Source organism: Nuphar pumila, chromosome 7, assembly GCF_984573655.1.
Source record: "Nuphar pumila chromosome 7, dmNupPumi1.hap1.1, whole genome shotgun sequence".
Taxonomy (NCBI): Eukaryota; Viridiplantae; Streptophyta; class Magnoliopsida; order Nymphaeales; family Nymphaeaceae; genus Nuphar; species Nuphar pumila.
The window spans coordinates 57,602,785-57,736,647 of record NC_143255.1 but is presented as its reverse complement, the minus strand read 5'-3'; the positions used below and the strand labels follow the sequence as shown (position 1 = coordinate 57,736,647).

The window sequence follows — 133,863 nt, the reverse complement described above, 5'->3', positions numbered from 1 at the left end:
ATCAGGTTGTCATCTCATTTGGTTTTGAGATGAATGTGGTTGATGAATGCATATATCATAAGTTGATGACATATTGTTTGTCAGCAATGATATAGGCATACTGCACAAAACCAAGAGATTTCTGACAAAAAAATTTGAAATGAAAGATCTTGGTGATACCTCTTTTATATTAGAGATCCAAATATATTAAGACCGTTCTCGGGGTATTCTTGAATTATCGTAAAAGAGCTATATCGAAAGAATTCTGGATAGATTTTGCATGAAGGGTTGCAAACCAGGTGATACTTCTATTACTAAGAAAGACAAGTTTAGTCTAGCTCAGTGCCTCAAACACCAGTCTGAAATTAAGGATATGGAACTAATTCCCTATGCATCTGCTATGGGGCATCTTATATATGCTCAAGTGTGTACGCGTCCAGATATAACGTACATTGTTGGGATGTTAGGCAGATATCTTAGTAACCTAAGTATGAATAATTGAAAAGTAGTCAAACGGGTTATGTAGTATTTACAGAGAACAAAAGGTTACATGCTCACATACAAAAAGTTAGATCAATTAGAGATCATTGGGTATTCTGATTCTAACTTTGCTGGATGCCAACATAGTCGCAGATCCACATCAGGTTATGTTTTTCTATTGATCAGATGAACTATTTCCTGGAGGAGTGCCAAGCCGACACTCATTTCTTATTCCACTATGGCAGCAAAATCCGTAGCTTGTTATGAGGCATCCAATCATGTAATATGGTTACGTAATTTTGTCATAGGACTATAGATTTTGGATAATGTTGAAAGACTGCTAAAAACTTTGCCTGTTATACACTGTCGGTCTCAAGCCCGAATAAAGGAGGAGGGTTGCGGTAGGCCAGTGACAGCCAATATAAAAACTTAGTCATACCCTATGAATATGAACCAATATGAGAATTTTGTTGGGGCGTTCTCTACTGAGCGACGCGTTGTACTCTATAGGTTGGAAGGCAGTGATAAATAGGCAAGGGTTGCTAGGCCGTCGCTCAGAAGCGATGCGTCACACCGGTGCCCGAGTGTGGTGTCAAATATGCAAGAGTTCCCTCACTTTGTTGGATGGATGGGGGTAAAGAAGTTAGTCAAAGACCATAAAATTAGGTTAGCCACTTGGAACATAGGGTCTTTAACTGGTAAGTTGGTATAGTTAGTAGATGTTATGTGTAGGAAAAAGATTGATATTTTATGTCTACAAGAGACCAAATGGGTAGGTGAGAAGGAAAAAGTGATAGAACCTTGGGGATATAAGATTTGGTATACAAAAATAAATAGAAATAGGAATGGAGTATGGATTGTTATGAGTCGTGAGTTTATAGATAATGTAGTAGAGGTCTGTAGGAAGGGTGATATGATTTTACTTATTAAATTAGTATTAGGTACATATATTATTAATATTATTAGTGTTTATGCACCTCAAGTAGGTTTAAATGATTCCATTAAGCGCCAATTTTAGGAAGATTTAGATGAAGTAGTACAAGGGATATCTTATGGAGAAAAGCTTTTCATTGGCAGTGACCTTAATGGACATGTAGGCATTAGTAGGGATGAATTTGAGAGTATCCATGGAGGCTATGGTATAGGAGAAAGAAACGAAAGTGGAGAACGAATTTTAGATTTTGATTTGTCCTATGATATGATCTTAGCAAAGACTTGGTTTAGGAAGAGGGAGTCTCACCTAGTAACATTTAAAAGTGGGGTTAATACGAGTCAGATAGATTTTTTTCCTACTTAGAAAGAGAGATAGGGGTTGTTGCATAGATTGTAAGGTTATACCGGGAGAAAGTGTAGCTACACAACATAGAGTCTTAATTTTAGATCTTAGAATTAGACAATGCCGCAAAAGGGATGGACATAGGATAGATCCTAGAATTAAGTGGTGGGCACTGAAATGAGCTAACCAAAGAATGTTTATAGAGCAGTTAGTTAAGGAAGCTGATTGGTGTCTCGAGGAGGATTCAAAATCAATGTGGAATAAGATAGTGGGTGGCATGAGAAAGGTGGCTAAGGAGGTATTGGGTAAGTCTAAAGGCGGTGCACCGCTAGGTAAGGATACATCATGGTAGAACGAGGATGTCACATTAGCTATTAAGGTTAAAAGAGAGTGTTATAGAAATCTATGTAAGAGTCGTGATAATGGGAATTTGGAGAAGTATATGATAGCAAAGAAGGAAGCTAAAAAAGTAGTCTGAAACACGAGGGATAAGGTATATATGGAGGTTTATGACAAGTTGGATACCAAAGAGGGCGAGAATGATATTTATAGGCTTGCAAAGATGAGAGATAGGAAATCAAGGGATCTGGGTATGGTTAGATGTATCAAAGATGAAACATAAAGGGTTTTAGTCAAAGATGAGGAAATTAAGAAGAGATGGAAAAATTATTTTGATAAGTTGTTTAATGAAAGTCATGCTCAGGATCTTAGAGACTTGTCCATTCATTTTCATGAGATGAATCGTGACTTCATGCACAAGTTTCAAAAGAAAGAAATTGCAGAGGCTTTGAAGAAAATGAAATCAAGAAGGGGAATTGGCCCAGATGGTATACCTATCGAGGCTTGGAAATGCTTAGGAGAGAAAGGTTTAGAATGGTTGACAAATCTTTTTAACAAAATTTGGCAGACAAATAAGATGCCTAATGAGTGGAGGAAGAGTACTTTGGTGCCTCTATATAAAAATAAGGGTGATATACAAGATTACACAAACTATCGTGGTATAAAACTCATAAGTCATACTATGAAACTTTGGGAGAGGGTGATTGAGTCTAGGTTGAGGAAGGTTATCATGATATTAGAGAATCAATTTGGTTTTATGCCTGAAAGATCAACTATGGAAGCTATACATCTTCTTAGACAACTTATTGAGAGAAATAGAGAGAGGAACAAAGATTTGCATATGTTTTTTATTGATTTGAAGAAGGCATACGATAGAGTACCTAGGGACATTCTCTGGTGGACAATGATGAAGAAAGATGTTTCTCTTAAGTACATTAGTATAATTAAGGATATGTATGAAGGAGTAGTAACCAATGTCCGCACTTGTGGAGGGGTGACAACTAATTTTCCAATAACGGTTGGGTTACATCAAGGATCTGCTTTAAGCCCTTTCCTATTTGCTATAGTGATGGATAAGCTTACGAGATCAATTCAAAAAAATGTGTTGTGGTGTATGTTGTTTGCTGATGATATTGTTTTGATTGATGAGTCTAGAGCTGGGGCTAATGCTAAGTTAGAATTATGGAGATAGATATTGGAAGCAAGAGGTTTTAAGTTGAGTAAGAGTAAGACAAAATATATGGAATGTCGGTTTAGTAAGCAACAAAGTAGTGATGGGAGTGTAGTGAAGCTTGGTGAGCAATAAATACCGGTGGATGATTGTTTCAAATATTTGGGATCTATCATTCAAAAGTATAGAGAAATTGATGGAGATATAAATCATAGGATAAAGGTTGGGTAGATGAAATGGAAAAGTGCAACTGGAGTGTTGTGCGATCGTAGAATGCCATTGCGGTTGAAGGAAAAGTTTTATAGGACGACTATTAGGCCCACTTTACTATATGGTACGGAATGTTGGGCTGCCAAGAGACATCATATTCAAAAAATGAGTGTAGATGAGATGCGTATGCTTAGATGGATGTGTGAAAATACAATAAAAGCTAAGATTCAGAACGAGGAGATATATAAGAAGGTAGGCGTTGCACCCATTGAAAATAAGATGAGAGAGAATTGTTTACGATGGTTTGGACATATTCGGCGAAGGCCTAATGATGCTTCAGTTAGAAGGATGGAGAAATGGGAAAATATATTAGTTAAAGAGGTCAGGGTAGGCTTAGGAAGACTTGGATGGAGATGATAGGAAAGGATATGAATGCTTTGAACCTCACCGAGGACATGGCATTGGATAAAAATGATTAGAGGAGAAGGATTCATGTGGAAGACCCAGAATGATTTTCTTTGTTGGTTCATATCGCCGACCCCAATTGTTTTGGGATGAAGGCGTAGTTGTTATTGTTGTTGTTGAAAGACTGCTAAAGTTATTTTGTGATAATAATTCAGCAGTGCTATATTCTAATAAAAACAGGAGCTTGTCGAAATTAAAGCATATTGACATTAAGTTCCTTGTTATAGAAAGAGTGCAGAATGGTCAGATATTGATAGAACATATTGACATAAACTTTATGATTGCGGATCTGCTTACTAAAGGTTTGACACCCAAGGTCTTTCACGAGCATAATGCTCGAATGGGTGTTTTATCATTTTATGATATACTGGTTTAATGAGAGTTTGTATTTGAACGTTCTATGATATAATAAAGTTCTTTTTAGCACTTCAGTATAAAGGTAAAGTTTTGGTTTCATTCTGTAGTCATACATTTTGATCTCACTAAAGTTTAAGGAATGACCAATTGGAAATAGGCATGTTTGGATCACATTACATGTAATTTTCATGCATCATATCAATACTTGATCCATGTCATTTGGTTATGTCAATATACGTGATAATTGTTGGGTTCAATTACGTTATTTGTGATGAAGACCGTTTTGGTTTTATGTTGGCATGATAGACCGGATTGATAGAGATATCAATTGATAAGACAATATTTTTTTAGCTCATAAGGTTATAATGTGTGATTATAAGGTGACATATGTAGCTTAAGTGGGAGATTTATTAAGAAAATCGTGTGGGCCTACATATGATAAATCACATGTTATAAGTTGTCTTAGGTTTAAGCCCTCTTTATGTGATCTAATTCGGTTGGGTCATAGATATCTCATATGATATGATCTTCTTATGTGAAGAGTCTTCTTATGCCCTTTTGTATCATTTTCTGATTCTATGATGGGCTGAATTGAAAAGATACTCTTAGTTGGTTATAGTTAGGTTATGGTCCCCAAACCTTATATAGTGGTTCTCTCTTTAGGCTTCCCATCAACAATAAGAGAAATCAGTCCCTCTCTTATTAGGTTTAGAGAAAGGCAAGTGCCACATATATAGGTTCAAGATGATCATACCCGTCAAAGATCTATCAGAGCACCAATGAATTCAGGTACGCTTTCGCATTAAGATTTGGTCTCTGTTTTTATTTCAACGATTTAGTGCAAACAAGATCATCGATCCTTTTAGTTTTTTGATGGATTCAATATCAAACATGTGATGGCTTCGAAAGACTAATATATTATTCCAAAGTTGGAGCACTTTAGATAAACTAACCATCTCATTGTGTCTCATCCCTACTCCCTTTTCCCATGAATGATCGGTGCGACAGTTAGGCATCCTTAAGTGTAATCAGATTTGAACACTAGATACCAACGGGGCTCCGCTTATTTGGTAGGAGCAGCTAGTGCATGTCTGGTATGGTTGTATAACTAGTAGGGTCTTCTGCCTAACCCTAGCTTGCCTTAAAAAAAAGTTTTTTTTGAAAGCTCAAGTTGACTAGTTTACTTAAAAAACACACTGTTTAAAGCATAAAGCAACAGCCTAAACTCTAAACCTATTGCTTGCAAGGTAGCTTGAACACTTGGATTATTTATTTAAAGATTTTTTTTAAATACCCCCCAAACCTTCCAGCTTAATTTATGTGCACACCAAACGCTTAAGAGTTTGCAAATGCCCACCAAAGCTTTTACCTGTTAATCAAATGACCCTCAATTTAACTACTTTTAATTCATTCAGTTATAAATTTTTTTAAAATGATCATGCTACCCATATGTCTTGCCACATGAAAATGCCTAGTTTTTAGGAAACTTATTTTTTTTCACTTATCAAATGTGAGTCATGACTTCTCTCCCCCCATAAAAAGCCGACGCTCCCTCTCTCTCTCTCTCTCAATCTTTGGTTTCTTTGCTCTTCTTTTTCTTATCTATGTTCTCATGATGTAGGTTTTTTTTTTAAATCTTATTCCTGCTCTGCCTCTAGGGCTTCTTTATTCATCATCTCTTCTTATCCCTGCTCTCCTGCTGCTGGTGTCATATTTTCATAATGTTGAATTCCTTTCACATGGCTTTGATTCTCACATTTGATCTAGTGTGAAGCAAACAAAGGCTTGGTTGCTCTTCTGTGTTGTATTCTTTGACGAATTTTCTTGCATCAGAAATAGCATTAGTTTTCAATTAATCCTTTTAGTTTGTCAATTTTTTTTTGCTGAGACGTAAGAAGTGGGTATTTGCTTTTTTTCTGTGAAATGTAGCTGATATGCAATAATGATTGAAGTTTTGGGTATTAAAAAAAAATAAGTGTTCATGGTAGCCAGTCTCCCGGTTGTAGATACAAAACTTCAAATAGTGCCTTACAGTAAGCAAACTTATTTAATTTGCTTGTTAACTGTTGAACTAGAAATATTCATGTCTTGGAACTTCAGATTTTCCTTTCACTGGTCGAATATATGCCCTCATTTGCTGAAAATGTTCTTGGATTACCTGGTTTCTGCGCTCGTCTTTGCAACTTTTGTTTAAAATTCTTCAATTAATTTTGATTAAATCAATCTGAGCCAACTTGTGGCACTAAACTTTGCAAGCTATCTCTAATTTATATCTTGAATCGTGTCCGCCAATTGTGAATACTCTAGTTACCAACTTACCTGTTGAAACTAAATTTTGTTTTGACTTGTGAAATTACTGACCTGATTTTTTTGTTGATTGGCTTATTGCATTTTAAGTTTTATATAAACTTTTTTTTTCTGGGGAGGTTAAGGGTTCAAGTATCATTGTAGTAAATAATTTTATTTTCTCAGTTAGGGTAAAATTGTAACTTCAAAACATGAGTTAGGTTAACCCAATAACATTATTTTATAAAATGAGGTTATTTGATTAAAACAATAAGAAAACTTTGATGGGCATTTGCAAACTCTGAAAGGATGTGTGCATAAATTAGGCCGAGGGCCTCTAAGGATCATCAGGATGGTTTTTTAGAGAGAGAGAGAGAGAGAGAGCTGCTGCCACGTGGTGTTTTGGGACTCTAGGAAACACTTGGCAAAACTAAGGGTGTTTGGATCCGGAGTATGTGGTCTTGACTCTGCATTCCCTTGTTGGGGAGGAACTCTTATTGGAACATTCAGACCTTCAATAGGTCTGTCAACGGGTTTGGGTACCCGATCATTAGGATGTACCTGAACCCACCAAAACAACAAATTATCAGGTTCAGATTTTTCTGGGTTGCGAAAATAAATTCTCAAATGTGAATCCATACAATTTCAGAAGTTTACTTTTACTAAAAACACATATAAATCACTCAGATCAGATCGGATATCCAATAAAAGAGCTGGATGGAGTTGGTATCCATAAAACATCATAACCCAAACATGATCCTCATATTGTTCAGGTTGGTCCGATCGAGTTGACCAGAATATTATTTGAATCAACATTTTTATGCTTAGGCTCGAAATTTTGAGTTTAGGTCGAGGACCCAATACAAACCCGACTCATTGACAGCCCTAGCTTCAAGTGAGTTCATAAAATTGCAACCATAATCTTGAGGTTGAATTAAACCACTGAAAACAAACATGGTGAGTCATAGTTGACTTGGATCAAAATTAAGTTTTGTGTTGACCGTAACCAAGTCAATATGTGGTGGCTTGGGTCCAGGGGCGTAGCTAGGATTCATGTGAGGGGGGGGGGGGGGGGGGGGCAAACAGGGGTGTAGCAAAAAAAAAAATTATTTGTGTGATAGTCGGGGGTTCGGAGGCAGCGCCCCCGAAAAAAAAATTGAGATAAAATAAAAAATGGCTACAATTATTAATAAAAATCTATTTCATATGGACAAATCAAACTATTTGCTGCAGACAGGGCTGGGCTAGGACTGGGCTTTAAAAAAAATTAACTGTTTCGGGAGGCAGGACTGGGCGCCCCCCCTTAGCTACGCCTTTGCTTGGGTCTACCCGGAGTCCAAGTACAGTGATCGTAACCAAGTCACTGTACCTTTTCATAGAATTAACATTTCATTACCATACAATCTGGATCTTAAGAACAAATAGCAGTCTAAATTCGATTGTAGTCACATGATAAACCAGATCAGTATATAACAAAAAAAAAAAAAGGAAGACTTTGGAGGGTAGTTCCAACCTGTAACGTTGATCCACAATTGTATGATGATGGTAAAGGTTTAAAATGAATTCTGCATGCTTTTAATTTCGGACGATTTCAACATTTTTATTTTTCTTCAACTCTTGCCTGGCATGTAAGAAAAATCACTAGAGATTAAAACAAAATACGCAAAAAATAAATAAATGTTTTCTGAAGAAGTTGATGATAGGGTGGGTCTTATTTTTTTTCTTGGGAAATTTTCAAAAAAGGCACATAAAGTTTGAGCATTAATAAAAAAAACACCTAAGTTTTGGAAAATAAAAAAATTCTCCTAAAAAATATCAGGATTAATTAAAAAAGGCCTAAGAGTTTATTACCTTAAATGTGATGTGAAATTATCGTCATCATATTTTTAAAAAAATTTGCACCTAAAAAACAAAGTCTTTAAAGGTTTAACCAGTAAATTAACTCTAACTCATTTTGGGCTAGTGATGACTTAGGTTAAACAAATGAGAGTTTGTTTTTGACTAATGGTGCAAAAATTTAGGTGTCTTTTTTAAAACAATCTAAAACTTACACCACAACAAAGAAGTGGATTAGCGACGACCACATTCTGTCACTATTATGTCACTAATCCGTCGTTAACAGGCTTAGCGACGACGAGACGATGATATGCTTATGTCGCAAATTTTTCGACGCTAACTGGCGACGGAATAAATTCGTCGCCCGATCCGTCGCTAATTGCGATGGAATAACGAGCGACGTATTTCGTCGCCAATCTGCCGGTACTAAACGACGACCTCGGTTGGCGACGGATTTACATTCATCGCTAAGTCGTCGCTAGATTTATATGCATAGCGACGAAAACATCCGTCGCTAATCCGTCGCAAACACGAAAAAAAATAAAAAAAATTATTTGAAAATTAAATACCGAGAAGTGTACAATTTATATTTTCTGTATAATTTATATTTCCTGTAAATAAAAAACAAACTACACATAAAATTTCATATAAAAGGAATCTACAACAATTAATCGTTCCACCTTAAAATTAACAAGTTTAATTATTTACAATTCAACAATTACAATTTGGAAATAAAAAAAATAGAACTTCTTCAACACAGTTCTCTAATCATCGCCAAGATTTTGTGTGTCTTCTTGTTCATTGCCTTTATCTGTCCCTTCAGCTCCGCTACATTGATTATCGCTAGCAGCCTACAGAAGAAAAGAACAGTCAGTATTGATAAACAAAATATAATGAAATAAATTACACACTATATGTGATTCTATCATGTGCTCATATGTGTTCTAAGGCAATAAAAAAACTTTATATGTGATTCTATCATGCTCATATGTGCTCTAAGGCAGGCAAAAAACTCTATATGTGATTCTATCATGAATTATATGTGTTTTAAGGCATTAACAAAAATTATATGCGATTATATCATGCTCAGATGAGTTCTAAGGCAGCTAGAAAAACTCTATATGTGATTCTACCATGCTCATATATGCTCTAAGGCAAACAAAAAGCTATATATCTGATTTGATCATGCTCATATGTGTGTTAAGGCAGTAAAAAAATTGAATATGTGATTATAGCATGCTCATATGTGCTCTAAGGCAGGCAAAAAGCTATATATCTAATTTGATCATACTCATATGTGTGCTAAGGCAGTCAAAAAATTGAATATGTGATTATAGCATGCTCATATGTGTTATAAGGCAGACAGAAAAACTCTATATGTGATTCTATCATGCTCATATGTGCTCTAAGGCAGGCAAAGCAAAAAACTTTATATGTGATTCTATCATGAATGATATATGTTCTAAGGCAGTAAAAAAACTCTATATGTGATTTTGGCATGCTCATATGTGTTTTAAGGTAGTCAAAAAACTGAATATGTGATTATAACATGTTCATATGTGTTCTAAGGCAGTCAAAAAACTGAATATGTGATTATAGCATGCTCATATGTGTTCTAAGGCAGTCAAAAAAACTTTATATGTGATTCTATCATGCTTATATGTGCTCTAAGGCAGGCAAAAAATGTTATATGTGATTATAGCATGCTCATATGTGCTCTAAGGCAGACAAAAAACTCTATATGTGATTCTATCATGCTCATATGTGCTCTAAGGCAGGCAAAAAGTTATATATGTGATTCGATTATGCTCATATGTATTCTAAGGCAGACAAAAAACTGAATATGTGATTATACCTGAGAGGGACTTGCAATCGAAGATCTCCTGTTCAGCATAAAACTGTTGAACTCATCTCGGAGAAAGGGGGCGACAATGTCATGGAAGTAGTCATTCAGTGTGTCCTTAATGATCTGACGTACATCATCACCGGAAAGAATAGGCTACTGCTTGGAGTTTATGTTGGTGGAAGAAGTCTGTGAGCCGTAACTGAAAGAAGCAATAACTGGTGAAGTGTTCATATTACTCTCAAACCTGAACATGCGACCTTTTTTGGGTTCACCTGCTGCAGTCACCAATGCTGCAGGATCAAATGATGGATGCTGAGTAGCGTCATCGCCATATCGCTCTACCATTTGTTGCTCATATGCCTCCTACAAAATAATGTTTAAAGTATGTATTAATAATTAATGCTAACATTATGATAACTTGCATATTGCAATGATTATTAATAGAATAAATATATATCGTTGTCGTTCTCGCCTTCTCTTATACGAAGACTCCCGTGGTCTTCCGTTTATGTGTTTCAACAAACACATCCTTATATGGTACAATGCCTCATTTTTCTGCTTCCTGCGAAGTTAAAGGACAAAAGATTTAGTTCACAAGTTTACAACAATACTTATAAAATTAATATTATATATTGATGAGTTACAATTTTCTTCAGGTGGCTCCCAAATGTCTTAGATCCACCTGTTTGTAGATGGGCTTCAGACATTTTCGCTCGATTTTGTGTAGCCTTCGCAGAGCGATTTTGAAATGCATCTCTCGCCCACTTATCGCACATTTCATCCCAATAATCTCTCCTGATAGTAATAGGGTCATGGCTTTTCCATTGTAGTGGATCATCTATTACGCCAGATGTTTTTTTTGCTGCAGTCTTCATATTGTGCAGCATGTCTGCAAATCGATTGGCAGTCACCTTCTGTCACACCTTCCTTGCATCATTTTCTTCCATTATAGTTGCGAAGCGATCCGAAGTCTACAAATATTTTCAGAAAGTTAGTAGACATGACTTAAAAAAAATAAATATGAAACACATTAACTATGAAAAACAACTGTATATCGTAAATGAGGACCACAATCTGTCTAACACCTCCTTTGAGTATTCTTTCCATTGAGCAACCGGTCTTGGTAGATGTTGAAGAAGTGAATTCCTAATCTCCTGTACTACTTCTTGTGGCTCAAACCTCGTGCTGCACATGAATTGGTACACAGTAAATATCGATATAAAATATTTATAAGATATGCAATAATTGAAAACGAAATACTTACGGTCGATTATCGATATACACTATTCGAATGAGTCTTCTTGTGCCAGACTGAGAAGACCCTACTTCCTGTGTTGGCTCCTGACTTGTGTGATCAACTGGTGTAGGTGGGTCGTGTATAGGCGAAACATCATCTGTAAAAATATACGTTAGAAATTCTCAGAATGCGCATTTGAACTAATCAAGCATCCAATTAGTTAAATGATATACCTATCACAGGAGCCCGTGAAGATGAAGGCTGGGCCTGGCTACTACTGGATGAGTGACCATTGTAACCTCCACGAACCATATTCTAACAAATAACATATGTCATACAATACATTCAAATAATTCACATCAAGTATTACAATACATTCAAGTCATTGGCATCAGGTATTAAAATAATTCAAATCATTCACATCAAGTATTGCAATACATTTAAATGATTCGCAACAAGTATTACAATACATTCAAATCATTCATATCAGGTACTACAATGCATTCAAGTCATTCACATCAAGCATTGCAATGCATTCAAATCATTCACATCAAGTATTATAATGCATTCAAATAATTCAAATCATTCACATCAAGAACTACAGACAAGATAGTGTGACTCTCACAACCGTTCCAAAGTGGCTCATCAGCATCTTTAAGTAAATCATAAAATCTACTAGCTGCATCGTTTGGTGATTCTTCATCTATGACAGTTCTTACATCACTAGAACTCATAACAGAACCCAGTTCTGTTTCTGCGGCATCAAATATCAAATCCGTATATGGATTATCGTGCACCACATTCATCCGTGCATCAAAATCGTTTCTAAATTCTTATCCATGAAACATCCAGTTTTGATAATCACTCACAAAACTCTTCCTATATAGGTGATGTCTACCGCTATGAGGTTCTACAAATCGATTATTCTTACAAATCTTGCAGGGACACCTAATCTGACCTGTGGGATCCACTATACTGACACTTGCCGTTGCAAATTCAATAAAACTTTCAACACCATCCATATATTCATGCGATAACTCATTGTCCACTATCCTACGGTACATCCATTCACGGTTTGCAGTCATTTTCTGATGATGTTAAGAATAATAACCTAACGAATTAAAAGAGAACAATCAGAATGCTACGATGAAGAAAATATCAAATTTATCATGCAATATATGATGTCATACAATAACAAGAATTTTGATGCATGCATTGATAACTTAATATTTTCATGTGCAAACTATTAATGACACGATACAATCATTTGAAGCATGCTTTCATTATAAAATTTCACATGAAAGTCATAATCAAATTGAAAGTAACTACATGCAAGCATGGGTACAATTACATCAAACATTGCAATACATCGTAATCATTCATATCAAACAAATGGCAAACATGTACCTACAGCAAACACACTTCAATATTTCACTAACTACTAACATGCCTAGCATGGACTCCGTACTCCAAAAATAAGAACACTTCCATATTCATACATTAAAATCATGCTCAACATGATCTCCGAACTCCAACAAAGCAACCCTAAATATCAACAACTAAGTGAGTGTGTGAACAATAAAGTATTACATCTAATAAATTAAATAACATGTAATAAGCTTGCATCACTTACTCACCACGGATATTTACCTGATTTGCATTGTTTTTGTCACTTACTTACCACAGGTGCCTGAGCACAAGCTGGTTCCGTTGAAAAATCTGCACAAAAAAAATGTTGTTTTAAAATGAAGTCACCACAAAAAAAAAAAGAGGTTGTTCCGACAGGGGGTCGACCCCCTTACGAAACATAGGGGGTTAACTGACCCCCTGCCTCTTCCGGCAGGGGGTCGACCCCCAGCCTCTTCCGCCAGTGAGTCGACCCCCTGCCGAAACAGCAGGGGGTTGCCCCCCTGCCTAAGCAGGCAGAGGGTCGACCCCCTGCCGGAACAGGTAGGGGGTTAACCCCCTGCCGGGGTCGACTCCCTGCCGAAAAAAGTAGGGGGTCGACCTCCTGCCGAAAAACGCGGGGGGGGGGGGGGGGGGGGGGGGGGGGGGGGGGGGGAGTTTGTTTACCTGTCTCCGGGCGGCGGCGAACAGCGGGGACTGCCGACGGTAGGACCGGCGAATGGCGGGAGTTAGACCGGCGAATGGCGGGAGTTAGACCGGCGAACGACGGGAGTGGGCGAATGGTGGGAGCGGGCGAACGGCTGAAACTGGCGAACGACGGGAGCGGGAGCAGCGAAAGAAGAAAAGGAAAGGTTGTCTGGGATTAGAGTTATTTAAAAATTAGCGACGGCTTAGCGACAGATTAATTCCGTCGCTAAGCCGATGTAAATTAAATTTACGAAACTAGCGACGAAAAATATTCCGTCGCCCAGTCCGTCGCTACATAGCGACGAAAAATCTTTCGTCGCAAAGGCCGTCGTCAAATGTTGTGTCCGTCACGACGAAACACTATGTCGCAAAATCCGTCGCTACGTAGCGACGGATTTTGCGACGGGAGCTATTCCATCGTTATTTTCGTAAACTTCATTCATTATAGCGACAGATTTTTTTTGCTCATTAATTCGTCACTAACTAGTGACAGAAGTATTCCGTCGTTAAAGTCCGTAGCTAACAACGTATTTTCTTGTAGTGTTAAGTATTTTTTTTTATTAATGCACAAACTTTAGATGCCCTTTTTCAAAATTCTTCTTTTTTCATTCATGCCTAGAGCTGCAACTTCACTAATTCTATCCTTCATGTCACATCTAACAGTTTTTGTGGTCTTCCTCGTTTTCTACTTCATTTTATTTGTATCCTGTCCACCTTTTTCATATGAGCCATGAAAGGCACATTGAAAGATACTTTATATACAATTTTATCTCTTCTCTAAATTCCGAACATCCATCTTAGCATTTCCGACAGTCACAATTTTCATTAAACAGTAAACGACAATTTTTCAAAAGTCGAATGAGTTGTAAAATATCACAATTTAAAACTACAATACTTTAAAATGCCAAGGAAAATCTCACGCGAGGATCGCAATAAATTGTCTTGCAAAAACATGAAAAAAACTTTGATAATAAATCTAAAATAAAAATCAATAATTAATTTTAAATACGGTATATAACAAACAATTTCCATATATGCCAAACTTATCCCAAACAAATGTGGCCGATATTATAATTATGATTTTGATTTTACAAGCTTGCCCAAGCTAACCTTTGTCAATCTTCGGGCTTGACTCAATAAATATGATGAGCTTCATAGAACAACCATAACGAGCAGAGCACGAGCCTACTTTACAAGCCCGAACAAACTCATCACCAAGTCGGTTAATTTGCCATGTAATGTAAGTGGGCATGCACCGCACGGTTTACAGAGTGAAAGGACTATCAGTTTAACATTAAAACGTCCTCGCGCGCTCTCTCGTTGAACGCCTTTTTTGTTTGAAGCAACGGCGCTGGTTCACTGCGGGACGGCGCCACCTTCTTCTTCTGCCAACACTTCTCTTCCGTTTGAAGACTCTCTGAATCATGGTTTCGCTCTTCCCTTCTTCTTCGAGGTAATTTTCAATAATTCTTTATTTTTATTATTATTATTATTATTATTTTGCATTTTTGGGGGTTTTCTTCGAGGAGATTTCATCATTTTCATTTTTCATTTTTTTGGTGGTTCGTGACGTCTTGTGATTTCAAAATGATAGAAATGATGTGGGATTGATTGGAATTCTTGGGTTAGGGTTTGTGAGTTTGATCCTGGTGGAATTTGATGGGAAAACTTGCGATTTTGGTGGTGTTCTTTTGAGGCTTTTATCGTTTTAGGGTTTGTTCCTGCGAGTTCGTTTGTTTTGAGCTAGGGTTTCTATAAGGGTGGGGTTGTATTGTTATTTGATATAGTGTTCTGATCTTTTTTTATTGTGTGGATGGAAGGAGTGGTGTTTTGATCGATTGGTTTCCTTGGTGAATTCTTTTTTCCGCAGCACAGCATTTGATCGTTTGTGAGATGGGGGTGTTGGATGTTATGTGCGAAATTGTGGGATTGATCTGGTTCTGGACTTCGTTAAAATTGGTCTCTGTAAATTTGGGGATTTTCTTGGGGGATTACGGACGGTAGTTGGTCATGCCGACTTTTACGACAATTGCTTTGGATCGTTTTTTGGAACCCAACATAAAAAATTCCGTATCCAACCCTCCTCAAGTTAAGACGGAGAAGAAGATTCCTCCATCTGGGAAGAAAGCTACGCAGATTTATGCCTCACCTGCTTTATACATGACCCCTGAGAGAACTCCAATTCCGGATTCCCCTTCATCGTTTCCTCCCTTCCCGTATGTTATAAATCATAAGAGACGTGGGGCTAGCCTTTCGAGGGGTTCGTCTCAGGTTGACGTATCTGAAACCTGTTCCAAGGAGAAAAGTAAGGTAGAAGAGGGACAGGATGATGGCGTTATGGTTTGCCAGACAAATGAACACCAGAAGGAAAATTCAATTGAAGAAACTTCTAAAGTGGTGCCTGTTGCTTGCCTTGATGGAGAAACGAGCACAAGGAACTTTGTGGATGAGTGCTGGAAGGGTAAAGGCAGCTGCAATGGGCTGATTGGTGATGAGGCCTCTGCAAGAGATCTACCTGTGGATGCAGAGAGGTATGGTGAGAGTGATGATTTTTTCGATCCCCAGGATTCAATGAGTGTTTCAAGCAACACTGAAGCAGAGGATCAGAGTGGATTGGAACGTTCATATAGGAATCCATCACAAGGAGGAGAGTACTATGATGCCTATGAAGGTATTCTATTTGTATCATGCAATTTCTTGCTATTATTTCATTTTCTGATTGGTTTTGGTTGGACAGATGATTTTTTTTTGTCATCTTGGTGGTTTGTGGATAGCTTACAAAAGATGCTTCGGCTTTATTACTTTGAAGAATGTTGATTTTTACACGCACAAAAAGAATTCTGAAAGAATTCCTTGGGTGAATTTCTATGGTTGTTCTGATCCTTCTTTTGGACACCTGACTTGCTATTTGTGTGCATCCATTGACCTTATTGAACAAGAAGGGCATGCAGTCTGGGATAATGGTTGGAATTAGCACAAAAATTTATTTTATGAAGCTCTGGAAGCTTTTGTTTTCAAGTTTGTTATGTGTCAGGAGGTGCAAAAGTTTCCTCTGAAAAATGTAGGCTGAGAACTGAAAGAATATTTGCTTCGACTATGAAATGTCTCTTTGACTTTTATGCATATTGAGAAAAAGGCATTGAGAATTGAAAGAAATATTGAGTTGCATGAAGACCAGTTACAAATTAAAAAGCAAAATGCTTACATCAAGGTTAGATAGCTTTCACTATGAAATATGTCTTTGCATGATGTCTTTGATTTTTAGGAATAAAATTGTTATGAAATTGATTCTCTTCTCTAGGGTAGAAATATAAACTAACCAAATTGTATATCATGTTGATTAATCTTAGATCAGATAATTGAACTGCAGGCTCAAGCATTGCTTGGGCTACACTCATGCACGCACAGACAAATGCACAACAAGAACAGCCAAATGTAAATATTAGAAAGTTCTTCACAAATTTATACCTCTAACAAACGGTAACATTATATGATGCTATAGTGAAAATTTAAGGTGCACATTCAGATGACTTTGAAGAGCCTTGTTCTTTTTATGATTCATCTTGAGTTATTAAAAAAAAACTGTTGAAGTACTAGAACAAAATGTATCTTGATTGTTTTTAAGGAATTTTATGTTTAATCACCTAACCTATGACAAAATTGCATTTAACCACCTGTGTTTCAAAACTTTTTGAATAGACGCCTGTGTTTTCAACATATTGCTTATATGACCGCTGTATCACTTTTCTTGTTAAAGTTACTGATTTAACATTAACTATACTACAACTACAAAAAGTCACATTCAATTCATTTTAAAGAGTCAGCTGAACTTGCTAAAGTTACTTATTTAGCCTTAACTATAATACAACTGCAAAAAATGGCATTCAGATATTTGAAAAAAAACGGTTAAAATGTCATTTTAAGAGTCAAATGATAAAAAATTAACCTAAAGCAGTCATATGAGCAATATGCTGAAAACTCGGGCATCTATTCAAAAAGTTTTGAAACACAGGTGGTTAAACATAATTTTGTCATAGATTAGACAGTTAAACATAAAATTCCCTTGTTTTTTATTTTCACTTAAAAACTGAATTAGAAAAAGATTATTTTTGTATGCATGTTAGTATTTATTGCAGATTTTATTTTAATAATCTCAAGATGAGTCGTAAGGTGGACGGTTTGACAGGGCTCCTTTCTCACCCTCCCTCCCCTTCCCTCCCCCCACAACACACACACGTCTGTGTATGTATCTATATATACTTGACTTAGCATGGTTTCATTTTCCTTGTGGATGCCACCTGACTAGTTTCTGACCAATCCAATTGTGTCATTCAAAGAGATGAATTTCGTTTGTCACATTCAGCCTATAATTGACTCATCTACTATGTGTGTTTGCACAAAGGACACCATTCTGCTGGTTTTTGTCCTTAGTACGGTAGAGGGAGTGGCATTCTTTGGGATGGTACCAACCCTATCAGTTTTCATCATCGCTATCACTGAAAAATATAGGCAGTCCTATGAACACATGTATCATATTTATATGCATTAGTATGTAGCGGTTATTTTGAAATCTCTAAGGTGTATAGCTTTCAGTTGTATAAATTTACTTGTTATGGTAATAGCACTTTTTCTTGCTGTGAATTGGGTTAGAAGCTATGTCACATAGGTGCGGGCACGGGTGCGGGCACGGGTGCGGCACTTTAAAAAAACTTGGGTGCGGGGAGTGTGTGTGTGTGTGTGTGTATATATATATATATATATATATATATATATATATATATATATAATTTTTAACAGTTTTAAGCTATATGTCATAGGGACTCGGCAAACTGGGTGTTGCACCCGCGTCGACGCGACGCAGGTGCATGTGTGGGTGCGGCACCCGATGCGGTCAACCCATCCCTGGGTGCGTTGACCGCACCCAGGGTCATTTGTGTTCAATTTTTTTATTAAAAAAAAATCTTCTTGGGGGGGGGAGCCCCCGGACCCCCCTTTTTGTAAGGGCAAAAACTCTGAATCAGGCTCCACAACTCAGCTCGGCCCCTCTCCTGCACAAACAGGGCGCAGGGAGGGGGCTCGACCCCTTCCCTGCACAAATTATATATATTTGTCGCACCCCTGCACCCAAGTTTTTTGAAAGTGCCGCATCCGCACCCATGTGACATAGGTTTTAAGTTAACACTACGTGTATGTGTGTGCTTTTATGTATTTATATATATATATATATATATATATATATATATAATATAGATAAAAATGGACTTGATTAGGGTTAACTGAATCTACTTTTGGATAGAAATGGACCTCAGTATGGTTGACTTCACCTAAAAAAATTTGCATTTTTTGAAATAAATAAAATGCAAATTTTGTAAATAAGACACCTCAGCAGAATTTGAAAATTTTTGAAATGAGGTTGGCTTGATTTTCTCTGCAGGAGTTTCTCATGTGGCGCCACCTATGTGTGTGCCCACTTTGGGATTTGCTTTTTCTGAAGGAAGTAGAGATGGACATGTGGCATTAACTCAGGGTGACTCTACACTGCCATGTGTTGGAAGGAAGGTGCAGAGGAAGCATATGGCGCCACCTCATGGGTTTTTGAATTTTGGTTTTTGCTTTTTCCTAAAATCAAGCTACGGAGCTATTTTTGGGGAGAGCCTTTTTCAGAGATGGCGCCACCTCAAGGGGGGTGATTCTACTTTTTCTGGAGAGGGGAGAGCTGGACATGTGGCGCCACCTCATGGTGGCTCCACACTGACACGTGTCAGTTGCAGAAGGAGGCATCTCAGATGGTGCCACCTCAGGGCTCATTTGAAATTTGAGCTTGATTGGTTCTGGATGAAGGAGGGATGGCCATGTGGCACCACCTCAGGGTGGCCCCCACATTGCCATGTGGCAAGTGAGAGAGAAACAAAGGGGTGGACATGTGACACGTGGCATGAGATAAAGAAGAGGACTGAAGACACGTGGCGTCTCCTTAAAGAGGCCCCACATTGACACATGTCAAAAAGTAAAAAGAGAAAGATGTAGGGAGGACAAGTGGCAACTAATGGAGGTGTAGGGAGGAAGACATGTGGCGTCACCTCAGGGTGACCCCACACTGACACATGGCAAAGAAATGGAAGGTGAGAGAAAGTGACATGTGGTGCCACCTCTGGGTGAACTCCACACTGACACATGGTAGAGGATTGAAGGAGAGAGAAAGTGACATGTGGGGCCACTTCTGAGTGACCCCACATTGCCAAATGGCAGAGAATAAAAGGAGAGAGATGAAGCACCAAATGACGCCACCTCAGGGACAAGGCTCCTATATTTTTGGGTTTTGAGGAATGAGGTTGTACATGTAAATCATAGGGTTGTAAGTGATTGACCTTTAGCATCTTGCTTATATGTCGGTCATAGGATGGATACAAATACATTGCGGATCAGTCAAAACCCATACTTGATATCTATGAGAATGTGTTCGGTAGAAGTGGCACGATATTTCTTTGGACAACTGTAATGGCCCTGCTCCATTGTAGGAGAGGATGGAGAAGGAATCAATTACTTCCTCTTACCGAGGGATTCAAGCTTTCTTTTGTTGGTTTTCAGTCTGCTTAGCCGCCACTTCAACTCCCATACCTTGATGAGATCAGGATTAAAGGACTTTATAAGGGCATCACTCATACACTTGTTCTATGGAAGATAAGGTCTACTAGACAGTTCGAAAAGACTAAAGAAAGGGGCAACACCAATGAAATTTGTTGGAAGTTCAGTTTTCCAGTTTGTGGCATTGAATGTGGTTTCTGCATGGTTCGAAAAGACTAAAGAAAGGAGCACATCCTATTTGCATGTTTCTGCTGAAACAAAGTTAACCTGACATGGTTATTGGAACTTTTGGATCACCTCACAAGTAGACCAGTAGGCTTGAAATGATGGAAATGAAACAGATACTTTTTCAAATTTTATCAACCAACCAAACGATGCATTTTGGCTAACATCATTTGGTATTTATCAATATCTAGTTATCCATCCTAACAATATGGAGCTGAATCTTATGTTCTTTTGCTACCACCTTGAATTCAATTCTATAAGTGTATGCCTCAATGATCTTTTTTGAATTTGTACTTGTACAGAACTCTCCAGTGATGGTGCTTCGACGCCACTACCAGACATTTCCTACCATGCTCTTGAAAAGGAATTGCATGCGATAAGACTGAATTTGTTGATGGAGTTAGAGAAGCGGAAGCAGGCAGAAGAGACTCTTGATAACATGAAAAACCAGTGGCAGGGGGTAAGACAGGAGTTGTCAACCGTAGGTATCTTGCTTCCTGCCTCTCCAGCCATTGCTGTCAAGGACGATGGATCTCCTGAGTTTGATCTTGCTGAAGAACTGCAACAACGGGTCTCTGTCATAAGATTAGTGGCTGATGCTGTTGGTAGGGGTTCTGCTCGAGCTGAGATTGAGCCGGAACTGGAATCTAGAATTGAATCAAAATTTTTTAAGGTTGCTCGACTAAAAGATAGGATACAGTATTATGAAACTATGATCCATGAGATGTCACAGAGGAACCAAGAGTCTGTTGGTAAGCTTTTTGTTTGTTTGTAGAACAAAATGTTACATTTCCTGCACTCTTAATCTACTATAAGTTGTGTTTAGCTTTGGTTTTTCAGTTGTGTATGTTGTCAATTTATGCTTAGTTATTTACCTGGTCATGATCAACAGATATGGCACGTAGACAGCGGCTCAGAAGGAAGAAAAGACAAAAATGGATTTGGTGTTCTGTTGGACTTTTGGTCACGCTGGGTTCTGCTGCTGCTCTTGCATGGACTATTCTTCCAAATGCTAGTAACTATTGGAGATCTGATGCAGGTGATATTTCCGAAGATGCAACAGAAACTTGCTGACTGCATGAAAGCTAAAAGCATTGTAAATCTAGTAATTTGACAACATCACACGTTCCCAGCTGAACAGGTCCATGAGCAGTTCTTTCCATGGGAGCCATTCCAGGTTGTGGCAACTAACATGTTACGGGGATGTGGGCTCATCCTTTTTCTTGTTTTCCTTTTCCAAGGCTTAGATCTGGTTTATTCTGTATCAGACGTTTGAGAAGCCTTGAATATTGTACATGTTCTTTACCGCTTTAGTTTTGCTTTTTATTTCTTAAAGAATCTAGCATGCCACCAATTTGTTGGATTCTAATTTCATTAAGCTTTCTGTATAACAAATTGTGAGATACTGCTTTTTCTTACGTTTACCGCTACAATGTTGAATCAAAATTCATCTCAGATGGATGGATTGCTAACAGCGAGGATTAAAAAAAAAAACTAAAAATGCTAGTGTGTCATATCTGTGACCATATAATGCTGTTTTTCATAATATTCTTCAAAGAAGCTATGAGACTAGAATGAGAGAGATGGGGAAAAAAAGAAAAGAGAAATAACATAAATGAGTTTTTTTTTTTTTTAATGCAGAAAGACATTGAAATTCATGGAGCTGTGTCGCTGGATGTAGACAAATTAGCCAGGTTTGTGATGGGATATTTGGAAACTTTGGTTCATGGAGCTGTCTTTCACTAGGATGTTATTTTTATGTTAAAGTGCGTCTAAAAACTAGTGTTGTTTTGGATATTTTGGAAACTTAATAGATGCCCATTTTTTCCTCTTCTTTGATTTCTCGTAACTTTAAAAGAAACAATCAAATAACAGGAGAGTGAAGAGGCCACGAAACAGCCGAGGGGGAAAGTAGGAATTCGGTTTTATCTAATTTCATCTGAAACCGAACACAATTAGGTCATACCTAATTAAATCGAGCTCGGTAATGCCTAGACCGAACCTGAGTCGGACCCGTTTACATACCTAGGTAAAGGCTTTTTCATACTGGTGCTCAAATCCGAGCTCGTGACCCAGATTAACTTGATCCGCTCTGGCTTGACTTAGAGGTGGCAAATGTTTAGAAGCAGGCTGGTGGCCAGTTCTGATTCTGCACCCTATCGAAATAGTCAGGTATCGGTATAGGACGGTAAATAACCCGAACTCAATAAATCTTGGCTTGTTTCAGCTCGACAAAGGCTTAAGCTTAAGCCGAGCCGACACATTATGAGCTTTTGCTGTCTCATTTTGAAAGAAATACAAAGAACAATTGAGCTCTCAAGTTTGGTCAAATAATGTTCTTTTGTGCCAAGTAATGACAAAGTGTGCAACCTTTAGCTTTAAGTCATGCTTATCAGCTAATTTAGTCGCACATTCTCATGCACCACATATATTTTGTAAAATATATATTTTGTCTTTATGAGTCCGCATGCTTATGCTCTTTTTGGCCCATATGATCTGTTAATATAATTAGTAATCAAGAAAACGGTAGAAAAAAATGCAAGTAGGAAAGGAATCAAACGAGAGAAATTTTTTGACACGAAAGCTTTTTTAAAAACTTATAATTTTTGTAAAGGTGTAAAATATTTCCATATCAAAAGTTTTTTTTTTGGATTAGGGCAACCACTCACCTTCAAAGCATCTCTCTCTCTCTCTCTCTCTCTCTCTCTCTCGTAGGGGGGTCTGTTTGATCCCTTTTTCTATCTTCCTCCAATAAAGAGAGAGGGAGAGCTTTGAACCCAATTTTTTTTATTACACACAAACAAGAAAAAAATCATTTAGAAATATTCTTATAGGCAAGTTTTCTTTTCTTATGATTTTTTTTTCTAAAGAATTTTTTTTCTTCCAAACATGGCCTTAAAAGTTCTTAACTCTTTCAACTCTTGATATCAAATGGAATATGAGATTCAGTTATCAACAACAAATAAACCCGACTTAGTGTCCATGGAAATCAATAGAGATCTAAGCATGCTTGTAAGATCTATAATTTTTTAGTATACTTCTGAATAAAAATATGAGTTATTTTTATGTAATTTCATCATAATAACCTGAAGTACAAAACAAAAGGATTCTGCAAAGCCAATTATACTTAAGACACGTATATCCTCAGGGATATACTCTTAAAACATTTAGGGAGCCATATCGCACTCATTTGACAAAATGAGAGAATTTTGCAGAGAAAATTTGCTTCGTCTCATTGAAACAAAAAGAATGACGTACTCAATTTTTTTCACAAAAAATATCAGTGAAACCTTGAAAATATACAGGTCTCTCAAAATAATCGAGAGCCCCACAAAAATGTCTCATGGGTCCCATATAAATATCTCATAAACATCTAGGTGGGCTCCACAGGAAACATGTTTGTCCTTATCTAAAAATGATAGGAAAAATCGAGAAAAGAAGGACATACTTATCCCATGAGGTGGGGCCCACACCCAAATCCTTTATAAATAGGATCCCCTCCCCTTTTAAAGAAATCACCCCCTCTCTCTCTAGCTTTATCTCTCCTTTCTTCTATCTCCTCTTTCTCTAGTTTTGCTCTCTCTCTCTCTCTAGATTTTTACTCTTTTTCTAGCAAAGCGCCCTCCCTCTAGAAAAGAGTTCACTCTCTAGAAGAGCACACTACAAGAAAAACATAGATTAACAACAGACGATATCCATCGCTAAACAATTTAGCGGCAGAATGGCGACAGGTATCGTCCGTTGCATAATCTTGGTCTCTAATTAGTGACAAAACTTATCTGTCGCTACTTTCATCGCTAATTTGCGACATATCATGTTCATCATGAGTCCGTCGTGAATAAGCACCGATTTGGGTTTACGATGGATTATATTCTGTCACTAATTCTGTCATTATTTTAACGACGAAATGAGCGACAGAATATAATCCATCACAAACCACAAAAAATCATTTAGCGACGGATATTATCCGTCGCTAATCCATCGCAAAATTTAAAAAAAAAGAGCCCTAAGGCGTGTGCCTCATACGCCTTGAGGAGCACGCCTCGAGGCAAGGCATGCCTCAAGCTGAGGCGTACACGCCTCGAGGCGAGGCATGCCTCAAGCTGAGGCATGCACGCCTTGAATTTTTTAATCAAACGAGGGTCAAAGTCCTCATTTGACCAAAAATTAAGGTTTTTATGCAGTTTTAACTAAGCTGCTAGTAAAAAATCGCGTATGATCCATAATAAATCAGGTCTCAAACATAAGCCCAAGAAAAAAAAGCCCCCCACCAGGGGCGGCCCCCCTGGACCCCCGCTCGCTGACCGCGCAATGGGACCCACACCGGAGGGAACCCCTGGATCCCCCTTCTGTAAGGAAAAAAACTCTGAATTTGGCTCCACAACTTTAACCGAGTCTTATTATTGTTACATATATATATTAAAAATTCAATTGGTTAACTGATGTGACATGTTAGTTTTGTGGTGTCTGAGTAGGGTGTTTCTCCATGAGCATAGGGTCTAATATACTAAGTTTAGTCTATTTCTCACTATTTTTTTCACCTGCAGATGTTCAATGGAAAATTCTATTTGAATTCTGAATGGAGAAAACTAACTACTATTTGATATCGGGAATTTAAATAGATTGAAAATATATAAATAATAAGAAAAAAGGAAAAAAAATAATAGTTTTGCATGATTTTTCTTGCAAAAATATGAAGAAACAAGTTTTAGAAAATTTTAAAATATAAAAGAAACAAAAAATATAGAAAATATATGCTTAAAATATTTTAAAAATGATTTTTTTTCATACTATGCTTTTTTTTTGGATATTTTTCAGTACATAATCCACCCAATAACCTGCATAATCGCTTGAGGAACAAAATTATATATGATGCAGAAACTTCACAATGAATTTATACCAAGCACTATCTTCCCCTTCTAAACACTCAAACAATACCATTTGAGAGTTTGAAAGTAACATTTCAAATCAACAAAATAGACCAAGATTACATGAGAGCTGATCTCAATAGAATATGTTCTCCTTCCAAACACTCAAACAATATCGTGATTACTTAGACCAAGATCACATGAGAGCTGCAAATAGGGGTGGCAATTTCTGACACGACCCGCCAACCCGCCTCTTAGACGGGTTCGGGTTGGGCTTAAGCCAACCCGTTTAATAAACGGGTCGACCCGCGTAACCCATTTATTAAACAGGTCGGGTTCGGGTTGGGGGTATGCCAACCCGCCAACCCGACCTGCCAACCTGACCCGCGAACCTGAAAACCCGTTTACCCGACCCAACCCATTTATTAAATGGGTTGGCGGGTCGTGTCGGGTTACCCGTTTATTAAACGGGCCGGGTTCGTGTTTGCCACTGCCGACCCGTTTAATAAACGGGTCGGGTTCGGGTTGAGGTATGCTGACCCGCCAACCCGACCCGATTGCCACCCCTAGCTGCAAAACAAGTGATGCAGAAAAATAATATTTTATATTGACATATGTACACAAAGTTATGCCATTACAAGAAATGAATATCTCCGCCTACCACTGATTTCAAAATATCCATATTCATATATTGTCAGAAATTTCTATTCTTTTGAACATATTTTATAAGGGCTACATCTTTCAATATTTTTCAGTGACAATAAGAGGTATATGATATTTGTGCATGGAACTTTGGAATATATAGAATTCGTATTGAAGAAGAGACCAACATAATGAAACAGAAAGGTGACAGACCACACTACAAAGAAAGAAAATCCTGGCTGATTACCTGAACTTCCCTTAACTTGAATAAAGCTTCATTCTGCCAACTCCATTCTTCTGCTGAAAAGGTGAATTACCTCGAGCACCATATGCAGTAGCTGGAAAGCTGCACACATTCCACCATATCGTAGAGTAAACCGAAATTCTATGCAGATAAACTCCTTAGTTGACTCCAAAGAGCAATTAATTAGATGATTAACACAGAAGAGTTGTACCAGATCAAATCATGTATAAAAAGAGTATTTTCAAGTAGATAATTAAAGCAACATGAACATAGGAAATGAGAATTGGCACCCATGTTTTAATTATTTAATTTATGCTAGGGTATTCAACATTACCAACTCATTAGAGAATTACAGCTATCATTAGTCAGATATCCATGATTTACCACAGAAGCATACTATATTAATATATATTAATAAAAAACTGCATGACATAAACTATAACCAATTAGTAGATGTTTTGTGCACTTCAAATGGCAACTTAGATTGTTCATCAAGGGTAAAACACATATAAAATGAAGGAATCTAGCAACCCCAAAATGTGTATAACCATTGAGGAGTTTCAGCATCATGAAAAAAATAGATCTTTGTTGAACTTTAACCAACAACTGTCATTGCAATTTTAATTACATTAGAACGATTATGAAATGCAACTGGAAAGGAAAATTAAGATAAAACTATATACAGAACTCACAGTTGCAGTCTCTTTTGGCAACAAAGCCTAAGGATGTATGTATGAATAGTTTTTTTTTTTCTTTTGGCAGTGAGATCCTGTCAAAGAGAACTCTTTGCACCAGAGGCTTTCACTTATCCTAAGATGCGATGTAGTGGGCAGATCCTTCATCAATGACCATTACCTTCACTTGGTTAGCATCGATAAACAAAACCACTAACCAGATATGCTAGCATGATGTTGTTCGCTGCTTAGTTTGAAAATATAAAAATCAGCTGATTATATGTTTTTGCTGACAAGCTTGGAGATTGCACCTTTCTAACTCCCCCTTGGTGCAGCAGAATGGCAATATATGGAATTGCCTTTGGAGATAAAAGAGGCTTTTTCGGCCTACCGGTAAAGTGACTTCGAAAGAAACAGAAAAATATTCAAGAATAGCAACAGTGGGTTGTATATATAACTCATTTGATAACACGACCATTGAAATCACAAAGACATTGAAGAACAAGCTCATAATTAGTTCTAAAATAAAAAAAGGCACACTAATTGCATCAAAATCAAGGGCATCAAGAAAAACAACTCATAGATCGAAGAATTCGCAACCTACCACCGTCGTAATCCCCAAAAAGTATGCAGAAAGATCAGGGCTTGAACATGTAAGGCTGCAGAAGAGTCATCGACCCTCTTCTCGGTTCATCAAAATCGAGTAGCCTCTGCACTCTTTTCTTCGCACAATACTGACGGTCGAAATGCTTCACCTAATTTTCAACTGAAGGTTCACGCTCTCACACACAAGCAAGAAGAAACAAACAGAAACACTAAAGAAAACTACGAGAGGGACAATAAAAAAAAACTAAACAAAAAACTCCTCAGAACATCGATTCGACCAAGTGTAACAATGATGACCATCCAAACAAGCAGCAGAAGCAAAAACCACCGGAGGGAAGGTGTTGGTGCGCTTACCCATGTCGCTCAACACCAGCTTACGAATTTGGCGTGAGCGCCTTTGCAATCAACCGGGTAGAGAAGGCCGACAGAAGCGATTTTGGTGGGTTTCTTGTCAGCTTCCTTCTCCAGACAAGCGTAGAAGGCATCACGGGCCTGTTGCAGCAAAAAAAAAAGGTGAAAGGAGCTCCCGCTAGCATGCACAAGAATGCCAGAGAGGAAGGGAGCAGTCATCGAAGAGAGGGAGAGGACAGGGAAGGAGGCGATGGGTCGTCGAGCTCAGAGGCCATCGACAACTTCAGTCGTCGGCTTCCGCAAGGAAGGGGGCTAGAGACGAGAGGCGGAGCAGAGGAGGGGGCGGTCGGCGGCCGGAGAGAGGGAGGGAGGGGGCGGTTGACGACTGGAGAGAGGGAGGGAGGGGGCGGCCAATGGCGAGCGGAAGGGAGGGGGCGATAGCTGGAGAGAGGGAGAGGGCAGTCGATAGAGAGCGGGAGGGGGGCGGTCGTCAAAGTGCGAGAGGGAGGGGGTGGTAGCCGGAGAGAGGGAGAGGGCAGTCGACAAAGAGAGACACGGGTGAGAGAGAGAGAGACAGGAAAAAAATGAATTTGTGCCTTAGATGGGCATTTTACATTGACATTTAGCGATGGATGGGCGAACAAAAACATTTTGTCGCTACCTAGCGAGTGTTTTACATCGACAATTAGCGACAAAATTTTCTGTTGTACACATCGTCGCTAACTAGTGACAAAAAAATATTCCGTCGCCGCATCTGTCGCTAAAAGTGATGGGTTTTATGACATAATTTTTCCGTCGTTAATTTCGTAAATATTTCAAATGTTAGCGACAAATGGTTTTCTCTCGCTAATCAGTCACCACTTTACGACATAAAAAATTCGTCGCTAATTAGCATTTTTCTTGTAGTGGAAATCTCAATCTAGATTTTTTTGCATTTCTTTGTGCCGATGAATTCTATACGAGAAGCTCTTGGTTGTGACCGTACCGGACGTACCGACCGACCATGACCTAGGAGCGCCTCATGCTTGCGCTAAGCCACTTCTACCAGATTTTTGGTAGGTTTGCACACTGTTCCCTATTTTAAGTTATATTTGTTGAAATAACTGTTGCGTATAATAGAATTTTCCTTACCGTATACTTTTTTAAATGATATCGGATCCTAGTCCTTGGTTCACACCCTCTAGGCCACCACAAGCTTGTTTTAGTGTTCACGCGTATATCATTGCAATTACTTCTCGATATTTATGGAAAATTACGTGTAATAGGGTTCTAGTCCTTGGTTCATACCCTCTAGGTTACTGCAAACTTGTTTCAGTGTTCACGTACGTATCCTTGCGACTACTTTTCTATTTACTATATATATATATATGTATATATATATACATTCTTTTATGCAAGTTACTTAGCTTGATGCATTGTTTCATTCATCAGGCTTTTCTTTACACAATTTACTTTATCGTTGCATTGCTATGTGCACAGGCTCCTGCTTTATGCTATTTACTTTATCGTTCCGCTATTACGTGCACATGCTCCTACTTTATGCTATTTAATTTGTCATTGTGTTGTTATGTGCACAGGCTCCTATTTTTAATAAATATAATTGCATTGTAATAAGCCTATAAATGGTAACTGATCCCTATTGCTTAAAGCAATTCAAAAGTCTTGTCATGTTCATAATATTGTTTGGCGAAGAAACCCTTTATTGAAAAGGTTTCAGATTTGTGCAACCGTGGAAGTTGCAACATATGCATAATGGTGCACATTTATGAAAAAATGAATGTAGCATTTTTTCGTTAAATAGGGAAGATGCTATCAAAATTTCTGACAAGATGCGCTCTGAGCTAAAAAGAGCGTAGCATTTTTCTTGTTAAACATGTGAGATGCTACCAAAATTTCTGGCAAATGATTACCAGAATTCTAGATGGCATGTCTATGCCCTTGAACAAACATGACATTTTTTCCATTAAAAAGAGAAGATGCTGCCAAAAATTCTAGCAAAATACTTACCTAAGCTAGTATGAATGACACGATGATGCCCTCATTGTTGAAACTTTAACATAATGACTAGTTTCATTTTTGCTTTCAAAGGCATCATACTCATAAAGGTTGTTGCCTAAGAGTAGCTATTGCTTCTTGTTAGGTCAGTGCTTGTTGCAGCTAAATACGGCCAAGCAATTGATCAAAAGTAATCATTGATTATGTATATCTCTGTAAACTACTATTACAAGAATAGTACTCGTAAGTGCCGTGGTGCCGACCTCTTTAAGAGAAACCTTCACAAAAAAACAAGGTCACTTAATGGACCCACCTCTCTAAGAGGTAAACCCTGGGTAAGGGGGACAATGCCAAGGCCCTTACAAAGCATACCAGTTAAAGGTAGGGTCCGCACACCGGGTGGGAGTTGAACGTGGGAAGAAGGGGTCAACACCTTCTTCTCGAGCCCTCTGCCACTGAAGCGACTCGTGTATAGTTAACTTCATAACCTCGAAAAGCTTGTCCCACCTTTTCCTACTCTGCCCTGTGGTGGCTTTTTTGTGGCAATCAATTGCAAGGCTGTTTGGGGTTTGGTGGAGCCCATTTGGCCTTCTTATCAACGAAATTCATTCTTGTTTCGATCTTTGGTTCATGGATAAGGTCGTTCAATGGAGTTGGGAGATTTCCTTTAAAGTCGTCAGTTGGGTTACGTGGAAGTTGTGTATGTAATACTCAAGAGCTTTCAATGATAAATTCAAGATTTTGATGTAAGTGTACGTAAGTTTGGATCTAAGAGCGACCCAAACTCATTGAGTTTGGGTTCGATGCAGGTTAGAAAGAACTAAACCCGATATCCAGTCTCAATCGAAGATGAAATAGTGTAGACTCCAAAAAATTGATCAAAGTGAGATTCAGACTAACACAGAATCTCAAAACGGGTCAGGTACAAATTGAGTTTGGATCAAGATCTAAATAATCCAAAGCCCATAAGGGTAAGTACAAAAGAACTTTTGAGAGTGAGGGGCGAAAGGAAAAAAAGTTCATAAAAGTTATGAAATTACGAAGTAGAGGAGAGGCAAATCGGGGTTTTCTCCATGAGGGGACCTCTTACCCCATGGGATGTTGCCATGTGGCAGCTCCTCCACTCTCTCTTCTCCCTCCCCTTACATGTATCCCTCTCTCTGTCTCACTCTCTCCTCTCTCTCTCTCTCTCCCATTTTTTTCTTGTTGATGCCACCTCCCACTACATGCCGATCACCACCCTGTCACCACCCTTGCCAAATGATCGTCGGTCCCTGCCACCAAATTCTTTCTCTTGCCACCCACTCTCTTTGTTTCCCATGTTCGCCTAATGTCGTCGACACCACCATCGCCAACCCTCTTGTCGTGCACATGCACCACCGCCGACCACCGTACGTAGCTAGACCACTACCAGGGAGCTCCCAACAGCTGCCAACCACCTCCAACAGGACCCTTTCCTTTGGTTTTCCAATTGCACGAAACACGACATGCCCTACCACCCTCCGATTGTTGTTTGCCGATCACTAGCGTAGGTTGCTGCTGGCGCACCATCGTACCCCCACCCCCTTTCGGTTGTTAGATGAGAGGAAGAAGAAGGGAAGAAGAAGAGAAGGAAAAAGAAAAAAAAAAGAAAAAGAAAAAGAAAAAGAAAAAGAAAAAGAAAAAAGGGGTTGTTCAGGTGCATTACCACCGTCGTCGGGTCGAGTGGGCTCCATTATCGTTGCCACTGTCACAACTATCTTGAGATCCATGCACTATCTTGAGATCTGTGCATTGCCTTAGAAATCGTGCACTCCCTTAGGATCCATGAATGCTGCCTCGGGAATCACACTGTTTTCGTCCTATGCATTGTCTCGCGGTTCACATCGCCATCATCGTGTCATTAGTCGTGCTAAAATAAAAACACATTCTTTAGAGGTATAATTACCAAATCCTTATTGAAGGCTCGGGGTACAATACCTCTACGCTTACCAAATTCTTAATTATGCATGGAGTGCATAAGTAGTTACTTGTAGATGCTTTAGAACTCGAAAATAGTCTTTTTGAGTTAATAAATTAGTTGAAATATAATATTTAATTAATTAGAGTTGGTTTTGGCAGACGAGATATATAATTGTAGAACTAAGTTTATTCAGAATATTTTAAAGTATACTATTTTGCAGGTTAAACTCTTAATATTTAAAAGATAGAACCAATATATTTTGTTAATTGGCTGCATGTAACAATGGACATTAAGTGTATGTTGTGTGAGCATATGCCAACGAGGCATATACATTGAATGTTTATAATGTGTGTTGATACGTATGCAATTATGACATACATATATGAATGTTTATTTGTATGCATGTACCCAGGGTGTATATCTCTGTTGCACTCAATTTATGAGGTTGGGCTCTTACGACTCATTTTTTTTGCAAATTATGTCCTATTAAGCCATTACACTATCGTGCTTGCGCTCAGGTTGCCCCCCTAGTGCTTAGTTTGGTTGGTGTGTCATCATGAATAAGACTTGTATCATCAAAAAAATTGAGTGAATGAGGATATTCATGAAGTACATGCATTTTGGGTGGTTTGTTATTACTGAATATCGTCGTGATACGATAAGTATGTATGCAGTTGAGGCATATATACAAATCTTATTGTATTATGATTTACACGTGTGCAGTTGAAGCATACATATAAATGTTGTTATATTGCGATTCATACTGTGCAGTTGAGGCATACATACACATGTTATTGTATTGTGATTTGTGCATATGCAATTGAGACATACGTATAAATGCTTACGTAAATTGATGTATATGTATGCAATAAATATATATACGAATAAATATGATATACGTTTATTATTATATGTGAATTGTAGGATAATGTATAAAATGAGACATAATATATTGATGCATGCATTATAAATTAATTGTATAAGGTTGTTTGCACACGTTAGAAGATATTTGCTTAGGGTTTATCGAATATTTGTAGGTGAATGACATATATGTAATAGTTTGATGTTTATACGTAATGAGCATCAATTCTTATGATGGCTTCAAATACGAAACCTTATGATGCATGATTAAGATTTGCGAATGTGGCAAATGGTGGGTTACAAAGGCGATGCATGTTTGAAAGACATGTTTCACATTTAATATTGACTCCAATTTTTATTTTTTATATCGAAACTATGTAATATACATTAAATCTTGCAAGTATGGTAAGTTCAATTTACGCACAGGATGCGTGATCAAATAGTATGAATTTATAGGTGTTGACCCAAGTTATTTCTTGATATTTTAAAATTTTGCTACTTGTGTTTTAATCTGCAATTTTGGCATGTCTGATGTATGCTATATATAATTGAATAACATGAAATTTATGGGTATTGATTCGTGTGCAACTGCTGTCAGAATATTTCTTAGCATGTTCATTTACTTTGTGAAATGACATTCATTGATATAAAATTCTTGAAATTAAGAAAGTTGCACTATACGTGTCACTCTGAAAGATGGTGTGACATTGACTCATACTATTGAGGTCGAGCAAGTAGCATAAATGTGAACCCGTGTTTGCACTAACCTTGTAAAAATTACGGTCCCATCGGACATGGACTATTGCAATCTTGTAGGGTCAAATGTGAACCCTTCTCCTATAATGATAGTTAAAGAAGACTTTGTGCTCCGATATATGTAGCAAAGTTTGAGCTATAGTTGTATATCAATAGTAGTGCGTATATGATATTTCAATCTGAAAGATGACGTGACAACATGTTTCATACTCTGATGCTAATCTCTTATTTTTTCTGAAGATAAAAATGTGAAAAATATAAATTGTATGAATGAACACCCAAGAAGGTTAATTAAAAGAAAGGAAAACTACTCATGCAATGGGCAAGTCATGGCATGAATGCATAGTGTATGCATTTAAAATTGTTTGAGTATGCTCATATATTTAATTTGATATTTGCATAATTGTATGCATAAAATACATGTGAGCAAGAATGCATGCTTAAATGAGATAAATGCTTAAATGTTTGCATGGATTAGTGTGCGAGTATAAATTTATGTTTAAATAACTTGTGTGTATAACTATATGCTCAAATACAACGTCATATAATTATATGTTTGAATTGTATATGTACTTATGCATAATATATACATAAGTTATATTTACATATCAATGTTTGCGTAATATTTTATGCTTAAGTATGCATAAATGAATGAGTATACTGTGTGTTTGATATTCACACGTGAGTGCGTATGAATGATTTGCTTGTTGAGACCTAGTAAGGATCTATGGGATTGTATAGAGACATAATGTGTTTTACTCTTCTATTTTTTTCTCCTTTCAGCTCTACGAGAATAGGGAGACAAATGTTGAGGGATATGGGGACTACTGTGTTAGACTTGATTGCGCTATTTTTTTTTTGTTTTGTGTATAAATTTTTTATTTATGATATAAATGAAATCATTTTGTGACATTTGAATTATAATGGTTTGATTCTAACTCTCTGACGTACTCGAGTTTGAGGATGGTTTTGAATTTGTTCAAAAAAGTTTTTCACTGTATTCCAAAAAAATATTTCTCTCGAGTCATATGAGAATAGTAGGAGGTCGATCTTCTCCCTCCCCAAAGAGGGTATGCACAACATGAGAGAGCAAGTTTTAAGAATTCTCTCAAACTCACATAGTGAGACTGCACTTAGATGAAAAAGTCTATCGGTATGGCTTTCACCTTACACATATTGACGTCTCATCAACATTACTAGCGTCTTCCAAGGCAAGTGGCATTTTGGAATCATTCAGGCCCATAGAAGAGGGAGGGCGGTTGCTTCTCTAATGAAGGATCAGTGCAAGATAAAGAGTGGAAAGGCTGGTTCAAGATATTATCCTTTGTGAAGGTGGGCCCCTCTAAAATCATCGCATCAAATAGATCGTTTTTGGATTTTCCCAAGATTTGAAACAAATTTTGTACAGTTTTGAGAGGTGCATTGTTCAAAAACCAAGTTGTAATTCGAACTCTATCTCTTAAAATACTTACCCATTTAACCAGCCAAAACACCATCCCCCCTATTGGATGGATCCCTTCGAGGGTTGATACTCATGCATGCATTTTTTATTTTTCAATGAAATCTGGTAGAGGTCTGGCTAACCCCAACTTGCCTTTAGAAAAAAAAAAATCAAAGGGCCTTTATGACTTATATGAGCTATATCACAAAGATTCCCAAACATGATTTCATGAGGACACAGGATGCAGGTTCTTCTGGCAAGTAGACAATTTTTTTTTTTTTTTTTCAGAACGGTACGCCAGGACAAATTTTTTTTAATGTTTTAATCAATGAAAATCGTGATCAGGGTGTCCTGCTCGTGTCACTTAGGGATATACGGCAAAAATAGCGTATCCTTGTAACATACTTATTATGAGCATAAATAAGGATGGAAAGGTGGTTCGAATCCGGATCGAATTTGGAACAGCAAAAAATTACAAAACCTTTATCCTGGATCCGACCCATTTGCATCCCAGGGCATAAAAAGTGGGCCCCATTACAATCTGGTTCGGATTCAAATCCATCTGAAATTCGGTGGGTCCATTTTTGGTTCATAGCCTCCTTCCTATATAAAAAGTGTTTTATCTTATTGCTTCAATTTTGTTTCATTTTCTTTGGTTCTGAGTGGGGAGGAAGGGAGAGCAGGATCACTGCCTCTGAGTTCTGAGCTCCCCTAAAAACCCTTGAAAATCAGGATTTTCCGAAGCCGCTTGGTTTGATTAAAGGAAGGACCATCGCTAAGGGGTTTCATCGTCGCGGTGAGTGATATACTAATCGTCTTCACGGTCTGGCCTATTTGTTCGATTTTTCATATTTTCATTTTTTTGGGATTTTTCTCTCGTCTCTGAAACTCCTTCGATAAATTTTTTTCTCGCTTTCTTCTCGTTTGTGTCCTTTCGGTGTTTTTTGCGATTTAGATGGAATTTTGCGTTTTTTTATCCTTCGGACGATATAATTGTCAAATTTCCCGATTTTATGGCGGTTTATTTTCATTAGTTGTTCAAATTTCTTGTTCGATTCTTGTTGTGCGGGTTCTGAAAGTTGTAGGTGGTCGTTCGTTTCGATCTATTAATGATTAATTGTATTGGATTTTCGATATGCTGTTTCATGCCTTCCTGATCACTTGATCACATCTATCGAAAGAAGAGTTCGTTGTTATGAATTCTTTCCGTTTTTCTGCTTACACAGTATCATTCTCTCTCTCTCTCATTGTTTCTTTGCTCTTGCGTGGGTTAAGTTGATAGGTAGGCATACATGCATGCAAATTGCAGATAAATATATTTGTATTAAAGTGTTTAGAGACTGTCTTAAATATAAGAATTTGGTACCAAGAAAGTACGAGCGCTAATCTTTGAGATTATGGTTCTGTTTTGCTATATGAACATCCATCCATGATATTTTGAATTCGTAGAGATGCTTTGCCTTTTCCCACCTGTCTTTATTGGTTAGGATAGTTGTATGCCAGATTGAGGCCTTGGTTGCCTTGTTGGTATACCTTACTAGGAAGGTATCTTTGCAAACAACGTACATCACAGCTATTCTATTTGCGTAGGGATGACCTATCGTGCACTGATTAGTTATGCACCTGTTATGGTTGCTATAATGTCCTCTGGTTTGAGACTTCAATAAGCTATTGACCCATTAACAAGACCATACAAAACAACTCATGCTTTCTGGTGATCTTTTCATCCAGCAGACCCAAAATTTTAATACTTATTCAGGTGAAATTCTTGTTAAGACGCCCTTGTATCTATCTGACTTTCATGTAATTTAAGGGGATAGTGCTCATTGGTATTTACTTTAACTAATGATTGGTTGAGCGTACATTTTTCCCTCCTTATTTTAAGCTTTGTGCCTCAAAATCGTGTTTGTTAGGTTTTCATTTATCATTCTTGTATGGGTTTTTAGGTTTTAAATGTGCCAATGTTCCATGATATTTTGTGAATTGGTTGTATTCTTGTAAATAATCATTTTGAGTATCTCAAGGCCAGAGTTTTGAGAAGAATATTGCTTAAAAACCTATATTAGGTTCTCTTGGATATTTTTCTGCTTGTATGCATATTCAAACCATGAGTCCATTAAACATTGACTAGGTAAAATAATTTATTTAGTCTTATTTCAATGACATTGGTAGTCCATACATGCTTGAAGATAGGAAACCCATGTATCAAATATTTTAGCTTCCAGAGCTGTGTAGGGATGGTAAATCTTGTGTTATGACTTATGAGTATGTAACATTCTGGTGTATTTTCATCGGTTGCTTATGAATGTGTCTTATTTTGGTATATGTGGGCTAAATATGTACCACTCTGGCGTATTCTCATTGGTTGCTTATGAATGTGTCTTATTTTGGTATATGTTGGCCATTATAGGTTTGGTACTGAGTAAGAAAAGTTGGTGAGTATGGGAAGTGAGTCTACTGCTCCACCCAATCTGACAAATGGTGAGGCTCACTGACTCAATATAATTTGTGGTTTGATGCTTGTTTTACTGTGAATTTTATACTTCTTTACTTCCTTGCAACCTTGTGCTTTTGCATGCTTGTGTTAAAAAAGAAAAGAATTAGTCACTTTGAATAATTTTATGGGCATTTTCAGTGCAAAAAAAGGAAAAAAGAAGTGCTAATGCTTATATGGAATTTTTTGGTTATGAAAGTACCAAGCTTTCATCTGGATCTTTGTTTTATTGGTTAATTATTGTAGGATTTATAATTTGGATGCATGCCATGAACTTTTTACAGCCATTTATCAAGTAGAGCCTTATCCATTAAATTAAAGACCTTATTCATATACTGACTTCCTGTTTTCACTTTTCCTACTGTAACCTGCTAAAACTGTTGGTGTATCATGTATTTCCATAATCAGGCATGATCATGCACTGGCTGGTGTTTATGGTTTTGCTTGATGAAAAAGGCATACTGCCATAGGATGTTACTTGGAGAAAGGGTCAACTGCAGTGATTGATCTTTGAAATTCTTTTGTTAGGAAGTGCACTTTGCTTCTTGAAAACTGATGCCAAAGGCCAAGTCTTATTTATTATCTATTCCTTGTTGTCTCTTTAAGAAATGTTGTCTATATAGGAAACATCATTAAAATGACTTTTTCCTTTCATTTTTGGTAATACTGGATTATTATCATGACTTGGTTTTATGATAATTGAGTTATCCAGTTTGCTACTAGAGTTCGATTTGATCCCTCAAAATTGACTTCCAACAATGAAGAGGTTTCTTCAACTTGTACATTATTCATTGGTTCTATTGGAGTGTTTGGAGGGGAAAACAGCTACAATTTTGATTATTACAATGTGTCACTGTTATGTATATACAACAACAACAACAACTACGCCTTCATCCCAAAACAATTGGGGTCGGCGATATGAACCAAAAAAGAAAAGCATTCTGGGTCTTCCACGTGAATCCTTGTCCTCCAATCATTTCTATCCAATGCCATGTCCTCGGTGAGGTTCAAAGCATTCATATCAAGCATCCAATGTTATGTATATAATACACTAAAATATAGGTTCCTATGTGACACATATCAAGACTGGGAATCTCTTGTTGAGGGAATACCTTGCAAAATGTTTTAGCAACTTGCTTTCCTCAGGATACTTTTGAACATACCTTGGGGAAAATGATCGTGTGATCTTTCTCTCATTAAGACCTATGGATCTTGCATGAAAGCTCTAGATTCCCATCACTAATGGCTTTTACCTGGGATAAAATGAACTAGAGTTTGGTCTAACTCAGTGTTGTGAAAAGCGTTGAGGCGTAGCGAGGCGCTCCACCAAAATCTGAGGCGAGGCGTAAGCCTCGAGGCGCAAAGCGTACGCCTCAAAAAAAAAATTTTTTATTTAAAAAAACTGTAAAAATTATCTAAAATTATAAATAAATAAGAAATGCTTTAGTGAACCTTGGGAAGAAGAATCTCACATACCTTAGGAACTCTTGCAGCGTGTTACACACGTGCCCCCAGACGACCTTCAGCATCCAGCAGAAGTTGAAGGCCGTCCCTAACACTACCCACATGATGCAGTCCTTCATGAACAAGCCCGACCACCTGAATTGGGGGCTGAGGACGTTCAGGTCGATACCGTTCTGCAGGTTAACGTCGACGTTGATGCCACGCTCCGTCAGATACTGCCGCAAGTCAGCGTTGATCTCGTTTGGGGAGTTGGCGACCTTGACGTGGAACTCCCAGACTAACTTCTGGCCGGTGTGGGGGTGGGTGGGGAGGTTGCCGTTCTCGTCGGAGAAGGTGAGACCCAGTCGCAAGAGGCAGAGTCTGGCCGGTGTGGGGGTGGGTGGGGAGGTTGCCATTCTCGTCGGAGAAGGTGAGGCCCAGTCGCAAGAGGTAGAGTCTGGCCGGTGTGGGGGTGGGTGGGGAGGTTGTCGTTCTCGTCGGAGAAGGTGAGGCCCAGTCGCAAGAGGCAGAGTGGCCGGCGGGTCGCCGACGCCTTCTCAGTAGAGGAAAGAAGTAGGTGGAAGAGGCGATGACCGGCGGCGGGTGGTGGCCGGCGGTGGCGGAAGACGAGAGGGGACAGAGTGGAGAGAGAAGGTTCAAGAGAGGGGACAGAGTGGAGAGAAGGTTCGAGAGAGGCGCCTGTGTCTTTTTTAAAAACACAGGTTCTCTTGAACCTTCGAGCATACGGGTCTGGGCCCATCCGATTTTCAATTGCGCGCCTCACGGTGAGGCGCGTCTTGCCTCAAGGCGCATGAGGCGTACGCCTTGAGGGTTTTACGCTTTTTAAGTGCGCCTCAAGGTGAAAAGGCCCTCGCCTCGAGGCGAGGCGCGCTTTTTGCTCCTTGAGGCACGTTTTTAATAACACTGGTCTAACTTGATGAGCTGAGGCCTGAAGTATTAATTGTTTTCATTGTTTAGAAATTCATCACATGAAAATTTTGTTTGCTTTGTGCACTTTTTATCAATGCAAGTTGTCTGCTTTAGCTCAGTGAAACATAATCAGATCTGAAGTTTGAGTTATTTGATTTATGATTCCTGAACCAGGGTCTGAATCAGTGAAGCAAATGAAGGAAGATGATCAAGATGCCAAAGCGGAGTCTTTGAATGAAACTATTGGAAAATCAGTTTTTGTGAATATAGAACCTATGAGAGAGGATCAAGTCCAGAATGCTGTGAAATTTCTTTCACATCCAAAGGTTAGAAGTTCTCCTGTCATCTACAGGCGTTCTTTCCTTGAAAAGAAAGGCTTGACAAAGGAGGAAATTGATGAAGCCTTCCGGCGTGTACCTGTAAGCAAGATATTCATATATTTAATCTAGGAAAGTTACTTGGTCTTTCCTTGATTTTTACTTGTTAAATTTATTGTTTATTTTCTCATAATTTAGGTTCATATGTTACTAGACACATATCAAGGATCAATATTCTTATGGCAGTGGTTTTGTTAACGTTTATAATTTCATAGTGAATTTGAATTACAGGATCCACCTTCAAATGTTGCAAGTTCACATGCGCCTTCTTCAACTCAAGGTGAGTGTTTTTAACACCTTTTTTTAAATGTTTGTTGAGTTATAGTTTATTAATTTCATTTGAAGCTGATTTTTAGACCTTTAGCCCTTGATTTCTCCCTGAAACAACCTAACATCATATGATTATTAGCTTTGCTGAAGCCAACAATTTCTAGTAAAATCTGTCAACATCTCTCTTATGAATAACAGATGGCCAGTTGCAGTCTTCAGTATCACAGTCTCAGGCTGCCCCTCAAACTTCAAAACCTTCAGCAGTATCCCCTAACAATATGTCCACAGCGGCCAATTCACACGTCTCTCGCTTTCATTGGTCCCATGCTCTTCTTGCTGTGGGACTGCTTGCTGCTTCAGGAGCTGGAACTGGTGTCCTTTTTAAGGTAGGTGGTTTGATCTTTTTCTTTTCTTTTCTTTTTATTTTTTTGATAAGGAAAGACATGTAATTACAAGACTTTACCTTTTAATAGTTTTGTTTAACAAAATCTCCCATTAGCGTTAACAGGATGTGATTTTTCAGTTCCTTGTTTGTATGTTTTTGTTTAGGTTTCATTTTCTTATTGGTCTTTATGCTAAAGTCTATTTATGGCTGCCTATGGTCATGTTCCTGTGTAGACTGCAGTCATCCCTAGGTTGAAAGCTTGGATACGTAAGGTTGTATCGGAAGATGAGGCTTCTGAAAAGCCAGCACATTCAATGCCAAATGCAATTGAAGAAGCTGTAGCTGCTGCCAAAACAGCAGCAGCAGCAGCAGCTGATGTAGCAAAAGCAAGTCAAGAAATATTGACTTCGAGAAATGAAGGTTAGACCTCAAATGAAGGATGAGACATTTCTTACTTTTTCCCTAGAGTTTCATGCAGGTCTTTTTGGCAATTAATTACATTTTCTCTCAAATTATATGTTCTTGTTAGAGAGGAGATACTTTGAATCACTTACGAGGGTTCTCGATACCCAAGTAGGGGAAATGAAGTCTATCCATAATGCAATCCATAAAATGGAAGGAAGAATAGATATCTCTCTCTCGGCCAACAAGCAGACGGATGAAAAATTGCAAACAGAATCATCTGGTGGTAAGCCTCCTTTGGATGATATTACTTGCGTTTTCTATTCCCAATTAAACTTTATCTACAGTGATGTGCGTGGTGCATGTTTGCATGCATGTGTGCATGTGGGTGTATGTCTGTGTGTGCATGTCTGCATATGCGTGTGTGTGTGTGTGTGGTTGCACTAGATTTTCAATCAAGTAGTTTTGTTAACATAAACATATCCACCCATGTGCATGAACATGAATTATGGTCTAACATGATGAGACCACTCATTTGACTTATATTGAGAGTTAAGACTGATGTGGTCTCCACCATGAATCCTATCTCTGTGTGTTTTCTGACTTTTGATACATATGAGTTGAAGTGATTAATGTTATTTCTTCCTTTTGCTCTTTGAGCCGTTAGATTTAGAGGAGGGAGGAGTGAATAATTGGACCAGATTATAACCGGCTCTGGCATCTTGTCTCATGGTGGAATAAGGTCATTATTGGGTCGTATTAGGATCAAATTCCTGCATTGCCTGAATCCATATTATTCAGGAACCTATATCTCACAGATGCTCCATTTTGACTTCTGTTCCATATCTCTTTATATATATATATAATGTCATATTGGAATCTTTTTAAAAATGACTGTATCCTTGTATCCTCAGCCATACCTATGTGACATAGTCAGGAACTCTACTAAGATCTAAAACTCAATGAAGAGCACGTTGGATTTGGTTTAGCTTTTTCCCTACCCAATCAGGTTGTCAATAGGATGGGATTAGACTCATGTATCAGAAATTCAGATGCCTGACCCAGCTTGACCTGGCACTCCCATGAATACATAATGTTGTCATTGGGATTTGATAACATGTGGTCTGTGTCAAAAAGTAGGGAACACCAAATGTACATTATTGTGGTATGCTACATATGGTCAGGTCCAGGTTGTCAATAACATGGTTATACTTGGATTTCGTTGAGTATATTGTTGTCCCTTGCATGGTTTTGAATGAGAAAAAAAGTAAGGAAAATCAGACCGAGCCCCTCCTCAGGCATTCAGAATTCTTGATTATGGAGGAACTATGTCACATAGGTGCGGGTGCTGCAATGCGACACTTTAAAAAAACTTGGGTGCGGGGGTGCAGGAGGGTATATATATAAAGATAAAAAGAGAGTTTGGGTCTAGATCAAATATGGATCTAGATTCAGACCCAAACCCCTCTCTCTCTCCCTCTCTTCGTAACCCCATCCCACCACCTCTCTCTCCCTCTCTTCGTAACCCCACCCCCACGTCTCTCTCTCTCTCTCTCTCTTCATAACCCTCAGCTACCGCCCCTCTCTCCCTCTCTTCGTAACCCTCACCCTACCACCGTCTCTCTCTCTCTGCCCTCCTTCCTGCCTTTCATCAAACATAAAAAAGGAAAGAAAAAAATGGGTTGGATTTTTTTTTTTAAATTTTGAACAAAAATGACCTTGGATGCAGGTTGACCTCACCTGGTGTGGCACCCGCACCTGCACCCTTGTTGCGTCGCATCGATGCAGGTGCGCGGCCTATTAGCCGAGTCCCTGTGACATAGTGGAGGAACAATAGACAACCAATGAGAACTACATTCTCACTGATTACAGATGTCAGAGGTTTGAGTTCTTATCTCTAGCTCATGATCATATTGGAAGATATCGAGTTTTAGCAAAAAGCTGCTCTCTGGGGTTGTATTGATTGGTTGAGAAGCCTGAAAGAGAAGGTTGTTAAGTGTTGGATGGGATCCTGATTGAGCCTGATCCAGACTGAATCTAATCCGTTGTCAGAACTAGTTCAATCTAGGTTGTGCAAGTCTGATGTCTGGTTTTAGGCTCTATTTTGGGATGAGGGAGTGGAGAAGATTTGGGCCATCGAGGGATCAGGTGATAAACTGTCTATAGTGCTTGTCGATAGGAAGTATGGAGGCTGGATATGGGAATTTAGGAGAGGTTCAGCAAGGGTATCATTTCTTCACCATCATCATTATCTTCTTCTTCTTCCTATTAGGTGTGACTTTGCATGGTTTTAAGGTGCTTTACTTTTTGAACATGTTAAACCTAATTAAGGGGAGATCTGCAGTATTCATGGCAAATATTCTATGGTACAATCATTTTGTTGTTGCAATTTACTCATGCATTTCCTCTAGTGTTTTAAGGTCTTTCTCTTCCTATGTGATTGCAATTTGCAACTCTCTGGATTTGTGAAGTCCAATATCTTCATTATATCTACTATTAAGGAAGTGGCTAACATGATTATTGTGTAATTGTTCACATTGTGAGTAAAATGACCATATTATATGTGACTATGAAGGTAACTAGAGAAGTGAAACTTTTGCCACAACTTGAACTGGACAAAAACTTGTATTTGACAACGATGTCCAGGTATAGCCTGGTCTTTGAGACATTGGAATATAACATAATTATTCAATGACAGACCAAAGACAATTACTGACCTGCACCATCGTTTAGTTGCTTAGGTTGAAAGCTGAAACTTAAATATCCTGAAATCTTGGTGTGTGATGATAAAGATTGTGTTCTTTTTTGTTTGTACCCTTTTTCCTTGTTTGACAATCTATAACAATTCTTTTCTCGACAAGAATCTATAACAATTCTTTATCCGGTTGTAGTTGATTCTTTTGTTATTAGAAAGTTGCCCGTTTCTTATGAAACTGACGAGCCAAGGGCAGTCCAGATACACCGTGTCCTTTTGCTTAATTCTGTACCTGGAGTTAGAAGCATGTGGGTGAAACATTCACTGTGCTGATTGCATCAACTGTAGAATGCTTTCTGTTTCTAAGAAGGTTAACAAATTCATGCTGATATGATTTTACATCATTCAAAGGTGTGAGATGTTTCTCTTAGGAGGAAAAATATAATAATCTGCTAATCATTAACAAAGCTTCAGGTTTCTCTCATATCTGCATCATTGCATTTTACCTGTACAAAGCGGACGTTTTTCTTTTCTTCATTCTGACATGCAGCTTTTATGGCAGTGAGACCTAATTCAGCATCTGCATCTATGGAACCTGTGGCTGCTCCACATCCAAAGTCTTACATGGATGTAAGCAACTTCGTCTAAAATTTGATTTTGCTTTCTACATTACAAAGTTGATGGCCTTCTATTTGTCATGCTTGCTGCAGTCTTTTTTACATATATTGTCCTATGGCTTTTACAGTTTATGACTACTTGGCATTGTTAAATTATTTAATTGTGGAATGGATCAGATGCTGAATGCATCGTTATGCACTATTGCAACTCTTGATGTATTTATGCATTATATTTTAATTCTATTGGCTCAGCCTTGGATGATCACTAAAAGGCAATTGTTTTGGACCAATCTTTGGTTTGCTCCACACCTTTCTAAAATCTGTTTCTTTTGACATGCCGTGCCACTTTTGTAGGATTCACATAGACATGGTATCCTACATCATTCCCCACCTATGATCAACCATCTTTGAGTGAGGAACCATTGCAGAAAGAAGAAACTGCCCTCGCATAGTCCACAATGGACCTCTATACTCCAATCTCTTTATCAGCAACTACAACTTGCATAGCTCCAGTTGTAGCGTTGTAGCAAAAGTGCACATCCTCTTCACTGAGAGTTGTTTATGTGAGCACTTTAGAAAGCTCAACAGCTCGCTTTGCATAGGCTGCACTCATTCTTCTTCCTACAAGAGAAATAAGTTGAGGAATTAATGGGTATTCAGTGTGGCTTAGGGACTGATGGAACTTTAAAATTTCCTGCAAACTCTAGTAATTTCTGGAATTCTGGTCCTGCTTGTCTTTTGAGTTTAAAAGAGGATGGGATTCTACGATGGGAGAACTCGGATTAGGAATCAATGGTATGGAGTGACGGAGGGAATAAAGAAGCCTCAAGATTTTCCTAAAGGCTCAGTAATTACTTCCATTCTTGTTACTATTTTATGTTAGAGAGGGTTGGGATTCTATGGCTATTGGATTGTTGAACCCATGTAATGCCTAAGTAGCTCATTCTGGGGTTTGACAAGGAAATGTTCCAGAGTGCCTAAACAAATTTCCCATGGTGGTGACAGTTACTATCTCAAGTCACCATGTCATTTTTTTAAATTTCTTAGGGGTATAGATTTTTGGTGAATTTGTGAATGCCATAATGTTCTAGGTCACACTTTCAGGCATCTGATTTCTTTCTGTTTTCCTTCCTGCTTTTTATCTTGTTTAGCAGGGGTAAAACCAACTTAAATTGCTTTATTCATAGTTAATTTGTTAGGGTGCTACTTAACCATCTGCTCAGGCAAGGCGTCAATATGTTCTGCTCATACCCATAGGTTCAGCCTGTTGAACAATGATCTAGAAATAATGAAATATGCTTAACCATCGGGTTCTAGGCTATAGTATCAAATGACAAGACTGAAGGAAAAAATTCCAATTGCATCAAGTATACCACAAAGATTGAAAATATACGGTTGGTGTGGTTAGTGGTGGTAGCAGATGTACTTCCAACAGATCTTTGCATGTGTCTGTCTTGCATAGAGATGCTGTTATAATTGAACTTTTTTCTTTTGATAGGCAAGCTGGGGGATAACCCCCATGCTGTCACATGGATATGGATGAAGGAACAGGACACAATGCAGATATGCTTGGTAAGATACAATAATTTTCAAAAATTAGGACATGGGGACACGGCCATACACATATAGACTTATGTATTTTTGTGTGCATGGATAAAATAACAAGTCTAAATGTTGACATGGATTAGGCATGCTAAGTGAAGTGTCCGTGTGACGTGTAGCCCCCATGGGATTTGACCAAGACCCCTCCTCCATCTATCTCATTCGGTTCATTATAATTGGACTTTTGATGATCCCAATCTCTTTAGTTTAACGTTCTGTAACAAATGGGCTAGTTAAATGCTCCATTTCTCCTTAATATAAGCATCATCAAAATTTCAACGTCCCTTTGAAGACGAAATTATGCAATTTACTGCATTTAGCTGACATGACTTGATCTGCAATTTATATTGGTTTCTTTCATGAAGGTTGGGCTTTGGTGCCTAATGGTTATTTGAAAGAAAATGTATAATAATCTTAAAATTTTAAACCATTTCCCTAATTAGTACATATTATGTTGTATTGGACTCCAAAGGTGTGAAGATTCTGAAGCTAAGGCCAATTGTTGTAAGTTTGACCAACTGGAACAAAAGAGCTCGGCTGTGAACTCCTTTTTGGACCTGGCTTTTGTCCTTTTGAAGTGGTCATGCATGTTTTGAGATGTTGCCTTTGGTTGCATGAGATCTCTTTAAGCATCACAATGCGATGTTAAGGCCATTTTACTTACATTTGATTAATTTCAACCACCATATAATGAAAAACGATGCTGTGGTTTCCTACCAACCTTGATTGCTTGTTTGGATTTCTATTGTGATATGTTTCTGTTCAGCTATTTCATTTCTATTGTTATATCTTAGCAACTGACATGTTTATGGTGTTCTTTTGTGGGGTTCATGATTGTGTAATAGACCTAGCTGGACTCTCTCTCTCTCTCTCTCTCTCTCTCTCAGTAAGCTAGCAAATCTCTCTTGCTGTTTTGATTGCGTCGATGTGTGCTCAGGGAAACTTATCTAATATATGTTTGTCCTGGGAAAACAAGTATAGTCTTTTGGTACTCTTTTGAGTTCTTTGACTGCAATTATTATTCATCTGATGCCAATCAAAGAAATTATTAAACTGATGGTGCATTTTTCTTTTCAAAAAGGAAAAGAATTAGACAGCTGTAACAAAAGATTTGACTTTCTTCTGGGCATGGCTCAATCATTGATGGCCTATTCTTCCTTTTCACGTATACACCTTTTTGAGAAAATTTGTATAATGAACGAGTTCTTAACCATTGAACCAACAATTATCTTCTGGCACTTAATTGTTTGAAATCATTGTAATTTAATTTTAACGAGAAACTCTTAAATGTTCCAATTTGTGAAACAGATAATGGCAATGATACAGAGAGGTGAGAAGCCTCCTAATATTCAGGTAATTGCTATATTTATTACACAATTTTCCACTATCCACGAATTTCCATTAGATTAGGAAGATCTTATATTAACCATCATCCTTAACTTGTCTCCTGTCGGTTGATGCCAAGGAAATTAATGATAAGCCTCCCAACCCGAATCAGCCACTATCAAATCCCCGTCTCTTGCCAAGACCCAAGGTATGTTGCTTTGTGAGGCCTATATATTTTCTGCCTCAGTAACCCATTTGTCTAGAAATTTGGAGCGTCTAAAATGAAAGGCATGATGCTGTGAACCTTTGTTCTACCTTTTTCTCGTTCCCTCTACAACCTCTATTTTGAAATGGTTCAAGAAAGCCTCGTTCCTCTCTCGGTCTAGGAGTGGTCTTTATTGATAATTTCATGTGCAAACTGTTGCATGGTGTTGATTTAAAGTCACCCTTTTTGTCATTGGGCAGCCATGGGAGGTTAATCAGAGTCGAACCAGTTATGAAGTTAAGCCGGTTTCAGGATTTGAGCCTCATGCCAATGGGACTTCTCAGCTGAATGGCAGGTTCACTAGTTCGACCATTGACAATTCAGAGCCTTGGTGGCAGCGCAAGACCGTTAAAATAACCGAGATTGAGCCCGAAAGAGAGTGGAAACCCATCTCGGATGAAATGCTACTAGATGATAGGCCAGCTAATCGAGGTTGGGTCCCGCCGCCGCCGCCACCTATTTCTATGCCTGAAGCTGCTGCAGCTATCCGACAGCCAAAATCGTTGATTCCAAAGGAGCAGATCACTGGAGAGCAGCTGATGCCACATTCTGAAATCAGGGGAGAGTCAGAGATCTCCAGAGCTCATTCTCCAAGTGTTGCTGAGCTCAAGGAGGTTGTTGGAGTTACAGAGTTGAAGAAAGCGGATGTCGAGACATCTCACATGATTTCAGGTGGCAATTCATACATCACAGAGATTGAAGAAAGCGTGGCTGACGTGAATGGAGAGTCCCTGGAGATCAAATAGCAAAATGCAATTCCATTCTGATTGTCTTTGTCAATGTCTTACTGGTTGCTGTGAGTGCGTCACAACTTTCTGCAACATTCTATATTCCACGAATCTCTATGTAAGACTCTTTGCTGTTATGGAAAGTTACAAATAATGTCCAAGCATGCCTTTGAATTTCAATGTTAATTAGTGTGAATGTCATTAAGTTGAGGAGATGTCAGGAGTTCAAAATCCATGGCAAAGGCGACGGCTGCAAGGTCAAAGCTGGCTGTACTCTTTTTGGGCAGGGGGGACCTCAAGGGTTTTACCGACTACCAACCTTGTATTTCTAACACTCTCCGTTGCGGGATCTACCCTACGTTACGGGGTTTCATTGTTACAGGTTGTTTTGATCAAATCAGAGCCTAAGGGCTTGGCTAGGTGGGTCAGCTTGAGGCCTTCAAGTTGGACATCACAAGTACAATACTTGGGGTGTGTGTCCTTTAATGGTGGTTTCTCCTTGTTATAAAAACGGGAACCAGTAGATGTGATCTGTTACATGCTTCATTTAGTGATGATCTTTCTAGTCGCTAGAATCCAACCTATGTGAAAGTGTATGGTGATTTAAAAATCAAGGGCTGTAAAAACAACAGATTGGATAAGAAAAACTTCCAAGAAAGGGATCTCACGTAGTATGAAGATAGGGATGAATGGATGCTTCTCAAACAAGAAAAGGATGAGCGGATTCCATCCCTTTCCATGTGTATTTTTTATGAAAAGATCTTCTGAATCTATTTTGAGAAAGAAATTAACTGCTATGCTTCGTTATATGATGTGAAGGAAAATAATTAAATCATATTAACTGCTAACATAAATTATAGACAAATAATGAACAAGAAAGGTTAGCCTGTCGGCTGACTGATCCCATGGGCAGATTAGCCGTGCATCTCAAGATGGATGGTATATATATATATATATATATATATATATATATATATATATATATAGAGAGAGAGAGAGAGAGAGAACCATCTTACTCAAACATCTTGTACTGACCTGTTTATCATATTGCGAGTGTCGGCAGCACTACTTGAAGTAAGAGGGTTAAAAAGGGAGAAGCTAGATAAAACCGGGCTGTCACATCTACTGGTAAAACAAAGAGTACTTGTCTACATATTTTCATCCGGCGTACACAGAATCAGTTTCTGACGAAACTGAGATCTTCTGTGCTTTTTTCACTAGGTCACTCGCACGGGCTTCACACAAAAAACTATGGTTTTACGATGAGATAAAAGTTCAAAAATAGGCGAAGAGGCAGAAAGACTCGGCTTCATTGCATCTTGTATGGACATATTGTCTAGTTTCAAATTTAATTTGATCAAGATTTTTCTTTTCAGGATCATATGTGAAAATCGGGAAGCCAGATATATCCCGCATGCATATTACATAGCTAACTGAATTTGGAATGGCTTTACCAAATCCAGGAAAACGGCCAGTGAAATTGGGAGTCAAATCTATTGAATCCTTATTATAGTGCATCTACAATCAGCGTTCACTACTTAATGGAAGCATGAACCCTCTTGTGTCCTTTGTTGGTGGTGGGGGTAGCTTTGCTAATGCTATCTCTCTCAACTATGAGTAAAATCTATTAGAAAAATGACACTTCCATAAAGCAATTCTGAAGCATGTCCCCCTCTACGTCGTAGGCATTTACTTCACGGTTGGGCCGACACCTGCCATTAGTTTCATGAGCTTTGTTATAAACATGCACATTTCTATATCTTAGGTTAATTGGGTGTTTGTCAGCCCCCCCTGATCACTATGTCTATTTGACAAAGCTTCCTTTCATTTTAAAGAAAAAAGAATCGTGTTTGAGTTTTCAACAAGCAGCAGCGATGCATTTCAAATTAGACAGGGATAAACGAGCACCAGGAAAGAGCAAGAAATGAGAGAAAAAAAAACTGTAAAAGCGAGAGCAACGTCTTTGTTTCTTCCCACTGGGCAGTGGGCTGTTATAATTTAAGATATAGACTGCTCCCGTTAATCAAAAGCTTATAAATAGTTAGATGACAGTGAAGGCCGTATTTCTTTATTTGGCTCCCGCATTTCATGCCGTGCAATCATGCTTGCCATTTGAGTTCGTGACCTCACATAATCATATTCCTAATGAAAGTGTGAATGAACATGGCAACTTAATGGGGGCAGGTAAGTCGCAGTCAACAACAGAGAAAAAGTATTGGCCATTTTTTATTTGACAAGAGAGAGAGAGAGAGAGAGAGAGAGAGAGGCTATAATTCATCTTCATCCCTGAATAATTGTCGATTCTGCGTGTTAACAAAGCTACATATGTGGATGAACAATACTTTAAGACTAGCTCTTGGTTATGGGTCACTAATTTGTTTTCGATTAGGCATTATAAAAAAAAAAAAACTATATTTGACCCCTGAATAGCTGAGATCCCTTATATTAACAAAGGCACATGATGATGGGTCATGGGTACTAATGTGTTTTTGATTAGTCATTATAAAAAATTCTATTTGACCCCTGAACAGTGGCCGATTCCTCGTTTTAGCACAGCATCTATATTGATGAACGTTGCACAAGATTCCCTTCTTTTTTCTTTTCCTTTAAGGCTACTTTGAGGACTAGGAAAGGTTTGGTTGGTGGGAAAGATGTTCCAAATCGTAAGCGCAATCTGAGCTCTGATAAGCTTGTTGCATGAGTCGAGCACCAAAAGTCGCCAACGGGTCCTCCGGTTGTCTGGTAGGAGCAGTTAGTGCATGCCACCTTGTGTTGGGACATTGCAAGTTCAAATCTCAATGGTATGGTTGTATAACTGGTGGGCTGGTCTGCCTAACCCGAGCTTGCTCCGTTTTCAAAAAAAAAAAAAAAAAAAGGTCTGCCAGGAGTCTGATATTTTTCTTTTCTTCTTTTTTATTTTAAAGGAGAAACCACCCTTGTTTCAATGTCCATGCTGTAAAACTCCTCAAGGTACCCTCTTCTTACCCACCACTAAAGTCTCCAATTGCTTCGTCCTTATTACAAGGCATACTATTGAAGTCGCAACGCTTTTCTGCTCGAATGCCTTAAGTCGACCAACCTAACCTGGTGTGTGGAGCCCTCCTGAGCTGCCAAGAGTCCGGGTTGACTTGGGCCACACTTGTATAAAAACTAGCCCGAGTCTATTTTGTATCTTCAAAGTCTTGCTTTGACAGCACATTTAGAGACTGACTTGAGCCTGTTGGAACCTTTTTCAAAGTCTTGCATTGAAAAATGTAAGTTTAAACTTGGCTGGGATGACTTATAAGTCACAATCCGTTGGACACAGTGATCTGGCTATGTGCCATGTGCACGATCTATGATGGCTGGACCTATTCACATACAATGATCTATCTGAAGAGACTTTTTTTTTTTTTGGCTAAGCCAAGGGAAAACCATCATCACCAACTGCACACTGGACGTCTCCTCTATCCACTGGGGAGTACACCCAGCTTCGACCTTGCGGCAAAGGATGCCGCCTGTGGGGTTCAAACTCATGACATCCTGTCAACTTGGTGCTTTTATGAGATAAAGCGAAGCCATTGTGGGCAATCTGGAGGGACTCTTGGATTCACAATTCCTAATGTCGGAAAATGATGAAGATATACTACTTTATAGCTCACAATATCAAAACGTATATTTTGGTTTCAAATTAAATTAAAGGGGTAAGACAAGTGGTCGAGCAAGAAATGTAAACTAGGGTGGGCATAAACAGGGGCGTAGCTAGGATTCATGTGAGGGGGGTGGGGCAAACAGGGGTGTAGCAAAAAAAAATTTATAAATTTTTTTTTATAGATAAAATAAAAAATGGCTACAATTATTAATAAAAATCTATTTCATATGGACAAATCAAACTATTTGCTGCAGTCAGGGCTGGGCTAGGACTGGGCTTTTAAATTTTTTTTTTTTAACTGTTTGGGGAGGCAGGACTGAGCTACAACTACGCCTTTGGGCACAAATGCACAGTAAAAAGAAAAAATAATTTCTATGACAATAAACTATACTACCAAGTGCAAAAAAACTTGAGAAACTATAGTGTCATTTTCATAATTAAGAACCTTGATTAAAACTAAACAATATATTTTTAGTAACTAAAAAATTATTTAAGAACAACATAGTATCATAATAACATTTCTAAAATTTAACTTTGTTTGATATAAAGACCAAAGAAAATACCTTATATGAATAATGCAGTGTGAGTAAGCTTATATTTCGATCTTGAAATGCATTCAGCATGACATGACAAAGGAAGACAAACATCTTATAAATAAATAACTAATTAATTATTTTTAAAAAAATCTATAAAAGACATTAATATTTTATAAAAAAGTATAAGCCATTCAAAACGAAGAAGACTATCAAACATATTTAATAAATTTTATGTCTTTCACCAACATATTCAAAAAATCTATAAAAGACATAATTGTTGTTGTTGTTGTACCAACTTATTTTTATCATTAATTATACAATTACTTTTTAATAAAAGATATTAATGTGCATTTGTATATTAACATAGTTAAATGAAACCTATTTAATTATTTCTCTAATCAAATCAGTAATAAATCAATTTAATTATTTCTCTAATCAAATCACTAATCAATCAATTTAATTATTTCTCTAATCAAATCACTAATCAACCTATTTAATTGAAACAAAAAGACAAATACATGCTAACTAAAACAAAAAAAACCTAAAATTCTTATATATGCGAATTAAAATAAAAACCTAAAATTCTAAGTTCTAACAAAAGTCAAATATTCATTATTCATATTTTAACATAAATAAAAAAAAAATACATAACACCCTAAAAGCATAATCCAAAATTTATGTCATTTAAACAAATACAAAATCAAAACCTTAATTCATATATCATTAATTATGCATTTATGTTAATCAAGTATGTAGAATCTTAATTAAAAAACATAAAAATACTTAAATTAAATATTCATCTTATTTAAAAATAAAATAAAATCTAAATGCTATTAAAAAAATACAAAAACTCTAAAACCTAATTACATATCCATGCTATTTGAAAATCTAAAATAAAAACATCAATCCTAGCAAACATCATTCATAATTTTAATACAAAAGCTAATTGAAACAAAAAATAACAACCTACAAAATTCTAACTAAAATCAACCATGTGAATCATGTATAATGTTATTACCACTACAAGAAAAACTCTAATTAGCGACAAATTTTTTCCGTCGCCCATTTGCGATGGATCAGCGAGAGAAAAATATCCGTCGCTAACATTTGAATTATTTGTGGAATTAGCGACGGAAAACATGCCATCACAAATCCATCCCGAGTTAGCGCCGGATTAGCGACGACCAAATTCTATCTCAAACCCCGTCGCAAATGCGCGATGGCTTAGCAACAAAAATTTTCTATCGCTACTCCATCGCAAAGTTGCAATGAAGTATGGGACAAAATTTGGCACTTGCTAATCCGTCGCTAAATTTCTTGTAAATCCCTAATGTGAGCCCCTTTTCCCTTTCTTTTTCTGTTGTCGCCTGCCCGCCCCGCGACCTCCCGTCGCCCGCTCCGCGACCTCCCGTCGCCCGCTCCGCGACCTCCCGTCGCCCGCCCACCACCCATCGACCTCCTGTCCGACAACCGCAGGTGACCCCCACCCCTCTATCTTCTTCTTCTTTTTCTTCTTTTTCCTTCCGTCGACCCCTGCCGCATCTCCCGCCCCTCTCTCTCTCTGTGGTTGCCAGACGGCCCGCCCCCTCTCTCTCTCTCTTTCGGGTTGCCGGAGGGTCGACAACCCCTGCCGTGCCCTCCCATCTCTCTCTGTGGTTGTCGGGAGGCCAGCAGGAGGCCGGTGGCCCCCTACCGCATCTCCCGCCCCCTCTCTCTCTGTGGTTGTCGGAAGGCCGCCCCCCTCTCTCTATGTGGTTGCTGGAGGGCTCTATCTCAGAAGAGACTGAGCCCTTTAGCTAAGCGAACCAGGATAGGCTCGGTTCAAACCAAGCTCAACTTGGTAGGGTGACTCAGGGGATAGGCACGACCCACGGCAAGTGGGTCTGCCATAAATCAGGGACGAAGAAAAATGAGGGGGACGAGAGGTGAGGGGATCCTGTGAGAAGGGACAATGGCGTCTGACCACTATGTTCACACAAAGTGAAGGAAGGAGGGGAAGAGTCAGACGACACTTCCTCTTGGCTGAAAAAACAGGAGGCAGAAGGGGTTGGGTTGCGGCTTCAGCTGCCGCACCAGGTCGGCAAGGGAAAAAAAGCAGAGTGGGGTGGGGGTGGGGGGTGTGCTCGACACCCTCCCTCCTAGCAAATCCAGGCCGATGGCCCCCTGTCCCTCTCTCTCTGTAGTTGCCGGGAGGCCGACAGTAGAATGGCGGACAGGGGTCGTACCCGTGTCATTTTCTGTTCTTTAGTATGGCTACAACCTTCTAAGTCTTCACACTTTTACAGTTTTACACAATATCCTCCTTTTGACTCTGTGGCCTGAGCCTCGTATCATTTACACTCGTAGACACTTGCGCACGTCACAACCTCACAAGGTAGGGGAAAACTGCACGAAGACTTGAAAAACTGCAAATCGGGTAAATACCCGTGGTGAGTAAGTGATGCAAGTGCATCACATGTTATTTAATTTATTGGATGCAACACTTTTCTGTTGACACATTCACTTAGTTGTGGATATCTAGGACTGCTTTGATGGAGTTTGAAGATCATGTTGAGCATGATTTTAATGTATGAGAATAGAAGTGTTATTATTTTTAGAGTTCGGATTCCATGCTAGTCATGGTAGTAGTTAGCGAGATATTGGAGTGTATTTGCTGTAGTTTCATGTTTGACATTATTTTGATATGAATGATTTGAATGTATTGCAATGTTTGATGTGATTATATCCATACTTGCATGGAGTTACTTTCAATTTGTTTATGACTTCCATGTAAAATTGTATCATGAAAATATGCTTCAACTGAATATATCGTGTTATGAATAGTTTGTACATGAAAATATTAAATTATCAATGAATGCATCATAGTTCTTGTGATTGTATGACATTATATATATATATATATATATATATATATATATATATATATATATATATATATATATATATATATATATATATATATGTGTGTGTGTGTGTGTGTGTGTGTGTGTGTTGTGTGTGATATATGTCAAATCATTACATCTACCACGAATGCATGATAAATTTGATATTTTCTTCATCATAGCATTTTGATGATTCTCTTTTAACTGATTAGGATAATATTTATAACATCATACGATAAAATGACTGCAAACCGTGAATGAATATATCGTACGATAGTTGACAATGCGATATCGCTTGAATATATAGATGGTGTTGAAAGTTTTATTGAGTTTACAACGGCAAGTATCAATACAGTGTTTGAATGATTTGAATATATTGCAATATTTGACGTGAATGATTTGAATTATTTGAATGTATTGCAATGATTTGAACGATTTGAAGGTATTGCAATGTATGAATGTATTTCATGACATTTTTTATTTGTTAGAATATATCTTCGATACGTATAAAGTTATGATTTAAATGTATTGTAACATGTTTGAATGATTTGAATGTATTGCAATATTTGATGTGAATGATTTGAATGATTTGAATGTATTGAAATGTATTGCAATGATTTGAATGATTTGAATATATTGCAATGTTTGAATGTATTGCATGACATTTTTTATTTGTTAGAATATAGTTCATGGAGGTTACACTGGTCGATTACCCAGTGGTAGCCAGTTTCAGTTTTTATCTTTACGGGCTGCTTTGATAGGTATATCATTTAACTAATTGTATACTTGATTAGTTTAAATGCGCGTTCTGTGAATTTTTAACTCATTTTTCTATAGATGATGTTTCGCCTGCACATGACCCACTTACACCAGCTGTTCATACAAGTCACGAGACAACGCTGGATGCAGGGTCTTCTTAGTCTGACATAAGAAGACTCATTCAAATAGTGTATATTGATAATCAACCATAAGTATTTCATTTTCACTTATCCTATACTTATCTTATAAATATTGTATATTGATAGTTAATGTGTATCAATTCATGTATAGCAAGAGATTCGAGCCACAAAAAGTAATACGAGAGATTAGGAATTTACTAGTTCAACATCTATCAGGACCAATCGCTCAATGAAAAGAGTACCCGAAGGAGGTGTTTGATAGATTGTGGTCCTCATTCATGGTATACAATCGTTTCTCATAGTTAATGTGTTTCATATTTAATTTTTTGTTATAGTCATGTCTACTAACTTTCTAAAAATATTTGTAGGCTTCAAATCGCTTCGCTTCGCGACTACGATGGAGGAGCAGGATGCGAGGAAAGTGTGACAGAAGGTGACTGCCAATCAATTTGTAGACATGTTGCATAATATAAAGACTGCAACAAGAAAAACATCTGGCGGGATAGATGATCCACTGCAGTGGAAGAGTCATGGACCTTCTACTACCAGGTCAGATGTTTGGGATGCAATGCGCGACAAGTGGGCGGGTCATGAATTTTGAAACCGCTCAGCAAAGGCTGCACAAAACCGAGCGAAAATGCCCGATGCCCATCTACACACATGTAGATCTAGGACTTTTGAGAGCCACCTGAAGAAAATGGTAACTCATTAATCTATATATTGTCAATTTTATAAGTATTATTGCAAACCTATTAAATAATTCTTTTATCATTTAACTTCGCAGGAAGCAAAAAAAGGAGGCATTGTGTCATTCAAGGATGTGTTTGTTGAAACACATAAACGTAAGACCACGAGAGAGTTTGTATCAGAGAAGGCGAGAACGACAATGGTATGTATTTATTGTATTAATAAATATTATAATATACAAGTTATCATAAATATTGTAATTCTTAATTCTTAATTCTTAATTCTTAATTCATATTATAATCATTACTTTGTAGGAGTTATATGAGCAACAAATGGTATAGCGATATGGCGATGACTCCACTCAGTATCCACCTTTTGATCTTGCAGCATGGGTGACTGCAACAAGTGAACCCAAAAATGGTTGTGTGTTTGGGTTTGAAAGTAATATGAACACCTCACCAGTCGTTGCTTCCTCCAGTCACGGCGCACAGAGTTCTCCCGTCATCATCAGCTCCAAGCATCCGACTGACCCACCTAATTCTTGGGATGGTGTACGCTAGCTCGTTAAGGACACAATGCGTGACTATTTACATGAAGCAATTTTCGATGTTGTTTGTAATGAGTTGTGCAGTTTTTTTCGGGACAGGGAAACTTCGTCTGCAGGTGCCTCTCAGGTATGAAAGTTTCATGTGATGTACTGCATGTCGTTAGATTTCATATTACTTTGATTTCCTTAACTTAGGTGCATTGCATATAATTTATTTTATTATATTTTATTTATCAATACTAACAGTTTTTTTCTCTTATAGGTTGCTGGAGATAATTAGCGTAGAGGAGCTGAAGGGGCAGATCGAGACAATGAAGAAGATGACGCACAAAATCTTGGTGATGATTAGATTCATGTGTTAAGTTTGTTGTACCTTCTTGTTGTTTCAAAAATGTAAATGTTCACTTGTAAATAATTAGAACTTGACGAAAATTATAGTGGATCGATAAATTGTTTTAGTTGCTTTCTATATTTATTTTTTATGTGTACTTTATTTTCTATACACAGGAAATATAAATTGTATCACAAGAACTTTTTCTCGATATTTATGTTTTAAACAATTTTTTTAAATTTTTTTCTTGTTTGCGACGAATATTTTCCGTCACTATTTACTACTAGCTTCCAATTTAGCGATGGATTAGGGACGAATATTAATCCGTCGCAAATGTGAATCGGCCAATGTTTTTGTGACGGATTTTAATTCGTCGCTATTATAGTGACGGACTTAGTGACAGATTTTAATTTGTCGCAAAGCCAAAATCTTCGTATATTAACGACGACCTTGCGATGAATCATGGCATTTGCTAATTCATCGCAAATTAGCGATGAAATTTGCGACAGATAGTTTTCGTCGCTAATTAGCGACTATAGTTTTGCGATGGAAGCTATCCGACGTTAATCCATCGCTAAACTGTTTAGCGATGAATTGACAACGAATTAGCGACAGATTGAGGTCGTCGCTAATCCACATATTTCTTGTAGTGTATAAAATACAAAAATAACTAATCAATATCCATCTCATTAAAAACCTAAATGTTAATTGAAAAAAATACAAAAATTCCTAAACCCTATTTATTGAAATGCAACTATTTAAATAAATACATAAATAAATAAATAACCTAAGTCCTAATTCTAACAAGCAACAACCATAATTTCATATGTTAATTGAAAAACCATAATAAAAATTATTAATTAAATATTAATAAAAAGTATTAATTAAAGTAAGTAGGAAAGAGAGAGAAAGAGAGGACCTTGTCTTATGCACAAGGCGACCTTGGTGCCTCAGGATGGTATGGGCCTGTGGCTGTAGGGTCGGGTCATCACGGGAGGGGCCACACCAAAAGTAGAGAAAGAGGGTTTGGGGGAGGAAATTAAGAGAGAGAGAAAGAGAAAGAGAAAGAGAAAGAGAAAGAGAAAGAGAGGGAGAGGGTATGACCCTTCCCTATGGGCTTATGGTTGTATAGACTCATGGGCATGGGCAGAGGGCGAGATATAGGGCACTGTGGTGGTGGTGGTGGGGTGCCCATGTGGTTGCGGGGTCACAGGGGGAGTCAGAGGGCGAGAGAGGAAGCGGGGCAGCCAGTAGGGGCCCCTATGAGTGTGAGCAGTGGGCTATGGGTTCACAAGGAGGGCCTAAGGGAGAGAGGGGTTGTGGGCCGCAAGGCCCACAATTGTACTAGAGAGAGAGAGAGAGAGAGAGAGAGAGAGAGAGAGAGAAGTTAGGTTTAGGGTATCGGGGGAGGGTCGGGCATGAGTACCTACCCTGGCTCGCATGAGGGTGGGCACACGCTACTCACCCAGATAGGTCAAAGTGAGCACTGCCCACCCTAATCTGAACTCGTTTGTTGAAAAATTCACGTGTCCACCCTCCCCACAACGTGGCTATGCCACTAGGTAAGACCATATCCAAATTCACACATTATTGCTATTTTGAAACAATTTCATGTATGGATTCATACTAAGAGCATATGATAGCAAAGGCCAACAAGTGTGACTAAAACCATGGGTTTTTTTGCATTGGCATGCCCTAATGTCGAAGTATGGGTTCTATTCCAAAGCCAAGGGATCTATGAGCCGTTCAAATAAGATATAACCGCCTCTTAACTAGATGTAAAATCAAAATCCAAATCAAACCTAGTTTTCCAATTTAACAAATAGATGTTAAAACTGGACACGTTTGGAAGCAAGAAAAACTCTTATAAGAAAAGAAAACTTTTACCTATGAGAAGTTTTGATAGGATAATTTTTCAAAATAATAAAATTTCACTCATTTGGGTAGCATGAGAAAATAAAGAAAAAATGTTAGAAAAATGAAATGAAGAAGAAGAAGAAGAAGAAGAAGAAGAAAAATTGATGGTGGCGGTGGTTCTTCACCGTCTTCTCTCTTCTAGGCGTCGGCACATCGACATCCCATCCACGACATCACTTGCATGACCCATGGTTATGACAGTGACATCGACTAGCTCTTTCGAAAGATCACCATCTCCTACGCCTGTTGAGGCAACACCATCTTTGGCGCTGACCTCCTTGGACACGATTGCTCTGATGGCCTTCGCTGCTACCTCGATGAACCCCACAAGATTGCCTCCTCCTCCCTCATCTTCTTTCAATTCATTTGTGACTCCTCCACCTACCTTGGCCTCCCACATTTCTACTTTGGCGACTCCACAAATGCTGCCATTAGCATGCTCATGTACCAAAGGACCCTGATGACTGATCCAACCTCATCTTCTATAGCCCTCTCTTTATCATGCTCGAAGACATGGAGCCCTTCAAGCTCCACGACCTTCTCTTCACCTCCAACACCCGACGATGGTGGTGAGATGATGGTAGTGGTTAAGATAAATGGTGGTGGTAAATATGGATGATGAAGGGAGGTGAGATAGAGAAAGAGATCCCACAAAATGTTCTTGAAAACATTCCTCCACCACCTGGAGAAATGTTTTCTATCAAAAAGTATAATTGTTAGAAAAACTCATGCAGAGCATCCAGAGACAAAAGCGGATTTGGATCCAAATCCAAATATCCAGACCCGTTTCGGACATCGCTACCCAAGGTGATCCACACGCTTACAGGACATCCCTTGTCCTTGTGGATCTCTCAGTTAACCGATGTTCATCATGCTCCTTTTATTGTCTCGATTTCATTGAGGAATCATATTTTAGACTTTGTTTTAGCAATATATATATATATATATATATATATATATATATATATATATATATATATATATATATATATATAGGAGCCGGATTCTACGGATTCGGATAGTTCTGGTACCCTGTATAATCTTTTTGTGGTACTAGAGGGTGTATGGGGTTCAAGCGTAGTTTTTATTTTTTTCGCAGATTCTCTTCTCTCTTGGTGTTGGTGCAAGATGCAATTCGCAACCTATTTGGATTCGGATCTTGATCCGTCTTCATGAGGGGGGTCCTAGGTGGCGCCACTTTAGTGTGGTCCATCTTGGACCTCATTTGAATTCATGTTGACCAGTCCAAAGTCAATTGGACTGTTGGTGGAGTTATTAGTTTTTGACAAAAACAAGGCTTGCACACTCGTTTTTTTGTGCAAGGCTTGGGAAGGCCCAAGGTCTCTTTATTGCGGCTCTTCCCAAGCAACCTAAGATCTTAACTAGGGAGGTAGACCAAGGGGTGAGGGGTCTTCTTCATTTTCGAAATTGGTAGTGTGGCTGGTTCTAGAGTGAGAAAAATCAAGTTTTTTGTGTGGTTGGTGCTTGAGAAAAGCTTTTGAGTGTGGATGTTTGGTGGAAGGTTGCTTGTAGAAGAAGGTGAAACCGTGTATCACCTTGTGAGAGGTTACACTCGTTGTGGCTGTACCAAACTTGTTCGTGGTGGTTGGTAATCCATCCCTACTGTTCGTGGTTCATCTTGTGGCGTCAGTTGCTTCGCAATGATGGCCATTATCGATTTCAACCCGGATATCAACATTAGTTCTTCGTTCTTGTCCTTTACTACTTTGATTCACATTTACTTACGATTGTTCATGTTTTATCGTTGCTAAGTTGTATTGAATCATTAGAGAGTTGCAAATACATACTTAGAGAAGTTTTATGTTAAAATTTATCTTCTTTGGTCTTAAGTTCTTTCGGATTATTGTTGTGTGTGAATAAACTCGGTCCCTACCAAAAAGACCAAAACACTATTACGCGATAACATAAAAGTCTCTGATTAAACATCTGTATCGGACTCAATACTGAACGGATTTTCGTGTTCTTTAGCTTCCTGGAAAGCTAAAACAATTTCCTACAACTTTGTAGTTGAAAGGTTTTTGAGATTCATTCAGTTGACCTCTGAATCTGTCTGTCAAAGTCTCGGACTGATAGTCATCCACTGTCACCAGTTTGGTTTAGAACCAACTTAATAGTGTTCAGTATTTTCTGATTATCTGGAGATTCCCTAAATGAATTTTTGATTTTTTTTTATTATGTAAAAAGTTATAATCTAGACCTACAACTTTCATGTTTTTAATTCTGATTGAATCGTTGCTTAATTGCTTCAAAAATATTGATCTTTGCTGCTACTGTCGAATCTTTGAATTTTATTTTCTGAAACAATAACTCATACCATTCCAAAATTCAAAAATTCGTATAAGATTATAGAAAATTCCAAAAATTATGATCTTTGGTGTTCTGGAAAGGTTTGGGTCTAGCCTTCATTTTGTCTGTTGTGAACGTTTGAAGGGTCAAAATTCCCTTCAAATAGTCTACCCCCTGAATTTCGATAATCTGTGTTGGACTTGTTTAGCAGTCCCAGTGTCGAGTCCGTGGAGCGGTTGTTCCTACTCCGAATCTAGTATTTTTGAATTTGTTGGAAAGCTGTGCAAATAGCACACAACTTTCATTTGGATCTTCTTTGTCGAAACAAAGAGCATAGATCCCGAAAATCAGTTTTCCAGAGTTCTGTTCGGACTCTACATCATTTCAGCTTCCGCGTGCGTTTGGATCTTGGATCGTGGATCGATGTGTACCGAGTTCACCGTAGCATTGCATCATTTTGGTATCAGAGCAAAGGTTGTTGGATTTTTCAATCCGACATGATTCTCTATGTTGTGGGGAGTTCAAAAAAAATTTTAGGTACCATTCACCATGGCTGGTCGAATGGGCGGTCGAGGTCAAAATAATTTTAATAGGGGAAACGATGATCGTGACCACCAATATGAGATGTGTGATTTGCAAAGACAACTCACTGAGTCTAATCGTCGAGTTGAAGAGTTAACTCGTCAGATGGCCGAAAATGTTAGATTTAACGATCGACGTGATGAGAGGAGTTCACACAGTTCTCGAGGAAACCGTGAAACTCAATCGTATGACTCTGATGATGACTTCGAGTCACATCGACGAAGTCCAGAGAGAAGAGATAACCTACTGCTGTGGAGATCCCATTGGGATTCAGGCTTATGTTTTGATATCCCAGAATTCAAAGGAACTGGAACTCTCGAAGAATTTTTGGATTGGATTAGCGAAGTTCGCGAAATCCTTGAATTTAAGGAGGTACCCGAAGATCGTCGTGTAGGATTGATATCCCTCAAATTAAAGGGTCGAGCTGCAGCCTGGTGGTGACAACTCATGCAAACGCGCAAACATCAGGGTCGTGCCCCGATTGAGCGTTGGGAGCACATGGAGCAGAAACTTCGTGCTCAATTCTTACCATTGAACTATCACCGAGAACTTTATCAGAAATATCAAAGTCTGAAACAAGGAACCCGTTCAGTGGACCAATACACCGAAGATTTTCATGATCTCATTGCTCGGAATGACATTCGTGAAAGCGAAGAACAATTAGTATCGAAATATATTGGAGGTCTGAACTTTCAATTACAAGATATGCTTAACTTCGTTGAGTATTGGACTGTGTCCGATGCTCATCAGAAAGAGTGTCAATGGGAAATGTCTACTCAACGAAAGACCTTGGCGAAATCTAATCAAACTACTAGACCCCTATTGCAGGCCCCAGTAGTATCAAGCGAAAAAGTTGACCCACCCTACCGACACCCCAATGCAAATAACCCATCTAGAGTCACGAGTCAGAATGCTCAGGTAGGAACCCAAGTTTGAACTTCTAGTTCCAATAATCCCATCAAATGCTATACTTGTGGGAAACCCGGTCATAAGTCCACATAGTGTCGTGGCAAGACCCTCTTCATCGAAAGATCGCCAATTGAGGATGATTCGAGATTCGATCCAGAGTCCAATCCTGTTATGATGAAGAACCAAAAGATTTTAAGGGAGATATTGAAGAAGAGTTTGTGGAGGAGGATGTGTTGTTGCCTGATAGAGGTGAAACACTTATTTCTAGGCGAGTTTGTTTAGCTCTGAGACAAGAAACAAATGATCGATGGCTAAGAACTCACATATTTGAGTCTGCTTGTACCATCAATGGGAAAGTATGCAAATTCATCATAGATTCTGGTTGTTGTGAGAATGTGATTTCGATTGAAACCATGACCAAGTTAGGTTTGAGTTGTAAGACTCATCCTCATCCGTATCAGATGTCTTGGCTCCAAAAGAGCATCGATGTTCATGTTGATCGGCAATGCTTTGTTAAGTTTTTTATTGGAAATACCTACTTCGATCAAGTCTGGTGCGATGTGCTTCCTATGGATACGAGCCATCTTATTCTAGAAAGACCTTGGCAATATGACCGAAATGTCATACATCATGGTAAGTCCAATGTCTATTCCTTCACTTTTGAGGGTAGAAAAATCAAGTTGCTTCCTTCAAAAGATTTGCCTCCTTTGTCTTCCACTTCGTCATCTATGGCCCAAACCACCATTCTTGTTATGGTTCCTCCATCTCATGCTGTTACCCCCATTTCGCCTCATGAGTCCCTTAAGATCGTTGTATCTCAAATCAAGGGACCCAATGTGTTCATCGTCAGGCATGAACCTCAAGATTTATTGAAATCTCATGTTGTCGCAAAGGATTCCCTAGCGGATCCTTCTCTCAAAGTCGGTAGTGTTCCTATCATTGAAGTTAATGAGGAATCCATGATTGAACCCTCACCTATATTTGATAAAGTTTCGATGAGTGCGTTCATTTCTGATTTAGTCTTTGAAAAGTTGAGTGAAAGACCCATCCTTGTTAGAGAGTTCAATGAATTGTTCGAACTTTCTTCACTTTCTGACATAAAAGATCATGAAGAGTTGTCTCACATCATTTCTGACAACCCTTTATTCATGGAAAATATTAAAAGTTGTCCAAGCAGGTTCGAGGACAACTTCATCTTTGACAATCCACTCTATGGTGATGTTGATGAAGACATCAAAGCATTTGCCTGTCAAGATGTCATCGATGACTTCACACTTGTCATTCATAATTCCATTTATGAGGCTGATGTCGAAATTGAAAAGCTCAATCCAAGCCTTGATGAGTTCATGGACATCCTTATCAGTGAACCCAACATTTTTAAAAACTCTCGTGGTGAATCGATGGATGTTACAGTTTACCCCGCGTTGCGTCTGACATGATTGCCGATATTGTTCTGACAAGTCTCATTAGTATATTCATTGTCGAGTCAACGGTCAAAAAGGTGAATTTTATTGATAAGAATCAACAAGACATATGTGTCAATGAGCGCTTAGAGTCTCATTTTAGTCATGACGTAATAGGTCTAGTTGACATAAAAAACCCAAATCTTGTTTATGACCATCAGGGTTTAATGGATAATGTTGATTTTTTCTCTTTGATAAATCTTGATAGTACATGTGATTTTCAAACCAATAGCGCAAAATTTGCAATTTTGAATTACATGCTATATAGTCAATTGATATCTGTTTTTGACCCAAATTTTGGTATTATTTGTAGAGCGTTGATGCAAGGTAAGGTCATTAAATATAATGTCGTAGATGCTTTTGAGATTCAATTTCATTGTTCTGCTTTGTATTTGTTTGAATTACATTTTATAGAGCATATTGCATTGCAACAAATATTATTGTCATTCCAATATTGAATCTCTTGCCATGTTTACTTCACTTCTATTTACCTTGAACAGTGTCTACACTGACTATATTTTGAACTTGTGCAGGAATTATGGAGGGACGCTTGAGCAAATACAGGCTCCGAGGACGAAGCCTTTAGACCCAGGGGGGAATGATGCAGAGCATCCAGAGACAGAAGTAGATTTGGATCCAAATCCAAATATCAAGACCCATTCCAGACATCGCTACCCAAGGTGATCCACACGCTTACAGGACGTCTCTGGTCCTTCTGGATCTCTCAGTTAGCCGAGGTTCGTCGTGCTCCTTTTATTGTCTGGATTTCATTGAGGAATCATATTTTGGACTTTGTTTTAGCAATAATTATTTTATGTATTTTTTTTTAGGAGTCGGATTCTATGAATTCGAATAGTTCTAGTACCCTGTAGGATCTTTTTGTGGTACTAGAGGGTGTATGGGGTTCAAGGGTAGTTTTTATTTTTTCGCAAATTCTCTTCTCTCTTTGTGTTGGTGCAAGATCCAATTCGCAACCTATTTGGATCCGGATCTTGATCCGTCTTCATGAGGGGTGTTCTAGGTAGCGCCACTTTAGTGTGGTCCATCTTGGACCTCATTTGAATTCATGTTGACCAGTTCAAAGTCAATTGGACTGTTGGTGGAGTTATTAGTTTTTGACAAAAACAAGGCTTGCACACTCGTTTTTTTGTGCAAGGCTTGGGAAGGCCCAAGGTCTCTTTATTGTGGCTCTTCCCAAGTAACCTAAGATCTTAACTAAAGAGGTAGACCAAGGGGTGAGGGGTCTTATTTATTTTCGAAATTGGTAGTGTGGCTGGTTCTAGAGTGAGAAAAATCAAGTTTTTGGTGTGGTTGGTGCTTGAGAAAAGCTTTTAAGTGTGGATGTTTGGTGGAAGGTTGCTTGGAGAAGAAGGTGAAACCGTGTATCACCTTGTGAGAGGTTACAATCGTTGAGGCTGTACCAAACTTGTTCGTGGTGGTTGGTAATCCATCCCTACTGTTTGTGGTTCATCTTGTGGTGTCAGTTGCTTCCCAACGACGACCATTATCGATTTCAACCCGGATATCAACATTGATTCTTCGTTCTTGTCCTTTACTACTTTGATTCGCATTTGCTTGCGATTGTTCATGTTTGATCGTTGCTAAGTTGTATTGAATTATTAGAGAGTTGCAAATACATGCTTAGAGGAGTTTTATGTTAAAATTTGTCTTCTTTGATCTTAAGTTCTTTCGGATTATTGTTGTGTGTGAATAAACTTGGTCCCTACCAAAAAGACCAAAACACGGTTACGCGATAACAGATGAGTTTTTGATAAAACATTTGTATCAGACTCAATACTGAACGGATTTTCGTGTTGTTTAGCTTCCTGGAAAGCTAAAACAATTTCCTACAACTTTATAGTTGAAAGTTTTCTAAGATTCGTTCATTTGAACCTCTGAATCTTTCTGTCAAAGTCTTGTACTGATAGTCATCCACTGTCACCAGTTTGGTTCAGAACCAACTTAATAGTGTTCGGTATTTTTCTGATTATCTGGAGATTCCCTAAATGAAATTTTGATTTTTTTGATTATGTGGAAAGTTATAATCTAGACCTACAACTTTCATGTTTTTAGTTTTGATTAAATCATTGCTTAGTTGCTTCAAAAATATTGATCTTTGCTGCTACTGTCGAATCTTTGAATTTTATTTTCTGAAACAATAACTCATACCATTCCAAAATTCAAAAATAAGTATAAGATTATAGAAAATTCCAAAATTTGCGATATTTAGTGTTCTGAAAAGGTTTGGATCTGAACTTCATTTCGTCAGTTGTGAGTTTGTCCAAACTCTAAGGTTTGAAGGGTCAAAATTCCCTTCAAACAGTCTACCCCCTGAATTTCGATAATCTGTGTTGGACTTGTTTAGCAGTCCCGGTTTCAAGTCCGTGGAGCAATCATTCCTACTCTGAATCTAGTATTTTTGGATTCGTTGGAAAGCTGTGCGAATCTCGCACAACTTTCATTTGGATCTCCTCTGTCGAAACAGAGCGTACAGATCCCGAAAATTAGTTTTACAGAGTTCTATTCAGACTCTACATCATTTCAGCTTCCGCGTGCGTTTGGATCTTGGATCATGGATCGTTGATCGTGGATCGGTGTGTACCAAGTCCACCGTAGCATTGCATCAAAAACTCTTGCAGAGAAAAATCTCTCATTTGGAACCATGAGAAAACTCATACTTTTTTTCTTTTCATCTTCACTTTTTCTACATCTTTCTCACTTCCAAATGTACCCTGAACATGTTTGAAAGTGAGAAATACGTAGAAAACCTTATACAAGTTGAAAAAACCTACGAATGAGAGAGACTTTTTCTTTGAGATAGTTTTTCTGTAAAATACACTTTTTGATAAGAAACATTCCTCCAATGAAAGGTGAATGAATGTTGTGATTTGCACTCTCCACCACCCATCTCACCATCATCACCCACCTCCCGAGAAACCACCCTTCCCACGATGATTTTCTACCATCACCACCACCATTATCACCCACCATCACCCACCTCTCAAAAAAATGTGCCGGAGAAGCTTCACCACCACCATCACCCATTTTTCGAAAAACGGTGTCGAAGAAGCTTCACCACAACCACTATCATGCCACGATGATTTTTATTACAACCAACCATCACCCATCTCTAGAAAAATTGCACTAGAGAAGCTCTACCACCACCACCCACCTCACCTCACGGAGAAGCTCCACCACCACCCTTCCTCTCTCTCATTTTTTAAAGATTTTTCATTTTATTTTTCTCATGCTATAAGTGAAATTTTCATTTTAGAAAATTATCATATCAAAACTTCTCATATGCAAAATTTTCTTTTCTTACCAGATTTTTTCTTGCTTTCAAACTTAAACTACAACTGATCATGCCAAGATAGAGTAGGACTTTTGAGGTCCACATCCAGACCCACCAACTGCAGGTTGGACAAAAGATGTAGGCTAACCTTTCCCAATGGCAACATCCAGTACTCCATTCCTAATGCACGTGAATGCATCAGACCAAGTTAAAATAAAAAAAAGTGTGGAGTTTGAAAGATCCATACTTTCACCACTACCAAGGGCTGGTCATGGAGTGGGGATGTACGTTTTTGTTGCTCTTACTGCAAATCTGCCAAAGACTTGCAGACCCTTCAAAAATAGGAAACAATAGGCTCCACCACCTATTGGGATCAAAGGTTAGTATCTTCAGGATTGATCCGTACTAAATCAGGTCATTCACTTGCTGTCGGTGCTCCATCACCATCAGTAAAATCACCTCCACAGTTAATGCCAAAAATTCCGGATAGGTACCTTTGCCATCTGAACTATAGTCAGGACTCTGGAGAGCTAAATGTTATCATGACCGCGAATTATGTTTGATAATCAAGGTCTCAATCGTAGCTTCGTAGCCCACGTGGGATCCACACACCTCTGGCTAGGAGGCACACACAGCTTGGGTTGATCTTAGATAGCACAGGGTTACTAGGTTGAACCCAAATGTCAAGTTCCCATCATGTGGTATTGCCACTCGTACAAGAGGGCTAAGAATGTGTACAGTAGACTGTACATACCATCTAAGTATAAAGCACCCTCTTTTTCGAGTTCTTTTGGAATTAGTAGAAACTAGTTTTGAATCACGAGATCGCAACGTGTATGCAGGTTTTCTTTTTGAAAGGCTTAAAAATAAACGGCACATAATACATCAAATTTGGCTATTCAAAAACATATTTTTACATTAAAAAATACTTCCAAAGATGTAATCCTTAGCAAATAGACCATGCTAAACATATCTTAAGGGCTACATTGGATCCATCAAGCCTGCAGATTTTCCAAATACATAATAAGTATAATAGACTATACATACAATATCAATACTATATATATATATATATATATATATATATACACACACACACTTGGACTCTACAAAGGATACTTGTTGAGAAATTTTGATAATTTTAAAGTTGGAGACAGAAGGCTGCTGGGGATTATTTTTCAAAAGCGCTTTTTGATAAGCTATCTTTTTTTCGAGAATTATTTTTGAAACTATGGTTTCCATTGGGTTACTCGGGGTAAAAAAGACAAGAAAAATCATTTTGTGATCAAGCTTTGAAGATTAAAAAATAAAGGTCGAACAAGATTGTGCTGCCACATGTAGGATATGACGCCTTTATTTTTTATTTTTTGAAAGGCAAGCTGGAGTTAGGCAGAACCCCACCAGTTACACTATATACCATTGGGTTTTGAACTTGCAACGTCCCAACATACGGCGACGTGCACTAACAGCTCATACCAAGCAAGCTGAGCCCCGGTTGGTATGACAAGCTTTTCTTCCCCAAAACTAAACTCTCTTATTTGAAAAATGTCTTGCCTGGTGTTGCAGTAAGCATTCACAAAGACATCATCTCTCCATGGAAAAGTCTTAGGCTGATTAACACAGATCATTAAGTATTAAGAACAAAATGGGCAAGGTGGTAGCTGTTCAACCACTCACATGGTTGCACACATGAATTCTTGAAGAGACTGGTGGGAAAGAACAACGTCACTTTCTCATCACCCCCTCAGCATGTTTCCTCCTCATCTGAGTTGGGCGGTGCAAAGTAGGGATGGCAGTGGACCGAGGGCAAATGGACCCCGGCCTCATCTCGTCCCGTTTGAACCTGGGATGAAGGACATGAAACGAGGATGGGGTAGGGATGAAGGTTAAAATCAAAAACTTGTGCGGGATGAAGGCGTGAATGGACAATTACGCTTTCCCCCGCCCTGTGGGATGAAGGACATGAAATGAGGATGGGATAGGGATGGAGGTTAAAATAAAAAACTTGTGAGGGATGGAGGCGGGAATGGACTACTCTTTTTTCCCTGCCCAGTGGGATGAAGGACATGAAACGAGGATGAGATAAGAATGGAGGTTTAAAATCAAAACTTGTGTAGGATGGAGGCAGGAATGGACTTATGCTTCCTGTCCCATCCTCAATCTTTCTTTATGGATGACAATGAACGGAGAAAAAACGAAGCCCCCACCTCACCCCCACCCCATTTGGACCCGAGATGGAGGACATGAAACGAAAATGAAGGCAGAGATGGAGGTTAAAATCAAAATCCGTGCGAAGATGGAGGCCAGGATCTTGAGTCGGGGTTTATGTCATATGACATGGTTTAATGGATTTCCACCCAATTTGGCAGCCTACATTAGCCATTCACACCGCTTGTCACGTTCTGATGCAGCCAAAGCTTATGAGGTGACTCCTGCCTGCCCTAAAACAAGAGTCAAGGGCCCCTACCCTTAATTTTTTCTCCTTTTTAAGAGCAAGGAGGAAAGAAGCCTTGGGGAACTGCATCACTTTGCACAAAGTATAATCTTGTAAAAAAAAAAAAAAACGATTCTCTTTTGGGACCCGCTACTGCTTTTTGGGCCATGGTTGTTTTCGTTTCAACCAAATTAGTGGGTCCCAGCAATTACCTGCCCATTAATTACGGAAGTAGATTGGTACTAAATGGGACCGTTGATCAAGTAACTTTCTCGTCACTAGATCTATGACTTCACCTGTGAAAGAGTGGAGTGGATGGCAAAAGTGCCCTTTCTGTATGAAAAGTTCAGGACAAGATACCAAATGTATGGGACCATCTTAACTGTTGCATTTTGTCAGTAAAAAATTATTTGCTACTTCAGAACATTAAATACAGTAACGAATTTGAAGCATTTTTTTGATAATTTATGTGGTGGAGGAGAGACGAGGAAAGGCCAGGAAGGGAGACAGTGGAACATGGGATGCAGGGGAGTGGACGGAACTTGCACATGCCCTACTTAATGCTCACTACTGTGACCCTTATGTGCACAAATCCACGACACGTGGCAATGTGTACCACGAGAATGGCAGATCATGTTGCTTTTAACTATTCCAATTTTTATAACTTGATGTGTTTCCTATGCCTCAAATTGTGGAGTCATTAGTTGGTTTTCAGTTTGGTTTTGATGATCATATTTGTAGTTGTAAAGCTACTATACCATTGTTGAAATAAAGTTCAAAAGTTGAAAATGTAGTTACTACTAGGGCGAAAGCAAGCATCTTATTCCCCGCATTCTTTCTCTATTTTCCTCATTTCCTAGAGTAATTCTTCTGGCTTTAACATATTTTTTATAGTTTTCTAAAATGTGGTACTCATTAAAATGATCAAAAGAGGATTGCATCCTTGTTCTCTGGTTACATGTGTGAAACTAAAGATTACAAAACTTTTAATGCATGGTGAGCATCAGAATCCACACAAATCTTTCCTTAGTTATCAAAAGGACGAGGGGACTGTGAGAAGGACTCAACTACTGGTCATTAATAAATGCTACAATACATGTGGCACTTGATTGTGTATCCGAAAATTGACCAATGTCGGATCCAGTAAATGGAGCTCTCAACCTAACAACAGTCATCTCAAATGTGAGGAGAGATTACCTTAGCACAACGAGGGGTGGTTGTAAACTCCGGATGAGATTAGCAATATCCTCCTTCACTTGATGCAGTATTCTTTGATTTTCTGCGAGGAAAAAACAACCGACACCAAACAAGGAAATGTGGGGGCATAAAAAAAAAAATAGGGGCACCAATTAATGGCTATCATATTAAAATATTGTAATAGTGGACGTGTACGTTGTTTCCTGTTGTCCATTACTGTTTTGGTAACAACCGTTCAGGCAAATCTTTGTGTTCTATTTATACATGAGAAGCGACATCTCTCATCCTATTCTCCACCTCTGGATCACATTACATCACAGCATATTAGAGACATATCTCAATCTCTCTCGAGGACCTCAACATTCTGTGCTAGCCATATGACAGAGTAGAGCTTTGAAAAGATGAAGCTCCTGCTTGTGTTTTTTCTGCTTTTTCTGTCGGTGCAAGAGAATGGGGTTCCTGCTGAAGCACAGAGAGATTTTGTTAGGGTCAGGGGGATTCATTTTGTGATAAATGGGTACCCTTTTTATGCCAATGGGTTCAATGCTTACTGGTTGATGTATGTGGCTTCAGACCCTTCTCAGAGGGGCAAGATCACTTCTGCATTTCAGGAGGCATCTAACCACGGTTTAACAGTAGCAAGAACATGGGCTTTCAGTGATGGCGGGTATGGAGCACTTCAATACTCCCCTGGTGTATATAATGAAAATATGTTCAGGGTAAACCTTTTATTATAAACTATTTGTTTTGTTTTGGGTCTCTCTCTCTCTCTCTCTGGGACTTCTTTGTTTGGTGGTCATGTTCTGTAGCGGCTTGAATTTGGATGCAGGCTTTGGATTTTGTGGTGTCTGAAGCTAGAAGATTTGGAATCAAGCTTATCTTGAGCCTGGCCAATAACTACGATAGCTTTGGAGGAAAAAAGCAGTATGTTTGGTGGGCCAGAAATCAGGGGCAGTATTTGAGCTCTGATGACGATTTCTTTAGAAACCCAGTTGTTAAAGGATACTACAAAAACCATGTTAAGGTACATCATTCATCATTGTGCTCTTCTTCTTCTTCCCTCTCTCTCATTCATTTTACTGGTGAACTTGCAGACTGTGCTCACAAGGGTCAACAGCATAAATGGGATAGCTTACAGGGATGACCCAACAATCTTTGCTTGGGAGCTCATGAACGAACCAAGATGCCCAAGTGACACCTCCGGCGCAACCATTCAGGTGACAAACATCCCTTTTCCCTTTTAGCTTCTGCTAATAACACTATTGCAAAAAGAAAACCGCTGGAGTCCGAGAGCAGATTTACTGACAATCGCTCAGTCTTCCATCTCTATTCTCATTTTGGCCGAGTCAAAGTTCTTGTCATAAATGAGTTAAAGTACTATCAAATCTTTTAAGCATGTTAAAGTACCTTGTTTAACTTGATGTTTCTTGGGCAGGCTTGGATTACAGAAATGGCAGCTCATGTGAAATCCATAGACAGTAATCATCTACTAGAAGCTGGTATTGAAGGCTTCTATGGGACCTCATCATCGAGGAGTTGGCAATTCAACCCGGGTTTCCAAGTTGGAACAGACTTCATCAGAAACAATCAGATTTCAGGCATTGACTTTGCTACAATTCACTCATACCCAGACCAATGGTAAATCTCAAAACCCATGATGCTACTACTCTCACCAAACAAACTTCAAAATTTATGTCACCAAATATGGATGCCTAAGTTCAAAAAATTTGTCAATTTTCCATGAACCAAAAGCACTAACCAAAGGATGCCTCCACCCAACTTGATTATGATAAAATGCACATGATCTCGTTGTCCACAAGGGCTTTACATATCTGGCTAGGTATGTCAGCCTAAGGTGTTCAAGTTGAAGGATGTCGCGAGTTTGATACCCGAGGTGTGCACTCCTCACCATCGCCACAAAGCCCAAGCCAATGGCAAACTATACCCCCGGTGGGTAAAGGGAGTACTCATGGAGTTTTAACCATAAACACCAAAACAGGGCCATAGCCAACGTGAATCATAATGACAGTGTCGCCTTTTTATCAAAGACAAAAAAAAAAAAAATCCGTGGTCTCGTCCTGCAGCCTGATTAAAGAATATACAAAACATGGTACATTCATAAAGCCGACTGTAAATGGTTGCATACCCCCACCAACTCTTGGGGAATTGATGACAGCACTAGGCATATATGCATACCGAGTGCAAGAAATTTCAGCTACATTGAAGAAAGTTGCTTGTATCATGGTTTCAAAATGAGTAGGAAAACAGTTACATTATCAGGGTTGTTTCAAAAAATAAAGGATCCAACAAAATGCTGCCGTGTGTGCAAACTCGCATGGGACTTTCTGATGATTTTATGTTAGGCATATGCACATGCCATCATTTGTGGCTTAATTCAAAGCTCCGTCACCTATTCTTTCAGGGTTAGTATCATTGAAGAAAAATGACTTGTCATTTAATTATTTAAACTCGGGCTTATCCAACAACCAATATATTGGGTTGGATTTATATCCAGTGCCTCTCAGTTGATGTGTCCAGCTCGATACTGTTGCACTTCTTTTTCAATAATGCATTCAGTGGGGTTACTCGTTTTTCTTAGATATGTCAAACAAATAACTAATTATTGCCATTATTTGGTTCTTTTTAATGCTAACTTGAAGATAATCACTTTAAGAAAGTGATTTGACATCTTCACCGTCCATTGCTTCATCCCACGAGGACCCAACGGTCCTTATTCCATTTGTGGACTGTGAGCAAAGTGATTTGGCAGATCACCTGATCTGCTCTCCAAGTTCAGCCTATTGGTAATGGTCCAGACTTGGTTCTTGCGTGCTTTCTTATTTTTCTGTTTTAGGCTAACTGGGCATGGCGTTAAGGGCCCAGCTTTGAACCGGGTCCAGCCCAATAACATAGCGACAACCATTAAAAAGTACATTTTATAACCAACCATTTTCTTTGGAGATTATATGAACGTACGTTTTTTTCTCAAAAAGAAACAAATCAAGAAAATCTTGACAAAATAAATAGACCCCAATGGGCGCCCACATGGTCTGAGGCTCATGAATAGTTTAGTCTTACCTTCCCCGAGTTCAAATCTCTCTGTAGGAGCCTCCTTCCACAAGACGAAATAGATGCCAGGATAAGACCAGCGTGGCCAGGTCTCTGATCTTGGGTGTGGTTTTGTCCTTAAAATAAACGAAGAAAAGTGAATCAAAGTGTATGTGAAAAAGATGTACAAATGATAAAAAATGAGTAAAACATTAAACTAGGGTTTTTTTCTTTTTATTTTCCAAGATTTAGCTAAGAAAATTATTGGCTGTCACTACATACTCTACTCATAGTCCATCCTATGTATATTTGTAGCATACCGTTTATTGTCCGTGTAATCAACCTTTCTTGATTTTAATTGTTGCACGAGCAGGTTACCAAATTCAGGTGATGAAGCCCAGCTCTCCTTTTTGAACAACTGGCTGAATGCCCACATAGAGGATGCGCAGACCATCCTCAGAAAGCCATTGTACTTTGCAGAATTTGGAAAATCAAGCAGGAAGTCAGGGTTCAGTATCGACGAGAGGAACAAGTTGATGGACATGGTTTACAGCAAAATATATGCCTCTGCCAGAGGCGGTGGCGCCAGTGCAGGTGGGGCCTTTTGGCAGCTACTCACAAGTGGAATGGACTCCTACAGAGATGGGTATGAGATTGTTCTCAATGAGAGCCCCTCAACTTCCTATCTTATTGCTCAGCAGTCTCATAGGCTGAAGCAGTTCAGCAGAATGCTTGCCAGGGCTATAGACGTCAGGAGATGGAACAGAGCGCAGGCCCTCAGGGCTCAATGGGCAAGTAGACCAAAGGGTGGTAGGACAGGCAACTGAAACAAACAGCAAGAAAGAAAAAGTAGTGTGGATGGCAGATGTTGGTAGCTGTAGATTATGCTGTAACTCACTTTGCGATGTCTGTTCATCCAAGAGGATGCAGTGCATATATGTGTGTGCCTTGTGTATCATATCAATAAAGATGCTGGTAGTAGGTACTATAAAAGTCAGTCTTCATGTTTAGCTGATGTTGGTAGTAGGGGATAAGCTTGATCTTAATTTGAGATGCATGCTGCTCATACCAAACGATTCAGTGAAAAAATCTTGAATTTTTCAAAGGACCCAACTTTGCTTTTAGTAAGATAAATATAAGCAAATTTAGAGAAATTATTAATGAAAGTTATGAAATATAGATTACCCCCTCCCCCCGAGTTGGGGTATTTTTATGATTGTGTATGAGTTTAAGAATTTTAAAACCTTTTTTTACTTTATGAAAAAGTTTTTTTTAAAACTTTGTTTGAATGTACAGGCATCATAATAAATGTTCATGCTTGCAAACATAAATTAAACATAGTTTACTTATTGAATCCAAAATGCACGTGACCAAAATCTATTTTGCCATACGTCAAGTGGGTCTAACAAGTAAACATAAGCAAAGACATTATTATTGATCACATTTAGTTTGAACATCTCATAAAAAATAATATCTTTTTTAATAAATACACAATTTTATGATAACATTAAATTACCAAACCATGGTCAGTAGAAAGGCAGATATGAGGTTCTTAGTTATGGTTGATACATATACACATTTGTGCGGGTAAGACTTTACCTGAATATAAATTTGAGTTTGAGAGTCTTCCATGTAGATTCGACTCATGATATCGTATGCTTTAAACATATTTTAGTCATTATAAGTGTGGATTGTAGACCTTGAATCCACATATCACCCTTGATTCATTTGAACTATAAAAATTGAGCTTACAATATGCACTAGGTTTTCTTCGAGAGCTTCTGCCTTGATGCCTTATCTTTTACGATGATGATATTTTTTTGCGTAATGTCCCGATTTGCTTCACATAAAATAATTTTTCATTTAAATTTCTTAAAAAATTTGAGTTTCTTGTTTTTAGACATTAAACTGGGCTTGAACCTTGACTTACGATATACCATATTCATTTTGGTACCTACTTCTTTAACTTTTTTTTTTATCTCTGAGACGAGCTTCTTCTTCAATTTGAAGATGAGAAATAACTTGTTTCAAAGTAAAATCTTTACTTTTATGTTTTAATATATTACAATAGTCTTTCCATAAGCTCAGTAATTTTTTAATTATCGTAGCCACTTGAAAAGACTAATCAAGGTTCATGCATTCTACCTTAAGTTGATGAGTCAACGATTGCATTTAATCAACTTGAGGTAGACTAAGCTTGTCATAAAAAACTTGAAATACATATATTTGCTAACAAGCAACTTACGGTTTTTTGCATCTTCTATGTTATGTTTATTTTGAACAACTTCCCAGAGCTTTTGTGTAGAGTGTGCTTCAGAGTAGATATCAAACAACGGGTTGAACAAGACATTCAAAATGTGCCCTCGACATACATAGTCATCTTTCTTTCATTTGTGACACCTTCTGTTCTTAACAATTGTTTCTTCTTTTCGTTCTGGAGGGCAGAGTTCAGTTAGCACGCACATCACTTTGGTCATGGTTAAGAAGATCATAATTTTTTTGTTTGTACTTGAAGTTGGTACCATTGCACTAAGATGACTATTGAATCTCCTAGTTTCTGACCTTTACAATGGACACCATGGAACTAGGATGTCACGTTTAAATTGTTGAAAATTCTAGTATCTTTTAAGGAATCAACGTGAATGATGCTTGGAGGCATGCAATAAAAGCACTTTATTAAAAGCAATAGTTGTCCCACCAGAGATGAACCCAAGTGCAGAGGAGTAGTGATTAACGTCGCTTCTGGGATACAACCAAGCCTACACCTCATGTGCATTGCCGGTCACTCCTTGCACGTAGTAGACAAGCTACCACGATATGACGAACCTTGAATAACTTCACAAGAGAAAAATAGAGGGAGTGAGAGAGCACATGAAGAGGAAGTTCATAGACGGTCTGACATATGGCATTTGGGGTTTATATAGACTGAGTTTGCATGAGTTCATAAAGGCCCATTAACATTTAAACGGGTTGCATGCATCCATTATGATCTAATGGGTAGCATGCAACCATAATGGCCCAAATAAACACCCTTAATGGGCTACCTTCGCCCACAAACATGCAATCAATGTCCACTAACATCTCAACATTCTTGGACATGTTGGGGCTAGGCATTAAGGCTAGGTGTCGCCCTATAATAAGATCACAAATGACCTTTGAATGCCTTAGTCAACCCTTAAAACATTTAGGAAAAATGAATCTTATTAAGTGATATTATGAGGTACAAATTCGTGCAAAAAAATGATAAAAAGATAAGTCAAAATCAAACCATGACCATGACCATGACCAGACCGAACTAGGCTGAACTGAATCCAAATCCAAGTCTATGTCCAAAGTTCAAAGTTTAATAGATAAGCTCAAGCTCCAATCCCCTTGAGGGCCTTGCACTCTAAGCCGACTTCTCCACATTTTAAGCTCAAAATGTTTTTTTACATATGATTAATGTTAGAATAAAATATTTTTCATAAAGTGGGTTTTTCTCTCAAAAATGCTTTCTCAAAAAACTAGGTAAAGAAAGAGATATTTTTCCAAAGTTTTTTTTTTAAATGGTATAATTTTGAGCCAAATACTAACAGATGTCACCAAAAACAACCCAAATCTTAGATAACTGCATCACATAGACACAAGTTTTGTATATGTTTGAGGAGACATTTTCTCAGGATTTCCTTTCCCCAATGCCACAAAATTATGTTTGTTGACTTGGGGCACGTTTGGAAGCAAGGATGCAAAATGGAAAACCGGTATGGATTTTTCAACCCTTCCAAACTAGAAAAACTTTTTTGCTAAGAGATTTTTTTTAAAAAAGTACACTTTTTTGATAGAAACCATTCCTCCATGGGGGAGAGTGGAGGAATGTTTCCTACCAAGAGAAAATTTATTTTTACACTCCCCACCACCCATCTCACCACAACTAACCATCACCGCCCACCATCCATCTTACCACCACCCACCACCATCACCCTCCTCTTCTCTTTCATTTTTCACATTTTCCCACTTTGTTTTTCTCACGCAACACAAACAAGAGAAAAACTTTCTTTTGAAAAACTTCTCATATAAAAAACTCTCATAGGCAAAACTTTCTTTTTCTATGAGAGTTTTTCTCTCTTCCAAACATGCCCTTGAGAAAGACAAGTCATAAGAAATCTTTTATCTTTGAGCCGATAAATCTATTTATCTATACGAAGTGGGCGTCCATCGGCACACCTTCCAAAAGTCCAGAGCAGATCCAGTCATGTGCGTGTTTCAGTTTTATCAATTCCTACCTGTTTCCGTTTTGTTGGGGCAGGCAGTTCCTCAGTCAACAACAGCATAAGAGAAAAGGAGTGGTGCGGATGGTCGGATGTGCTCAAGCTAATTAACCCTGGCTCTAAGGTTGTGCTGGAATCTGAAATCAGGGCGGGCAGACATTGTCGCTAGAACACAACTGCTAGAAGGGAGGTGGAAAATTGCATCCCCCAGCAAGTGAGGCAAATTTTGTTTAGTTTTGATAGAGTTAAATGTACAAAAATCAAAATATAACACAAATTTTATAGCAAAACTCACGATTGGGGAATCCAAAAATCCTGGAAAGATCACCCCCCCCCCCCCCCCCCCCCGCCCGGATTGGTTCCCTGAAAGTGGAGATGTACAATCCTACCCTGTAATACTTCAGTGATTTACTTGAATGAAATCTGCTAGGGGTCTGCCTAACCCCAGCTTGCCTTTCAAAAAAAAAAATCCTACCTGTTAAGCTTAAGCTTTGTTTGGGAGCCTTGAATGTGGAGGTGTTGAGGTTTCCGCAGTCTTTCATGCTTTATGACTGTTTGGGAGACGCCACATTTCAACACCATTCAAAAGAGGATGTTTTTGGCAACTCCATCCTCAATACCACATTTTGGCAAGACATGGCAATGGTGTTTCCATCCTAATGCAAGGCTACCAAACGGGGACTTAAATACCTTCAACAGATTAATTTTGAAACCAAATGACGTTCTTGGTATATAACCACAAGCAGCCAAACTTCTCGCACTGGAAAGAAGAAGAACCATTAATTAGAGAACCTCAATGAGGTGTTCATTAATATCATGAAATATTTACATGGCTCAACGGATCATACCACCTCAAGTAATTTATTCCATAGCCGTTCCTAAAATTCAGTAAAACATCCTACCATGCAGCGAGAAGCTCTTAATTTACATACAAGGAACCACCCCGCATCCGCTGCTTATTCTGGGAATGAAAACTAGAGACAGCTTATAGAAGCCAAACACAGTAGACTCGTTTGATACAGAAATTAGACTTCTATCTCAGACTAGTATTTCTGAACCAAGTAAATTACTGCCTTCTCTTTATACTTGATACTGTACAGGAAATGCTTATCATACTTTGCTATGTTCCACTTCCGTTCTAGGTCCATCTCTAGAAACTGAAAGATCCAGCTCGGAATCATCTTAAATTGCAGTCCCGTCCATGATGGTTGCGTTCTCCAGTATTATAGTGATGCCGGAGCGAATATGGAATCCTTCAGACGGTCGGTCTGCTTCTTGAACATTCTACAAAGACAAGAAACTCAAATCAACATTTTCAGAACCAGAAAATCATGAATTCAACTTGGGTCAGGCTCCCTTATTTGCTACGGAGACTCAAGCCACTCCCATTTCACATGGTTTGCCTTCATTTTTCAAGAACGTCAGCCATCGGGTAGGTTTTCTGTCTGAGCGTAGGTCAGGCCTGTAGTTATACAACACAAAGTATAGGCTCCACTAGCAGCTGGAACCAGTTTTTACAAACTTACTTTTTTTTACAGTAACTAAATAATTGCAAGTAGCCTGAGCAACTGCTTATGTTAGATAAGCAGCCACAAAGCCTAAAAATTCAAATCTTGCCACCATTGACAAGTAGTGAAGGCAATTCTGCTTACATCTTTGTTCACAATGACCACATCCTTCCCAATCCTAGCATTCTTGTCAATGATGCAGTTCCTGCAAAAAAAGACAACAGGTGGTAACGATATCAGAAACATAGTGCGACTACTGCAATGTAACACATTATGAAACGGTGACTCATTAACATCACCTGATCTTGGTGTTTTGTCCTACACCAATGGGGACCTTTCCTTCTGCCAGTAGCGATGCAATTTCAGCTTCAGTTTGGTAATAATTAGCTCCCATCATCATGGTATCCTAAATATTGAAAAGTTGAAGTTGTTACTGACAAATGCAAGACTGTGTAGCTCTTTTAACAAACTCGTCTTAGCTGGATCATCGAGAAGCCAGAAATCATTTCAGCTTCTCATGTAGTCAAGAAATGCAATGTCGGGAAGTTTAAAAGCTCACCTGCAACTCCACACCATATTCTAGACGTGAACGCACACCTACAATGGAGTGCTGAACACTGCATTCTCGCAAGAAACATCCATGGGAAATTATTGAATCCACAACCTGCATATTATTTGCAAGCTCACATTAGGCATACCTTGTGATTTGCAAAATCTGTCGCTTCATCAGAAGCATAAATCAGAGGTCTTGGTCATACCCGGCATTTTTCTATTTTGGTTGGAGGAAGATACCGTGGCGAGGTGAAGAATGGTGTATTTGGATCATAGAAACTAAATTTGGGAGGCTGCACCAGTAGTTAAAATTAAATAAGTACAGACTGCTTCACAGCAAACCAATTAAGCCATATAATACAGTTATAAAAGTAAGTTGAATTGGGTACAGTGACATGCCTGTTCCGTAAGAGCCAGGTTGGCATCAAAAAAAGATTTGATTGTTCCAATATCTTCCCAGTAATCATTGAATAAATATGCCTGTGGGAAAAGAGCATGTTAACTATCAGTTGCAGTTTAACCTTGTATAAGGTGGGATATAGTAGTATGAGATCAATGAGCTTGTTAAAGTCAGAGCTGCAAACATTGATGACAGAAACATGAAAAATCTACCTGCACATTGTGCTCTTTAACAGCTGCAGGAATGATTTCTGATCCAAAGTCATTGGCTGTGGGATACCTCGATCTGTCAAAAGGTGATAAAGAAAAATTAAGTACCACAGGTCCATGAAACTCTAGAAGAATAGGAATCTGATCTTTCAACATTGTTCTGAACTGAAAATACATCAATTTAATGAAGCATCCCTTGATCTCAGTTACCTGAGCAGCCTTAGTAGAACAGATGTTCTAAATACATAAACTCCCATGGATGCAATGTATGGATATTCCTTAGCTTCCTGAGGAGTCAACCCTAAAAGAGTGTTGTCCACTTGCTGCATATTCAGAAATGGAAGATAAAGTCATTTACAATAACGTACGAGCTCCACATCCATCATCCAAGAACCAAAAGAAAATATCTCTGACTAACCAAAGATAAAGAGCCTGTGGGAGAAAAAGAAGTAAAGCAAAAATTAGTTTATACCATGGCTTTTAGATGAGAACCCTTGGGTTTCTCAGCGAAATGAATAATACGACTTTTATCATCTATCTTCATCAATCCATAATCAGATGCGCGACTGCCATATTAATAGAAAAAAGTCAGAAGGTGGTGTCCAAAAATATAAAAGATTCTGTTAACACCCCATCTACTTGTAGGTCAACTTGTGCATGCATGCATGCGTGTAAGCGTGTGCATGTTTTATGACTTCAATACTTGAATGACTAAGTTATCTCGTTAATCTGAAATCAAAACAACTGAAATTCATTCTCTTAGCTATAAGCATCAATTATTACCTATCATTCATTGGAACACATGAAACAGTTATGTCAGCACCTGTATCAACATGCCTCTGCATAAGACAACAACAATTAGTGCATAATTTTCAATTTTTTTCTCAACAGTATTGTACCATGCGTGGAAAGCTGTATGCTATTGAATTTTTCATACCTGCACAAAGTCCATGTAATTCATTCTGTACAGATGATCACCAGATAATATAAGGATATGCTCAACATTTTTATTCTTCGCATCCTACTCAAGTTAGAGACATCATGTCACACATCATAATGGTAGATTGAAAAGATGTTAATGATGATTCAACTAATTTATTATCAAGGAAATGTAATATATTTTATACAGAGTACTGACCTCAAAAACCCATATAAATTGCCTCACAGCATCTGCTGTGCCCTGGAACCAATTCATTCCAGATTCACCAGGAGTCTGAGTGGCTGCTAATACCTGTCAAATTAGAGTGAAATGGTGAGAGGAAAGAAGTTTTTTACCAAAAACTAATATAAGATATATTTTCTTTTCTCTCTATGGAAATCATGATGAAGAGCTCCTGAACTGTCTTACCTCAACAAATCCATCACCAAAGTTGACTCCATTCCCAAGATTGTATGTGCGAGCAAGATGGCGATTAAGAGATGCAGAATTAAACTGAGTCATGATGAATATCTTGTTTATTTCACTGTTAATGCAATTGCTCATTGGAACATCAATGAGTCTGTAGCATCCTCCAATGGGTACCTAATCACAGATCCAAGCATAAACAGCACTTTTGAAACTTTGCAATGGCATAATAAAAGAATAAATTCTTAGCATGCACTAAAGCATAATATGCTTCATTAAAGCACAAAATATAATCATATTCCAAGCAATCAATATTAAATAAAAAAGGTATAGAGAACGTGATAAGTTGATGGGATGCGTGACTGTATCTCCAGCAGGCCTAACCATGTTGTTTTGGTAATTCCGCTCATAAGTATAATAACAGAGCAGGAAGACTTGGGCCTTAGGAATGCATCTATATCCTAGAATCTCTTTTCAAACCTTCGGCCAACAAAGAATAAATGTAAAGTAGAGACAAGAGGTGATCTCCTTTCCTATTACATTAGGAAGTCCAACTCTTAAGAACAGGGTTGAGTGCATAAGGAGGCAATGATTCAAAGTTGAGAAGACAATCACAGAAAACAAGCCATGTTTGTGTCTGTTATCACCTTATAAAAAATCCATCATAATTAAAATGGTTAGAGAATACAACCACAAGGAGAAATGGGGATCCAAATTTGCATACCGCTGGCTTAGCTCTTCTACGGGTGAGTGGAAAAAGCCGAGTTCCAGCACCTCCACCTAATATTATTGCAGCAACACTTTTTGGATCTGCTTGTTGCTTTATAAAAACTGGTTCGCGGAAGGTCTGCATATGCAAGTTGAAGTTCAAGAGCTAGTTATAACACATTCTACAATATGATGGGAGCAACAAATGACAAGATTAGTAAATACATTCACTCTTCAAAAACTAATATATCTGTAAAAATAAGCCACCCTTTACATGGAAAGATAAAAAACTTTATACAAACCATGTTTATAACTTATAGGCTTCTAAGAAAAGATGCTAGTGTATGAGACAGCATGTAGGCAGTCAGTTTTCAGTGAAAGCTGAACTGAAACAATTGTAAACGTGAGAACCACACGGACCGTTTTAACAGAAGAAGAGCCAATATACTATTTGTAATCCACTTATTTACAAAATTCACCATGACTAACTATAATTGCAAATCTTGGTTTGTTACATTAGCCCTGTGGATCGCTGATCACCCTACTGACCAACTATTAATCTACAGCGGAAAAACAAGATCATAAAATCAGGATGTTCACTATAACAAACTAGAAACATTCACATGCTCAAAGGACGACCAGTTAACCAACACCACCCATCAAACATGGGAATTGGAAAAATTAAAGCCATAACTTTCATCACCATCAAACATAGTTTAATGGATAGGTCATCCTGATAAGCAGCACTGATTTGCCATATGTCAAAATCATGAAATCACAATGTTCGCCATCACGAACAAGTATTTCACATATTTCTCTCCTCTGCATGCGAATCATTCAGAAAGAAAAATAAAGCACGACCTATCATGACAATACAGTCACGAAGTTCATTACAACCAAGTGCAAAATATTAACCGCAAAACTTATTTAACTTGTAGCATTCAGTACAGAAAATAAAGAGTAACACTTCAATAAGAAAGAAGTTGCAAAATCACAGTACACCAAGACCAACTGCAAAATATTGGGTCATATAAGTACTTAAAGAACGTACATACCAAGATCTCTTTGTTGATATCAGTAAGAACGGAGCGTATAACTCCAACATTAACCCTTCCACCTGAGCTTCCAGATTTCATCTTTTTCTCCAACTGGGTACCGAAAACTATCCTGTTCTGTAAACACCCATCACCCCAAAACTTGGAGTTTTCGACACAACCACCTCTTTTAACATATCTCAATGGCCCTCGAGTCTTCAAAACCACACTAGAAGCATCCATGGTTTGTTTTCTCAAATTTCCTCCACCTTCAGAAAAACTAATTAAAAGGCCCAGAAAGGAAACACAAAAGATGCAGAAATCTCAAGAGAGATGGACAGACGGAGCCTATTCGAGAAAAGAAGCCAGAAGGGAGGAAACCCAGGTGGGTAGTCGTGAAACTCGATTCACATATGCTTTTAAAACGTATAAAGTGGGCCCTCAAGTGCAAGAACCATGACTAGTGTATTCTTGGAACTCCCCGCATTGACATGTACATGAGGGTGCCAATCAAAAATATTTTTATATCAAGCACAGCAATACAGAAAATCTTTTTCCACCACCCCGTTCACTAAGGACCGTTGATACCTCTGTAAACAAACGAGCTACAGTGTTCTGATTGAATCATGGAGAAATGTGCATCGTTAGAGAGAGATGCCATCGGTCCTGACCGAAACGAAGGCTTCTAAATAGCAACACTTGTGAAAGGAAACAAACGATCCCAGGCCCTCCTTTTTTTGGCTCCACCTTAGTAGGGGTGGTTGCCTATAATTTCTGGATCTTTTACCCTCGTAACCTGCTCTTCACCTCTTATTTCTCGGTAACTGTTACTTTTACTGACCAACAGAACTAACCCGTGAGAAATGCAAAAGATTCTTTGGTTTAAGGGCTCAGCACACCTCGTCAGATGGGTCTTCAAGTTTGTTGTGGATCTGATACTCGGAATGAGCTTCTCTTGCTCAAAGGTTGGAGCTAACAGAAAACCATCTTCGATGATCAAGGGAATACCCCTCGAGTTTTAAACCAGACACAAATAAGATCACAGTCACCTTGACGTGTAATAAGAAGCAAATTGTAACACCTAAATTCGAGACTTTTGGAGTTTGGGTTGATAGCTATTACTTTTCAAAAAAAAACTACAAAGTAGTGTAGAGAAAAATAAATTTCTTTAAATAAAATATCATCAATTAATGTCAAATAAATAAATTCTATATGAGCCTGACTACATCATCCAAAGATATCGCCTATCAAGTTCAATAAATAACAAAAAAAAAGAAATTGCACAATGTCCTAACACCAAGTCTTGTCTCACAAAGCCACCTACAATCTCTAATTGTAATAATTAAAAATGATGAGTTTTATAACTTAATAAAGAATAAATTACAAACAAAATAAATTCAGATTTACATCTATAATGGCTTCTAAACCCCTAACCTTATTTTTAGTTTTTGACAACAGAACACACACATGTTTGTGTCTTTTAAATTTCTTCACTTTCTTACTCATTTCTCAATGATAACTGTTATCTACTTCGATTATATCGATAATAGCTTACTATGGTATTGGCCAATGATAACAAACCGTATAAAATACTTCAATTCTACGATGTTGGCCAGACTATGAATCACTCCCTCTATCTCTATCCACTACAGTGTAAGATCCTTGGTAGCAAACCGACAAGTCACTAAATAGATTTATACCTAATTCAAGGTTCGTGACTCATGCTATATATTAATTTTATTCGAGTCTTAAATGTTTCGATGAAATCATGATCCCTTAGGACATATAAATATGTATCTCATGCATTCTCACATGAACTCTCTCTCGTGTTTATATTCACTGTCTCTCGATAAGTGTTCTCAAGAGACATTCTTAATCAAACATTCTCAATGGGCAATCCTAGGGTTTTGATATTCACAAACTTTATAAGTATGCAGAGATGTAGTCTCTCTACATCAATAAATCTCGAGGGCCCCGATAATGACAACTATCACGTTGACAACCATCAGGTAGCCATTTCCACCTATCACTCCCCTAGTAATTTATAGGGTTTTAGCATGCTAGACTATTTCAAAGTTACAGTGACTCAAAATCTCATCTCAGAGCCTCGGTTCTCATGCATGTATTTCTAAGTTCTTTATAAACTCAAGTATGCATTTTATCTAAAATACAATAATTCAATATATGAAACTCTTGCTGAAGAATCACAAATAAATGAAATCATTTATGGCATCAAAACTAATTCATATGCATTCATTCTATAACCATAAGAAAAGTTTATTTCTAATATGTAGTTGCAAGCTCATTAGAATATAGTTGTGATATCAAGTAAACATGATTTCATGTAATTTAATTCACAAATATGTTAGCATACAATGTGTTATTAACTAAAATGCTTATAATTTTTCTTACTTTGAATGCAAATGCTGCACTCTAGTATGTAATCAAGTCTCTCATAGTTATAATAGTAGAATCTTATCATCATACAAGTATATACATATTGATAAACATATATTCTTTATACTTTATCAAAATTACTAACATACTCCTCTCTAGGTGGTTTGTCAGACCTTGAATTTTTAGCCTTTGATTTGGTCAGAACCATAATATAAACATATTTCTCTCTACGATACAAATCCAACATACCAAACCTCAGTCAATTCTGAGTTCAGAGTGCGGAGTTATGCTCATTTTACTAATGTGATATTAGGTCATACATACAAGGAAAATTTGGTCATTTGAACTCACTGCGATTTGACCTGATTCAGCACAGGCTCAATCTGAGTCTAAAACACTAGGCATGTTGAACCTAGTCTGGACCCAACTGGGTTTGAGTTCAGACCCATCTGAACTCTCTAAATTCCATATCGAATCCACTCACTAAGTGATACAAATCCATATCCAGTTTAGGGTAATTGGATTGGACCCAATCTGTTCCAACTGAGAACAATTTGGGCTGATTTAGTTCTATTCCAATCAAAGACAGACTAGACTGGTTCAGTTCAGTTCTAGTCAGAAATAAACTGAACTAGATTCAATTTAGTTTTAGCCAAGGACCGACTGAACTGAATCTAATAGGAACAGATTGATATGGATTCAGTTCAATTTAATCTAGATCCTGAACCGATCCACCTAATCACAGATTAGATACAGACTCAGTTCTAATTTGGATCCAAAACTGATCTGCCTAGTCATAAACTGGATTCAGACTCAGTTTAGTCTGGGTCTGGTCTAACCCAGACCAATCCAGACCCATTGAATCAAACTGGACCCAAACATAGTCTGGTCCAGTTCAATCTAGACTCATCAAAAGGAAACCGAGGGTCCAACCCAACCCGCCTCAGTTCTCTCTCTCTCTTTTACACTGACCAGACTCGGTCTCGCTGAACCCGGATTGAGTCAGTCCTCAGTTAGGCCCCACCCAGTCTAGGTTCACACTCATACCGGTTCGGTCAGACCGTCTTGATCCCATTCAGCCTAGACCGAGTCGGTAGGTTGCCAACTGAGACAATTATTTTTTTTACTAAGTTGGTTCGATCTGGGTCTCACCCAAACCGACTCATCAGATCTTGAATCGACACAACTTGGTCTGGGCTGCACCTAGACTGAGTTAGTCTCCTGACTTACCTGGGACGATGGTCGAGGCAAAGGGTGCAGCTTCGACCTTCTCCCCTCTCGACAGAGGTCGCCAACATGTAATTGTTCTCTCTCTCTCTCTCTCTCTCTCTCTCTCTATATATATATATATATATATATATATATATATATATATATATATATATATATATATATATAACAACACCGACAGTCAGTGGCTGCTATCCTTCTCCTTACAAATACGTCGACAACCATGGTTGTCGACCTTCTCTCAGTGGCACATCGGCAGCCATGCATGCCAGCCTCTCTGACCAAACAAAAAAGAAAAACAAAGGGGAGAGTCGTTACCTGTGGTGGCGGCTCCTCCCATCGTCAGTGCTCCGACAGATCTTCTCCCTCTCTCTTGTTGTCAACCCCCGATAGCCTCTCTCTCTCTCTCTCTCGCTCGCTCTCTGTAACACCCCAATCCGGGACATCCCAAGTTCGGGTTTTCAGGTATTACTTCTCAGAGGAAATAGTCCAAAGTGAGCATAGCAAAACCATGACATAATTTTTCTTCTTCAAAATAAAACATCATTTTTTCATAATAAAATCCCTCAAAGGCTACATCATTCATACATATATGAGTTCAATAAAATAAAAACATAAATCAAATAAAAGTCTAGTGTCTATCTAACCGCTTAAGAACACCTACTGAAGTCATGGCTACATCGACCTATATCTGGAAGACCTCTTAAAACCTACAATTGTAATTAAAAGGAGGGTGAGTCTACAACTCAGTAAAGAATATTTATAAACAACTTAAACTTTGACTTACAAATATAGTGGGTTCTAAGTCCTTAATCTTAGTTTAGTTTTTTATCGCATAATGCATATATTTGTCTCTTTTAACCCCCTATTAACCTTCTTAAAACTCACAAGTTAACACTTACTTAATGCTAACTATTTGTCTAGATTGGCTATACCGAAAATAGCCTATTATGGGCATAAGAATCCGTGTAGAATACCCAAATTCTACAATGTTGGTCAGACTATGAACTACTTTGAGTGATTCCAACCAAGATCACTAGGTACTTCAATGAAAAATGACTCATTGGTAGCTAGCCAAAGAGTCGGACTGAAGAGTTATATTTGCTCCTCAGGTTTGTGGCTTATGTTACATCCTAGTCTGCCTAGAGTTCTAAATCACTGTGTGCAACATAACCCCTAAGATATATTATACAACTCTTGCTTTTCCCACATAAACTCCCTCAATTTCAAATTTTCTCTATTTTAATTAAGTTTCTCAGGATATTATTAAGGTTTTGATATTCACAAAAATTTGAGCATGCAAATGATGTAGTGTCTCTACATCAATAAATCGCCAGTGACCCACACTTATGGCGACTCTCACTCTAATTGTCGCCATGTAGTCATTTTCATCCGTCGCCTCTTCCAAAATTTATGAGGTTAAGTTTAACATGCTAATATAACTCAAATTGCAGTAAATATAACTAAAAGAAGTGACTAAAAAAAAAAAAAACTCAAATACTCATTTATGTTCACATGCATGTAGTTCATTGCAGTAAATATAACTAAAAGAAGTGACTCAAAAAAATAACTCAAATACTCATTTATGTTCACATGCATGTAGTTCTATATTCTCAAGAAGCATAAAATATAGATTTTTATCTAAAATCACACAATTTTCTCACATGCATAGAAACTCAAGGACAACTACATTATATGTGAAGTAACCACTACATTTTCAAACATATATGATTTCATGCAAACTATCTGACACACACAAAAAGCACATTATTTATTATTAACTAAAAAATGCTCATAATGTCCCTTACCTCAAATGCAATCATTGAACTCTAACCTTCAGTCAAGTCTCTCATAGTAGTAATAGGATATGTTATTCACATAATTACTAAACATACAATTATCATATTTTTATAAAATTACCAAACTACCCCTTCTTAGAATGGTCTATTGAACCTCATTTTCAATCTTGTGTGTTTGGTTATGAAAATAGGACAAACAAATTCTTCTTTACATCTCAATTCTAAAACACCAAACCTTATCTGATTATGAGTTCGGAGTGCGAAGTTATAACCATTTTACCAATTGCATATCAATCACATGCTACGACGGTAATTTGGTCTTTTACTGACCTAATTCAGTACAGATCAAAATTGAGCTCATTTTGAGTTTAGTCCAGGCTTGACTGAACAGGTCCGGTTGACCCAAGGCTCCCTCTAATATATATATATATATATATATATATATATCATACATGTAAGTATGTATTCAAATATGGTTCAACTCGACCCAAGTGGGTCTAACCCGTTTTCTTATTTTCTCATTCTTACTCACTTATTTTCGAATTTACTGATTTTTTTTCAAACCCAGCTTAGTTTGGGTTTGGTCCATACTGATCCTAAAAAGATTCAGTTACCAAACCTTATCTAGCAATTGGATCCAGATCCAGTTTAGTACAAACTGGATCAAACTCAATTCAGTGCTTATATGGTACAACTTAACCCAAAATCGCTTGGGTCCTTGTTTAGTACTAACAAGATCCAGACTCAGTTCAGTCTAGATACCATTCAAAGTGGATCGTAGATGTCACCATTTGAGCAACAGGAGTTGGACAGATGTCACCATGAATATTTGCCATAACCCTTTTGTACAGCCAAATTAATAATGACTTTACTAGAGTGGTCATTATGTGGAAACTGTCCCATATAGTTTAAAGAGAGAAGCTAGTAGAATTATAAAGACATCTGACCTTAATTGAGAAGATTACAGTGAACGACAGTATTAAAAATGATAAGAGATTATATTTTAATTAGATAATTGAACATTTGATGGCCATGTTTAGAAATGAAACGGGTTTCCAAATTAATGAATTAAGATTACAGGAAGCTTGCCTTGAGACCACATATCACTACACTCGTGTCGCTTTCATACCGGATGTTCAACACTTGTACCTTGTTTGAGAATCTAGACAATTACAAAACAACATGGTTTCCCATAAACGAGCGACAGCTCCCGAGCATTATTAACAACAAATAAAAAATGTTAACTTTACCATAATGGAATGGAAGGGAAGGGAAGGGAAAAAATCTATTTCCAAGACATTTGTATTAGAAATACTACAAATTTTCCAATTCAAGGTCACGAGGGCTCTCTCTGTGGGTAACAAAACTATAGGTAGGTTTGGACGCCTGTCAATGTGCAGTCGGTGATAGAAGGGCTTTGGGTTTTCCCATAGATCGACTAGTCTTAAAAGAAAAAAATAATTCCAATTTAATTATATATATATATATATATAAATTTTCTGATAGAAGATGCGCTGAATTAATATTTAAAGACAATTGATAAAGAAGAAATTTCGAGTGTCAGCCACTTCAAGCAGTCCTCAAAATTTGCCACCTTAGTATTACTTCACTTACCAAATTTAAAGAAATGCTTAGAAGATGAAAAGTATGGCTTGGATGGTGCCAAACAATTAAAAAGCAACCATAATATTTTATTTCACACGGTGTTGATCAAATAGCCTGTCAACAAAATGGTGTTTTTATCAAAGATCACATCTCCCCCCTTTTTCACTATAGTAGACATAACCTCTTAAGGAGTATTTGCAAATTTATATTTGCCAATTTACATTATATTTTCCACCAGAACCCAAAGTTCAACGAGTTGCTATCAATTGGTTTTACTCAACTAAAAAAGTCTTGAAAACCAAGAAAAAAATGGTGGCATAGGCTGTAAGAGGTACTCACAACTTTACATTTGCTAAATTTACATGAAGTTTTCCTCTAGAACTACAAGGCTATATAGATCGGGTGTTGGAGAGGAGATGAGAGGGGCGATGGGAGAGTGGAGAAGAAAACGGGTGATGAAACTGGAAATTTTCACTGCATCGTTGTGAGTGTCACGGGCTAATTTTTTTTTTTTTTTTTTTGCGAGTGCAGCATCAGAACCCAATCTGGCCAGCCTAATGGTTTCAGGCCACTCTAAACACCATTCTCATCTCCCAAAACAAGGTTCGTGGGTTTAGTTGGTATCCATTAAACCCTCATCCAATACCATCTCTCCTCTCATCTCTTTAGCTAAGTCAAAGTCCAATGATTTGTCTCAACCAAAAATTTATTAAAAAAAGCCAACAAAAAGAAAGGAAAAAACAAAGAAAAAGAGCAGAAACAAATTTTCATCGCAGGTGGTAGTAACCTTTCGAAAATATCTGCACAAGGAGTGGAACAGTCAAACCCGGACTGACTCTAAGCCCCCCCCCCCCCCCCCCCCCCCGCACACCCATTCCGATGGAGTCCGCTTTGAGTTCTGCCCACCAGATAAAGACGGACGGCCAGGATTCCACCATGGCGTTGGACGGTTGCGGTTGGCTCAAGCCTGCGAGGCCACCTCAGTTCACATGCTGCCAGCTCGAGCGATTGCCGATGGGTCCGGATCTCCTCCTTCCTGTAGGGCCAAACAGCTTTGAAAGATGACCCGCACGGGATCGTACTGTAGTACGCGGTGGAGCTTGCACGACAGGTTACCGTCAACGCACGTGGCGGGGTATTATTGGGCACACAACTGACGGCTGTAATTCGTTGAGAAAATGAGACCTCCATGCTCTGTCTCGTCGTCGTTTTCTTCTTCAGACAAACTCTAGGGCTTGTTTTCTTCCCCACAAATTATTATTATTTTTATTTGCAAAAAAAAAAAAAAAAAGAGAAAACAGGACAGCATTTTGTAGATATTATACTAGTCTATCTGTTGGTGTGCATACCATCAATGTCACAAATGTCGTTTTTGAGATTTTTTCTACAAGAAAAAGTGTCATTAAGCTAAATAATTTTTGTTTTTAAAAGTACCGCAGAAAAAATATCAACCATACATAATATAAAAAAGTTGAGAAATAATATAAACACATCAAAAGTTAAAAAAACGTGTCAAGACATAAGAGTATCACCAGAGAATACCACGTCTTTACTTTCATTTAGTGGGTATATCTAAGGGTGTCAGTGGATTTGGTTCATACCAAGGTAAAACCAGATGGGTACCAGATTTTTGGGTATTTTGGGTATGGTATCAGGTTTGGAGCGGGTCTAATCGGGTCTACTATAAGAAAAATTATACCCAGACCCGACAAGAACAAAATGAACCAGACAGGAACCATATCTGTAAAATAATATTTTTGTAATATTTACATTGAAAAATGATAGGTCTTAATTGGAACTCAGATTGAGCCTGGGTATAGTATACAATTTCACAAACTATACCTGGGTCCATGTATTAATTGGACATTCGGGTCCACACCTGGGTCTTAATCGGGTTTTTTTATTTGTCACCATACCCAGACCCTATAGGGTTTGGTTCGAATAAACCAAGCCCGTCGACACCCGTAGGTATATCACGACAAAATTCTGTTATTTTTAAAATATATTATTGATGTTTGTTTGTGGGTAGTGGGCACCACCGTCAAGTCTCTAAAGATGTACCCATAGTTAACAGGCAATGATTTCACCATAGTCTTAAAGTGGGGGTGCTTGAAATGCTTAGATTTTCAATCTAAAAGAGATCCGAAGATTTGAGAATCGGCCCCTGTTCCCCCACTTGGTTCTCAAATACACCCAGATTGATCTCTCTCTCTCTCTTATCGTCGATTTGAGATTCAGTTCTTGACAAGCCTTGGATCCTAGCATCGGGTCTGCGCTACATCAGTGTGGTTCATGCCACCTCATAAGATCCTCAGATCTATGATCCAAAACTCTCAAAAGCCGCCCAAACCATTAGCTACTTGTGGACGTAATTGATGATCATTGAGTTGGAATGATTTTCATCCCAAAGTGGGAGGCTAACCTGGAGTATTAAAACGTGTTTAATTACATGGCTACGATTATTTTCTTGTGATTTACTTTGTACAATTGTGTCTCTGATTTGCTTTGTTTGAGTCTTGTTGTAAGTGTCGAGTCACACGTAACTTTTTTCGGGCCACTCTTGCACTTTGGTTTAGGTTGATCAATACCCTGAAGGGTTAGCCTGTAGATCTGAACGGTAATGAGCCTGTGGGCAAAATAGTGAATGAATGCAAATGCTTTGAGCTTTCTTTGTTCACCCTCATTATGATTACTTTCAAGTGATTGTAATTTCTCTTCTTCTCTTCTCTTGCACTCTCTATACTCAAAGCTTCCGCAGTGGCAAGCGAGCGACCAGAAAGACTTGCGGCGGTAAAGAAGGATCGTCGCACCATACTAACCTATTGAAGAAATATGCCTGTAATAAGTGATACCAGAGCCCGTTCTCGAGCTAAAAAAGGGACTTCAGAGTCGGTATCGAGAAACGCATCGACAGACCATGATACAACTTGTGTAACACCAAAGATAAGGCAATCGCCAAGACCGAAGAGATGGGTTCACCTCGGAGCCAAGACTGTCAATAAACATGTGGTTGATGTGACTACGCATGAGAAAGCGATTTTATGTGCATTTGAGTCGTTCAGAAGACTGGGCGACTAGATGAATAGCCTGCTAGATCAGGTGAACTTGCTGATAAGACATGTTACTTCACTAAATACGATAATGACCACATTGCAGACTGAAGTAGGAGAGCTTCAGTTGAAGAACTGGACGTTGCAGCGGACAGTGACCCTAAATGGCGAAAATAGCGATAGGTCATCAAAGATAGATGTGCCAAGGTCAGTGAAGTTCAATGGTTCTAGAGACAGCAAGGCCATATAGAACTTTCTGTTGTAGGTGGAAGACTACTTGGCCATTCAGAACATATTGGCCGATGACCTTAAGGTGAATGCATCAACAACTGTACTTGATGAAGATATTATAGCCTTGTGGAAAAGGAAACATAACGACATGGAAAGATGACATTGCATAATTGATACTTTTGAGGCCTTCAAAAATGAGCTATGCAACTACTTTATGCCAAAGAACGCACAGAGGCAAGCTTATCCGATGGTGGCAGAATTTAAGCATACTAGATCGTTTCAAGACTATGTCAAAGCATTCTAGAAGCTTATGCTAGAGGTACCCAATATGCCAGATGAAGACAAACTCAACTGGTTTATTGTAGGACTACAACCGTGGGCACATCCCGAAGTAGAAAAAAGTAAACCCGAGACTTTGAAAGATGTGTATGTAACGACCGAGCACCTAGTGGATATTCAATGCAAGACCTTCACTCCATCGATAAATGTCGGAAAGAAGCTGAACTATGAAAGCAAGAAAAAGGATCAGCGTGACAACAAGTGTGAATCGTCGACCCAATACCACTTCGTCAAGAAGCATAATTAAAAGAAGTACAACAACGAAAACAAAAGGTGGGTTGTGACTTGTTGGTTATGTGGCGATAGGCATATCTCAAGGTAATGTCTTAAGCACCTCATGAAGGATGATGGTCAAGCCAATGCAGTATAGGCAGAGAGTAGCGACATCGAGGTCATGCAACCAAGTATGAAAACTATGCGGTCGGTTAACGCAGTAAGAAGCTGCACAATTGAAAGCATATCGGTTAGCAAAGAACTCATGTATTTATAAGTCATTGCGAATGAGAAGTCTACTATGATAATGGTAGACTTTAGGGCCACACATAACTTCGTCTCGCAGGAAGAGGCGGAGCGGTTGGACTTGAAGCCCGGGCCAAAGCAGAGGACCATCAAAACAGTGAACTCTTATGCCAAGCCCATCCTTGGTGAAGCAAGGGATGTGGCTATCCAAATTGCAAGTTGAGCAGACAAAACCAACTTCTCAGTGGTTACCCTAGATGATTTTTGAATGATTTCGAGCATGGAGTTTCTTCGCAGCTAGAATGTGATGCTGTTGCCGAAGTTTAACTCATTGATGATCATAGGGCAAAACTCTTCATACACAGTGCAATGCTATACTATTGAAGGTAAGTCATCAATATTATCTACTATGCAATTAAAAAAGGATGTCAAGTAGGGAGAATAGACATTCCTAGTTGTTCTGAATACCAAAGAAAGAAAGGTAGAAGTAGTAGTGCCACCGACCCTTACCCCATTGTTCACGGAGTTTCAAGGACTAATGCTCCCGAAACTGCCGAAGCGTCTGCCACAGAGACGTGAGGTCGACCAAAAGATAGAGTTGACCCTAGGAGCAAAGCCCTCTGTCATGGTCCCTTATCGCATTGGGCCAGCTGAATTAAAGGAGCTACGCAGGTAGCTAAATGAGATGTTAAAAAAAGGCATTGTTTGTCCTTCAAAAGAACCTTTTGACGCTCCTGTGCTCTTTCAGGTAAAACATGATGGTTTCAAAAGGTTATGTGTGGATTATCATGCATTGAACAAGATCACAGTGAAAAAAAAGTATTCATTTCTACTAATAGCGGACTTGTTTGATCAATTAGGCAGTGCTCATATCTTTTCGAATCTAGATTTGCGATCAGGTTACTGGCAAGTGAGGATTGCTGACGGTGATGAGCCTAAGACAACTTGTGTCACTCGCTATGGTGCGCACGATTCTCTGGTGATGCCATTCGGGTTGACTAATGTTCTGGCCATATTCATGACATTGAAGAACAAGATCTTCTACCCTTACTTAGACAAGTTTGTGGTAGTTTATCTTGATGACATCATGATTTACAACAGCAGTATGAAGAAACATGTCAGACACTTGCTAACAGTGTTTCAGGTGTTGAAGGAGAATGACCTCTATGACAAACAAGAGAAATGTCTCTTCAGTCAGGAGGATATCAACTTCCTTAGTCACGTCGTGGGGTGTGGTTTACTGCGCATGGACGGGCAGAAGATAAGATACATCTAGGAATGAAGTTTGCCAACCAAAATGTCAGAGTTGCAGTCATTCTTTGGCTTGGCAAACTACTATCGATGGTTAATTGAAGGTTACTCCCTCATTGTTGCGCTCCTCACGGATTTGCTGAAGAAGAATCAGGTATGGCTCTGGACAGGAGCATGCCAAGATGCTTTTGATGACTTGAAGAAGGCTCTAGGGAGATAACCAGTGTTGCAGTTGACAGACTACTCAAGACCCTTTGAAGTCCACACAGATGCTTCAGATTTCGCCATCGACAAAGTTATCATGTAGGAGGGTCATCTAATTGCTTATGAGAGTCAAAAGTTAAAAGTTGCGGAGAGGCGCTACACTATGCACGAGTGTGAGATGATGGCCATCGTGCACTGCCTCAAGACCTGGCGGCACTATCTTTTGAGTGCCCAGTTCATCGTCAAGATGGACAATATCGCCACAAGCTATTTTCAAATACAGAAGAAGCATATGCCCAAGCAAGCTCGATGGCAAATATTCCTAGCTGAGTTCGACTTCGCTTTAGAGTATAAGGTGGGGAAGACCAATGTTGTTGTTGACGCCCTGAGTCGCAAGGCTGAACTGGTGGTTGTGCGGGCAGAGCCTTCTGAAGTTCACTTAGAGGGTGCATTGCTGGACTGCATCCGTAAAAGAATGCAGCAGGATACAATGGCACAACATCTTGTCTCTCTGGCACAAGCAGGATAGACTCAACGATTTTGGCTATGGATGACCTCCTCATGACTAAAGGGGGACGTGTCTTTGTGTCGCGATGGGGAATCATTCATCGCGAATTGCTTAAAGAGTGCCATGATACATTATAGGCCGATCATCTAGGTTAGGAGAAGACCTTAACACTCCTTGAGTGCGGCTACTATTGATCGTAAATGAGAGACGATGTGGAGGGATATGTGCGAACATGCCTTGTCTGCCAGCAAAACAAGGAGACCAACCAAAAGACTGTCGGCCTCCTTAAGCCTTTACCTATTCTAGAACGTTCTTGGAAGATCATTTTTATGGACTTATTGTTAGTCTGCCAAAGGTAGATGGCTTCAACTCCATCCTGGTGGTGGTGGTGGATCGTTTCTTTAAATACAACACCTTTATCCCAACTTTCAAGGAGTGCCCCATAGAGAAAACTGTGGAGCTGTTCATCATGTATGTTGTGAAGCAATGGGGTGTACCAAGAAGAATTGTGAGTGATCACGATGCTCGCTTCATGGGCAAATTATGGCATGAAGTATTTCGGTTACTCGACTCTGATCTGCTATTTTCAACAAGTTTTCACCCACAGACGGATGGGCAGACGAAGCACATCAACGGACTGTTAGAGCAATACTTCATGCACTTTGTTAGTGCTAATCAGAAAGACTGGGTGAAGCTTATAAACATGGCATAATTCTGCTATAATTTTTAGAAGAGAGAGTCTTCAGGCTATAGCTTGTTCAAGATAGCTACGGGGCAACAACTGCTGACCCCGCATACTCTTGCCGCATAGGAGAAGGGAAGGTCATCCTTTGCCTATCAGTTTGTTTGAGATTGACATGAGCAGACTGAGTTGGCGAAGGCGTTTCTGCATAAGGTAGCTAAGAGAATGAAGAGGTGGGCGGAGAAGCATCGTCGGTCAACTGAGTTCTGTGTTGGGGACGAGGTGTTGGTGAAGCTTTACCTGGATCACACAAGCATCTTTTGTGGGCGGCACCATAGACTGATCAGGAAGTATAAGGGACCATTCACCATGATCATGCATATATTTTTGTATTTTATTCACACTATTTTATGCATGATCTATTGAAAAATCACTTTAAAAATTCAGTCTTATCGTTATTTTTGAGAAACTGCATTGAAATTGAAAATATCAGAAAATTGCACATTTTAGAGCATGCCCTGCATTTTTTTAGTGTTTTATCTCATTTAGAATTTTCTAACTTATACTTTAATTATATTAGGAGTTGATGAATTAATTTTATTTAGTTTAGAAGTATTTTTTTTTTAGAAAAACACATTTTCTAGAGAAGACATGTTTTAGAATTTCTGAATTTTTTTTGAACTTCAATAGAAAAATGTGTTTTGATCTAGGAATTAGTATAAATAATATTTTTAGAGTTGCAACCCACGTTTTTTCCTTCCGAGAAAACACAGGCCTCTTCTTTTCTCTTCCTCCTCTTCGTTCTCAATCGGTTATCCCTCGATCTCTTCCTTTCTCCCTTTGATTCATCTGGCTTCTAATGTTCTTCTATCGTCAGTTTTTCTTGCCTTGGTCGACGGAGGCATGTGCAGCTCAAGGAAAAAACATCTTCTTTTTTTTTAACCCCTCCATTGAAAATAAATTGCACGGTTTGCCTTTTCTCTCCCGTTTCACCATAGTTTCGTAGTTTTAAGTTTTTTGCATAGCATACATCATATCATTGCATATATTTTCGCTTGATCATTGCATATTCATTGCATTTAGATTAGATTAGTTTTAGCTTTATCATCTGAAAAAATAAAAAGAAAAAATATAAAATAGTTTAGTTTAGTTGATTTTCTTGATTTACGCATAGAATAATATTATTTTATTCAAATTGGTAAATATAACATAGAGTATTTCTGACATTCTAGTGCTTTTTAATCCAGTTCATGTTAGATTTAGGTTAAGTTAGTTCAGATCATACTATTTTAATTTCGTTAGTTTCTTTTTTTTATTAATCGATTCTTTTTAATTAGTCGGCTAGACTTTTATATATTTTTTTAATCATTTAATTTTTGGTAGTTTAACATTGTTATTTCTTGATTAATTTACTGTTAAAAGGTTAGTTAGGCTTAGATTAAACCACGTGTTTCTTGCTATTTTGTTAGAATTAAGTTAGATGTAAGTAGATTACTTAGATTAGTTAGATTAACTAAAATCACATTAGCCGATTCACTTTCTGTAGTGCAATTATCATTTTTTTTTAGTTAATTTTCATTGCATACGCGATTAGCTGTAGGTCAATATTAAATTTAATTCAATATTCAGTTAGTTTAAATCCATGTTAGTTTAGCCATCGTTTGATTTGATGCCTTTTCCGTTGATCTTGAACAAGTTAGTTAGATGAATAAATAGCTGAACTTTTCTTTCTTTATTCATTGATTGATTAATTAATTTAGATAGTTAGATTAATTATTATCAACGTCAGATTTATTATTTAGTTAATTCACGTCAATTTGGTTCAGTTCTTATTCAAAGCATGTAGTCAAATTAGTTTAGTCAAATAGATGAATAGATAACTGATTCTTCCCTTGTTCTTTTAATTCATTAATTCAATAGCATAAATTGAATAGCTTAGGTAGTCTATTTTATTCCCAGATTTATAACCCATGATATTAGTTATTTTCATACAACATTATTTGTTAATTAGTTAGTCTTTTCTTGAATTTTAATTATTAAATTCTTGTTACTCGATTAGTAATTTTTTTCTTAATATTTCATTTGGTTATTGATTAAGTTAGATAGATTGCTTAGGTTAGTTTTTATTTTCTAGCTTTATTAATTAATTCTGAGAATCTGTACAACATATAGTTCATGTTAATTTAGTTTAGTTTGTTATTAGTTCTTGGCTTTTAGTTAGATTGTTATTAGTTTATTACATAAAGTAGTTTCTTGATTGTTCGTTAGTTTATTTTGCTATTTTGTCTTATAGTGCAGTGGTTAGTTTCATGTTACGAGTATTTCATGTTAGCTTATTTTATGTTTTTTGTGATTTTTGGTACTAACCTTCAATTTTGTGTAGTTTTATTTCTCATTTTTGTTTTTTGTGATTTTTTTTTTGCAGGAAGGACCATGCGATGAACACTCAAAAGTATCCTAAAAGAGCCCTTTGAAGTCTCCAAAAGGTCTCCTCAAAAGACCTCTCAGGAAGCCCTTCAAGACTAAAAACCAATGATGAAGAAACAAAGAAGGGAAACAGTGAAGATAAAAAGAGCCTAGAAGCTTCGAGCACTGAAGGCCTTTTTCTTTCTTTTTAGCTTAGGTCTTATTTATTTAATTCATCGGGTCTGTAATAAAATCGTTTATTTATTTGTTTAAGCCCTCTGTAGAGGGCCACATTCTTAGTTAATTAATTCTTTTACTTTTTAAGGCAATAAAGAGTAGTTTAACTTTTGTGAAGTACAAAGTACTTTCTCCTGTTTTCTGAGATCGACCCGGACTCCACCACTCGTGCGAGCCAGTTTTTAGTATTTGGTATATGACTTTCACAGTGTTTTTATTGAAAATATTGTTTTAAAAATCTATTTCATAAAACTTACACCACACCATCACCAAGAAAGTGGGCAACTGGACCCGTCCCCGGACTTCAAGGTTCATCCAGTGTTTCATGTGTGCAACCTAAATCCATTCTATACGGATGACGGAGATCCAGAATGTAGCATGCCACAACACGCTCCTATCTTGCAAAGAGCCCCGGCAACACAATGGACCGAGAAGTGTTTTAATAAGATCCTTCGTCACAAGGTCAATTACTTGGGCAAATCGAAGAAGTATTTGTGCAGTAGAAGGAGACAGTGAAACTAACATGAGAGCCAACATTCCGGATAAAAAGTCGCTATCTAGATAAAGTCAGGGCCTACCAGGAAACAGATGGCGTCAAAGGTGACACATGATTTGAAGGGGAGAGCTTATTCCCCTGTGACCTACTTTGTACAGTTGTGTCTAGAGTCTGTTTTGCTTTGTTTGAGTCTTGATGTAAGTGTTGAGTCACATGTAACTTTCTTCGGGCTACCCTTGTACTTTGGTTTAAGTTAATCAATATCTTAAAAAGTTAGCCCGTAGATCTGAACTATAATGAGCTTGCACGCAAAATAACGAATGAATGCAAATGCGTTGAGCTTTCTTTGTTCACTCTCGTTGTGATTACTTTCAAGTAATTGCAATTTCTCTTCTCTTTCGCTCTCTTGCACCCTATACTCAAAGCTTCCGCAACAATAAACGAGCAATTAGAAAGTTTTGCAGCCGTAAGAAAGGATTGTCACGTGGCCTATTGAAGAAATAGGCCTGTGACAACGATACTCTGGTACATATGTTGCTTTTGCTTGAGCCCACATTCTTTGGAGGCATACTCCATAGATGCATGGCCCATAATAAAGTGATACATCAATTGTCCAAAAAAAGGAAATTGAAACATCCAGAGTCCCATTAAGGCATTAAAGATTGGCGGGGCCACATCATGGCCGTGCAGGTCCAAGGCACTTTCATGGTACCATGCGTGGTCATGTAATATGTTATGTGCAAGTGTGTGCGCTCGACTACGGGAAGGCAGGGGGTGGGGGTTTGGTCTAGAGGCCAAAAGCTGAAGACTAGGCCACAAAAATCACTCAAAGCTCCGATAAATTACTAGCGAGTATTTTTAGAAGCAGCTCATCATGTACAGTGCAGGAGCCGAACGCCAGCACAGAGAGGCTTAGGTCAATACTTGTATATTAGACAGTCATCAATTGAAATAAAGTAGAGGCAAGATGTAATGAATTTAGATTGGTCCAAATCTTTAAGTTCATGCATGCAGAGAAAAAGCATTTACATGCATGGTCCATGCATGGTTCTCTTTCAAATGGGCCTTAATTTGTCCAGATCCCCAAGATTGCAAGACCGACGATCAGGACGAGTCCATATAGAAGAGTCCACATAAAAATGATGTATCCATTCCAGAGTATCAAGATCTTCAAAGATTTGATTCCGGTCGTTGACATCATGGACTTTGTGCAGTGTAGCTCATAATTCAGACGTGTGTGGTCCTAATGCCAGCCAGTATATGTTGCATTCAACTTTGTAGAAATTAAACAAGCTGATCAGAATTACCCTTTAAACGGAAGTTTGCTATGTATGACCCTCAATTAGTAACAAGCAATCCCTGTTGCTTATTCAACATCCACTAAAAAGATACTGTCTCAACAATGACACCCATACTAATATTACTATCTATAGACATGATCTTGTGAAAGTATTCACATACGTAATGGATACCAATATCCAAATCCTAATAAGAAGCACTGTCCAAGAAGCAAGATGACGAACCATGCACTTCATGAGGCTGATAAGGCCAGTGAAAATGCTAATGACTTCTAGTTCAACCAATACCACAAATCACAGAACACCGGTCCAAGATAAGGGCCATGAGATCGTTGTTGTGACTTGGATGTATCTTCAAAGTACAAGGACTCTTCAGACGAGAGAACACATGGTGTGTTGGGGAACACATACAAAAACTGTGGGGGGACATGTCTCAAGCACCGTGCGTTGCCTCCAGGATAGAGATTCCATTTCTTGTTGCTAGTAGCACCAAAGACTACATTACAAAAAACTGAGCAGCACGGTTCCACACTCATATGTCATAAGCATTGAAGAGCATGATCACAATCCAAAAAAAAAAAAAAAGTGTCATAGCTAAGCTCTCATAGTCCTAGAACGCCTAGAGAGATCAAGCGCAATCACTATAAACAGAAGATTGGATCTAAAGTAGGGATGCACAATGAGCTGAGCTAGCTCAGGCGTGGCTCGAACTCGTCTGTTTAGATAAATGTGCTGGGCTCTCTATAAGAGGCACAGACTCGTTTGTGCAAACAAGCCGAGCTTGATCAACACCCATCCAACTTGATTAGTTTCATTAAATGGGTTTATATAGTTCTGTTGCATTATACACCAAAAAACGAAGCTGGGTAGGGCGTTGGGCTCTTGTAAGGAAGGTTGCAGGTTTGAATCCCGCTGCCTCCAACCATTTAACTTTTTCCTTCTTCCATTGAGTTTAAAATCTTGAGCATACTGCATGAGCCAAACCAATTAAGCCCAGCTCCGGTTGGAGCCGAGCTTGGATGTTGGTTTTATAATGAGCTGAGCTTGAACAGCCCAGGCTTGGTTCAAGCAACGCTCATGTATGGGCATAGATCTATTGCCTGGAGAGGGTCAAGTCAGCAATTATGCACTCTTATGCATGGGTTAGATGCAGATGGAAAAAGGCTGATGGTATGGCCATAAGTGACTATTGGAGGCCATTCCAACAGTCACAATACAAGAGACATGTTTCTTGAGAGATGAAGGGATTTTTTCCAGGGTTGTGTCCCAAAACTTGAACCCTTTCATGTCTATTAATGCAGTATGTAAACATACAAACAATCACTGAAAGTAACAGTTCCGGTTACTAAAGCATTTAGAAAGAAAAGGGTTGAGAGTTCGGACTCCCTGGTGATTTTGAGCGTAACAGCAAAGTCTTCATCCCGATGCGAATTTGGCCCCATGCAAGGTCGCTCCCTAGCATTGGTATAAGAGCAAGGTTTGATAAAAACCTCTGACGATGCTGCTAGAAGTCCATTGTGCGTGCGAGGGTATTGACGCAAAAATTGAATGCTGGTAAACGGTAGTGACTCATCGCCAGAAAAAACTCATAAATAAAAGAAAAGTCAAAACAAAACTAAAGGTTAGTTTTTATTTTCAGACAAATCGACGAACCAAGCGTGTTCTCGATTTACAAAAAGAAAAAAAAAATAAAGGGAGAAGAGGAAGAGGGTTCCTCTCTCTATTCTGAGGGGCTCAAACCGAAAGGGAAACACCTAAAGGGGCGTTGATTGAATTCTTAAAAAAAAAATACTTTTTGGTCGGAGGCCGGATTGTTCGCCAGATTTTAGAGGGTAACCGTTGACCGGAAGTGTGAAGGACAAGGTTGCTTGCAGTGATAGATAGGCCATTCTTTTTCTAGCCCTGAGAGAAACCCTCACCGGTGAAGGCGTCGTGCAACGTCTGTCAGGCGTCGTGCAACGTCTGTCAGGTCCCGTGCAACATCCTATAGCCAGCAGAAAGCCATGTGCAGCCATCAGATGGGCCACCTGCAGCGACAGGCAGAGGTCGGGTTCTCCCCAACCCTCTGGGAATCGCGCAGGCACCAAGGAGGAGTCTGCCACTTCGACAGAGGCAGTCGATTCTCTGAGGGAGGAGCAGGGCCTTCGACTCACCGTAGGCGTTCCAACAGAGGGACTGACCAACGCCTGAGCCCCAGGGGCACCGACAAGAGATCGATGAATGTGTGCATTGGCGTAGGTGTTTCAGTAGAGGGATTGGCCGGCTGTGAGCCCTGGGGAGGCCGACGAGAGCTCAACGTCCGTGTGCATCATCGAACAGACCAGAAGAAGTCGTCGGAGGTGGGCGCCGTGAGATGCTGCTTGATTGACGCCTTTATCTATCTACAACGGTAGAGAAAAAAATGAAAACAAAATAAAAAAGAGGAAGAAAAAGGGAAAAAGGGATTCTTGCATACCTGAGAGTCGCCAGATAGGCCGAAGGAAGTTGTCGGAGGCATCTTTGCTGGAAAATCCAGCGCAACTCCAGTAGGCAGCGACGACGACCTTCCCTCTTTTTCCCTAATTTTTTTTTTATGAAAAGGAACCCTAATCAGGTTCCTATTCGTTTAACATATAAGGTTTAAATAAAATAAATCATATTAAACTTGAAATTTATTATAATTTCAGAAAACTTAACCGACTTTTCTGAAATGACAGAAAAGTGATTCCTTTCTTTTATGTTAAACTTAGAAAATTTCATAATTACTAAAAGGCACTGATCTTTTCTGAAATTATAGAAAGAGGGTCAAACTTTTCTACTTAACTCAAAAAACTTCTTTTTGAGGTTTTTGTTTCTATTTTTTCTTAAAAATACTTCTGCCTTTCTAAAAATTATAGAAAAGAGGTTTATCTTTTTTGATAAACTCAGAAAATTGCAAAAACAGGTTTCTGTGATTTTTTTTTACAGAGAACCTCTCTTAAATACTTTTTGAAATTGCAGAAAAGTGGTTTTGAGTTTTAGAAAATCACCTGTTACTTATCTTTGCCAAAAAAGTGCTTAAATTTAGCAATTTTTTGTGAGTTTCTTGCATACTTAAAGATCGTATTACATGATAAAATAGTTATATTTACAAATATTAGTTGGAATATACTTTATTAATTCTAATATTTATTTATAATTAAGAAAATAACAAATCGAATAGTCATGACTGAGTTGTCCAAAATAAAAAAACTCAATGGGACAAATTTTAGAATATGGAGAAGAAAAATAGAATATTGACACATGACAAGATCCTATACTTATTGAACAATATGAAATCTTCATTAACTGATAAATCAACTGAAGAAGAGAAGAAAACTCTTAACAAGTTTATTGAAGACGATCAACTTGCTCGAGCAACTCTTCAAACATTTATGCAAGATGATCTCATCCGAGTATTTGAAGATTTTGACACTACGAAGAGAATGATGGAAGAAGTCAAGAAAAAGTATGATATGACTTAATAAACCCACATTCAACTTCTTCTAAAGTAGTACAACTCTTGCAGGATGAAAGAGTCAGACAACGTAGTCGATCATGTGAATCGAATACTGGTAATGGCTAAGGACTTAGCCATAGAAGAAAATGATATTCTCGAGCGCATGCAGATCTCCACCATATTAAATAGTCTTCCTCCAACATAGAAGATGGTGTCAATTGCCATGAGGTTAAACCAGAAAAGCCTTACTCTAACAGAGCTCCCTCTGCAATTAGCTCTTGAGCAACAACACATGTCAAAAGACAAAAATAGAAAAATTATGAATACTCAAGAATTATTCCTAGCAAATTCTCACAAGTTCAAGCCTAAAGGCACATTCTTTAAGAAGTTAAGAAGAATAAATTCAATAAGAAGCATCTAGTGCAAACCAAGAACTCCAAGACTGCAATCAGGAGAGCATGTTTCTCTTATGGAAAAGTTGGGCATTTCAAGAATAATTGCCCAAATAGAACCAAGAAAGAGACTCCAGGAAAGTAAGTAAATAGAGAATAAGAATTAGTATACACTGTATCTGAATCATTGATCACAAATAATGAACTCCTAGGATGGTGGATAGATTCAGAGGCAACACGACATGTGTCTAAGACAAAGGAAGGACTTATGGAAATGAAGGAGTTGAAGTCTGAAGATCATAAGGTGTATATTAAAAATAACACATATAGTGATGTAGTCGAGATAGGGACCTATAGACTTCGGGTAGAAGAGACCAGTCTCCTACTAACAAATATACTTTATGTACCTTCCACGAGAAGGAATCTTTTAGCAGTGGGAGATTTTTCTAAAAAGGGCTTCAAAATCCGCTTTCGGGGTGACAAGGTCACTATTGAAAAATATAGAAAAGTGAAGCTCAGGGGCCGCTATGCTGCTGACTATGGTCTTTTTCGTCTTAATGTAACTCTTTATATAAGTAATACAATGAATATGTTTGGTTATATTGATTATGCATTTAATGTTGATGCATATTTATGACATTTAAGGTTAGGGCATGTAAATGTTAATAAAATGAAAAAAATAATTTGCATGAGATTATTACCTTTCATTAAAAATATAGAATTTAAAAATATGAACCATGCATATAAGAAAAAATGACAAGAAAACATTTTCGTAAGGAAAGTAGGTCATGTGATTTGCGAGTTCTGGTACACACATATATTTGTGAAACTTTAACTGCAGAAACACATGAAAAAAAATCATATTTTATCACATTTATAGATGATTACTCTAGGTATGGATACATGTATCTAATTTCTAAGAAATCAGAAACTCCAAAAAAGTTTAAGGCATACAAACATGAAGTTGAAGGATTACTAGAAAGAAAAATCCAGGTTATCAGATCTGATAGAGAAGGTAAATATAACTCTAATGAGTTTAAGACCTTCTGCATTGATAATAATATAATTCATCATATAACAATGCCTTATACTCTACAAAAGAATAGTGTAGCAGAATGAAGGAATATAACCTTAATAGATATGACAAGATCCATGTTGGCACATGCAAATCTTCCTAAAAATTTTTGGGAAGAAGCAATTTGCACTGCCATGTATATCCTAAATAAGGTTCCTTCTAAGGTTGTAGAGCTTACTTTCTATGAATTATAGACTGGTAGGAAGCCAGACTTGAATCATTTACGAAAATGGGGGTCTCCTGCTCATGTGTTGATTCCTAGTCAAATGAGAGACAAGTTAGATAGTAAAACTATCAAATGCATCTTCATGGAATACCCAAAGGGATCAAAGGGATATCGACTATATAATTCCCAAAAAAGATTTATAGAGTAGAGAGGTAGAATTCTTGAAAACTCAAGAAAGCATTTTTTATCCTAAAGATGATGATGTCTTTCTTGATATCATAAATAATCCTGGGATACCCATTCAAGAGTTAGAGCATAACGATCTAGTTGTGAATAATGAACAAACTTCATAACCCGTAACTGGATAGAAAAGAATATGAACTCCTCCATCATATTTGAATGATTATTATACATTCATGAGTGATGAATTATATTATTTCTGAGTGAGGAATTATTTTATTCCATGGATTTAGATGAAACTCTTGATAACTTGAGTTTTAAAGATGCAATTGTTTCTAATGAATATGAACTCTGGAAGAAAGCAATGAAATATGAGTTGGATTCCATAGAAAAGAATGGAGTTTAGGAACTAGCTACCTTGCCTAATGAATATAGAGAAATTGGTAGCAACTGGGTTCTAAAGGAAAACCTCAAGGCAGCAAGATTAGCAGCAAAAGGTTATACTCAACAAGAAGTGATTGATTATGAAAACACTTACTTTCATGTTGCCAAACTGAAATCTATTCGCATTATTTTGGCATTGGTAGCTTATTTTGATCTTGACTTGTATCAAATAGTTTTGAAAATGATCTTCTTTAATGTTGAATTAAATAAAATTATTTTCATGCAGCAACTAGAAGGTTTTAAAATTAAAGGTCAAGAAGATAAAGTATACAAGTTAAATAAATCCGTGTATGGACTTAAGCAGTCATCAAGATAGTGGTATTTGACTTTTCATAATGCTATAACCAAATTGGGTTATAAGGCAAATAGTCTGGATCATTGTGTATATGCCAAGAAAAGTGGGAGTAAGTTTATTGTTTTATCCCTCTATGTTGATGATATATTAATTGCAGGAAATGACATAAACATGATAAATATGATTAAATCATGGTTAAGTTATCGATTTGAAATAAAGGATATGAGTGAAACTTCATATATCCTTAAAATTCATAGAGATAAAAAATCGAGATTGCTATGTCTGAGTCAAGAAAAATATGTTGACTATATTCTAAAGAAACTTAGAATGAAAAGTATCAAGGCAAAATGTATTCCTATAGTAAAAGGCCAAAAGCTAAGTAAGAATGATTGTCCAAAGGATGGACAAGAAAAGTTGAATGTTCCCTATGCGTAAGTAATTGGAAGCCTGATGTATGCAATGCTTTGTACTAGACATTACTTAAACTTTAATGTAAGTCTAGTAAGTAGATATCAAAGTAGTCCTGAGCTCTCTCACTGGAAAGCAATGAACAAAATTTTTCGATATCTAAAGGAAACTAATGAACTTTAGTTATGTTATCAGTCAGATAGTTTAAAGCTTGTAGGATACTCAGATGCTGACTTTGTTGGTGATAGAGATAAAGCAAAGTCCACCTCTGGTTATTTATTTATGTTAGGAGGTGGGGCAATTTCATGGTCATGTAAGAAAAAAGGGTGTGTGACACAATACACCTAGGAAGCTGAGTATATTTCCTGTAACATGACAACCACATTCGTTGTATGGATAAATCGTTTCTTAAATAAGTTGAAATTAAACATTCTAAAAGATCCAGTTTAACTATATTATGACAATAAAGTTGCTATAAGACTAATACAAACTTGAGCTGATAACGCTAAAAGTAAGCATATTGAAGTTAAATATCAATATATTCATGATATGTGATCATGCATATATTTTAGGGATATTTCATATAAAAATATGCATGATTTCATGAGAAAATGATTTAAAAACCCAATTTTATGTTAGTTTCGAATAAATGTGCTAAAATAATATAAGAATAGAAAATGCATGAAAAATAGTGTTATTTTACATTTTAATGCATATTTTAGTGTTTGACATAATTGTAGTAGTTTAGTTTTTGAAAATCATAAAAAAATTAGAGTTAGAATAGACTTAGTTTTTGTATTTTCTAAAACATAGTCATTTTGAGTTGCTTTGTAAATAACTTTTTGAAGAGAGGTTTTGAAATGGAATTCTTTGAAATAAGATGGACTTATGGAAAAACTTTCAAAATTATAAATACCATACGTAGGGGGAAGAGAGGCTTGTCTTCTCTCTTATGCTTTTGCCTTCTTTTCTAACCCTTCCCCTTCACCTTATTTCTTTCCTCCTTCTTCTCCTTCTCCCTTGATCTCTCTTCTTTCTCAATCCGGTGGAGGTATCCAGCTACGGTAATGGCATATAGGAGGATTCCACTTCTCTTCTAATCCCTCCGGTGAGTTCTTATCATCTTATCTTCTTCTTCTTCTTCTTCTTCTTCTTCTTCTTTTTCTTTTTCTGAATTTTCATTTTAATTTCTGTTAAGCATTCATAACTCATATTAAAAGAAATGTGTTTTGATTTACTGTTTTTGTTTCAGAAATTTTTAGAATAGATTTTAGTTGTAGTTATATGCATTGTTCGTGAATTGTTTCTGCAATTAAAAATATATATATATATATAATAAAAAGAAAAAAAACAGAGAAAAAATCAAATCCGATACTGTTGGATATATGCAACGAATATGATTTGAAATTTTTAATCGGATTCAAAGATTTCAATAGATGATTTGAAATTCAGTTTGCAGTGATCTGAAGTGTTACCGGAGCATCTAGATCATCTGGATCTAGATCCATTAATAAAATTCTACAAAAATTCAATCGATCATCTGGATCGATTCTGTTTTTTTTCTCCGGCGATCAATTTTTTCTTCAAAGTTTCTTGAAAGATAGTTCTAATGCCGATTGGAGCTTTGGATTGCTGTAAAAAGCCTGCCGGAATCCGGATACATTGAATCTTCTAATTCCTCCAGTCATCTGAACGGAAGAAATCAACCTGCGGAGTGAACTAATGCCGATTGGAATTATGGTCGGTATCTGCCGGAATCCGGCAGCTATTAGAGGCATCTGAAGCACAGTATTACGGTAGCCAGGTGAATAAAATTGAAATTTCAGCAGAGTCAAGTGAATAGAAATCAAATACTTTGTTGTATCTTGTGATTATAAATCAGAATCGTGTTTTTTTTACTGGATCCATCGACAATTGAAAGTACCTCTGGCCGTGGGTTTTGTTTGCTGTTTTCCGGCAATTGAAGGTGAAAATCCGATCGATTGATTAATTGAATGCCTGATTCCAATCAACCGAATGATTAGATAGAATCCAGTTTGTTGAGATTATGTGATGCCTGATCTAACTGAAGATCATTGTAATTCCGATTGATTGAATTTAAATAATCGAGTATATGAGTTTGTTCACAGATCTCCGGTAAGTATGTTTTCTTTAATAATCTCTGGTGAATATTATTTGAACAATAATGGATTAATCTGTGGCATCGATCGGATGATTGTTCTTGATCAAGCCATTGATTTTTGAGAACTGGCTAATTTGAATATTGATTGAAGGCTTGAGAATTCTGAACCATCAGAGTTGAGTTCTGTAGGATTAATGTCTGATGATGTTAGTTTGAGTATTGTTAAAGAGTACTTGATAGAATGAATAATTGCTCTGTCTAAGCTACTGAATTCTTGATTAATCAGATTATCGGTTGACATCCAATTTCTCAACAATATCTGAACTCAGATCTACTCAATTGTTCTTAGCTGATTATTGATTATTTTGTACAAGGAATAATTGGGTTGATGACTGGTTTCTTGATTATCATATTATCGGCATCTTCATATGTTACTAGTTAATTAGTAAATACTTTTACTTAGTTGTTTTAAATTTAGGTTTAATTAGTTGATTTGAATTAAGTAGCAATGGTAATTGCTTTGTAGTTAGAATACTTAGCTAATCAGTAATTAGTTTACTTAGTAAAGACATATGATGTTAGTTAGTTTTTTTTACTATTTTTAGTCTTAGAATTAATTAGCTAGTTGTTATTAGTTTAATATAGTCTGAATTGTCATTAGCTTCCTTTCATGATATCTTTTAGAATTTTTTTTAGTGTACTTTGTTTAGTATAATTTTTACTTTTATCTTGTGTACTGCTCGTGTCTTTTGACTTGTGCAGGATAGCACAGGAGTGGAGCAGAAGCAATTACATGACACGAAGTACGAAGATAGAAGATTTTTACTTTTCAGTTTAGAATTAAGAATTTAATTGGGTTTGTAAATATTGCACTTTACGCCCTCTACGATGGGTATTCATTTGTTGTAATAGTTAGTTGTTTTACTTTTCTTGAACATTTTACATTTCAATAATTCGGCAATAAAGATTAGTTTAGATTTGTGTACTTGAATACAATATATTCCCGTTCCCTGAGTTCGACCCGGTCTCATCCACTAGTGAGAACCAGTTTTTATTATTTGATGTCTGGTTTTCACATGTTTTTCATATAAAAATCTTTTCAAAATTACAACGATTTAAAAGAAGACATCAATATGCTTATAAAAAACGAAATGGCAGTGGACTATGTTCCTTCAAGTGACATGGTAGCAAACCCGCTAACCAAGGCAGTTACTGAGGATGTTTTCACTAGACATGTAAGTCAGATGGGGATCATATATGTCTATGTGGTAAATGAGTAAAGATTACTCAGGAAGTGTGTATACAAGGTTTCGATTGAGAACAAGCATATAAACACAATGAGAGTAAAGATTACTCAGAAAGTGTGCATGCAAGGTTCCAATTGAGAACAAACATATAAACACAATGAGAGTAAAGATTACTCAGAAAGTGTGCATGCAAGGTTCCGATTGAGAACAAGCATATAAACACAATGAGAGTAAATATTACTTAGAAAGTGTGTATGCAAGGTTTTGGTTAACAACAAGCATATAAACACAGGGTGAGTAAAGATTACTCGAAAAGTGTGTATGCAAGGTTCTTGTTGAGAACAAGCATATAAACACGGGAAGTCCCTTATGGCCAAGTGGAAGATGTAAGGTCGTATGGCCATAAGTGACTATTGGAGGACATTTCAACAGTCACAATACAAGAGACATGTCTCTTGGGGATTGAAAGGATTTCTCTCAGGGTTGTGTCTCAAAACTTGAACCCTTTCATGTCTATAAATGCAGTATGAAAACATACAAACATTCACTGAAAGTAGTAGTTTCAGTTACTAAATCATTTAGAGAGAAAAGGGTTAAGAGTTCAAACTCCCTGACAATTTCGAGTGTAACAACGAAGTCTTCATCCCGCTGCGAATTCAGCCCTTGCAAGGTCATTTCCCAACAAAAACACGCTAGAGCACCATAAAAAAATTAGCAACTTCGTCCACAAAGGTGATATAAGCAGAGATAATGTATCCTGTTGTTCGGTATAGTATTCCCAAATTTTATGGATGTGTATCATGCACTCGAAGGGTCCAGTGAAACATCATTTTTTTTGTGGTTTAGTTCAACATGATTACTGCGTTCAACAAAAAAAAATGCACGTGGGGGATCTACACGATTATTGGGCTTTTGGAAGTTCACAAATAAATAAATGCACAATATTGGATTTGGAAATTAAAAAAAAACTTCTTAATTGCAACCACCATTGTATTATTACAAGAATATGTTGCAATACATAAACAATGAATTGCTGAAGAAACTAAACTTATTGGAAGAAAATGCCAAGAAAACACAAAACCAACAATCATCATTGGTCACGCAATGTTCAATGCCAAGATAACATCTCCTTAAACAAGTTGAACATAAAACTTCACCATTTCTCTGCAACTCATGAGAACTCCAAACAACCTTTATCACAAATCAAGTTAGTTCTAGCCTTACGTTCAACTCTTATCACTTTCAAAGCTTACACCTTTGAACTCTTGGCTTGGCCGGCTAGGATGGAATCAGTTATGTTGGTTGCTCTCTTAGTTATAGTAGACACTCGGCTCCACTTCACCATTTTGGCTTGTCTTTCCTCAACTAGCCTTGTCAACTTAAAACAATGAATGACATTGTAACGCCCCAAAATCCCAACTTGAAAAATCCTTAGATTTTAGGAATTTTTTTTTGAAAACATTGTGCAAGCAGAAAATCATAAGAGAAATCAGTTGAAAAATTTGAGCGAGTTACAGAATGATCAACAAAAAAAACTTTCTATTACCAATGGGTTACAAAATGAGACAAAGAAGTGTATCATTTCATTTACAAAAAGGTCTTTAATGCAATTTTACACTGGATCATGCATAGAATAAGATGAATAAACATATAAAAAATATGTATAATCAGTCACTTAGTGGCCGAACCTGGTACATGCTTTCTCTTTCTTTTCTCTTTCTTTCTCACACCGACAACATCGTGTATACACTCTGACCTCGCTCTTTACTTCTGTTGCAAGTTGCCACCACCAGTTGCAATTGTATGTCTGATTCATGATAGATGGTGAAGTAATAACTAATAATGTCTGATTCACACATCATGTTAAATAGTAACAGGGAGAGAGGATGCCCCTGCCGCAATCCTCTCTGCATGTTGATTGAGACAACAACCTGCACAGTCGATATTAGTTCAATTATCCAACTGATGAAACGTTCACCGAAGACCATATTTTATAAGAATGAGAATTTGTATGCGTTATGTGTCATATCAGTCAAGTTTTATCCCTACTAAAGATGAAAGGGTTTTGCTTTAATTCGGCTCACTTACCAAAGCAAAATTGGAACTCAGGCTTTAGCTCTGTCAGTAAGCTAAAATCCAAGCTCAACCATTCTAGAACACAATTCGTGTTGATATGTGCATATTTGCGTGTATCTATATATGTGCATCAACTGAGCATAAAGCACCAAGAAAAGATGAGTAGGGAGTTTCCTGAGCTCTGCTCCTTTACTAAAGCAAACTTCAGCCTTGAGCTATGCCAGCAAGCTAAAATCCAAGCTCCAGCATACTGGAACATGAATGAGGACCTGATTGTTCACAAGCATCTAGGTTAGTTTACCAGACCTAATAGCCAAGGTGCTGCCCAAAAGCGCCTACGCTGCAGGAAAACTGTAGCATCTATATACCGCCAAATGAATGTCAAAATCATACAAAATTGACAGCAAACTGCTAGCTGCCAGACATATGCAAAACGCATGGAAAAAATCGCAGTGACCCAATTGACTATGCACTCAAGGTATGCAGGGAAACACAACCAGCTAGGTGCTGCCAGCAAACACACTGCTAAAAGGAGATTGTTGTGCGAACCATTGTTATCTTGCTGCCATAGCGGCAACCGAGGGGCATGAGCAAAAGTGCCAACATATAGCCACTTACACCGGCTATATGCTGCCAAACATGTGCGAAATGCATACCAAAATGCAGCAATTGGCTGCTATCATGCAAGTGATAAAATTACAAGACCCAATGACATGCAAAGCACTGCCAAGGGTGAGTTTTACGTGGATAAAGTTTTGTAGCAAGAGGCTTGTTGTAACCCCCTATGAGGATGTTGTCAAACACATCAAGGGTTTCACTGTCGTACCACCCACTACCGTAAAATTTTTGCAGCACATATGGTGTTGTCATAAAGCCGTGATTGCAGGGAGAAACCAACACTTAGGGTCCTGTCAACCCGGTTTCCTAAGAACTGGTATCTATGCCTGTCGAAGGGGCTGACCCATGGTCGGTTTCCTAATGCAAAAAACCACACTGGTTCTTGCCGGTATTCGCGTAGGCGGAGCTCGGAAGCTGGTTGTGCAAAAGTATGAACCGTTGTCCCTGCTGGGCAGGTAACCAGCCCACGGCTGAGCCATCACACACCCTCAGGCAGGTATGTGTTACTGCCACAACAGGACTGACACACAGCCTGGTCAGCTCACTGACTGGCTAATCTGGGCTCACTTGCTTAGCCCAAAAATATGAGCAAAAACCAAAATGACACAAATGATACCTAAGCATTTCTGTTTTATTCTTCTCTTTAATTTTTTTTTTTGTATCTTAAACATCATCCGACATATGTTCTTTATACGCAAGCCCATCCGAGACTGAGCAACCCTACGGTGCTGGGTTGCTCCTGGGCTGCACCCAACTCGGTCCAGCCGAGTGGGTGCACCTGGCATGGGACAGCCGCCCAACGGCTAGGGTGTGCTTGGTTGGAAAAAGGAGACGTCCAGGTCTATTCCATAGTGGACTTAGACCTGGGGCAGGTCCAGTTTTGAGCAACACTAGGGTACTGGGTTGTTTCAGACTGCACCTTGGTTGCACCCAACTTGGCCCAGCCGAGTGGGTGTGCCTGCCAAGAGGCAGTCACCCAGCGGCTAGGTGAGGATATGGTTGGGCAAACAAGCGCTCAGGAACGGACCAGACCAAGAGCTGGTTGGTTTAGGGCAGACCGACTAGGTCTGAACCAGCTGGTTCAGACCCTGGTCAAGGTCCTCTAACAGCAACTGAAATAGAAAAAAAGAAGGGAGGATAGGCGCCATAAGCATTTGTATTATATATATTTGAATGTTGGGCGTCGGAACGACACCCCTTGCATCCACGGCTGAAGGGGGGCATTCCAGCCACCACACTGTCAAGCTACATAGGGTTGGGGTCCACACGACCATGAAGAGGTCGTGGGTCACCCAGCCAAGGTGTGCTGAAAAACAAGAGCACAAAAATCAAATATCGCATCATGGGGTGTGTGTGTGGCAAGCTTGGTGTAGCATGTAAGGAAGACTCAAAACAAGATGCCATTTGCATTCTAATCCACCAAAATCTATCATGCATTTGAGAAAATGCATTGTTAGAATCGGTTTCATGCTTGATAACAAAAGAAATATACATTGTTCAAAACAAAAAGTGGAAATGTCGATACAATCTGACCTTGCTTTCAGAGAGGAAAGAGGAACATGTTCTTCACTTGGCTGGTAGTGTAGAGTAGAGTCCCTTTCGGTACCACACCCTACACAAGAGAACAAGGAAGCTTCACAAGATGCCACGGATTTTCGGTTGGGAGAGAAAGAGAGAGCTCAAAAAAAGAAAATCGCCCCTTGAAATGGTCTTCTCTCTTTTTCTTCAAAGCCTATATATGCTAGGGTTTTAAACTTGTGTGATTGAGATTAAATCTCAGAAAAATGAATGGCTAGGGGTTGCTTCACCCCCATCTAGGCCATGGCAAGGTTATAATATCCCAAGCTTGCCTCCCACGCCCCTAATGGGAATCCTTCATTCGAATTCTTTTAAAAATCTTTCAAAAATGTCATTTGCATTAGGTCTTTTATGCCCTTTTGTTTTTAGAAAGTTTTCAAAACATGTCACAGGGTTGCCACCCCTTGTGACCAATAGGCTCTTAGCCTACTTTTACTTTTGAAAATCTTTCAAATGTGTCATAGGGTTGCCACCCCTATGGCCAATGAGGACTTGCTCTTTTAAAATCCTTTGAGTTTTTTATAGCTGAGCCACAACCCAGCTGATCACACCCCCTAGCTGGTCAAACATGCCCAGGTAGGGTCCATGTTCGAGCACTCCAAGTCGAGCCAAAACCCCCTCCAAAAATTTGATTTCTGCTTCATACAAAATTACACTTTAAAATTAATATATCTATACATATATATATTTTTTGAAATGCTTAATTTCAATTTTGATAAAACTCATAATTCTTTTAGAAACACACTCATTGGCAAATTACGTAAAAATGAAAGGGTTTTTAAATCATTTAAAAGTCATGTTGGTGAAATTCAATCAATTTTATGTATTTGAATTACAACTTAGGGATTCAATGAAAAATGCATTACAATATGCATACATATATATATTTATATCAATATATATACATATTCATTTTAGGGTTTCTGATATATATATATATATATATATATATATATATATATATATATATATATATATATATATATATATATATATATACGAATATGCACGCATACATATGCATATACCAATGTATATACAAATACATAGATAAATGCATTTATGAAATTCTATCTCGCATAGAATTTTCTCAAAAAATTTGTGAGCCTTACATCCTACCCTCCTTAAAAGGGATTTCGTCCCCGAAATCACAAACATCATTCAACAAAACGATTAGGGTATTTCTCCCTCATGCTCGCTTCAGGCTCGCATATCCATTCTTCGATGTCATGGTGTTGCCAACGCACTTTAACCAATGGAATGGTCTTCGTATGCAAAACTTGATATTGATGATCAACGATCTCGATAGGCTTCTCGGCTATCGTCAAATCTTCCTTAACTTTCACGTCTTCATATCGGATGATGTGTGATGGATCAGGAATATAGTTCCTTAACATCGACACATGAAAAACATTATGAATCTGGGCATATTGCTGAGGTAGCTCAACCCGATAAGTTGTTTCTTCGATTCTCTCGAGAATCTTGAACGGTCCAACATATCTAGGACTCAATTTTTTTTTTTTTTTGAAATGAAAGACACTCTTCGTCAATAATACCTTCACAAAAACCATGTTGCTAATATAGAAATGAAGCTTTCGCCATCTCTTATCGACGTAACTCTTCTGTCTATCTTGCGTTGCTTTCAAATGCTCTCGAATCTTCTGCACTTGCTCAGTGTAGTGCTGAAGAACAATCACTGATTCACTGGATTTATCGCTGATATCATCCTAATATGACAGTGATTGACAATGTCTCCCATACAAGGCTTCGTACGGAGTCATCCCGATACTAGTGTGATAACTGTTATTGTAGGCAAACTCGACTAAATACAAGTGCATAACCCATTTACCTTTCTAATCAAGCATACAAGCTCACAACATATCTTCTAACGTCTGAATCGTTCTTTCTGGTTGTCCATCAGTCTGAGGGTGAAAGGTAGTACTAAACTTCAACCTTGTTCTCAAAGCTAACTGCAATTGTCTCCACAGTCACGACGTAAATCTGGGATCACGTTCCGAAATAATGGACATCGGTATACCATGTATGTAATCGTACAATCTCTCGGATGTATAAGTCGGCTAAGCTCTCAAGCGATTGACTAATCCTGATAGGTAAGAAATGAACAGACTTGGTGAGTCTGTCCATAATTACCCAAATTGCATTGTGCTTTCGTCTGATTTGCGGTAAACCTACCACGAAATCCATAGTGACATCTTTCCATTTCCATTGAGGGATCTTGATCCTCTGCATAGAACCTCCGGGACGTTGGTGCTCAATCTTGATTTGCTGACAAGTCAAACAGCTTGATACGTACATTGTTACTTCTCTCTTCATTTTGTTCCACCAATACTTTCGATGTAGATCCTTGAACATCTTTGTACCACCAGGATGAATGGTGTACTTTGACATATGAGTTTCATCAAGAATCTCCTTCTTCAACTCAGGGTTATTTGGCACCCAAAGTCAATCCTTCATATGAATGCTACCATCATTCATAATTTGAAAAGATGTACCTTTCTGCTTTGTTCAAGCTAAAAGCTTCACGTACTGAGCATCAAGCTTCTGTGCCTCAACAATCCTATGCAAAATCTTTGATTGGATGGTTAAACCAGACAATCTGATCATTCTGCATCTAAGCGAAAATGACTTTCAAGTCACGAAATCCTCGATCAACTTTTGGCTCTACACAAGGCTAGCCAGAATACTACTCGATTTGAGACTAAGCGCATCTGCCACGACGTTCACCTTACCAGGGTGGTAAGACAATGTGCAATCATAATCCTTGATGAACTCGAGCCAACGTCGTTGTCTCATATTCAATTCTTTCTGAGAGAATAGATACTTGAGACTCTTGTGGTCAGAAAAGACCTCAAACGTATCTCTATATAAATAATGTCGCCAAGACTTTAAGGTAAGCACTATAGTTGCTAACTCCAGGTCATAAGTTGGATAGTTTCTCTCATGAACTTTCAACTGTCTCGACGCATATGCGATAACTCTATCATGATGCATTAGCACACAACCCAAACTTGTTCCTGAGGCATCTGTGTACACCATAAAACCACCTCTGCTAGGAGGTAAAGCTGACACCGGAGAGGTCGTCAACTTCATCTTCAGGATCCAAAAACTCTCTTCACAAGCGTCAGTTTACTCAAACTTGATGCCTTTACACAAAAGCTTCATCAACGGTAGTGCAATTCTAGAAAAAACTTGAATGAATCGCCGGTAGTATCCTGCTAATCTAAGGAAACTATGAATATCAGAGACATTCTGAGGCTACTTCCAGCCTAACACAACTTCAACCTTAGCTGGATCAACTGAAACTCCATCACTGGATATCACGTGACCCAAAAACATGACTCGCTTGAGCCAAAACTCACATTTGGAGAACTTGGCAAACAATTTATGCTCCTAAAGTACTCCCTAAATGATACACAAATGCTCTTGATGTTGCTTAGGACACTCTGAGTAGATCAAGATATCATCGATGAACACTATTACTAAGGTATTCACGAATGGATGAAAGATCTGATTCATCAAATCTATGAACATTGTTGGTGCGTTAGTGAGCTCAAATGATATCACTACGAACTCATATAACATGTATCTTGATAGTCATTTTGGTTCCTACACCGTCTTTGCTTAGGCATTGGAGAGAATTTCTCAGGATTTGGGTGAAGAACTTTAACTCTTGCAGGAGTTGGCATGGGATTGGATTGGGAAACTACATCCTCAAGTGTAACGACATTTTCCTTGCCAAGCCATATTGAACAAGAAAAAAGGCTTGTGATCGCTAGCATATAAACTATCGAACACATAATCTTTAGCGTAAAGAAAGTAAGTCACATGATTCTATATCACATCCAAATTTCTCTTTAGCAATGATAGGGTTACAAAAACACCCAACGTAGTTGGAAAGACAAAAAATGAAGCATTAACTTTGTGTCTCATCAAAAGGCTCACAACCAATAACTCATGCATTTTCGAACATCGATGTGATTATTTTACAAGCACTCGAATGCTTCGCGTTATAGTTTGAACCACTTGGTTTAGGCTCTTTATGCCTTGAGCTAGGCTCTCATGTAAGGCATCAATCATTGGTTCATGTCTCATATCTGATGACATTTAATAACATACATCTAATTATACATGCAAAACAAAATAAAGCACAATCAACAATAAACAATAGAATTTACCAAGTAAAGCATACTTAGAGTGCAATGGACGATGCACACAGAGTCTTGAACTACACTTTGAACACTGCACTGATACCAAGATCTGTAATTTCCCAAAATCCCAACTTGGAAAATCCTTAAATTTTTAGGGATTTTTTTTAAAACATTGTGCAAGCGGAAAATTATAAGGGAAATCAGTTGGAAAATTTGAGCGAGTTACAAAATGATCAACAAAAAGAAACTTCTCATTACCAATGGGTTACAAAATGAGACAAAGAAGTGTACATCATTTCATTTACAAAAAAGTCTCTCAAAAATTAGAGATTTCCCCAAAACCAACTGCCAAGACCACAGAAATCCAAAGTCTCTATCGCACATCCATCATGATCGCACCACTAGCAATCATCGTTTGTATCCCCATAAAATGGGGTCAGTACTCTTGTGAGTTGGTGAGATAATATCCACAACAATCCATTATGAAAAACACAAGCATTCATATTATGATGTGCAATAATTAACATGGTTGAACAGGACAATAGCACAAGTAGATCTAACATGATGGAAGAGATAGAAATATTTGCAATAATAGACAAGTGTATCTAAGTAAAGAACAATAAGCAAGATATAAGTTGAGCAATGAGTATCACATTAAATAATTAATATACCTCTAACAGCGAAATTAAACAATTAAGCAAGTAAAAAAATTAAACAACTAAGCTAAAAAACTACAATATAAACATTAACTCATAAGTCAGTAGTTAGCAAGTTAGTTTAATTGTTTTGTCTTAATTACTCTTTTGGGTACGTGAAGGAACCTCGCATTCTGTAAAAAATACCGCCGAAATTTATTATTCTATATTATGTGATAACCGGAGTACGTACAGACTGAGTAAAACCTCATGCGAGTGACTCGTGGCCGAGAGAAAACCTTGTATAGGTAACGGATTGCAATCCACACTACTGCAGTAGCTTAAGCACCTCAATAGGTCACCTCGACCTCCCTAACTCTGAGTGACTGGAGACCAAAGGACGCCTTTGCTCCTTAAAATGTGTCATAAAATTGATCGGTCACTCAGGGTTGTACCATCCACCCTCTCCAAGGTGAACCATTTTGTGAATGGGCGATTGAGTGGTTTATCTTTTTAGGGTTACAGTTAGTACACATTCCCTCATCTCGAGGTACTTAGGCTCATCTGGCCTTGTGTTCCCCGCAGGGCAACACGAACAACACTCAAAGGTCTAGCCCACCCATTCATGTGCTCAAGCCTAACACGACCTCAAAAGAGCTCTTCACCTGTGAAGGCAACCATCACATTCATTATTTAGGAGTTTATGACACAACAAGCACAAGTGAGCCCTGATCACGAAAAAGGGCTCAATGCCCAACACAACTCGGCATGGAGTTCCAAAGTGCACAAGATTTACAAACACATGTCATATCCCTATTGTGATGTTCATGTCCCCTTGTCATTCAGGACGAGTCAAGTGTCAAATGTGCATATACATCCATGTGATGTGAAAGATACAAGAGTCTATTCAAGACATTGATACAAGTAGTAACATTGCACATTCATAGCTCGACTATAAGCACTTGACTATAAGCATGCTTCAATCAATCCATTTGAGTTCAGTGACATGATGTGCAAGTGCCAAGTGTTCAATACGAGCTATAACATTGATATTTCATGTCACATCATGCTCCTAACGTAAAATTCATAACCATGCCAAGTAGTATGCTTCATTAAGCCTAGTGCAAGACAACACAATGCTTGAATATCATGCATATGATAGAAAATCCGCAGTCATGTTGCGTGGTGCAGTGTTTTATGACATAGTCAAGAGTGTTGCGAAAAATATGCTAATTCATTAGCACCACTCTGCTGCCCTTACATGAGCCATGTGCATGTGAAAGCATTTCAATTCCATCAAGCATATTTTCGACAATTTTTTTAATATACTAAAGTATGAATTGTACCAACTAAGCATGTCACATATGCTTCATATCAAGATTGTGCCATTATGTGCAAGTGTGGAGCGTACCTTAACAACAAAATTCATTGCACAAACAACCATAACTTTTGCGTATGATTCTTGAATCGTTCTACACATGTTATCGCGTTAAATGTTTCATATCATATCATGCTCATTTGTATACTTGCAATTGTGTCAAGATATGTAACAAGTACACGTGATATGAGACATTCCATCACACATACCGTAAAAAGCTACTACACTTGAAATAACATGATTAACATTGTAAAGTTCACAATCATGCTTAGAAATGAGCGCGATACATCACATTCAAGTTGCAATATTGTTTATTTGGCTCAAACTATGCTTCTTAATGTAAATGCATCCAAAGGATGTCGTAGGTGTGGTGAATTTACAGCACACGTACAAGTGTATATATATACATTGTCTAAGTTGTGACCTTACTACCGCAATATTGACAACCAAGGTGATGCCCAAAAGCACCTACGCTCCAGGAAAACTGCAACATCTATATGTCGCCAAATGAATGCCAAAAGCTTACAAAATTGGCAGCAAACTGCTAGCTGCCAGACGTGTGTGAAGCACATGGGAAAAATTATAGCAACCCAATTGGCCATGCACTCAAGGTGTGCAGGAAAACGCAGCCAACTAGGTGCTGTCAGCAAATGCACTGCTACAAGGAGATTGTTGTGCGAACCATTATTATTTTGCCGCCATAGCGGCAACCGAGGGGCATGAGCAAAAGTGCCAACATGTAGCCACTTACAACGGCTATATGCTGCCAAACGTGTGCGAAATGCATACCAAAATGCAACAATTGGTTGTTGTCATGCAAGTGCTAAAATTACAAGACCCAACGACATACAAAGCGCTACCAAGGGTGAGTTTTACGCAGATAAAGTTTTGTGGCAAGAGGCTTGCTGCCACCCCTATGAGGATGTTGTCAAATGCATCAAGGGTTTTGTTGTCGTACACCCACTATCGTAAAATTTTTGCAGCACATATGGTGTTGTCACAAAGTCGTCATTGCAGGGAGAAACCAGCACTTAGGGTGTTGTCAACCCAGTTTCCTAAGGACTGGTATCTATGGCTGTCGAAGGGGTTGACCCATGGTCGGTTTCCTAATGCAAAAGACCACACTGGTTCTTACCCGTATTCGCATAGGCGGAGCTCAGAAGTTGGCTATGCAAAAGTATGAACCGCTTCCCCTATTGGGCAGGTTGAAAGGGCAGGTAACCCATGGTTGGGCCAACAAACATCCTGGTCTGGCCTGACACGCAGACCTAGACTCGTCGGCTGGTGTGCCGCAAGAGGGCCATGTGGTTTGCAAGAGAAGTTTGTCCAGGCTCATGCGGTTGGAGTGCCCAGCAGTTGAACCAGGTAGCTATGTGTTACTGCCACAACAGGGCTAACACACAGGCTCGCTGACCGACTGATCCCGGCTCACTTGCTCAGCCCAAAAATATGAGCAAAAACCAAAATGACATAAATGATACCTAGGCATTTATGTTTTATTCTTCTCTTAATTTTTTTTTTGTATCTTAAACATCATCCGACATATGTTCTTTATACACAGGCTCATTTGAGCCTAAGCAACCCCAGGGTGCTGGGTTGCTCCTGGGCTCGCCTGGGTTGCACCCAACTCGGTCCAACCGAGTGGGCGCACCTGGCATGCGACAGCTGCCCAGCGGCTAGGGTGTGCTCGGTTGGAAAAAGGGGATGCCCAGGTGTGTTCCACAGTGGACTTAGACCTGGGGCAGGTCAGTTATGAGCAACACCAGGGTACTGAGTTGTTCCAGAATGCACCTAGGTTGCACTCAACTCGGCCTAGCCGAGTGGGTGCGCCTGCCAAGAGGCAGCCACTCAGCGGCTAGGTGAGGATACGACTGGGCAACGAGCGCTCAGGTCTGGTCTGAACGGACCAGACCAAGAGCTGGCTGGTTCAGAGTAGACTGTCTAGGTCTGAACCAGTTGGTTCAGACCCTGGTCAAGGTCCTCTAACAACAACCAAAACAGAAAAAAGAGAAGGGAGGATAGGTGCCATAAGCATTTGTATTATATATATTTTTTGAATGTTGGGTGCTGGAATGGCACCCCTTGCATCCATGACTGAAGGGGGGCATTCCAGCCACCACACTGTCAAGCTACCTAGGCTTGGGGTCCACACGACCATGAAGAGGTTGTTCCCAGCCAAGGTGTGTCGAAAAATAAGAGCACAAAAATGAAATATTGCATCATGGGGTGTGTGTGTGGCAAGCTTTGTGTAGCATGTAAAAAAGACTCAAAACAAGATGCCATTTGCATTCTAATCCACTGAAATCGGTTTCATGCTTGATAACAAAAGAAATATACATTGTTCAAAACAAAAAGTGGAAATGTTGATATAATCTCACCTTGCTTTCGAAGAGGAGGGAGGAACACTTTCTTCACTTGGATGGTAGTGTAGAGGAGAGTCTCTTTTGATACCACACCCTACACAAGAGCACAAGGAAGCTTCACAAGATGCCACGGATTTTGGTTGGGAGAGAGAAAGAGAGAGAGCTCAAAAAAAGAAAATCGCCCCTTACAATGGTCTTCTCTCTCTTCCTTCAAAACCTATATATGCTAGGGTTTTAAACTTGTGTGGCTGAGATTAAATCTCAGAAAAATGAATGGCTAGGGGCTCCTTCACGCCCATCTAGGCCATGGCAAGGTTGTAATATCCCAAGCTTGTCTCCCACGCCCCCAATGGGAATCTTCCATTCAAATTCTTTTAAAAATCTTTCAAAAATGCCATTTGCATTAGGTCTTTTATGCCCTTTTGTTTTTAGAAAGTTTTTAAAACATGTCAAAGGGCTGCCGCCCCTTGTGACCAATTGTAATGCCCCAACTTCTTATAGTAAAAATTTTGGAGTAAATTTTTTTTTTTTGAAATAGCAGAAGTGCGAAAAACACAAGTCGGGTGCATTACAGAGTAAAACACAGAAGTACCAAAAAGCATACCATTCATTAATTAAAGCATTAATGTCATTAATTACATCCCATAACAAAAATGTAAATCTACTAATCAGAGTTTAAACAGAAAACACTGAAAATCTGAGATCTCTTGACTACTTCCAAATGCGACGCCACGATGCTCCATATATTTACTACCTGAAAAATTTTACAGCAGAAGGGTCAGACTCCCCTGTCTGCGTAAGAAGCATTATATCTATATGCGGTGCTCAGTGTCCTGTGTACAAATATGTGCAAACATCTAAAGTTATAACCAGCAGGTAATTTGCATTATTCTAATAAACATGCTTTTTACTTCATGATACAGTACGAGAGACAATTGGACTAAAAGTATATTTATTCATACTAGCATAAGTTGTAGTTCTACAAGTTCTACAAATGCCATATCAACAGTTCACAATCTCTCAAGAATTAGTTTTCAGTCAACTTAAATTATTTAATGTTAATCTTACTCTTACTCTTACCCTGTGGGTACGCACGGGCATAGACATCGTAGTAAACTGAGACCCTACGATGATATGCCTAGCTCTCACAAAAATATAAACATTTACGAAGCTTGTACCACATACCCTCTCCAAGGTAGATCAATGGGTCCAGTAACATATACCGTCTTTCAGGTATACCCAGAGCCCAGAGAATCTGGTAACATATACCGCCTTTCAGGTATACCCAGAATCTCGAAAGTTTTATGTTTATGTTATCATTTAACATCTCCTTTATAATCACGTGTGAATCATCACACCACGAGGGGTCCAGTAACATACACCGACTTTTAAGTGTACCCAGAACCTAGGGAAAACTAGTAACATATACCATCTTTCAGGTATACCCAGAATCCCATAATTATTATATATGTGCATAATTTTCATTCTTGTTTGTTTGGGTCTAGTAACATACATCGTCTTTCAGATGTACCCAGAACCCTGGGAAACCAGTAACATACACCATCTTTCAGGTATACCCAGAATCCCATATTTAGGTTATGTGTGCATATTTTTAATTTTATTTATTTTTATGTGCAAGTCATTGCACTACAGGGGTTTTCCAAAATCCCAATACACATTCGGGGTGATCTTAGTGTATGCACATTACCCACTAGAAGCCCAATAGGCGGCAACCATAATTTCTCAGAATTCTGGTTCAACTTTGTGTCGAGTACTTATACATTCGGCATTTTAAATTTTTGTTTATTAGCTCGAGTGTACGTTTTGTACCCCCATTGGTTACGCCGCAACATGGCATTATCCAACTTTATCATTTCTTAAGTGCTTGTTTGGCACTCCCAATATTTAGCGAAACCACATGTTCATTCTTGAACTCTTATATTATCCTGAACAAGAAATGATCTTCGTTGTGCAAATATCTATATCATGTGTGTTCCATGTATTGGACATAATCCTAAAGTTCATATGTGAATCACATATTTAGTTTACCATCGTACTATTTCCTTCATAGATATTTCAATTGCATTTCACCTAAAAAGTCTTTAGAAAAACTTTTCTAAAAGAACCCTTCATGAAAATCATTTTAGAAAACCCTTTACTTAATTTTTCATGTTTATTAGTCGACCAATAGATTTACCGGTCGACCAACCTTTTTGCTTCAAATAATCTAAGCAAAAACGTTATTTTTTTATAAAATTAGTCGACCGAAAGTTTTATCAGTCGACCGGACAGAATGTCTGTTTTCTGGAAAATTTAGCAGCAGTCGACTAAAGGGTTTATCAGTCGACTGATCAGAATATCTGGTTTCTGGAAATTTTAGCAGCAGTCGACTGAAGGGTTTATCAGTCGACTGATCAGGATGTCTGGTTTCTGAAAATTTTAGCAACAGTCGACTGAAGGGTTTACCAGTCGACTGATCAGAATGTCTGGAATTTTTAGTAGCAGTCGACTGAAGGGTTTATCAGTCGACTGATGAGAATGTTTATTTTCTGGAAAATTTAGCAGCAGTCGACTGATGGGTTTGTCGACTAATCAGAATGTCTATTTTCTGGAAAATTTAGCAGCAGTCGACTGAAGGGTTTATCAGTCGACTGATCAAAATGTCTGGTTTCTGGAAATTTTTAGCAGCAGTCGACTGATGGGTTTATCAATCGACTGATGATATTATCAGTCGATTAACTATTGTTCCATTCGACTAATTTTGTCGTTTTTTTGTAACTTTTTAAAAGGGCGTGTCTTTTCATTTTTTTTTTCTAATGTGTGGGTTCAGATGTAATGGCATACACCTATGCAGGGTAAGCATCACATCGGTACAGATTTACATTTAACATCATACATAAAGGTAAATGTAAACATTCATCACATCGGTACAGATTTACGTTTAACATCATACATAAAGGTAAATGTAAACATTCTTCACATCGGTACAGATTTACGTTTAACATCATACATAAAGGTAAATGTAAACATTCTAATCTTCTTAATATGCAAGTTCATATATAACCAATGATCTTAACAAACAACTGGAAGTAGTCGAACGTGCAAGAGGTCCAAAACCATACTTTGGAAATGTTGTTTCACTACATCATAGTCATGTATGTAATGGATAATAATTTTTTTCTTTTGTGTTGCACCAGATCGTGTGCTTGCATCACACAGTCCCTGCAGTTGTCCAACCAAGACAATCGATTACACCTATATAGCTCACCATCCAGGTGAACCTAGAAGTTGGACTCACACCCAACCGTGACTCATGACAACGACCACTACCCATTTGTAGCGATGTCCAGCCTCAAATCACAAACACTGCACATGTTTGTGCAGCAAGACACCAAACACACATATAAATCAAATACTCCTTACCTTTTTTTTGAAGCTTCAACCGGCGATAATGGTGTTTCTTTTATTTTCACGCTGGAGCACACTTCGTCACGAAGAAGAAGAACCTCATTGTCCAGCCATGGAGGTCGAGCACAATGGGAGAGAGAGAGAGAGAGAAAAAAAAAAGAGAGAGAGAGAGATATAGAAAATCGTGTTTCACGATTTCTAAAAAAAAAACTTTCTGATTTGTCTCCTCTTTCTTAGGTGGAGTTTCAAAACTCAAACCTCATAAATCTCCTCCAAATCCCATGATTTTTGTTGGGATAGCATCTCTTTTGATTTTGCCCTTTGCTCAATGTGTCATTTTTTTTAACTTCCACTCTTTTTTTACCTTATTGTGGTACCCCTCATCCCATGATGCATGGGATTCTCCTTTTTTTTTGGTAAGGTGAGAGGAGTTGCTCACGTTTTTTGTGGAGAGAGGCCAAAAAGGTAGGGTTTAATTTGAGCCCACGTTTTTACCTTTTCTAATAAGGTAAAAACCATGGTTTTTTTTTGTGCAAAAAGAACTCCGCGCACAAAGGGTTTCGAACCGTGGTCTTCCACCAAAGGGTAACGAGCCCCACCAATTGTGCTACATTACTTTTCGTTGCAATGGATTTTATTGTATTTAACCCTGTTGGTTCAATTCCGGATTTTATGCAAAAAGGCAACGTTTTTCCTTCCTACGTAGGCACACTGATGGTTTTTGAACTTGGGTTGTGGCTCCACTCAACCATGCGTCCCACCACAACACCACACCATCACTTGGTGTTTACTTTTGCAGAAAATTCTCTTTATGTCACAATGGGACGTTTTTCCTTGTTGATGGATTTCTTCCGTTTTCACATTGATTTTTCACCCGTTTGTTCTAAACTTGCATTCTCTTGCCTTAAATGTGATTTGGATCTCACGTTGTTATCCCGAAACCATTGGATAACTATTGGGCCCTGTGAGTCGGGTCGGATCATCGGATCTTGCCAAGATTCGGATCCAAAACCACTTGTGAGAGTTTGTTATCGGTTTCGTTCTAGAAACCTCAAGTCATAAAAATTGTACTGCCTAACTCAAAATCTTACTTTTTCACAAAACTGCTTCATTTTCATTCATTTAAAATTTCATAAATTTCACGGGTTTTACACCAGTAGGCTCTTAGCCTACTTTTACTTTTGAAAATCTTTCAAATGTGCCATAGGGTTGCCTCTCTTATGGCCAATGAGCACTTACTCTTTTAAAATACTTTGAGTTATTTACAGTTGAGCCACCACCCAGCTGGTCAAACACGCCCAACTGGGGTCCATGTTTGGGCTCTCCAAGTCGAGCCCAAACCCCCACCAAAAATTTGATTTTTGCTTCATACAAAATTATACTTTAAAATTAATATATCTATATCTATATATTTTTTTTTTAAATGCTTAATTTCAATTTCGATAAAACTCATAATTCTTTTAGAAACACACTCATTTGCAAATTACGTAAAAATGAAAGGGTTTTTAAATCATTTAAAAATCTCCTTGGTGAAATTCAATCAATTTTATGTATTTGAATTAAAACTTAGGGATTCGATGAAACATGCATTACAATATGCATACATATATATTTATATCAATACATATATATACATATTTGTTTTAGGGTTTACGATATATATATACACGAATGTGCATGCATACATATGCATATACCTATGTATATACAAATACATAGATAAATGCATTTATGAAATTCTATCTCGCATTGAATTTTCTCAGAAAATTTGCGAGCCTTACAAAGATCCATAGGCTTAGCTGCAAAAATATGGTAGAAAGAGAAAAATGACCAAACCACATAAGAAAACAATGATTTACGTGGTTCAAATAACTCAGATCCTATATCCTCGGAAAATCTCACTCACTCACACTCATTTATTCAACAGGTGATGAGTTACATATATAGACTTTTGTTAAGTCTATCTTTACATTTTCTATTGTGGGTGTGATCTTTTTTTCTTTTATCTTCTCCTTGAAAATGTCTTTATCGTTTCTTTTTTTGTTTAAATTGATAACTATGATATCTTTCAATGCCTTGATTTTAGCCACTGTTGTATCTGTTGAATCCTTGATTGTAACTAGCCTGCAATCTTTTCTGTTGAGGTGCTCTGTTGTATCCATAGATTCCTTGATAATATCTTTCCTGTTGGGGTGTTGATTCGATATTTGTTGAGTCAGCAGATTATCATGATTGATATTGTTAATATGCCCCCTCAAACTAAGCTGGTTGTAGAGGATTAGTTTGGATCTCAATCCCAAGAATTGTTGTTTTCCCAGGACTGTGAATATATTTGCTATCGGCTTGTTTGAAACTACATACTTAGTGGTGAGATTACCATAGGCGACCATTTCTTGAACATAGTGAAAATTGATTTGTATATACTTCGAGCGATTGTAAAAAACTAGATTAATGGTCATATAAAGAGCACTAATGATGTCACAATGAAGAACAAGAGAAGAGACAACCTTAATTCCAATGTCTTGAAGGGTTAAAAGAATCCATGTGATCTCGATAGCAGTTGATGCCATGGATCGATACTCATCTTTCGCACTGGAGCGAGCTACTGTGCTCTGCTTCTTTGCAATCCAAGAGATACAATTTGTACCAAGATATATATAGAAACTGGTGGTAGACCTTCTAGTGATCGAATAACCTGTCCAATCTGCATTTGAGAAAGCATAGAGATCTAGTGTGCTCTACGGCAGAATGCGAAGACCGAAATCAATGGTCCCTTTAACGTATCAAAGAATACATTTCATTGCTTGATAATAGTTGTCCATTGGGTTATGCATAAACTGACTGAGAAAATTTACACTAAAAGAAAACTCAAGACAAGTGATGGTCAAGGACTGTTGTATAAAGTGGGATTTTCACAAACTTTATCAATCAACAATTTGGAATTATCCTTGGTCGCCATTGGTGAGCTAGTTGGCTTACTATCCATCATATTAGCTCATTCTAAAATATTATGCGCATATTTTGTTTGACACAAAAATAGCACTTCTGATGAGTGAGCGACAATTTTGAGGAAGAAATGCAAATGATCCAAATCTTTCACAAAAATTCCTTTTGTAAATCCTTTAAAAAAGTATTCAAAAGAGAACTTATTTTCAGTGAGAATCATGTCATCAATATATACTAAAAGAATAAGACAATTATCTTTATCATGATATGTAAACATAGAAGGATAAAAAATATTGCCTTTAAAACCATATTAAAAAAAAATCACTTAGTCTCTCAAACTAGGATCGATAGGCTTGTTTTAATCCATATAAAGTTTTCTTAAGGCGACAAACATGATTTGGAAAAAAGTTGGTCTTCATACCCCGGTGGTTGTTGCGTATAAATAATCTCATTGAGGGATCCATGTAAAAATGCATTTCTTATATCAAGCTAATGTATTTCCCAGCACTTTACTGTAGCAACTGTAAGAATGGTTCTAATGCTAGCTGGTTGGATAACGGGAGAAAACGTTTCATGGAAATCAACTCCTTTAATTTGTGTGAAGCCTCTAGCAACAAGTCTAGCCTTGAGTCAATCTAAAGTTCCATCATATTTGGGTTTCTTCTTATAAACCCATTTTTAATCATACTATATTCATGTCTTGAATGGAATTAACTCCCAAGTTTGGTTTTCAACTAAAGCTGCCATTTCTTCATCCATGGCATTCTTCCACCTTGGTTGTGAGAGAGCAATTTTTATATTTTTTGGTTCTTTTAGAACTGAGGCATAAAGAACATGAAGGTTGGCATACTTTGGGTTTGGCTTAAAGATTCTAAGCATCCCTCGGGTAGTCATTGACCTATTAGATGGCTCATGAATAGGGAAGCGTTCATTGACATTTGCATCAGAATGTTCATCAATATTTGCATAAGGTAAGAGATCTGACTCAAGAGAAACATCATTCTGAATGTGTTCTTGAGGAGCATTTTCAGGTAATGTAACAACAGGTTCAAGTAAAATTGACCTCTTATTGTCTTCATAAGACTGATTCGGAGCATCAGATTGGTTGACAGCTTGGACGTCACCCTCATATTGACAAAATTGATTTTTGGGTTGATGTCATGATCGCCATTCTCAAATTCTCTATCAAGAAAGCCGAAAAAATCATTTCCAATATTTTTATTTTTACAAAGAGAGGTAGGATCTTTAAAGTAAAAATTTTCTTCATCAAACACATGTCTCGATATATAAATTCACCCTGTTTGAGGATGGTAACACTTGTACCCTTATACTTAGGATTGTACCCAAGAAAGATACATGACAACGACTTTGGATCAAATTTATCCTTGGCATATCCCCTAAGATATAAAAAACACAGGCAACCTAACACACACAAGCTGGAATAATTTGGTTGTCTTTCAAATAATTTAAAATAAGGAGATTGCATGTTTAGATTAGACGAAGGCAATCGATTGATCAAAAATATCGCAGTAGAAAAAACTTTAACCCAAAATCTTTTCAGAATCGCAACATAATACATCATGGTCAAGCCTAACTCTGTTATATTTCGATGTTTTCTCTTTGCTACTCCATTTTGTTCGGGAGTCTTAGGACAAGAGACTTGATGTTTGATTCCTAAATTATTCATATATCCCAGCATTTTGGCATTCATATATTCTCCCACACCATCCATTTGAAAGATTTTTATCT

The 133,863-nt window shown here is 38.1% G+C and overlaps 4 protein-coding genes across 8 annotated transcripts; 3 read left to right on the top strand and 1 right to left on the bottom strand.

The window, feature by feature from the left end:
- The first annotated feature begins 14,911 nt into the window (after positions 1-14,911).
- On the top strand, positions 14,912-21,749 carry LOC149832320 (uncharacterized). 2 transcript variants are annotated; one of them, XM_090012421.1, is made up of 4 exons: positions 14,912-15,029; positions 15,452-16,247; positions 20,689-21,138; positions 21,279-21,749. In XM_090012421.1, exons 2-4 carry the CDS (start codon positions 15,587-15,589, stop codon positions 21,458-21,460), a joined length of 1,293 nt encoding a protein of 430 aa, XP_089868547.1. In that variant the 5' UTR covers positions 14,912-15,029; positions 15,452-15,586; the 3' UTR covers positions 21,461-21,749. The 2 variants fall into 2 exon arrangements, with proteins under 2 accessions (XP_089868547.1, XP_089868546.1); XM_090012420.1 differs by having other exon boundaries at positions 14,916-15,029; positions 15,447-16,247.
- A 13,653-nt stretch (positions 21,750-35,402) lies between these two features.
- Positions 35,403-48,501, top strand: LOC149832319 (peroxisomal membrane protein PEX14-like). 4 transcript variants are annotated; one of them, XM_090014444.1, is made up of 11 exons: positions 35,403-35,562; positions 37,177-37,247; positions 39,808-40,052; positions 40,242-40,290; positions 40,479-40,666; positions 40,899-41,085; positions 41,195-41,353; positions 44,325-44,392; positions 47,290-47,334; positions 47,447-47,515; positions 47,773-48,501. In XM_090014444.1, exons 2-11 carry the CDS (start codon positions 37,208-37,210, stop codon positions 48,316-48,318), a joined length of 1,596 nt encoding a protein of 531 aa, XP_089870570.1. In that variant the 5' UTR covers positions 35,403-35,562; positions 37,177-37,207; the 3' UTR covers positions 48,319-48,501. The 4 variants fall into 4 exon arrangements, with proteins under 4 accessions (XP_089870570.1, XP_089870572.1, XP_089870573.1 ...); XM_090014446.1 differs by lacking the exon at positions 47,447-47,515; XM_090014445.1 differs by lacking the exon at positions 37,177-37,247 and having other exon boundaries at positions 35,446-35,562.
- A 23,717-nt stretch (positions 48,502-72,218) lies between these two features.
- LOC149832318 (mannan endo-1,4-beta-mannosidase 7-like) lies at positions 72,219-75,955 on the top strand. Its single transcript, XM_090014443.1, has 5 exons — positions 72,219-72,633; positions 72,744-72,938; positions 73,009-73,131; positions 73,350-73,552; positions 75,336-75,955. Exons 1-5 carry the CDS (start codon positions 72,316-72,318, stop codon positions 75,787-75,789), a joined length of 1,293 nt encoding a protein of 430 aa, XP_089870569.1. The 5' UTR covers positions 72,219-72,315; the 3' UTR covers positions 75,790-75,955.
- A 4,033-nt stretch (positions 75,956-79,988) lies between these two features.
- On the bottom strand, positions 79,989-85,627 carry LOC149832317 (glucose-1-phosphate adenylyltransferase large subunit 1-like). Its single transcript, XM_090014442.1, has 15 exons — positions 84,987-85,627; positions 83,948-84,070; positions 83,227-83,400; positions 83,017-83,109; positions 82,816-82,899; positions 82,662-82,717; positions 82,351-82,444; positions 82,089-82,201; positions 81,882-81,954; positions 81,669-81,749; positions 81,476-81,562; positions 81,277-81,381; positions 81,017-81,123; positions 80,862-80,922; positions 79,989-80,493 (listed from the first exon to the last, which is right to left on the bottom strand). The coding sequence occupies exons 1-15, from the start codon at positions 85,206-85,208 to the stop codon at positions 80,392-80,394; spliced, it is 1,575 nt and encodes a 524-aa protein (XP_089870568.1). The 5' UTR covers positions 85,209-85,627; the 3' UTR covers positions 79,989-80,391.
- Positions 85,628-133,863: the final 48,236 nt, after the last annotated feature.

Coding starts and splice junctions, on each gene's coding strand:
- LOC149832320 (XM_090012421.1), top strand. CDS start 15,587: ATGCCGACTTTTACGACAATTGCTTTGGATCGTTTTTTGGAACCCAAC. Junction 16,248..20,688: donor GTACTATGATGCCTATGAAG/GTATTCTATTTG, acceptor GTACTTGTACAG/AACTCTCCAGTGATGGTGCT. Junction 21,139..21,278: donor GAGGAACCAAGAGTCTGTTG/GTAAGCTTTTTG, acceptor CATGATCAACAG/ATATGGCACGTAGACAGCGG.
- LOC149832319 (XM_090014444.1), top strand. CDS start 37,208: ATGGGAAGTGAGTCTACTGCTCCACCCAATCTGACAAATG. Junction 37,248..39,807: donor TCCACCCAATCTGACAAATG/GTGAGGCTCACT, acceptor TTCCTGAACCAG/GGTCTGAATCAGTGAAGCAA. Junction 40,667..40,898: donor GAACTGGTGTCCTTTTTAAG/GTAGGTGGTTTG, acceptor GTTCCTGTGTAG/ACTGCAGTCATCCCTAGGTT.
- LOC149832318 (XM_090014443.1), top strand. CDS start 72,316: ATGAAGCTCCTGCTTGTGTTTTTTCTGCTTTTTCTGTCGGTGCAAGAG. Junction 72,634..72,743: donor ATAATGAAAATATGTTCAGG/GTAAACCTTTTA, acceptor ATTTGGATGCAG/GCTTTGGATTTTGTGGTGTC. Junction 73,132..73,349: donor CCTCCGGCGCAACCATTCAG/GTGACAAACATC, acceptor TTTCTTGGGCAG/GCTTGGATTACAGAAATGGC.
- LOC149832317 (XM_090014442.1), bottom strand. CDS start 85,208: ATGGATGCTTCTAGTGTGGTTTTGAAGACTCGAGGGCCATTGAGATAT. Junction 84,071..84,986: donor ATATCAACAAAGAGATCTTG/GTATGTACGTTC, acceptor TTGCATATGCAG/ACCTTCCGCGAACCAGTTTT. Junction 82,900..83,016: donor AATTTATATGGGTTTTTGAG/GTCAGTACTCTG, acceptor TAACTTGAGTAG/GATGCGAAGAATAAAAATGT.